The 112,138-nt window shown below is 40.2% G+C and overlaps 2 protein-coding genes across 3 annotated transcripts; one reads left to right on the top strand and one right to left on the bottom strand.

Annotated features, from left to right (window-relative positions):
• Positions 1-15,724: 15,724 nt before the first annotated feature.
• PROX2 (prospero homeobox 2) lies at positions 15,725-24,220 on the top strand. The gene is made up of 4 exons (XM_060003385.1): positions 15,725-17,042; positions 21,163-21,272; positions 22,324-22,518; positions 24,035-24,220. Exons 1-4 carry the CDS (start codon positions 15,725-15,727, stop codon positions 24,218-24,220), a joined length of 1,809 nt encoding a protein of 602 aa, XP_059859368.1.
• A 19,309-nt stretch (positions 24,221-43,529) lies between these two features.
• Positions 43,530-111,160, bottom strand: YLPM1 (YLP motif containing 1). 2 transcript variants are annotated; one of them, XM_060004183.1, is made up of 21 exons: positions 110,189-111,160; positions 100,622-100,858; positions 99,483-99,662; positions 97,211-98,205; positions 77,849-79,960; positions 75,068-75,188; positions 69,279-69,699; positions 69,073-69,165; positions 67,721-67,835; positions 67,121-67,239; positions 66,060-66,214; positions 62,795-62,857; positions 62,391-62,510; positions 61,998-62,174; positions 61,827-61,910; positions 61,455-61,538; positions 59,080-59,160; positions 55,849-55,900; positions 50,633-50,763; positions 45,185-45,367; positions 43,530-44,851 (listed from the first exon to the last, which is right to left on the bottom strand). In XM_060004183.1, the coding sequence occupies exons 1-20, from the start codon at positions 111,059-111,061 to the stop codon at positions 45,221-45,223; spliced, it is 6,360 nt and encodes a 2,119-aa protein (XP_059860166.1). In that variant the 5' UTR covers positions 111,062-111,160; the 3' UTR covers positions 43,530-44,851; positions 45,185-45,220. The 2 variants fall into 2 exon arrangements, with proteins under 2 accessions (XP_059860166.1, XP_059860165.1); XM_060004182.1 differs by having other exon boundaries at positions 67,721-67,916.
• Positions 111,161-112,138: the final 978 nt, after the last annotated feature.

A 112,138-nucleotide genomic window follows, 5' to 3' on the forward strand; every position in this document is an offset into this window, starting at 1 on the left:
GTTCCTCAAATATTGAAAAAAGCAATAATCACTTGCCTCGCTCCCTAACACCGGAACAAAGAAACAGAACCCCAAGGAACCTCTAAAGGGCTCCCATTGCCCTTTAACCGAGTTGAAGATCTTCACCAAGTAGGCTTACTTCTGCATCCACATCTCCTGATCTGCCATAGTGCCAACTCAAACTGTCTCCAGCTGAGCTAATTGTTCCCCATACATCCTGTACATTTTGAAGGCCATTCATTTGTCACTCTACCCCCAGAATATAAAATCCATAAGATTAGGGACCTTGTCTGGTTCACTGATGTATCCCCAGCAATTTTTTAAAATTACAGTTTTGTTGCGATATAATTGACATGTAGCACTGTGTAAGTTTAAGATATACAGCGTAATGATTTATGTGTATCATGAAGTGATTATAACAGAAAGTTTAATGAATATCCGTTGTCTCATATAGGTACAAAATTAGAGAAATTAAAAAGAATTTTTCTTGTGATGAGAACTCATGACTTATGCTCTTAAAAACTTTCATATATAACATACAGCAGTGTTAATCTATCATGTTGTGCGTTACCTCCCTAGTACTTATTTATCTTATAACTGGAAGTTTATACCTTCATCCAATTCCCCCACCTCCCTCACCTCTGGTAACCACAAATAAGATTTCTTTCTCTATGAGTCTGTTTGCTTGTTTTTGAAATATAATGTATCCCCAGCACTTAGAACAGAGACGGTCACGGTTTAGGTGTGCAATAAATATTTGTGGGCTGAATTTGGGCCTCCCAGCTTTGGGCAGATCATGCTTCAAAGTGAAAGCAGGTAGCACTCCCTCTACTCTTTAGTTTATCCTCCCCTCAAAGCCCCAGGCCCCGGAGTATCCACTTTTACAGTTTGCCTTCCTAATAGAAAAGGTGTTCTATAAGCTTCAGTTTGAGTTAAGAATGAATGAGCCGCTTGGTACCTACTCATGTTGGTTTCTTTAGCTGAGTCTTCTTACCTGATCCTTAGGAGCTTTATGATGCCTTCACTCACCCAAACCCTGAAAGCACTTCCACTGCAATTCTGGAGGGATGAGCAGAAGCCCTAACTTTAAATAGAGAAAACACCCTTGTCCTGCAGCTGCCTCTGATCAAGTCCTCAGCATCCTTCACCTGGATTGTTTAAAAAACTTCCTGGGGACTTCCCTGGTGGTGCAGTGGTTAAGAATCCCCCTGCCAATACAGGGGACATAGGTTCTGAGCCCTGGTCCGGGAAGATCCCACATGCCACGGAGCAACTAAGCCCATGCACCACATCTACTGGGCCTGAGCTCTAGAGTCCGCGAGCCACAACTACTAAGCCCACACACCGCAACTACTGAAGCCCGAGCGCCTAGAGCCCATGCTCCGCAACAAGAGAAGCCACCGCAGTGAGAAGCCCGAGCACCGCAACGAAGAGTAGCCCTCACTCACTGCAACTAGAGAAAGCCCACACGCAGCCAAAAATAAATAAATAAATAAATTTATAAAAAATTTAAAAAGCTTCCTGAAAGGACCTGGGCCTCCACTCTCACTTTCTCTAACACATCCTCCACACCTGTGTCAAAGATGTCTTTGAAATGCAAATCTAATCCTGTCACTCCCCTGCTTAAAGTCCTTCGGTTGCTTCTCTGTCAGTAGGGTAAAGTCCAAACTCTTCAACTTGACCAGGCACCTGGAAACCTGGCCTCTGGCTATATTGCAATCCTCTCCCTAACCTTCCCCACCCCCATTCTCCCAGGTGCTGAACTTTAGTGCTATTTCACTCCTTCACATCTTTGCCCGGGCTGCTCCCAACTCCTATTTACCTAGGGACTCCTAATCATCCTCTAAAAGTTTTTTGAATCCCTTCCTAATCCCCTCTAGCAGAGTTAACAGATATCTTTTCTGTTTTTCCAAAGCATTGTGTCTGTATCTCTACCTTGATTGTAATGTCATTTTTACCTGTCTGTCTCCTCTATTGGGCACAACAGCAGAAGGAAAGAGATGACTGTATTTTCCTAAATCCCCTGCACAGGACACAATGGCTGGTACTCTGTAGGTACTCAATAAATACAACTGGAATGATTAAATACTGTCATGCTGACAGCACTGCTGGATGCAGCTAAAGAGTCCAGAAACAGTAATCAGGACTTGTGGCAATCCTTTGCAGGGGTTGCTGTTAATATTTCTTAGATAACTACTTAATTTTTTCAGTTTTAAATAATTAATATTTGAGATTCTGATTGAGAGTTTAGAAGCTCAGGCCTGGATAATGTGGCAAAGCATTTCTCCTGGAGTTTCAGTGATTGCCCAAGTTAATTAGATGTTATAGTCAGACACCACACACGTAGGAGTGCACACACACACACAGTTGCGTGCAAAATTTCTCTCACAGGATAAAGGTTAAAACTGATTTCCTTGAGAGTCACATATGAGCTTCCGTGGAGCCCAGGGTCCAACTCAATAAGCTCACACCTTCTTCTGTATCTAAAGCCTTTCAGGACACAGCATCACCTATTGGGACAGGAGTTGATAAATACAAGTTCATAAACTTGTGTTTATGGCAGGGTTCAAAAGAAGATTTTTATGGCAAAATATATATTCAAAAGGGTGTATAAATATATGTGTATGATTTAAAGAAAAGTAACAAAAAGAATACCCACACTCGCCATGCAGCTTAAGAAATGACAAAGCCCTATGTGACCCTCCTTGCTGGTCGTCCCAGTTAACCACTGCTATACTGAATTATATATTAACCATCCCCGGGCTTTCATTGCAGCTTCAATATGCATGTGTCCTAAACTGTACACATGTTTTTGTTTATTCTTTAAATTGAGGAAAAGATGTATTTAGTTTCAAATTATATAAGAAAAAGAAATGTGTTTCTAGGAAGAATAAATGGCTCAGTTAATTTATAAAAACACCACAGAGAGGGCAGCTCAGCTTAAATAATACACACAGCATTCTTTCTCTTTAACTGAAATTCCCCAGTATTCATAAGTGTGGTCTGAACTATACACTCACATCCTTACTTATATTTTTTCTAATATTATTGACCAGATGATAGATGGAGCTAGAGCCTGGGGTCCATAAAATAGAGACTATACCCTATATTCACTTTGAATTACTCATGATACCTAGATTACATCTATCTCTTCATTCAGTTGTAATTAAAAATAACGGATAGATGAGTACTCAGCGAAAATCTAGACATTTTGGCCTTTTTTTTTTTTTTTTTTTTTTTTTGCGGTACGCAGGCCTCTCACTGTGGTGGCCCCTCCCGCTGCGGAGCACAGGCTCCGCCCGCGCAGGCCCAGCGGCCATGGCTCATGCGCCCAGCCGCTCCGCGGCACGTGTGATCCTCCCGGACCGGGGCACGAACCCGCGTCCCCTGCATCGGCAGGCGGACTCTCAACCACTGCGCCACCAGGGAAGCCCCTTGGCCTATTTTTAAACGTAATATAAATGGAATCACAGTACCTGTGTCATTCTGTGATTTACATCTTTCACTCAACATTACATTTTGAGGCTTTATCCATGTTGAATTGAGCCTTAGTGCATCGATTTTCATTGCTGTATTTCACAGCATTCACTCCACTTCCCAAAATGAAGGAGGAGAAGTTGCTAAAATTCTAGTGATGTTGGGGGGAAATGATTTTGCCAGTGAGTTCTCCCCAGCTCTGCCAAAGAAGGGGGCTTTTGGCCCAGCAAACAGCCTCCCCAAAAGTGTTCAGACCTCTGCTGGAGGGAGAAGCTGCATAGCCTTCCTGCAGAGCCGAGATGCCATATTTTTGGCGCTGGCCTGGTTTCCATATCCTCAGGATGCGTGAGGGGTAAGGAGAAAGATGTTCACTTTGGAGCTGACTCTCTGGAGAATCTGGAAGCCGAGGTCAGGAGCTCCCTGCTGGAGGCCAGTGTAATGGGCGAAGCTGGGTAACTCAGTCTCAAAATATCAAGGGGCTCCGTGGATCCTTAGGCAAGGACAGAAGAGATGGCATTTCAAGAAGGTCCTCTCTGAGCTGGCTTTTCTGGACATCTGAGATGGGGTGGGAGTGGGAGATGGCAGGGGGGCAGCCAACCAGCTCTGGCCTCTATCTGCATATTCATAACCCCCCCACACTGGTTGGCTGCGCTAGGCAGCCCTCACTGTCCCCAGTGCCAGCGGCTGCAGCAGGGCTGGGTCTGTCAGATGGTGCCTTGCACTGAGAAGAGGTGGGAGGCTTCCCTTACCCAGCCACAGGCACCAGGCCTGCCTGGGGAGGAAACAGGGAAACCAAAATCACTTCATGATTGTGGCTGTGTTGCTGCTCCAGTTCCTGGGGTGGCGAGCCCCACCTGGCTGAAGAGCCCAGGACCGGACCTCCCTGAGGGCGTCTTCTCTGTGAGTAACACCATCCCTTCCATTTACCTTTCCAGAGCACTTTTTATGATGATGGAATGTTCATTTTAAAAAATTTCAAGTATGCAGAAAAGTGGAGAGACTAGAGTAACAACACCCATCTATAAACCCATCACCTAGATTTAACCATTGTTCATATGTTGCCGTATTTGCTTCATCTATTTTTGTTGGCAGAAATACTTTCAAGTAGATCACAGACAGTGAGACTTTTCACTCCTAATACCTCACTCTCTAATACCCTGGTATGCTTCTCCGAGCAGTTTCGAAGCTCATCTTTCATTAGGTTCTCAGACAGTCTTAGTGAGGGGGTGATTATCATCCCCATTTTAGAAAAACAGATAAGGCATAAAGTGTGGCTTGAGGGCAAATGGCTGGGAGTAGAGCCCAGACCTACTAACTCTCAGCTTGGAGCACCTGTCTCAGCCACATGAAAGGAACTCTTTATGTCCAGGGGTGTTGTCCTAGATAACAGTGAGACATGGCAGCCGCTGTGTGACCTTGGGCATGTCACTTCTACCTCTCTGGGCTTCAGCTGCCTCATCCATAAAGCACAGGCATGGTTTGACAATCAGAGGTTCCTGAACACTGGTCTGTGATGTTTTCCTGATTTTCAGAAAAGACAATATAAAGAGGTTTTTTTACAAAGCTAAGTTTATTTGGATATTATGCCCTTCCTGTTTTTTTTTTAAACAGGGTGGTTAAGATTCTTTTTTTATGAAATAAAAATGATAGTAGGTTGCAGTCTTTTATACTTATTTTTGTGCCCTTAACCGCAAATAAAGTGTCAGCAACTCTCAAGCTGATTCTTTTTTTTTTTTCATTTTATTAATGATTGAAATCTAAAAGCCTGGAAACCACCCACTGTACCAGGTGATCCCTAAGCCCATTCCAGTGCTAAAGTTCCATGGCTATGGGGCCTTCCAAATCTGCCCTACGGGGAAAGGAAGCTGCAATTTAAGGAGCACCTATTATCAGTGCTGGAGAGTGCAAGCACTGGACATGTGTTAACACCTGTGATCCTCACCGAACCCCTAGTATATGGCATTGTTATCAACCCCATTTTACAGACAAAGAAACTGAGGGAGGGAAGAGGCAAAGTTAACTTGTATGAGATCACCTAAGAGCTGGTGAGTCTGACCCAGATCCAACACCAGTAGATGATTCTATAATTCATGGCACTAGTCACGCAGACCACCAGGGCTTCCGACTTGGTTGTATCTATGTCTGTCGATGGTCAGGGCTGTGCACATTGGGCCGTCAGTCTGACCTCCTCTCACCATTTCCATCATCAGCCAGTGCAGCGGGGAGAGCTACTCAGGGCTGGACCAGAGATGAACGAGTGCCCCCGCTCCCACCCACAGCCATGTGGGGATGGATGATGCAGGGGACCCTCAGAAAATGAAGCAGAGGTGAGGTCGTATATGAAAACGCCTTAGTAAAGCATGGAAATGCTGTATGTCCTTGAGATGTGCCACCTTGAACAAGTCTTAGGTGGCAGCTAAAGTTTGCTGAGCCTGCTAAGTACGAGGATGGGAGGCTGTTCAGAAATACTATGGATCAGGCAAAAATGTATTCGTATATAAATGTGTGGTTAAGTGATCGTTATTACGAATCACCCGTGGTGGGCCCTTAGATCCCAGGACATCTGTACAGAAGAGGCTGTTTCAGGATAAGGCATTTTCCTCCGTATTTCTCCAACCATATTGGAGTGGTGATCTACTAGGCTGGTCCAATCGGAATCCAGCTGAGTCTAGGAAGTGAATGAACAAAATCCTGCAAAGATAAACACTAAAATTTCCCAACAAAAACCTTGCAGGAACATTATCAAGGAAGTAACAATAAACCTCATATAAATCTGGTCTGAGCGTCAGTCATAGGGATGAGAATGACCTAGCATCTCTTGGGCTTCACATGGTGCCTCTTATCTAAGGACTCCTCATAAGCCCACCTTGTTTTATTGATTGGTTCTTAGTGGCCCTGCTGGAGTTTGTCAGAAGTGTTTGCTGTTCCCTAAATGTGGACACACCACAGAAGGGGAAACACAGCCTGTGAGCTGCTAGTCTCACCCCAGCTGGCCCTGTGGGCAGCTCTTCCCCTTTGCCCTCTTGGGCAGAGCTTTTGGGAGATCTCAAGGGAGATCCCATGGAAGGGCACAGACACGCAGGGAGAAAGGCTCTCATGTCAGGAGGTGATCTGTGCAGTTGAGCTGTCCTTTCAGCTCGTACCCATGGTTTCAAATACTTCAGCTGAAAAGAGATGACACACAGCTTCTTTCTTATGTCTATTATTTACTTGAAATTCAACCTCGCCCTCATTTTACACTTTCTAGCTATAAAATCCTACATACCTTTGGAGTTAACTTATAAGCCCTGTGTTCTGTGCTTGTGTTTGTAGCTGAATTTTCTTCTCCAGTGAGGTTCTTCCTGTCTGGTGCCCAGAAATGTATGTCTGGGAAAGAGTCAATAAGAGAAAAATGCCAGTTTTGTTTGTTTGTTTTAATAGACTTTATTTTTTAGAACAGTTTTAGGTTCATGGCAAAATTAAGCAGAAAGTACAGAGATTTCCCATATATATTCTGACCCCAAACATGCGTAGGCTACCCTATAAATGCAAGATTTATTAAATTATCCAAGGCAAGGGATGCCTTTTTTTTTTTTTTTAATTACGAGAGTGAGAACATACCCACTATGGAAAATACAGAAAAGTAAAAAGAAGAAATAGAGAAAAAAATTACCTATGGTTCTATCACCCATGAAGAACTATTGCTAACATTTTAATGTATTTCTTTCTCATCCTTTTCTTCTTTGTATTTTTAATATGTGATTTTTCTCTCCCCTCTACTTACTATAAAATAATGTTTGACAAACTCTTCTCAAACATGATGTTTTTAAATGGCTGCATAGTATAGCATCACATAGATGATATCATACTTTATAATTTGTTTAACCACTCTCTAGTCTTATAAATAATATTAAGATAATCATTCTTGATATAAATCTGTGGGTATCAGATCATTTAAAAAATTTTTTTTAATTTTTATTTTTAAAAATTTATTTTTGGCTACATTGGGTCTTCGTTGCTGTGCGTGGGCTTTTTCTAGTTGCAGCTAGCGGGGTCTACTCTTCGCTGCGGTGCACAGGCTTCTCATTGCGGTGACTTCTCCTGTTGCGAAACATGGGTTCCAGGCGCACGGGCTTCAGTAGCTGTGTCTTCCGGGCTCTAGATCACAGGCTCAGCAATTGTGGCGCATGGGCTCAGTTGCTCCGTGGCATATGGGATCTTCCCGGACCAGGGCTCGAAACCGTGTCCCCTGCATTGGCAGGCGGATTCTTAACCACTGCACCACTAGAGAAGCCCTCATTTTCTTTTTTTAATTTTTAAAAATGTATTTTATTTTTTAATAGCATCTTGATTTTACTTCGTAGATGTAGAGTCATTGACTCAAATGATATAAACATGTTTAAGTTTTGTAATATACACAACATAACTATTTCTCCCAAAATATATGAAAAATAAGCAAGAAATAAAAATGATGAGATAACATTTTCACCCATCATATTGGCAAAGATTTAGAAGACTGACTCTGACAAAAGACTGACATGCTCACTGTTGCTGAGGATGAGACGATATGTGTTCTTTTAAAGATATGTTGGTAAGAGAGCAAACTGGCTATTTAAAAGTGTATATACAAGCAATGCATAAGTACTTTCTTATGAAAATTCAATTAATGCAGAAATATACAGTCAAAATTGAAAATTCTCCTTCAGACCCTCATCTTTACTCCCGATCAGTTGGATGTAAACTGGAGGGCAGCTGTGTGACAAGTATGAAAGTTTAACATATGCCTAGTTTTGGACCCAGAATTTCCACTGCTAGAAATGTAACATAAGAAAATAATAGGATAAGTTGCCAAGGATATAGATAGGAGTGTTCAACCCAATACTACTCATAATAACAATAGCTAACACATCAGCAGTTTACTATGTGCCAGGAGCTGCTCTAAAAATGTGACTTATGTTAACTCATTGGATCCTCACAACACCCCTATGATAACAGTAGGTACTATGGTTATTCCCATTTTTTTGACGGGAAGGCTCAGTACAGAGAGGTCACAAAGCTAGTAAGTGGCTCTAGGGATTCAAATCTAGGCAGTCAGGGGCTTTCCTCGTGGTGCACTGGTTAAGAATACACCTGCCAATGCAGGGGACCTGGGTTCAAACCCTATTTCAGGAAGATCCCACATGCCGCGGAGCAACTGAGCCCGTGCGCCACAACTACTGAGCCTGTGCTCTAGAGCCCGCAAGCCACAACTACTGAGCCCACGTGCCTAGAGCCCGTGCTCCACGACAAGAGAAGCCACTGCGATGAGAAGCCCGCACACCACAACGAAGAGTAGCCCCTGCTCGACAAACTAGAGAAAAGCTCACGGGCAGCAACGAAGACCCAGTGCAGCCAAAAATTAATTAATTAATTAAAAAAAAAATCTAGGCAGTCAGACTCCAAGGTCCATGCTACGGCTATAATGGTGAAAACATAAGAATGAACTAACTGTCCCTAGAAAGGGAATTTATTAAATAAGTTATGGTACACCCATACAGTGGACTAACTGGCTTTCACAGTGCTGCTGTAGATTAATATTCATTGACACGAAAGAGGCAAAAAAATTGGAAGCTATAGAACTATGCATTTATGATTCCATTGTTGGTTTTTTAATGAAAGTAATTATGGAAATTTATCTGTACACAGAGAAAAACATTGGAAAAAATGATGAACACCGAAATGTTAGCTGTGATTTTTTTTCTAGGAGGAAGTGTCTTTCTTCTCCTATTAATACATTTCTATATTTGGCGTAAAATGATTCTGTATTACTTTCATAATCTAAGAAAGGCAGTAAACCTATTTTTAAAGGGTTGTGACAATGGCTACTTCGATCAGTGAATGTGAGAGTGCTGCTAGTTAATTTTCAGACAGAAAGCATTGTTGCTTCAGGCCACACCCAGATCAAGGGTTCTGGGCAGCAGGCTGGCCCCAGCACAGAGGTTTCCTGTTTCTCAGCTGCCCAGATGCAGAGTTTCCATGATTGTCCTACAGAGACGGGCGTAAACGTCTCTGGGCACCCAAGCACAGCAGAGTCTGGCTGGACTTCCAGTTTCTGACCTCAAGGCATTCTTGCTGATTTTTGCTTCATTGAACACACTGAGTCCTGTCTTTTACTCTAGCAGTTGTGCCTTCCGGGGCACAAAGACTACACGGAACACTGGCAACAATACCTTCAATAACCCACAAGGGAGATTTGGCAGTTGGTGGTTCTATGCTCTTCTATCTATCTGTCTGTCTGTCTGTCTCTCGGTCTGTCTGTGCTGATTTTGTTTCATGCACAAAGCTCTGTGCTAGGTGCTAGAGAGATCTGAAATAATGTACCTCTAATGAGGAGACAAAAGTCAGTCTAAAGTGCTGAGAGAATAATTTATTTAACTGAGTCACCACAAATCTGGTGACAATTCATGGTCAGGCACTACTTGGGGACACAAGGCGGGAGCTCAGAGTCTGAAGGGGAGATGCACTGATAGCTTCAGAAAGGAGCTGATATTTCAGTTGCATTTTGAAAGAGGAGTAGAGGTTTCTCAGGTGGAAAAGCAGGAGAAGGGCCTTCCAGGTGGAGGGAACAGTAGGTGCAAAGACCCAGAGGCATGAAGGGGTTTGGTGAGCTCAGGAAACACAGCCCAGGACAGTGCAATGCAGGTAACTGTTCTTTGTTTTCTTTTTTTACAAATTATTATTGTTTGTTTATTTATTTATTTATTTATTTATGGCTGCATTGGGTCTTCGTTGCTGCGTGCGGGCTTTCTCTAGTTGTGGCGAGCAGGGGCTACTCTTCGTTGCGGCACGTGGGCTTCTCATTGTGGTGGCTTCTCTTGTTGAGAAGCACGGGCTGTAGGCGCCTGGGCTTCAGTAGTTGTGGCATGCGGGCTCCATAGTTGTGGCTCGTGGGCTCTAGAGCGCAGGCTCAGTAGTTGTGGCACACGGGCTTAGTTGCTCCGCGGCATGTGGGTTCTTCCTGGACCAGAGATCAAACCCGCGTCCCCTGCATTGGCAGGCAGATTCTTAACCACTCAATGCAGGTAACTGTTGAGGGTAGTGGCTCCAGAGGAGTTAGAATAAGACCATGTTATGAGGAGCTGAAACATCTGAACCTTATGGTTGATAGGAAGTTAGCAAAGGCTTTGATTCCATGGATGGGCATAAGCAGACCTACAGTTCAGAAAATTCATGCCAATGACAATGTTGCTGAGAAAACTGAAACAATCAAAAGGGACTTCCCCCAGCTCCCATCACCGCATCTACCCACATGCCAGCACCTGCCCACATACCTGCCTTTCTACTGCCACCACCGATAAACTGAGGGTTCTCCTCTCTAAAATCAGCCCTCCTCGTGTGCACCACATCACACCCCCTCCTTCCTACCCAAGGACAAGGCTCCAGAAATTCTCCCCCTCTTGCCTATATTAACAAATACTATCTTTCTACAACATCATTGCTATTAGCCTGCAAATATCCTGTTATTCCTCCTGTCTTGAGAAATCCTCTCTCTCTCTTTTTTTTTTTTTTGCGGTACACAGGCCTCTCACTGTTGTGGCCTCTCCCATTGTGGAGCACAGGTTCCGGATGCACAGGCTCAGCGGTCATGGCTCACGGGCCCAGCCGCTCTGCGGCATGTGGGATCTTCCCGGACCGGGGCACGAACCCGTGTCCCCTGCATCGGCAGGCAGACTCTCAACCACTGCGCCACCAGGGAAGCCCTCTCTTTTTTTTAAATTTATTTTTTATTGATGTATAGTTGATTTACAATGTTGTATTAGTTTCGGGTGTACAGTTATACATATATACTCTTTTTCAGGTTCTTTTCCATTATAAGATATTGAATATAGTTCCCTGTGCTATACAGGAGGTCCTTTGTTTATCTGTTATCTGTTTCATATATAGTAGTGTGTATATGTTAATTCCAAACTCCTAATTTATCCCTCCTCCCATCTCCCCTTTGGTAATCATAAATTTGTTTTCTATGTCTGTGGGTCTACTTCTGTTTTGTAAATAAGTTCATTTGTATCACTTTTTTTAGATTCCGCATATAAGTGATATCATATGATATTCGTCTCTGTCTGACTTACTTCACTTAGTATGATCATCTCTAGGTCCATCCATGTTGCTGAAAATGGCATTATTTCATTTTTTTTTATGGCTGAGTAGTAGTCCACTGTCTCTATATACCACATCTTCTTTATCCATTCATCTGTTGATGGACATTCGGGTTGCTTCCACGTCTTGGCTATTGTAAATAGTACTGCTATGAACACTGGGGTGCACGTACCTATTTTTTTATTCTTTTCCACCCGGCATGCGGGATCTTAGTTCCCTGACCAGGGATCGAACCCATGCCCCCTGCAGTGGAAACACGGAGGCCTAACCACTAGACTGCCAGGGAATTCCCAACATGTATCTTTTTGAATTAGAGTTTTCTCCTGACATAGGTGCAGGAGTGGGATTCCTGGATCATACGGTAGCTCTAGCTTTTTAGGAACCTCCATTCTGTTCTCCACATTGGCCGCACTGGTTTGCATTCCCACCGAAAGTGTGGGAGGGTTCCTTTGAGAAACCCTCTCTTGACCCACTTCTCCTTCCAGCTACTGTCCCATTTCTCTCTTCTTTACAAAACACCTTGAAAAAGTTGTCATGGTTAATGTCACCAATTCCCCTTCTTGTCCTCTCCCTAAAATTCAATCCAACCAGGCTTTCCCCCCCTCCACTCCACCGAAACTGCTCTGATCAAGATCCCAAATGACTCTGATTAACATCTGGAATTACTAACTTGAACGGTCAATTCACAATCCTTACGTGACTTGACCTCTCCCCACTCCTAGAAACACTTTCTTCACTTGGCTCCCAGGACCTCACACACTCCTAGACTAGACTAGATTTCTTCCTAGGACTGATTGGTCCTTGTGTTTCCTGTTTGGGTCCCCTCTTGCCCCAGCCTCTTCATGCTGTTAAGTCCTAGGACTCAGACCTCAGCCCCCTCTCTATCTACATTGACTCCTTGATGAGTTCACCCATCTACACACCAGCAACTCTCAATTTTATATTTCTAGCCCAGATCTCCCCACTGAACCTGAGGCTTAGTTATCCGACTGCTTTCTCAGCACCCTCATTTAGATGTCTAATAATTACCTCAAATTTATCATGTCCAAAACTGGGTTCCTGGTATTCCTCCCCAAGCCCGCTCCTTCTGCAGCCCTCCCCAGCTCAGTTCATGCAACTCCATCCTTCCAGGCCAGACACTTCAGAGTCATCATCAGTAATACTTCTTTTTCTCTTGAGCCTCACATCTCATCTGCTAGTAAATCCCATTGGCTCCAACTTCAACATATATCCAAGATCTGACACAAGTTCCCACTTCCATTACTGCCACCCTGGTCCAAGCCATCTCATCTGGGTTATTATCATCTAGATTATCGCAAGAGCCTCCTAAGTAGTCTCCCTGTTTCAACCCTTGCTCCCCACCCCCTAGTTTATTCCCCACCCAGTAGAGAATGAGCCTTTTAAAACTAAGTCAGGTCACATTGCTCATAACCTTCCAATGGGTCTCCGTTTGTCTCAGAGTAAAGCCCAACGTTTTTACAAATGACCAACAAGGCCCTATATAATGGCCTTCCATTACTTAGTATGTTATTACATCTGCCTCCCTTTGCATGGATGTTAGCTTCACATGGGCAGAGGATTTTGTCTGTTGTCAGCACTCAATCCATGTTTGTTGAATGAATAAATGAATGAATGTAGAAGAAGGACCAGAGTAAGGAGAGGCTAGAGGATGGGGACCAGTCATGAGGTACTGGAATTGTCCAGGTGAAAAGTTATGAGACGTGGACTCGGGAAAACATAATGGGAAAAGCATGGCAGAATGTAGTTCAGAGACATTTTTGCCCAAAAATTTACCAGCCATGGTGACCAAATCAATGTTGAGGATAAGGAGGTGGGCAGGGGTCAAAGAGACTCTCCAGCTTCTGGCTTGAACAATAAGATAGGTAGCAGAGAGGTAAGGCAGAGGGGCAGCTCTAGAGTTTGGGTTTGAAAATGTTGAGTTTAGGAAATATTCACTAAGTAGTTAGAATAACTATAACCAAACCCCTCTTCTTTTTGGAAGCTACTTAACTGAAAATATACATGGTTTATACTATTGTTGTATAGTTCCTCTTGGTTAAAATATCAATTCTTCCCGTGTAGTGATCATTATTAGTTAGAAAGCAGCTAAGGCATGCTCAATGACCCAGTTACGCTTATTAGATGATATGATTTTAAAATAATTTTTTCATATGATACAAATAATATATATTCATTGCCAAATGGTCACAGGAAGTTAAATGTTTCTCTCTCCAAGAGGTGGTAAACCATCCAAACTGTTGGTAAAACTTGGTGATAACAAATTCTTTAATTTATATTAATTTGGTGAGTCACATTTTTTTTTAGTAATTTACAAATGTATTCCTTACCCAAAGCCAGAATCTTCTAATTACTCTGAGCTGAGAACCTAGCCTTCTTTCAGTGGCGCTTCCCCCATGACGGTACGGCAGATGCCACCACCTCCCACCCTCTGCCCTGGCACTTGGTATGACGTTGCTCATAGAAAGCTTGTGTTGTGCGGCTGCCAGTCACCTGCCGGCTCCAGGTGGAGGCTGTGATCAAGTCTACTGACTAGAACCCACTGGATGCAGAAGAGCTGAGATTTCCTGGAGCAGAGAATTCCAAGTAAGCTTCAGGATGAAAGTGGGAAGAAGAAAGCAAGCTCTCTCCCGCCATCATTTGGACTACAGCAGCAATCGACAGTGAAAATTTGTAGAGAAAAAAGAAATTCACTTACCTTTTCTAGGAAAGGATGAAACTTTTTAACAGGCAGAGAAGTCGGTCTCTTATGCAGGTTTTTTCATCTTCAGGGAGGGAGCTGAAGTGTGGCTGCAGCAGAAGACTTGGAATCTTGTAACTGAGAGCCACTCAGCCTCACTGAGCCTCAGTTTCCTCATCTATAAAATGGGAGAATTACACTGACTCTCAAGGTTGGTGTGAGATGCAATGACGTCAATGACGTTACATGAATGAATGTTTCGTAAACTCAAAGTGCCTTATACCTGCTACCGGAAGCCTCCTGGTTCAAGTGCAGTGTACTTTGATACTCATGGGAATAAAACAGCTTTACTCAGTCTTTTCTAACATAGCTCTCTCCTTCTCCCCATACCTTCATCCCAATTTCCAGTCCCTTATTGTGCTTTTTCTTCATAGCAGTTAGCACGACCTGAAAATGTACTTATTTATTCTCTTTTCCCGTCACACGTCCAGCTCTGTGAAAGCAAGACTCTGCTGTCTTGTTCACCACCGACTCTCCAAGTGCCCAGAAGGCCTGATGTATAGTAGATGCTTAAAAAGTAGCTGTGAAACGTTGAAAGGTAGATGCATAACCTGACACGTCCAGGAGCAAGATAGCATAGCGGTCAAACAGCGGCTTCTCCAAATTTAGTTTGCTTGTTTTAAAGGCAGGTGCCCTGCCCCAGCACCAAGAGATTCTGATTAATTAGGACTAGCAGGCCTACTGAATTTGCTTGTTTTAACAAGCGCCCAGGGTGATTCTGTTGCAGATAGTCACTCTGAATCAAGACAAATATTGTTCTGACTCCAGCCTGACACTTACTAGCTGTATGACCTTAGGGAGGTAACTTCTTAACTCCTCTGAGCCTGTTTCCTTATCTGTAAAATAGGACTGACAACATTCCCACAGAGCTGTTATGAGAAATAAATTAGGTAATGGATGTAAAGTTCTTGGCCCAATGCCAGTTATGCAGTTAGCTGCCATTATCATTATCATTACAGATTATTTTATTGTTATGCCCTGGCAGGAGAAGAACCTGCTTGGAGAATCGCTCTTCAGAATCTCCTCGAAGTGTGGTCTGGACCAACGGCATCACCTGGGAGCCGGTTAGGGATGCAGAATCTCTGCCCCACTCCAGACCTGCAGACTCAGAATCTGCATTTTAACAAGATTCCAAGGTGATTTGTTTGCACGTACAAGTTTGAAAAGCACCGCTCAAAGTCACACGTACTGTTTTCTCCTGTCTCTAATTTCAGAGTCTGACCAGGAGGTGGGTAAGCCCCGGCATCGTAGAGTCTGAATCCTTCCTCTTAGTGAAGAGAGGCCCCCAGCTCACTGGTGCACCTGCAGCTGAGGACCTGAGGGGAAGGAATTCTCTCACGGAACCCTGACTAACAGCCTCTGTGGAGCCAAGGGATGAACCCAAACTTCAGCTTGCTTTCTCAACCATCCCGGGACTGCTCATACCTGGCAGAACCTCGTACCAAAGATGGAAGAAGCCCGTCCCCCAGAGAACAGGGCAGAGACTCCCCATTTCCCTGGAGCCAGGTCCCCAGCTCCAGCCTCGCTGACCCTGACTGGTTTTGGGATGAGCACATCCAGGCAAAGAGAGCCAGAGTAGAGACCATCGTCCGAGGCATGTGCCTCTCCCCTAACACTCCGGTGCCAGGCAATGCCCCAGCCAGGGACAGCCCGTGCTGCCCAGAGAAGGCCCGGGAGCGGAAGAGGAAGCAGAATCTTCCCGTGCAGCAAGGCCCCCTGAAGCCAGGCCCTGCCGGGGACCGGGGAAGCAGGAAGGGGGGCCCTCGGGTGAGAGAACAGCTTCACCTGCTGAAGCAACAGCTAAAACACCTGCAGGAGCACATCCTGCAGGCTGCCGAGCCCAAGGCCCCAGCTCAGGGCCCGGGAGGCTCAGAGACAGGGAAGGACCCTCTGAGTGTAAAGCAGAGGGATGGCTCTGGGTCTAGGTCCTGGGCTGTGCACAGTGACCACCGCCAGGGTTCCAGCGGGGACCTCTCCAGGGTGGAGAAGCACAGAGTGTCTGAGGTCAAACACCAGTCTGAGGAACCCAGGCTCCTTCCTTCTGGAGCGCGAGCTTTGCTGGAGATTCTGAAGAAAGAATTGACGGGGGCCATATCCCAGGCTGTGGACTCAGTATTACAGAAGGTGCTATTGGATCCGTCAGGCCACCTGACTCACCTGGGCAGAAGCTTCCCGGGACTGGTGCCAGATGGTAGAAGCGAGCCCTCGCCTCCTGAGGGAGGTGCCTGTAAAGATCCCCTTCCTCTGGCTGCCTTGCCCAGGAGGGCCCAGCCACAGACAGGGGCTCCACTGGGAAACTTATCTCTGGCCAAGTCTCTAGATTCTCCCAGGTACCCTGTCTCTCCGAGAATGATCCCCAAACCCTGTCAGGGTCCCCCAGCAAACTGTCCCTTGACTGTGCCTGCCCACATCCAGGAAGATCAGATTCTCAGCCAGCTACTGGGCCATAGGCCCAGTGGCCACTGGAGGGGCAATCTTCCGCAGGACTCATCTCCCCAGAGCCACCCCTCCTCAGAGGCGGCCCTGCAACCTTGGCGAGCTGCCAAACTGCAACCACTGGCTTTGAGCCAGCGACAGTGCCCCTGGCTCTTCAAGTCCACCTGTTTGGAAAGACTGCCCCTCGTTCCCTCAGTGAAAATGGAGCAAGGTGGCCTGCAGGCCGTCACGGACGCACTTCCTTTCTCTTCAGCCCTTTACATATCCTTTACTAGTAATCGAAGTTCTCGTTGTCTCAGCCCAGAGAGACAGGAAGCCTGGACGATGAGGGGAGGGGGGGACAAATAAGTACCCAGCGCAGGGAACGGCTCTTCTTTCCCGGTGGTCTTCTTAACGTTGCTTCTGGGCCTCCCTCCCCTGTGGCTCGTATTTGCTAGGCTCCTGAGAAAGTGGGGACCACAGCCTGGGATTTAAGGATGCTTGGGGGGGGTCCATCACCTTCCTCTGTGACACATCAGATTCTACCACTACTGACTGAGTCCTTTGGGTCTGAAAGGGTTTTGTCTGTTTTTAAACCCAAATTGGCTCCCAAAATACCCTGTGGAAGGAAAAACCCCATCATTTGGTTGTCAGCTGCCCATAGACCTTGGCACAGCGGGTCAAAGGAATGGCCTCACCTGAGGCATGGCTCCTGGAGCCTCTTGGCTCTATAGGCAAAAGGCTTGCTCTGACCAGATAATTCACGGGGAAGAGACGAGGGACCAGAAACTTCTGGAGCAGATGGGAAAGGGGAAGTTTTCTGCAGGGACTAGACCTGAGGGGTGAGCTGAAAGGGGTAAGAAGATTTCAGTTTAAGGACTAGCTTCTAAGCTGCAGCTGAGGAGAGAGCATAGGGCTGCACACATGTGGAGGAAGAGGAGGCCCCCATGGGGAAGCCTGCGGGGCCCAGGCTGGTCTGAGAGGGTCCGAATCTTTTTTTTTTTTAATTTTTATTTATTTATGTATTTTTGGCTGCGTTGGGTCTTTGTTGCTGTGCGCGGGCTTTCTCTAGTTGCGGTGAGTGAGGGCTACTCTTCGTTGTGGTGCGCGAGCTTCTCATTGCGGTGGCTTCTCTTGTTGCGGAGCACGGGCTCTAGGTGCATGGGCTTCAGTAGTTGTGGCACTCAGGCTCAGTAGTTGTGGCTCGCAGGCTCTAGAGCGCAGGCTCAGTAGTTGTGGCTCATAGGCTTAGTTGCTCCGCAGCATGTGGGATCGTCCCGGACCAGGCCTCGAACCCGTGTCCCCTGCATTGGCAGGCGGATTCTCAACCACTGCACCACCAGAGAAATCCCAAGGGTCTGAATCTTATTGCATCATCTTTGCAACCCTCAGGCAGACCCCACTCTTAAACAGTTTTTTCTTCAGAGTAACTCTCCCTCAGGATGTTAACAGTTGTTGAAGTAGGAGAAAAAGTAGCTTGGGTAAATAAACACTGGGTTAGTTCCATTACTGCGGGACTTGTCAGAGCCATGCTTAAGTCCAATGAAAAGCTCTAAGAGGAGAATGTATGCAGCCCCAAACTCATGTGACCAAAGGACCCTTTCCCAACAGGCATCTGTAGGACTCAAGTTCCTGAGAACATATTTTGGATGTTGCTTTTTTAGGGAGCCAAGCTCACGCTGCTGCTTCTCAGGGACAGCCTTACGTCGAATCTCCTTGTGCCTGTGGAGTCACACAAGCAGGTGTGAACAGTCGTGCCCTCTACCTGGCAAGCAGTGGTGAGGACGCAGGATGGGATGGGGCCAGCTCACTACCACGCCAGGCCCACCCTTGTGTCCTAAATGCTATGAGCACCCCCTGCTGGTCACAGGTGTTAGAAACACTCCCGAAGCTCTGGCACCGCTGGCTGCTTTCCTGGCAGGCAGTGAGCAGCTACAAAACCAACGCTGAGAGCACCTCACCAGCCACCAGTAGGCATAGAGATATCAACACAGGCAGAATTTCTCGTCAGGTGATAGCCCTCTGTGAGGAAAGCTATCTGTCGGGCCTTTGATAAGAGGCTACTGGTTAAGACTCTCTGTCAAAGTCAGGTGGTGGAAGAACCTCAAGGGCTCAGTCCCCAAAGATTCTCTGCTGTCCTTCCCCTGTGAGGGGCACCTGGCCCTGAGAAATACACACACAGGGGTGTGCCTGGCCCTGCCTCATGACGTGAGGATTGGGCTCCAAGAGCTTCAGGAGGTTTCGGGGGGCACCCGGGTCAGGTACTTGGCTACCTTTGGAATGATTGGGGGCCCCCAGGCAGCATCCGGGCCCCAATTATTCCCTCATTCCAGCATTAGAGATTTATTCCTCTGGGCCATGAAAGCCACCTAAGAGCAAGTTCTTCACGTGGCACGTGGAATACAAAGTTGAATGGATAAGGTTCTTGCTCTCAAGGACCTGCACATTCACATGATACCCCTGTGAAACAGGTAGAGCGGGTATGATGATGAGACAATGAGGATTTACTGCACACCTTCTCTGCGGCGGGCACTGCGACTCGCAGTTTCCCTGCTCACCCCCTTAGCCACAATTCTGAGACACAAAACGCTCGGAAAATCTCTATTTCTTTCCCCTAAGGTTGATGGGGACTCACTTGGTTGCAAAACCTGACCTGCACTGATAGGAGGCTATTTATAGACTATCTCACTTAGCATCATTAGTCATTGATTTTGCTGTGGGAATATTAAACGGATCAGACTCCTGCCACAGACCCTGCTGTGGGTGTTAACCAACACATCATACATGCACCGTATTACCTTTATAAAATAACAGGGATTCTGAAGTCTGGCCTCCATTTGGCCCAGAGTTTCAGATAACGGATTGTGGGCCTGTGTTATCTTACCCTCCTCAATCATCCACTCTAGATCAGTATCAGGGAGGCAGAGACAGAGAAGCAAAATAACTTGCCCAAAGTCAAAGACAGACACATGCAGAGACAGGATTCAAACCCAGCATCTGACTGCTAAGCACAAGCTTCAACCACTACACTCCACAGTTTAGAAATGAGGCCCAGAGAACATAAGTGGCTTGCCCAAGGTCACACAGGGTCTTGGTGGCAAAATCTGTATCTGAAACTGGGTCTTTGGACTCAATCCAGGATTCTGTCCACAGCATTTATGAAGGATAAGAAGTAGGGCCAATGAGGCAGGGAGCAGGGGCCTCCTGGACAGCAGCCTGGGTGACTGGCCAGCTATAATTATAATCAGTTGCTTGGTTTCCTTCGGGTAAACTGACATATCCTACTGAGAAGTCTTTATTGTCCTAAGGCTACAGCTCAGGCCTGAGCTCCAGGGTAACTCTGTATGCTTGCACTCAGCCCTAGGATTGTTCCTGGGAATGCTAAGTGTTCTTGTGTAAGAATCTTTTATTTCCCTCTCACCCTGGTGCTAGTTTTCACACCACAGCCCCCTACTCTTATTAAAGGGGAAGGAATCTGTTCCCAGAGTGAGGACTGAGTTGGAATAGAATTGCCATATTTGTGTATGGATTAAAGTTGACCATTTAATCACTCCCTCATTCCTTCATCCAACAAACATTTATTGAGCACCTACTATGTTCCTAGCACCGGGCTAGGCACGTGGAATACAAAGATGAAAGGATAAGGTCTCTGCTCTCAAGGAGCTAACAGTCTAAATGGGGAGACAAACATGCAATAAAATTCCAATAGCGTCATTGTTACAGAAAAAGGTTTATACAAAGAGTGTTGGTAGCCCAGGGTAAGGAAGGCCTAATTTGGCAAGAAAAGGTTTCACAGCAGAGGGAACATCTGATTTGAGATGGGAAGGATGAGGGAAAATTCTGCCAGGCAAATGGAGAGCAGTTGCAGCCCAGCAATTCAAGCTTCTTGAGCCAAAGTTAACTGTGATCTGGTACTCAGTCTGGTTAGATGCTCGTTGGCGTCAACACTGCAAAGGCAATGATGAGAGCCAGAATGGGGGACCATCGAGTCGACTCCTCTCATTTTACAGATGAGGAAACTGAGGCAGAGAGAAGTAAATCTCTACCTGAGGTTTTGAAATGGTTTATCTGGGAGAGAGTTGCCATCTCTTCCCATCGTATTGTGAAAGCACACACAGAGTACAACAAACTGTATTTGATATCACATGTGCCATAGAACTTTTACACATCAAAATGCTTTATAAATTCTGCAACTTTACTGTACATATATGGTATTCAGCATCTGGAAAGAAAAAGCTTATCTGATCATACTTGCTAGAGGCAGAAAAATAGAGCAAATACATCATTCAACCAGAAAAAAATAAAATAGAAACCATAAGGAACAGGGCAATTTACTATTTGGATAATTTGACAAAATTATTTGATAAACTGGTATTAGTTTTCCTTGACCCTGGGATAAATCCAGGAGGGCCTCAACCCTGGTCACTTGAAGAAGGCCAAACTAATGTTTTTCTTCACACGCTATCCCAGTTCCAACCTCCTGAAGGCTTATTTTCCTGATGTTCAGGTAAATTCCTTCAACTCAGTTTCAGCCTCTGCAAAACTCCCAAGTGGCAGTGGGTTTTTCCCATGTGAGGCAAGTCCTAGGTCATCATATGTGCACTTTAACTCCCCTTCATGTTGTGGATGGAATTGGTGGCATTTTTGGTCTGGGTTGAGAAACTGCCTGAATCATCAGGGGTAACTTTGAGGGTAGGAAAGTTGGGTGTCTGAATTTAAGCTTTTGAACTGTAGGTATACCCAGAAACATACGGGGAGAGAGGCAGGGTTAGAAAGAACCACTAGGAAATGGCGTCTTTGGCCTAGTGTTCTGTCTTTGCTGGGGACGCTATGAAAAAAAGAAAGAGTGTATCAAGAGTTGGACACTGTCCCTGTCAACTTTACATTCAAACTGCTGTGTTTCAAAATCGACTGAAGGTGCATACAGATCAATGTGACAGTAAGAAAAATCAAGGTCTGGTGGTTGGAACCAGGCCTTGCCTGTTTCCATAAAGTTTCTGAGGGCCTCCTTTACCCTGGGTATTGGGTTAGGGGCTGTTAATACTTTGTATCTATATCATCCCTTTGCTGTTTTTGAGCTCTTGCCCTCATATCCAATTGCTCGGTTGATCCCTGCACCAAGCTCTCATTCTGATTCATTCCGCAACTCCGAGTTGCCAGTAAATGGCTCTCTGATCTATACCTTTACCCCTTTCCTTGGCTCTCTACCTGGCAGAGGGCTCTGGGGCTGCCATGCAGTCTACCTGGGTGCAGCAGAAGCTGGGACCACACTAGTCTTGACCCTGGACCCTCCCAAAGTCACACTTCAAGAGTGAAAAACCTTTATAAATCTAGGGTATAAAATACATTTTCTAATGGGCATTATGGCCTAATTCAGATTTTTCTGTGTATAACTGTATAGGCTTAGAAAACAGCTGCGGCTTCTTTTTTAAAGAAAGCCCTTTTAAGTGTTGCTTGAAGCCATTCTTGTTAACCCTTGTGTTGAACTGGAAGCTGACAGTTCTGACCGAGCACCTCATGGCAAACGTCTGAGTTCATGGACCCTGTTGTTTGTACAGTTCAACCGCTGCATTACCTCCCAGATGATCAAGTGGTTCAGCAACTTCCGTGAGTTTTATTATATCCAGATGGAGAAATTTGCCCGGCAAGCAATTTCAGATGGTGTCACAAATCCCAAAATGCTGGTGGTTCTCCGCAACTCGGAGCTTTTTCGAGCTCTCAATATGCACTATAACAAGGGAAACGACTTTGAGGTAAGATCATGTGCTTGGGTCTCAGGAGGACTGATGAGTGCCTTCCCTTTGTGATTGGAGTTTTAGAAAAGATCCCCTTCCGTGTTTGTCCTTACATCACTGAGAGCAGGGCAGCCTGGGGCCAATCTCTGTACCATCCACAAAGATTACAGCCTGCACATCTTCTCTTAGGCAACTGATGGATGCTGCAAACTGAATGTAAAGCCAGTCTTTATTCATAAACTTGGCCAGAGGTCAGCTGTTACGCCATTTTAGACAATACTCTGTAATGACCGAGTTACACAGCCTGTCGACCTTCTCACCTCAGCGCCAGGAGGCCCAGGACTGAATGCAGGGCTCAGCTGCAGCGCCTAGTCTTGGCCTAGGTTTTCTTTACAACAGTCTCTGTTCTTCCAATCATTTGGTTCTTATCTTCATTCTCCCTTGAACAGTTTTATCTGTGGGTCTCCCATGGCAAGTCACCTCAAATCCTTTCTGGAAATAATAAACAATCCTCAAACTTCTCAGTCCTTTGGGGATCTCTGTGAAGGCACGCTGGTGGCACCGTAGAGGTAAAGCATCAGTAAAGGGTGAGCAGGTGGCCTAAGTGTCGCTGGTGAGAACTCGTAATCTTCCTTGTGTGTGGCTGACAGCTCGGTTAGGCTGGCATCTTGTTCTGCAGGTGCTGGGTGTGTCTGGTCACTGACTACACTTCCCTCTTCTCGCATTTCTCACTTGACTGTGATCACAAAGCAGTGTAATGACACCTCCAAAAGAGAAGCACTGCTGGCATCCACTGGTTAGATGCTCCATCAGAATATGTTCGGAAACCTAAGCCTACCTGTGGGGAAAATGGACCACGCCTCCTTTGTGAGGCTCGTGGGGGTCAAGGCATGTGGTTGGGAGGCAGCGCTGCCACGTCTTTCCACGTGCGGGTGTCATCTGGCACGCAGTGGTGGCAAGCCCCAGGCCAGGCTGGATCTGGAGGCCCTGTAGGATGTCCCATCATTAATGGTGCCAGTCTGGGTGAGGTCCTGGAACATCTTCTTGAGGCCCCCCACACCCCTGCAAGCCTCCTGGTTGGCTTTGGGAGCAGGAATGATTCCAAGTCCTTCGAACCCAGTCCCAAAAGATGGCAGAATGAGGTACGACAGTCGTAAGCTTGGGGGCAGTTCTTTCCACATGAGGCACTAAGGAAAAGAATACGAAAAACCTCTTCTGAACCACAGATTTAACTTCAATCAGAGTCAGTTTCCCACTTACTAAAAACGCCACTCATTAGTGGAATCAGCTACTCCTGCAAAGGAAGTGTCCCTAATACGCTTTCTCCCAGGGCTGTCTCATCAGTACCATCATTTTAAGGTATGTATTTGATGAGGGAGGAAGAGATTCCACAAGTCAGGGGCCAGTAGAGCAGGGATGCTCTGATCAGCCCACAACCCTAGGAACAGGCAGCATCAGGCAGTGAGGTCTGTATGGTGCCAGTGCTTCACAGCCTCACGTCTTTTCTTCCTTGTGGGTCTCTTTGGGAGTGCAGGTCCCAGATTGCTTCTTGGAAATCGCCAGCTTGACATTACAGGAGTTCTTCAGGGCTGTCTCCGCAGGCAAAGACTCAGATCCTTCCTGGAAGAAACCCATTTACAAAATTATTTCGAAACTGGACAGTGACATCCCAGAGATATTCAAATCTTCCAGCTATCCCCAGGAGCTGTTTCGGAATTAAGGTCCCACAAAGTGAGGGGCGACTGGCCTGGGTTTCCTGGGTTTATCTTAAATGGCAGTCAGTACAGCTGTAGTCATATAAAAAGAGCATAAGGAGAAACCCCTCAAATAGGTACCATTACCATTTTTGATCATTTATTTCCTTTTCCAGAATTACCAGAGGTTTAACATTAACTATAAAATATTGTAAAAGGAACACAACAGTTTGGAACCGGAAGTATCTCCACGCCACTGTTTCCAGGTATCATGACCCTGGGAACTTGCAGGTGTCTCTGCATCTGTAACATGAGGTTGTATGGATAAAAAGACATGTCCTAAAGTGCTCTGTGAAATGATTCTCACTACACAAATGTTATTTTTTTTCTCCTTCATCTTTCAGATAAGGCTATCTTATTTGGGGTTTTTATAAATTGCTGTTTCGAGTTACCTATTTATCAAGCTCCACTTATTTGAAAGACACTTTCAAATACATTGCCTTTAAGCTTTTTACCCTGAAACATTTTTAAAACAACCAAACAGAAGTTTTAGAACTGTAAGATAACTCGCCAAAGGCTATGAGGCTAGGGCATTTGGGTTGGTAGGGGCAGTCAGGAGTGTGGAGGAACCCATGGCCTTCTGATGCCAGGCTGCATGTGGACCACCTCATGCTGCCGCCCATGCTCTCACACAGGCCACCACCCCCGGTGAGCATCCAGCACTGATGCGGCACTAGCTTCTGACAACCCCTGCCTGGCACTTAGGAGGGCTTCATCACCCGGATGTCCACCGATCGTTCCAGCAAAGCCGACACAAACTTTCTGCAGGACCTGAGTGTTGCTGTACATTCACATTTATCTGCTGGAAGAGTTTATCAGCTGAATAACCCACACAGTCTCTAGGGGACCAAGGCAATTAATGCCCCAACTTCCCATGTGCAGAAGAAACTGAACTTCAGACCACGAAAGCTAGAAGGGCCTTAGGGGCTCATCTGGCCTAACCTGCTTAAAAGAGGAAGGAGGAATGAAGCCCAGATGCGAGGCTTTGCACAGACCGTGGATGGCTTAAGTGGGACAAATACAGCATCACACAGCAATGGAAATTCTCCTGCTCCATAAGGACATTACAGCCCATGGTCAATCTTTCACAGACGAAGGAATTCATGAAATCAACATTCCTTTCACCTACTGCTCCAACACAAATTGTGACTTGCTCTGAGCATATAGGCAAGACATCTGCAAAGCGGAGTAACTGTATCTAGCTTCCCAGCTAGTCAGGGTCAAGTCTTTGAAAGGATGCCAAAGGTGCGCAGGCCAGGATAGGCGTCACAGAGCTTGAGCTCTGTGCTCTGATTAAGGGGTGTCTGTGACTTCGTTAGTTTACTTCTTTTCCCTCTGTGCAAAACAAGTTTCCACATTTAACTACTCCACTTCCTTGACTTTTCAGGTCAGCTGGATCAGATAAGATGAAATCCCTAAATTATTGCTAGATGTATCAACATAAAAAGGTAGGAAAGACGACTTTCTTTTGAATTTTCTCTTACTCCAAATAGCTGAGAGGAAAAACAAAACAAACATACTCAGCCCAAGCCAGTCTTTTTGGGCTGCTTTAAGGCTATTTGTAAGTGTCCTTCATCACATCCAACTGCACTCAGATGATCTTTGCCCTATTTTCTCCCACAATGTTCTCTTCACAAAAATGAAGGACTCCGCCAAACCTCAGTTTTAAAAGCAAGCAGGCACTGAGTATCCTGAGCAAGGGCAATCAGGCATCTGTGTTTGGGGACAGAAGAACCTGCTGTCCAGAGTGACATTACATAGTTATTTAAGACATTCAAGGGAAACAATTCCAAGTTCACATGATTGTCCAATATGAACAGCCACTTTCTGTCCCAAACCTGAAATTCATTAGTTTTAAACACTGAGCCAAGCCACCTCCAGGGCAGTGAACCTTGTCCCAGGGACCAATTAGATGAAATGTACAACTCAAATTGAAAACATTTGGGTACTGCAGTCTTTCCAGGAAGTGTTCTCTAACCACTGAGCTAAACACACAAGAATGCATAAATATATATGCTCTGCCAACAGAAGAATTCTAGTTTACTATATTTTTCTGTCTCTACCAAGTATGGTGGGAACACATTCGAGCATAAGCTGAGATGGTTATTGTGTTCTTTTAGCAGTCATAATATTGCCAAAGGTCTGCTTATTCTTTCCATCAAGGTGTTATGTGGATATACCCAAATTAGACATGCTCAGTGTCTGGTCAAATACTGCATAATTGTCCAATCCTTCTTTGTTGGACAGCAGGGGCTGGACTGTGGTTTAAGATGATGGCACTATTGAGGACTTAATATCCAATGATCAATTGAAAGCAGGCAGTTAACTGGCATTCCATGCAGAAAAATGTTCATTAGGACCCTTTATTTCAAACATGGTTGTATACAGTATACACAGCTCCAGACCGGATTCGTACGGTGAAGAGGCGAAAGGCATCTCCTAGGTATATAAGGGGCTACCTGAGCCATCTTCTTTCCATCAGAGGAAGGGCATACCTGGCAGCGATAGCACAGCACTCTTTAATAAAGTTCTGCACCCCAGACCCAGGGAGGTACACAGGTCCACTTTTCAAAATTGTCTTTGTTTTCAATGACGTAATATAGAATCCTCAGAAAGAATAATTTAAAATAAGGCTTCCATAACATAATTTTACATGTGCCTGCCTTTAAGAAAATATTTCTTTTAAAATCTTTATAAAATTGGCTGAAATTTTGGTAACCAGTTTCCTGGGTGAAGTATATATTCTAAATGTTCATATTTTTTTATTTATTTATTTTTTGGCGGTACACGGACCTCTCACTGTTGTGGCCTCTCCGGTTGCGGAGCACAGGCTCCGGACGCGCAGGCTCAGCGGCCATGGCTCACGGTGCCAGCCGCTCCGCGACATGTGGGATCCTCCCGGACCGGGGCACGAACCCGCGTCCCCTGCATCGGCAGGCAGACCCTCAACCAACTGCGCCACCAGGGAAGCCCTTTTTTTTTTTTTTTTAAGTGAAGTACAGTTGATGTTGTGGTAGTTTTTGGTGTACAGCAAAGTGTAAATGTTCGTAATACTGGATTCTATCGTTTTTCTTTTATAGTTTTGAACCTTTGCTCTGTAAAGCAGATCAAACATAGTTTGATGATGCATGCATTCAAAACAAAACAGAACGTTTAAAAATCCATTGATTTTTTACACAAACTCTATTAGGTAATTTGTTATTTCACATAAGACATGTGTATTTGTATTTCACACAATGTAAGATCATTTTCTCAGGACTGAGAAAATCAGAAAAGATAATGAGATAAAGTGATGAGGGGGAGAGCTGAAGTTATAGTTCTGTCAGGCTGATGCTTGTGACAATATGGCAAATACAGTACTTCTCCTGAAAGTATATTCTTGGTCAGATTTAAGTATATACAACACACACTGTAAAGACTGAGCTCTGGTTACATATTTGAGAGCATTACTAATGCATGCTGCATCTCTGAGGTAGATCATGGTACCTACAGTTAAAACTGTGTACTAAGTGCTCACCCATGGAAAAAGATAATTCTTGAAAAGGGTATTTTCCAGGGGTAGACAATTTCTATAGACCAGAAGAAGCTCTTTCAGACTATATAAACCTAAAGAGTATAACCAAGTGTCCAGGAGCTGAATGCTCAATCATATTCTTTTAGAAAACCAGATGCTAGGCCCCAGAGGAAGAAGGGAATGTCTGATGAAACGTTGAGGGCGGGTACAGACAACGAAAACAGTATAGGAACACCCACTCCAAACCCCACCAGTTTCACATGTCCATCTACTCACACTGAGGAGTCTGCCTGCTCTTTCACCAAGGGTCTCTCGGGGTTATTTGTTTCTAACAATCTTACCCTTCACACTGACAAACTCTTGTTTTGCCATTTCCCAATTCTCCAGCATCACCCCTCAAACAAACGTCAGGTCCTAGAGTCTTCCCTTAGAAAGCCCTTTTTCTCCCCATATTTACTGATTTCTGTGGCTCAGACTCCTTATCTCCTTGACAACTGCTTCTCCTTAACTAAGTCTGAAAAGTAAGCAAGCACTGAGTACCTCAAGCAAGAATGTCGTCTCTCCCCTTCCCTTTCCCCCACTTTATCCTCAGCTATCTGATCTGCTGCCCACCCCCCACCTTCACTTTCCCCCTCAACCAATACCTTTCCTAAGTAGAGTTCTGTGGTTAGGTGCATGAGTTCTGGAGTGCCTTGTCATTCTGGCTCAAGTACCTACCAGCTCTGATCTCTGCAAGTTACTTATTCCCTTGGCCTCAGCTTTTCCATTTGTAAAACAGAGATAATAAAATAGTACCTACCTCATAGTACTGATGTAAGTTTTAAGTAAAATCATACATGAAATTCTCAGCACACTCCTAGCGTACAGTAGGTGCTCAGTAAATATTATTAGCTACATTATTACTCAGCAGTCATAAACGGTTAGCAAAATCATGAACTTGTACTCCTAACAGTGAAGGAGAATTATTTCTTAAGAACAGCACTGATGTGTGTGACATTACTGATATAAGACATATTCTGAATTTCATTTTTACTATAACCATGTAGTAACATGTACTAGTATCTGTAAAGATAGCAAAAAACTTAGCTTTAAAGTGGTATGTTAACGTTTTCTGAGAGGTAAACAAAACCCAGCCTAAAAAAAAAGCCATGTGCCATAAACTCTATATGCTTCCCTCACTCTTTATAACACTCCTATGTTGATGTGCTGTTTACCTGACACATGACATAGCTATTATTGCTATTTGCTAGTTGGTTGCTAAGACATCAACCTGCTTTTCTGTAGGCCAATACATTGCCTTTTTGACACCCTTTTAATTATAAGCTTTGTGACTGATGTAGTATTTCTAAAATTATTCAACTTGCTGTCTTCAGCAACTGCTTTTTGAGGCTGTAGCAGTATCCATTGGATAGACTGTTTCTGGCTTGAGTATTTTCTGAATTAACTTCTGCCATTTATTCAAAACATCTTTGTAGTTGTTCCACTTGTTAAAGAGGCTGTTTCATTGTTTTCTTGATTGGGTGGGTGGGTGGGTAGGGGGAGCATGTACCGACACAACCCTGATTTTCCTCTCTTAACCTTTAAAATCTATTTACATTTCCACAAAGAAAAGCTTGCTTTCTTATTGAAAATAACCTGACCTCTTCTCTGGTTCTTTTTCATTTAATAGTCATTAAAGTTGATTATTTTCTTCCTCTGTTCTTTCATGAATATGGGTCCGTGATTACCATTTTCAGAATATTTAAGACTCTAAATGTTTTTTTGGCTACTGTTTCTAAATAAACTGACTTTTTCAAATCAAGATTTATGAGACAATAGGATTATCAATTTGATGCTTTGCTGAATTCTCACTCTATGAATCCCTAACAAAAAAATACACAATTACATTTGGTAGAATATATTCTTTATAAATACCCCAAAGCTGCTTTTATTCAAGATTACTATCTTGGTGTTTAGATACTTTATTCCTCATCATATATCCCCTTACTTCATCAGGGCTGAGCTTACTGACTCTGGACCAACCAGAACAAACTCCAGAACTCCTCTCCTATGGAACTCTTGCCAAAAATAGTGTCAGAAATAAGAGTTTCTAGAGAAGAGAATGGGGTGCAGGTATTAGAACAGAACACACATATGAACAGTTTTTGCTAGACTGTAGATTTGTCAGCAAATACTGGGAACAGAAAGCTTAAAATCACTGGACTTACATTCCTAAACACCTTAGTTTTGCTATACTAGATGCAAAGATAATTAAAATCCTCATACCATGTGAATGGTAGTTATGATAATGTATCCTTTCTCTCTTGAGTGAGGCAGAGTTTAATATGTTGACAATGCTGAGAATATGCTATTAAGTGACAGTTTTCACTTCTTTACTATAGAATCATGGCTATTCACTTCAAATGTATCAGGGCATTTCTCTGGCAGATGGACAGTCTTCTCACTGTTTCAGGAACTAGAAAGATGCACTATTTATTGAGCAAATCTCAAATGTTCCAAAACTTGGCAGAAAAAGAACTCCCAAGCATTGAGTCCATTGCTGTTGTACCAGAACTGGTGAATTTGCCCCCAAAATGAAGATCAATAACAGATTTTTCGGCTTTGGGGTATATACTTAACAGTTCACTTCCTTTAAATAAAGTGACCACAATTTACCTTTCCAAAGCATAGTTACTGAGAAACACACTTGTATTGATGATCCCATGAAAAAAAGACCAAAAGCCACTTGAGGTTGCAAAAGCTATGTGGCACCTCCCAGCAATACAAAGTCCTGAACTCAAGTTGGGGATGGGACTACGAGCAAAGTGACTCATTCCATATCTTTTAACAGTTCTTCAAAATCCCATGTGAAGTACTGTATCATGATTATGGTAGTGGTTACGCAAAGCCACACATGATAAAACGGCATAGAATTACACACACATACACACTTGAGTGCTTGTAAAACTGGTGAAATCTGAGCAAGCTCTGTGGAGTGTACCAATGCTAATTTCTTGGTTCTTATGTAAGATGCTAACATAGGGGAGGCTGGGAGAAGGATGCATGAGGACTTCCCTGTACTTTTTTTAAAAACTTCCCATGAATCTATAATTATTTCAAAATAAAAAGTTAAAGAAAAAAACATAACCCACATAGAATCAGAATCTCTAAGAAAGGGTTCTATTGAAGGAGAGATGTACTCTAAGGAAGAAGCATATAAAGGCCCCCACCAGCACAGACTGGAGTGCTTCTATAAGGACACAATTTTCATTCTGTTAGGGTCTGTTTGGTCTTGTTCTGTTCTGAGTACACAGATAATCGAACTATCAGCTAGTTCTGCTCTTTGGGATCAGAAAGAAGTCATGGAAAAACAACCTGTCCTGCGTGCTCACCACACTCCTCATCTATCTACAACCTCCCCACAAATCACATTTCCCCTCCAAAGTTCCAAGTTGAAGTAACATTGTACAGCAATTCATTTCTTTGTACTGTTAGGAATCTTCACAACTGTGAATGTCTTGGCTTGTTTTCAGGCCCAGGGGCACATATGTGTTTTAGATTAAAAGACGTTTTAAATCTTGGCTTTATTTGCTCCCAATAAGCCAGATTCTTCCTGTGTCTAAGCTGTTCCTTGGCTATCAAGGACCTTTGGAAACTAACACTAACTCTTTCAGGCTAGGTGGATTTTATTTTTCACTTTAGGAGTTTCCTATTAACAAACAGCCTTCCTACACCTCCAATTTCTTCCACACTTGCGAAGTTACTGACAGACCAGGGCCTTTGGAAAGTGTGATCAATGAACCTACCTTCAGACGGAGATAAAATAAAATTTAAAACCTCCTTTAGCCTCTACCAGTTCTCAAACTTGGCTACACATTGGAACTACCCAGTGGACTTTAAAAATTACCAGTGTCTGAGTCCCACCTCTAGATTCTGATTTAATTGCTATGAGGTGTAGCCTGAACTTTGGGAGTTTTAACAGATCCCTAGATAATTCTTATATGCAAAGTTTGATAACTACTGCTTTCGCACACAACTCTTCACATGGAACACTTTTCATATTTCATCACTCTTCCAAACATGCATAAAGAAAAGAGTAATCATATGCTTTAGTGCTCATGAAATACTAAGCAATTATTCAACTTGAAACATATCAATTCTTGGATTAGGGCCTCCACTGTCAGTACCCTTCCCTGACCATAAAACTTTGGGAATGCCTTGTAGAGGCCCTACTGACACGCTCAGGTTCATATCTAATGAAAGCGGAAGGCTCATATGAAAAACAGGAGATCCTCTCTTTTCCTCTCTCTCCCCCTCCCTCTCTGTCTCTGTCCTTCTATATATATATTTTTAAAAACACACTTTATTTTTTAGAGCCATTTTGGGTTCACAGCAAAATGGAGCAGAAGGTACAGAGATTTCCCATATATACTCCCTGCCTCCATTTAAGCACAGCCTTCTCCATTATCAACATCCCCACCAGAGTGGTACATTACAAATGATGGATCTACATTGATATATCGGCATCACGCAAAGTCCATAGTCTTCATTAGAGTTCTCTCGGTGTTGTACATCCTATGGGTTTGAACAAGTGTATAATGATATGTATCCACCATTACTGTATCATACAAAATAGTTTCACTGCCCTAAAAGTCCCTCCTTTTCCATTAACCCCTAGCAATCACCCTAATCTTTACTGTCTCCATAGTTTTGCCTTTTCCAGAATGTCATATAGTTGGACTCATGTAGCATTTTAGACTGGCTTCTTTCATTTAGTAATATGCATTTAAGTTTCCTCCATGTCTTTGATGGCTTGATAGTTCAATTCTTTTTAGCGCTGAATAATATTCTATTGTCTGGATGTACCACAGTTTATTTATCCCCTCACCTACTGAAGGATATCTTGGTTGCTTCCAAATTTTGACAATTATAGAATAGAGCTGCTGTAAACATCCATGTGCAGCTTATTGTGTGCCCATAGTTTTCAGCTCCTTTGGGTAAACACCAAGGAGTGTGACTGCTAGACTGTATGATAAGAACACGTCTACTTTTGTAAGAAACTGCCAAACTGTCTTCCAAAGTAGCTGCACCATCTTGTGTTACTACCAGCAATGAATGAGAGTTCCTGTTGCTCCACATCCTCACCAACATTTGACACCGTCCACGTTCTCGATTTTGGCCATTATAACAGGTGTGTTGTTGTACCTCATTGTTTTAATTTGCATTTCCCTAAAGATGTATGATGTGAAGCAACTTTTCATATGCTTATCATCTGTATACCTTCTTTGGTGAGCTGTCAAGGTCTATGGCCCATTTTTAAATTGGGTTGTTTTCTTATTGTTGAGCTTTAAGACTTCTTTTTGATTTTGGATAATAGTCCTTTATCAGATATGTGGTTTGCAAATATTTTCTCCCAGCCTGTGGCCTGTATTTTTATTCTCTTGAATGTGTCTTTAGCAGAGCAGAAATTTGAATTTGAATGAAGTCCAACTTATCAATTCTTGCTTTCCTGGGTTATGCCAAGATCATCTAGATTTTCTCCTATGTTCCCTTCTAGGAGTTTTATGGTTTTGTGTTTTACATTTAGGTCTGTGATCCACTTGGAGTTAATTTTTGTGAAGGGTGTAAGTCTGCATCTAGATTCACTTATTTGCATGTCAACGTCCAGTTGTTCCAGCACCATCTGTTGAAAATACTATCTTTGCTCCATTATATTGCCTTTGATCCTTTGTCAAAGATCAGTTGATTATATTCATGTGCATCTATTTTGGGCTCTCAATTCTATTCCATTTAATTATTTTTGTCTGTTCTTTCACAAATACCACACTGTCTTGATTACTATAGTTGTGTAGTAAGTCTTGAAGTCCAAATTCAAGTAAGTAGTACCGGTCCTTCAATCCTGTTCTTCAATATTGTGTTAGCTATTCCAGGTCTTTTGCCTCTCCATATAAACTTTAGAATCAGTTTGTTAACACCCACAAAAAATTTTGCTGAATTTTGATTGGGATTACATTGAATCTATAGATCAATTTGGGAAGAACTGACATCTTGACGATATTGAGTCTTCCTATCCATGAACATGGAATATCTGTATTTAATTTCTTGCATCAGAGTTTTGTACTTTTTCCTCATATAGATCTTATCTTGTACATGCCTTGTTAGATTTATATGTAAGTACTTGATTTTGGGGGGTGATAATGTAAATGGTATTGTTTTAAATTTCAAATTCCACTTGTTTATTGCTGGTACATAGGAAAGCAACTGACTTTTATCAATTAATCTTGTGTATCATGCAACCTTGCTATAATTGCTCCTTAGTTCCAGGAGTTTGTTGATTCTTTCAGATTTTCTACATAGACAACCACATCTTCTGCGAACAGCTTTATTTCTTCCTTCCCAATCCATATAATTTTGTTTCCTTTGTCTTACTGCATTAACTAGGACATCTGATACAATGTTGAAAAGCACTGGTCTGAGGGGACATCCTTGCCTTGTTCCTGATCTTAGGGGGAAAGCTTCAAGTCTCTCACCATTAAGTATGATGAAGTATGTTAGCTGTAGGGTTTTCATAGATATTCTATATCAAGTTAAGGAAGTTCCCCTATATCCCTAGTTAACTGAGAGTTTTACCATGAATAGGTTGGATTCTGTTAAACACTTCTTCTACATCTATTGATATGATGTGGTTTTTCTTCTTTGGTCTGCTGATATGATGGATCATATTAACAGATTTTTGAATGTTGAACCAGCCTTGCATACCTGGTATATTTCCCACTTGGTCGTGATATATAATTCTTTTTCTACATAACTGGATTTTTTTTTTTTTTTTTTTTTTGCAGTACACGGGCCTCTCACTGTTGTGGCCTCTCCTGTTGCAGAGCACAGGCTCCGTACGCGCAGGCTCAGCGGCCATGGCTTACGGGCCCAGCCGCTCCACGGTATGTGGGATCCTCCCAGACCGGGGCACGAACCCACATCCCCTGCATCGGCAGGCAGACTCTCAACCACTGCGCCACCAGGGAAGCCCTGATTTGCTAATATTTTGTTGATTTCTGCATTTCATGAGAGAAATCTGTAGTCTGTAGTTTTCTTGTAATGTCGCTGGTTTTGATATTAAGATAATGCTGGCGTCATAGTATGTTAGGAAGTATTTCCTCTGTTTCTATCTTCTGGAAGAGATCATAAGGAGTCGGTATAATTTCTTTCTTAAGTGTTTGATAGACTTCCCAGTGAACCCATCTGGGCCTGGTGTTTCCTGCTTTGAAAGGTTAATAATTATTGATTTATTTAATAGAAATAGGCCTATTTAAATTGTCTATTTCTTCTTGTGTGAGTTTTGGCTGATTGTACCTTTCAAGTAATTGGTCTGTTTCATCTAGGTTATCCAATTCGTGGTCAAAGAGTTGTTCATAGTATTCCTTTGTTATCCTTTTAATTTCCATGGAATCTGTAGTGACATCTTCTTTCATTTTCAACATTAGTCATTTGTGTAAGGAATATTCTTTTTTTTTTTTTTTTTTTTTTTTTGCGGTACCCGGTCCTCTAACTGTTGTGGCCTCTCCCGTTGCGGAGCACAGGCTCCGGACGCGCAGGCTCAGCGGCCATGGCTCACGGGCCCAGCCGCTCCGCGGCATGTGGGATCTTCCCGGACCTGGGCACGAACCCGTGTCCCCTGCATCGGCAGGCGGACTCTCAACCACTGCGCCACCAGGGAAGCCCAGGAATATTCTTTTAATAAAAGTTTTAATACCTAAATAAATGAACTAGATTCTCTTAAGAAAACTGACCTTCACTAAAACAACATATATATATATATACTTTTTCCTGAAAAGGACACAGTATCAAAACCTACACTTTCCAGGATTATTCAAACTAGTATTTTAAAAAATGTGTGATGTGAGAAAATATTTTCATGGTTCCTGTGGATTCAGCTGTTATAATTCCAAAGGGAGCAGAGAAAGACTTGGAAAAAAGAACTTCATGATTAAGGGAGACTATCTTCTCAATTGAAAATTTAATTTCCCCACCACTGTAACACATCATCCAAAAACATTAATTTTGAACCATGGCTAGAACTCAGAACCTATTTTGCTTACCCATATCAATTCCAAATTAACTGAAAAGGCAGAATTCAAATGACAGCAGCATAGAAAACTAGAATTCTAAAATACCAGAAAAAAGCATTTCTTTTGAAACCCTGGACATTAAGTTCGGACTCTCTCTAAAACACATGGATAGGTAATTATTAGGAGGACATAAAAAATTGTTTCCCTGTGGCCCAGTAATTTAGTTCTGTATTTTCCCTGGAAGATTTGAAGATATACCCCAAAAGGGGCATTTACAAGGATGTTCAATGCAACATTGTTATGACAGTGAAAAATTATCACAAATAAGGGAATATAATCTATGTTATATACCTATAATAGAATATACACATACACCTATGTATATGTGTACATGTATATGACACAGTGGGTCTGCAAAACAACGTGTAAAGAATATCACTCATGGAAAAAAACAATAAAACTATATCCTTATAGATACATGTATATGTATACAAACGCGCAGAAAACGGTTTGGAAAGCCACACTCCAAAATGATGACAGTAACTACCTCTAAGACTTTAAGGTGTTTGTTGCTCAATGGGGGGTTTTAGTATTATATGTCATATGTTTTTTTAAATAATGAGTTCATATTTTATGGCTGAAATGAATTTGAAAAAGATAATGCCCCAAAACATACTTTAAGAAATCAAACATATCAAAAGTATACCCACCTTGACACTGATAGGTGCCAACAAAGAAGCCGAATGACACGCATCCTCTTCCCCCAGAGGAAATAGTAGAAAGCAATGGAGAGTTAAGAGAACACTCTGGTCAAATTTGCATCCAGGTATGGCTGCTTAGCTGTTCCACTTAACCAAAGGGAATTCTTGCTGTCTTCTTTCTGTGGGGCAGGTGTGTGCCCACTATTTAATTGTGCACACATAAGGTGCTTACCTGCATCTTGATAAATGGAAGCACTGGAAGGATGTTAGCCAAGGAGGGGGGCAATACACATGCTTCCATGTCAAAGCAAGCAATGGACAAAAATCAACCCACTGCAAATTCAGCATCAGTACATTATGCATGTATTACCATCTGGCTCAATGAAAACAGAATTGCTCACTCCAAGATATCAGTTAAAAGGTGCTGGTCAAAATATTTTTATACCATCTATGTGATATAACCTGATGTTTCCTTTCCTATAGAATCTCTTCTTTGCAGTAACTGTCTTTCAAGATTCACCATCCCTTATGGTATATGTCAGAAGTCCCCAAATGATGGCTGAAATATGTGACTTTCAGATGTGATTTGTTTTCTCTCTACTGTATTGTCCCCATGGTATTTCTGAGAAGACTATTTCAAACAAAAATCCAGATTTCTACTTTATCTTCATCTGGTAACACTGGGTCTACCTTGCTTCATGGCAACCACTGGCTGGAGAAGAACTGTCTCACTGAGATAGGGCAAGCACTCTGCAACATCCCAGTCCCCACCATGCCTTACTGCCTCCCCAGTACTGAGGCTGAGAGTCAGTTGCCAATATCATTCTGTTTCCACTGCTGTTTTTCTCACAGGAGAGTTAGGAATAAAATTAATACCTGTACTTACATTTCTACCAAAAGTGGAAAAGCTAAAGATACAGAGTGTCAGATGTTTTAAGAAAAATGGAAAAGAGGATATTTTTCTATGAGAATGAAGAATATTTCTACATGTCCAATTGCAAAAAAGTATGTTTCTGCTGAAATAATATAACTTAACATGCCATTGTGAAACTACTGGCCAATTCTCTCACTTATGATATCTTCCTGTCCATATTAGGCATTTGAATTTCTAATGCCTGATTTATATAACATTTATGGGTATGCCACCAACCAAAAGATACAGAGGCAGTGAAGAAGCAAACAAAAATTGGAGTTCTGTAAATTACATACATTTTTACCTACGTGAATTAACTTCACATTTAAATATACCATGCCATCAATTCTAAATATGCTTGTTGAAAAAAACCACAAAAAAGGAAAGCATAAATAAATAAATAAATATGCTTGCTGAGCGCCAACTATACGTAACAGGTACTGCATATTCAGTATTACAAGGATGAAGATGAACAAAACAGTTCTTACTCTCTAGGAGCTTGCATTTGGGAGTGGGAAGGGATGGGGAAGAAGGAATAGAGAGGTATATAAGTTACTCTCTTGGAAAGGCAAATTAAGATAGTTACAATTTCTAAAGGATAAGATAAAAAGGAGGCAGTAAACCAAGAAATTTTAGGGAGTGTTGCGGGAACAGTAAGTCACACAGCGTACCTGCAGTATCGTGTACATATGGTAAGAAAGGTAGAAGAGAAAGCTGTAGTAGTTGGGATCATGTTATTGACAGACTTCACTGCTAAGTTGATGCGTTTGTCTTTAATAAAGTGGGTATTAGGGAAGTTCCAAGTGAAGTAGGAATAACACTTGTCATTGGAGCCAAAGCAAATAGGCTGGTTACACTGCATAAGAAATAATAAATTACAGAAAACAAAATTACTCCCATAAGCTATCTGAGCTTATAGCTCAGATATAAGCTTCTACATAAGGTAGATAAGCTAGCTACTTCTATAAGCATAGATACATGAGTGGTTTTCTAGAGAAAACCCCACTGCTCTTGTACAATAATCGATTCAATACTCTTGTCAATTTTTTTTTTTTTTTTTTTTTTTGTGATACGCGGACCTCTCACTGTTTTGGCCTCTCCCATTGCGGAGCACAGGCTCAGTGGCCATGGCTCACGGGCCTAGCCGCTCCGCGGCATGTGGGATCTTCCCGGACCGGGGCACAAACCCCTGTCCCCTGCATCGGCAGGCGGACTCTCAACCACTGTGCCACCAGGGAAGCCCTCTTGTCAAATTTTTAAGCTTCTGTGATTAAACAGAAATGTCAACCAATCTAATTAGTAATAAATGAGAGCCCATGTGTATAGCTACTCTTTGCTTCTTGAGAGGTCAAGATAGTTTCAGAGGTGATCAAATGAGTCACATTGTTCCAGGACCACAGAATTTAGTAAACACACACCTGTGTACATGCACACACAACATACTCAATACCGGAGGATATGCCATCCTAGAGCTTATGAGGCCTCATAAAGGGGGTGTTGTAGTTAAGGCAAAAGAAAGTGCCAGGTTACAGACTTGGAAAACCAAGGTTTAGCCTTGTTCTGCCATCAGGTAAGTGAGCAAGTCATTTCTCTTCTTTCAGCCTCAGAAACTTCACCTGTGAAATGAAGGGACTCAACAGGAATGAGCTCTATGGTCTCTTCAACCTCTTGCCTAATATCAAGAATTTCAATTCGCAGCCTTCAAGTGTGAAATGACAGGCAGCCTGTGTGCGCTGACGCATTCACAAAAAGACCAAACAAACCGAACAAAAAAGTTCCTGGTGCTGAAATATTGAAGATCTCACATAAAAATCCAGTTTTCTCACTTCTCTTGAAACCCCAGAAAATCTGGCAACACAAGATCCAAATCCCCAGATGGCCACAGTCTGCTGTGGTTGAGCAGGTGCCACCTCCCCTTTAACAGGACCTACCTTGTTTTCCAGTTTGCCACAGTCTCCACCCTCTGCCTCACACATGTGTCACCTGTCCGACTCTGAGTGACCACTGCCATACACATAGGAGGCATCCCCTCTATTTATTCACTCTACAGATATATGAGCCATGCACTGAGCTAGATGCTGTAAAAGAAAAAAAAAATTAGACATGCCTAGTCAAGAAATAGGAACTCACTATCAGAAACAATAGATCTGAGAGTGGGATTTCAAGTCATGGTGGAAGAAATTATTTTAATTCTTCAAATATCAAAGAAAAGGGATCTATAATCTAGATCAATATTGTCAAAAACAAGAATATGAATATTTGGTAAAAAATTCAAGCTTCTTAAGTAGAAGATTCAAAGTCAAGTTTTTCTCTACATAATAAACCATTAAGTCTACAGGTTCTTCGTAGGATCACAAATGCAGATTCCTGCTAGCAGGCCGAGGGCTGTCCATAACTGCAGAAGCTCAGCCTCAGTCACGAGGATGCTCCTTGACTACAGTCTGATGTGAAAGCAATAGAGCCTGAGATCAGATCAGTCACTGAGGTGCAAAAGCATAAATACCTAGGTACAGAGGAGGACAGTGGACTAAGGTCTTAACTCTTAGTCACGTGTGGACCATGAACCATCAGTCTGGCCACTCTAGCTCTCTAAGACACACCACGGTTCTTTACTCTGTCAGAATTCTATCATGCAGGATTTTCCAGGAAACAAGATTTGCCTTTTTCATTTCATTTGTCATCTCCCTTGACAGTTCACCGCTGTGATGTGTTGTGTTGGCTCTTAAGCACCTGTCACCCTCTGAGGATGTCTATGTAAAGGATGCCATTAGTAGTGTTCCTTCATTGCTAGAAATTAGGCAAGGATAGAAGTGGCAGAATGATGACAATACATGCAAGTCACAATTTATAACAGCAAAAGACAGCCTAAATACCCATCAACAGAGACCTGGTAAGTTAAATTATGGTAAAGACATAAAATAAAACATTCTACAGCTATAAAAGAGGATGGGATGGAATGCTATTGAGGAATAAAAAGGGAACAAACTATTGATACACATACCAAATTGGATAAATGTCAAGGGAATGACATCAAGTGAAAAAAGCCAAAACACCAGTCCCCAAAGGTTACATATTATATGACTTCATTTATATAACATTCTTTAAATGATAAAATTACAGAGATGGAGAACAGATTAGTGGTTGCCTAGGGTTAGAGATGGGGCAGTGGGAGGGGGAGGAAGATGGGGGTGGATACGCAAACCTACACACGTGATAAAACTGTACAGAAACAGACTCACACAGTATATATTCCATGCCATCAAAAGAACAGAAATACAGATCAATTTCTAAAAATTATCAGTAAAGCTTCTTACGATAAGAAGGTACCTTTGGAAAACTAAAGAGGAGGAAAGAGAAGCGGGGGAGAAGAGGGAGAAGGTAGTAGGGGTGGGGGGATGAGAATGGGAATGTTCTATATGACCAGAATGACCTCTAAGACATACTACAAAGCAAAAAACAAAAAACACCATAGTAGTGTGTGTAGCACTCTACCATTTGGGTAAACTGAAACAAAAATGTTAATGCTTATCCACAGAATTTTTCTGAAAGGACACAAAAGAAACAGTCAACACTGGTTGCCTCTACAGATGGGATAGTAGGAGGCTGAGGACTTGGATGGAAGGGAGATGTTACTATACATACTCTTGAACCTTCTGAATTTCATACCATATGAATGTATTACTTATTCATAAAAATTACTATTTTCTTTTTGAATATATGACAAGGCCAATCAATGCTTCAGTGCCTTTGTTCATACATGTGGTCTGGCAATAGCTTTCCATTACTACTCATCCCCTCCTGGGTACTTATTAATGAGCCTTTGTACCTCAGTGATTCTCTTAAGCCTCCATACTAGTTCTGAAGATCAGTTTCACTGGTTACCTGAAAATGCTTCTAAATTATTACTCTTCCAACCTACACTCACTGCACTATTTCATATGGCCTAGCTCAGTTATAGTAGCTGACTATAAAAGGTGACAATTATCTTCAAGCCAAGTGAAAATTTTTAATTTTAAAAGCTTATATGAGAACAAGTCAAAAAATAATGATGATGCCAGCTACCAATTTTTGAGCTTGATACTGTGCCAAGCAGCTTTACAAGCATTATCTCAATTTACTCCTCACAGAAACCTTTAATACCTGAGTTTTGTTATTTTTATTTTATAGATGAGGAAACTGGAGCTCAGATAGGGTAAATAATTTGATTAACGTCACACAGGTTCTAAGAAAGGAATCTGAACCTGTATTAGGGTCTGTCAATACTAGAAATGAGGAATCATTCTTCTATAGCCTAGTAAAATGCATCTCAGTTTTGGTAACTCTGAACTCTAAAATCCATCTGAAACAGCTGTGTGGTCTCTTTGTAGCTGACAACCTGCTGCTTTTACAGTGCTAGCAGTAAGCTGGCTCTAGACGTCTATTATTACCAAAATACCTGCACCTTGTGTAGTTAGGACGATAAAACACTAAACAAAAAGCTGAGGTGCCTCCAAAGTAATAAATTTTTAGACAATCCAATTCAGAATTTAATAGTTGGTCTCCAGATGAGATGGTACTTACTCTGATCTGTACAATCAACAATCAAATTCTTTCACAAGACATGAATCCAACCAGAAAATTTAAGATTTTATCTTTATCCAGAAAAACTTCTGAATTAACTACTGATATCTTAATCAAATTTGAACTTCTGGAAAATTATGTGAATCAAATAAGTGTCAACAAGCAGACTACCGTGTATTGTTAATGGCTTTTGATCTCTGTATCAGTCACAACATATTTTGAATATGCCAGCTTAACCCTAAATAAATTGATTCCCAAATAGAAAAATTTCTGCATCTCATCTACCACATTACTTGCACGGGAGTTTATAAGTAGAGTTGAATTGCTGAAGTGAGAAGTTTTACATTTAGTTTAAAAGATCTGAAACATTAAAGATAACTGGAACTTTCCCCAACATCGGACTATTTTGTATTAAGACACAGATACCACAAAAGATTTTAAACTTAATTATGTTTAAAATAAAAATTAAAAAACACGTACCAAGCAGCTTTCTGAGATAAGGAAAACAATGTTAATAAATAACAGTAAAATGCTACCAAATAAATGCAACCCAAGTTTGGTCCTCTGTATTCCAAGGACATCTCTTAATAAACTTAAAGTATTTGTGTTATCAAGGCAATTTCTAACCACACCAAATTTCTCCAAGATATTCCTGATCTTTTTCTTCTATTCTGCTTCTAGCAATAATGTAAATTTAAGAATTTCTTAACAGCAAAGTCAAATATCAACTATTACTTTCTTTTTGGTGCCTGATCTTTTTTTCATTAATCTCCTTTCATCGAGGTTATGTGTTATACCAAGTAGGCAACATTCTATGTTCATCGCCTAAGGTCATGTTAATCTGTATCTTCTAAAAATCAGCAGAGGCTATTTCTGACCCTGTTCATTTTTCCCTCCCCTCTCTTGGCATAAGATCGCAGACACAAAGCCATGGCTGCAAGGCAAAAGCATGACAGATTTAAAGGGATTCGTGGGTGATCAACACTTCTCATTTCATTGGCATTCTGAATACTGTCAGTCAGAACATAAAAAGGTTAAGAAAACTGAAGTAAAACACTCTCTCTAAGAACATATATACCTCCTGAACTAAAGAACACATTCTGGAAATTTTTTTTTTTGATGAGAACGGACATTTGGTAGATTCAGTAATTAGTAAGTTGGTCTTTGTATAAATGATAATTCTATTGACTATCTTGTGATGTACCTTAATTCAACATAGGAGAGGCGGCTGAGAAAGATCTCTACATAGAAATGTCTTGTCGGCCAATAAGCAATCAAAGTAGCTTGTTAAACACTACAATCACCAGAAGTTACTTAATGTAGCAAATTATACATTCAGGATTGACTTGTTAATAACAAAGCCTCTTACATGTAAACATTCAGAATTGCAGCAAAGATAAAAAAAGTACAAAGTCATCAGAATTTCCCGTTTGTCTTCAGCATTATAATTTCAAGCTCTTGAACCCAAAAATGATACTATTTGAATGGTAATAAATATTATAATAAATAATAAATATTATCTCTATTCACACAGTATTTAATGTAGGTCATAAAACTAAAAGGTTTTTATTTGTAGCCCAAAAGTAAACGTTTCAAAATATTCAAGCCTTTTGTAAACAAATTTACAGCTTACTGAGTTAAATTACATAGTGGGAATGATGTCTGAGAAAGAAGTCTCTTCTCTGTCTTCTCTCATGCTGGAAATAACTTTTTTTTTCTTTGCAGAATGAAAAAGGGAAAAGAGCTCCTTTTCTGTTTTTAAACAGGAACGATATTTGGGTTTTAGCTCTGTATGTTTCTAGGCTCCACCTGGTACCATTCACAAGAGAGGAAATTCTATGCAGAAGGCCATGCTTCCCAATCATGAACAATCTGGTAAGAACCTGAAAACTTGACAGGCTTAAAGGCTGCCTACCAGAGCACCCTGCATCGCCATACTCCTGCCCTGCAATCTTGACTTAAAAAATCAACAATTCAAGGTTAGCAGTGAGGCAACAAGCTCCCAAGCTTCATGGAGTACATCAGTTTTGTCTACCAGGAGTCAAAGCCAGATCAGGGAAAAATCAAAACATAACAGAACGTGAAGGGAGAAAGTAAGAAGAGGAAGGAAAGAAAAGAGGGAGGAGCAGAGAAAGGATCCAAAAAATAAAGAAAACAATAAAACATCATGATACAGAACAGATGTGCTCCAGGGAACTGAGGAATATTTGAAATTGTCTCTACTAGTCTTCAAGACACCAAGATAGAGAAAGAAATCAGCTATAAAACAAAGGTAAGTGTTGTGAACATCACTGAGCCTTGTGTTTACAACATGAATTATGGAATCATTGAGCTACATAATATTGAATGGAAAAGAGGTTTTGGGATGTTCAATTAGCATGTAATTAGAACACACCATATTAAAAAAGCAATAAAAATAAAATTAAGAAAACAAGAGAAAGGGGCTCATGCTGTACAGCCCATGAATCTCATTGGCTTTATCATGAAAGTTTATTTTTTTTAATCCTAGTACAATCAACTACCAGTTACATACAGTAAAAAAACAAAAACAGCCACAAAGCAATGATGATAGAGATAGTCTGCGACACTGTACAGTGGAGGAAACGTTGTCTGTTGGAGTCCTCCGGCAGATCTCCACCTGGCTTCGGCAGTTAAGCTATCAATCCCTCCCTCCCCAAAGTAGTTAAAAAGAAAAATTAATGTCTTGCTTGGGTAGAGCAAGATCCTAATACCTCTTGGGGACACTGGAGAACTTTAAAAAACTAAAGCAGTAGAAACAAAACAAAAACTGAAATGTGGAAGCAAGGTGACACACAACGAAGCTCCATGAGGCGTTGGCTTCAGACCACCTCAAAGCGAACCACCTGGAAAGAAAAGAAAAGGCTGTCACAGCGGGAAGGAACAGACAGAAAATTCAGCAGACCTTAGTCTCTCTCATCACTCCACTCCTTACCAAATCTACAGAATCCAAGCTTTTCTTAAGTCTTATATTTTTATAAGTAAGCCAGGTTGCAGAAAATTGCTTCCTTTTCTAATACCCTGTATTGCAAATGCTGGCAACTAGCACATACTTACTCTTTTAGAACCAGAAAACAATACAAGAAGAGAAGCATTTTTAGCAAAGCATGCTGTCTTCTTTATCTCAAACTCTTCAAAACAACAAACAGTAGGCTATTTATATGACTGTGTACCCTTACCTTAGAGGAGTAATGACTCCATTCAAAAACTAAGTCTCATATATATTTGGTTCGATTGAGGGCTTTTTCAGCCAGGTGACCACTTTCATCTGTGATCTTCTCCCAATCAGTCTGTCCGACCACAAAACCTATGGCCCTTTTCCTATCTGCATCCTTCTTTTCTTCCAGGTCTGCCCATCTCACCTAAAAAGAACACAGCATTAGGCTGGGCTTTAGAAAAAATAAGTACGCAAAGAGCCTCTTAGCTTTCTGAATAGTCTAATGGGTAGGATAACTAATTTAAAGCCAGGAGGTTAAAAACTTAGAAGTTAACTGTGGAGGACTGAAGAAAGCCATATACCTTAAGTTACAGAAAGAAAACTCTCTAGTCAATCACCAAGTCCTAACCACTCCAGCTCCTGAACAGTTCAGCCCTCAGTTCAGTCCTATCCCCTTCCCCCTCCTGTCACTCCTTTTCAGTTCACTGGCCTCATTTTTTACCTAAGGAAAAGCACTAACCTCTCTACCTAGTCTTCCTATCTTCATTCGCACTCCCTCCGATCCACTCTGCCAGAGGAATCGTCCTAAAATACACACAGCTTTAAATCTGTGCCCTACCTACAGAATAAAATCCAAGCACACAGGTCCCTCTGGATCTGGCCCTGTCTATTCTCCTGCAGCATCTCTGGGCAGTACCTACGGCACTTTATACAGCAACACAAAATTACTTCCAGCTCTCAGAGCACACTGGGCCATTTCTCATCTCCGTAAGGCTGCACAAACTAGTCTCTCTTCCTGAAACGTCTTTGTTCTAACCTGGTCCACCCGGCATGAGTCTAGTCATCAACCCTTGCTTTAACCCTCTTGTCCTTTGCCAATCAAATAATTAATCGTTGCTTCCCTGGAGTTACTTCTGGATTTTGACATGTCTAGTTTTGAACTTCCATACTATATTGCAATTATCCACTTACAGATCTCTCTTCCCTAACAGACCATATACACCCTAGATCAAAGACTGAGTTGTTGTTTTTTTCTTTTTTTAAAAACTTATTTATTTTTGGCTGCACTGGGTCTTCGTTGCTACGCGCGGGCTTTCTCTAGTTGCGGCGAGCGGGGGCTACTCTTCGTTGCAGCGCGTGGGCTTCTCATTACAGTGGCTTCTCTTGTTGCGGAGCATGGGCTCTAGGCACCCGGGCTTCAGTCGTCTCAGCGCCTGGGCTCAGTAGTTGTGGCTCACAGGCTTAGTTGCTCCGGCATGTGGGATCTTCCCAGACCAGGGATCGAAACCATGTCCCCTGCATTGGCAGGCGGATTCTTAACCACTGCACCACCAGGGAAGTCCCAAAAGACTAAGTTTTATTTATCTCCACATAATAAATTTTTTTGAAATTTATCCTTAGAAAACAGGGAGCTGGTATGATTACTTCATTTATGAGATGAAGAGACCAAGAGACAGACTCAGTTGATACCATTTATGGCAAGATTATAACTACAAATATATAGATCAGGGATATTTTCTATTGGTATTCTGATATTTTTAAAATATGGATTCTTACATGTTATGGTAGTAATTTAAAAAATATAAGCAGGTATATCCTCTAAAACATGAAATACTTAAAAGAGACTATGAAACTGTGGTTTGCAATACCTAGTACCAAAGTCTGCAGAGATTGTATTTTAAATATGGCTTGTGATTTATTGTGATTGTGATCTGTGACAAGGAAAGGGAACCGGAGCATGCTCAACCATGCTGCACCTGGAAATGTGTAATTGCTCTTAGAGGTACACTGACCCTCCCTATTATCATTTATAGGAATGGTAATCAAATGACTAGGCTTCTTCTCCTCCACCACCACCACTGTTTTTAGCAACCAGTTAGCCAAAGATAAGATACACAGTAACAGCTGTGGGGGAAAACTGATAACACCTGACTCTTTTTAAAGTAGATTTTTTGTGGGTAGAAAACCTATGACTCAATTTCTTTCATGGGCCTCAGTAAAAAGCTATTTTAATAAACAATGTGGGCTTCTGTGTACCAAGATCTCTGGGCCTTCTGCCCATTAATGCTGATGTATTTATTTTGACAGATTCATGCACCCCTCTCCCAGCTCTCCCTGGGATCAAGGGTATACATTTTAGCAAAAGATGACTATGGTTAAGGGGAATGAAGAATGGATGGATGGATGGACAGATGGATTGTGGCCACTGAACAAAGAAACGGTAACCAGTCCACAGTACTTCCTTAGCACAGAGTTAAACACACTAATCAATCTTGCCCTGAGTAAACTAACAGCTAATTTTTAAATCTGTAGTTTAAATTCTAAGTCTTTAAAACTGATGCTATATCAACATTATTTATTTACATGTCAGGCTCCTCCAGTGGAGGTCCACTCCTTAAGTGGCCTCCAATTGCAGACCTGACACACAGACATACAATGCTGTAGAAGGAATGAATAATTACCAAAAACACTAAAAATATATGGAGCAAAATAATGACTTTCAACTAGAAATAGCTTCTTAAATGTCAGTGTCCCTCCTAATCTTCCTAGAGGTACTTTTACTGAGATTTACAATCTCAATTTTTTGCCATTTATCTTAACTGTAAAAAGAAAAAAAAGTTATAATAAAGAAAACTCTTGACCAATACGCAAAAGTTTCAGATACATATATTTTATCCGTTGTCACCAAAAATATTTCTGAAATGTATGAGTTCAGCAAACAAGAGAAATGTTCACTTTTCCACAGTTATCAAAGAAACACAAATTAAAGTCCATTTTATACCCAACTAAGCAAGTGGAAATTTAAAAAAATAAATTATATTTTAAAACCTAGCCATTTTGGTAAAATTCTAATATCAACTCTACAGAACTACCTTTGTGTTACAGTGTAAATTAATCCCAGAAACCTGCCCAATATTTATAAAAAGCTGAATTCTAGAAATCAAGAGACCCCAGGAGGGCTTCACTGGTGGTGCAGTGGTTGAGAGTCCACCTGCCGATGCAGGGGACACGGGTTCGTGCCCCGGTCCAGGAGGATCCCACATGCCGCGGAGCGGCTGGGCCCGTGAGCCATGGCCACTGAGCCTGCGCGTCCGGAGCCTGTGCTCCGCAACGGGAGAGGCCACAACAGTGAGAGGCCCGCATACCGCCAAAAAAAAAAAAAAAAAAAAAAAAAAAAAAAAAAAAGAGAGACCCCAGGAAAGGAATGAGTAATGAGTCCTGCATTCCTGGCTACCTGTAGGATTTCCTTGTGCTCTGATGTTGATTTTGGTAAGTGGTTTGAGTGTTAAAAACTATTTGAAGCTGATTCACTTTGATACAAAGTAGAAACTAACACACCATTGTAAAGCAATTATACTCCAATAAAAATGTTAAAAAAATTACTATCTCCTCAAGAAAAAAAAAGCTATTTGAAATGAGGGTGGGAGGCAAGGAGGAGAGTGAAAAGAGGAGCCACAAGAATTAGGATGTGAACCGCTCATGCTCTTTGTCCACCCAGCTTACAAAGTAAATTACATGGGATCACATACTCCTGACTGAAGAGAGTAACAGTTACCTGACTAAAAATGAACTAGAGAAAAATATTTCTCATTTGGAATTATTCACTGTTACACCAAATTATTATGCCCAAGGAAGAGCTGTTTCTACTTTTCTGTTGCCCCAACCTTAAAACTGGAATAAGAGGTATCAAGACAAGTAGTCCCTGCGTGGAGCTGGGCACATACAGAAGGCCACTAACCAGGTCTCAAGACACAGACAAGGGCAGGTCTAGGGACTGTCTGCAGTATTTGAAAGAGCTTTGAAACCTGGAGTCCTTTGTAATGGTATCCACTGTAATGAAGTTTTACTGGCATTTTTATTCTCTTAATAAATATCCTTTTAATATTGAATTACTAAGAGAATTCATAAAAAAGAAATGATGTGTAATGATGATGAAATTATTATTAACTTCATTCTTACTTAGAGAAATGAAAAATGAGATACCTTTTTTTTTCCACCGATTAGATTGTCAAAAGTTAAAAAGTTCAATAACAGCACTGTTGGTGCAAGTGTGGAAAAACAGGCATTTCCTTACATGTGGGTGTATAAATAGGTGCAATCTTTTTGGAAAACAATCTCACAATATCTGTCAGAATGATAAATCATATTCTATGAGTTTGCAGCTTTAAGACTAAAAATATTCCCTAGAGATATACTGTCAAAAAGATGCCAAGATGTATGCATATGACTTTCACCAGAGTATTATATTAGCAATAAAATGAAAACAGCATAAGCATCCACTGATAAGGGACTGGATAAATAACTGATTATTCAGCCAAACAATGGCACACTAGGCAGGCATTTAAAAAGAACGGTAGGGAATTCCCTGGCAGTCCAGTAGTTAGGACTCTGTGCTTTCACTGCCGAGGACCGGGGTTCAATCCCTGGTCAGGAAACTAAGATCTTGTAAGCTGCGTGGCACAGACAAAAAAAAATAAAAAGAACTGTAGGTTTGTATATACTCAAATAGAAAGATCAAGACAGACTAGCTGGAAAAGGTTTATGCAAATCATATGTAATATGATCCCTCTTACTTTATTTTGTTTTAAAGGATATATACAATTATCACTTTTATTGAATCTGACATCTACGTTGAAGACTTATCCAACATCCTGGCTTCATTACTCTGTTCCCTATCATAGCAAAGCTTCTTCAAAAAGTTATCTACATTTGCTGTTCTGCACTTCCTAATTTCCTATTCTTCTACCATCTGCTCCAAACTGGCTTCTGTCCTTCAACTCTCTAAGAAAGCTTGACTTTTTTTTGATCAAACATCAACGATCTCCATGTTGCCAAATCCAATGGCTATTTCTCTTTTCTCCATTTACTTGTCTTCCCTGTATCATTTAACAATGGAGTATTTTTTACTTCTTAAAACATTTACCTCTATCTGAACTTCTAAATTTTGCAGACCTGAGTCCTATTATCACTTCTAACTTAATTGGTACCTCCCTGAACTTCTGATTTTTCACTCCCAAGCTTCCATCTCCCCTACTTTTCACTAACTCAGTAAATGGCACCACATACATGGAATGCTTATGGCCAGAATCCTGAAGAGTCACCTTTGATTTCATCCATCCTGGACCCTCTACATCTAATCCATTAAGAAGTCCCATAGATTCTCTTTAATACTCTACTTTGCACCTGGCTCTTTTGCCCCATGACAAAATGGCACAAGCAGCCATTCCAAACTCCTTTAAGTGGACAACATGCTAGCCACGTGAGGTTCTGTTCTCCATTTTTTAAGTTACTTGTACATTTTGATCTGATCATTTGTAAGGACTCTTTTTTTTTTAATGTGTAATATGATACAGTATAAACCAAACCACTCTAAAAAAACAGCATTCATATGATTATCTGACTATAACTTTCTAAAACCAGATGCCTAAACGGGCCCTTTATCTGTTGGTAGTTATTGACAGTCTCTTACCCTCTTCTTCCCAGGCTCAGAAGCACGAGTGTCATAATCATCAGGGAGCTGAAGATAATCCTCCATTCTGCTGGCAATAGCCTCCCAGTCACGTTTCCTTTTAGTACCAGTTCTCAAGCCATCCAACTTGTCTGAGGGACAAACACAGAGCCGCAGCATTAAGGAAGAGTGTGAGCTGGCACACGACACAAAAACAAGGGAAAAGAAGGCTGGAACACTGTCAGAGGGCACATCCGCATTTGTGAGAGCAGCATCACTTGTAGATCCAAACTATCTTCTTGGCTGAGATAATATCGAGTTCTGTGCAATTTCCATTGTTTATCTGGTGTTCATACTGGCAGCCTTTACATTACTATGTTGGTTTAAGTAACAAATATGGGCAGAACAAGAGAAGGCACTTGTTTCCTGGCCTCCTTATCCTCCCACCCCACCTAAAATCACAACACTTCAGCTCTCATGTTCTGATGAAAATGCAACATTGGGTTTTTCTAAGAGCAATTTCTTCCATTCTTTCTTTTCTTTAACACAATATTAACACCACCCATTAGATGTGCAGTCATGTGTGTATCGTATTATATGAAAAGCAGGTAGTACAAGAACTTAATGAGCCAAGCTAACGTTCAGAAAGGTTTTAGATTAACAGTTTCTTGGGATTTTGACCACTGTGAGACGATTCGTCATGAGAATGTTTATGAGTAAGTTGATTATACAAATCACCACTTTCTTTGGTTATACTGTGAAGTGCTGTTGACCATCCTGAGGCTAAGGGCTAGTCAGCCAAAGTGGCTGGATCTGAATTTTCTTTCTGAATCCTCAATCTGAGAGGCTTTCCAAAAGCCCCAAACTGTAATCAATTAAATGAACAGGGATTGCTGATTCAGAAATTATTAGATATGAGTTTAGGTGTCTTCAAGAACACACGATGAAAATGTGTGGGGTTTTTTATTGGTTATTAATTCTGATTTTGAATTCTACATGTGAAATATTATGAGTTATACATATACATATATAATATATATATATATTATATATATATATATATGCACTACACTGAAGCACTAAATTTTTGGATCATCTGTAGTTATAAACACACTATTATTAAGTAGGTCAATAAAGGAAAACCTAAACACTTCAGAAACACACAATAACCACATTTCATTTAAGTCCATAAAGGGTGCAGAGTGTATATATAATAGAAACCTTTTAGGCATCAAGGTGGAGAGAACTTGACATGAAAAGAAAAGTACAATGGAAGCAGGAGGGAAGGTGAGTTTATGCTTCAAATGTAAAAGTTATACACACAACTAACTGTGCGTACCATACAGGCCTCAAAAACCAGGAAGATTTTGCATACTTGGTAAACCTTTTATTTCCTACGTTCCTCCCCCATAAAAGCAATATTATTGAAATATCAGCAAGGCAAACTACAACACTTTACAAAACCCAAGAAATTTTTATCACATCACTTCTGAAAATTTTTAACACGGATTGAGTTCAACAGGAACAGTCTTCTAATCTCCTCTGTAAATCACATGCTGTACCAAATGGCTCTAACCTACATGTATATGACAGGCCATATTACACAAGATCTTAAAGAAGTGACACCTTGATTGCACAGGGACATAGAATATGGTATTAGAAAACCAACAAAGTCCCACAAACAGTAAAACTGTTCTTAGTTCAACAGTGTACAGTATTAGCAGAAGAGTAAGCAGCTCCAATACACTTATTGAATAAACCTCAAAGGATTTCCAAACTTAATAAGATCAACTTCCACATTAACATACTTCAAAGGAAAATTTCATATTTCAACTCTAAGAATAGAACATGGCCAGGCAGCAATACAGAAGGGCAGTGAGAAAACTGCAAGAACTTTTCCTCATACACTGGGTGTATGACAGGAGTTACACACCAGGAGTCCCATATTTGCGACATGGAAGTTCAGAAGAGCATGTATTTCTAGTCTGAACACCCTTGTTTGTAATGTTTAATTTGAAATTTTATTGTGCACAACATGTTTAAAGTTTCCTTCTTGGGGCTGAAGAAAGGTTCATACCTCTTCCACATGGCATCCTGGAAACCCAAACACACAGATGTATGGCATAAGGTGAAGGAAGAGGAATCTGGGGTATTTGTTAGTTACAGAAGACGACTCGTGTCCAACACACTCATACTAATGATTTTCAGAGGTTTGAATTTCAAAAGGTGAAGTTTTAAGATGAAGATGAAAGTATAAATATCCAACTTGGCAGGTCACAGAATTTTACCATATCTTCAAAACAGTATATATTATTATTACAGCACAACAGAAAAAAAATTTAGATATATCTATATATTTTCTAAACATAAATGATATTTCTGAAAATTTGATCACAGTGAACACACAAGGGTTACGTGCCTATACAAATAATAATTGCATTCCAACTGTGAAGAGATGAAACCGCCTGACATGTAGAAGGCCAGTACACAATAACTCATAAGCAGAGACAAATGACACTGAGATGAGAAAAGCAAAAGTGCTCGATATGAAGAAGTCTAAATTAGGATGGCAACAGTCTCAAATATTCTTTTGGTTTTTCAGTTTGAGAAACCAAAATCATGTCAGTGGGATTTAAGTAGCTTGAATGCTGAATCCCAGCATTTGATGTGGCATGTAACACCCACCCTCCTTGCATTAGGGTGCCTGTGTCCCAGCTGGAAAGGAGCCATTCAGGTGCTACTGAAGGTGGGCCACAGGCAGTCTTCAACAACTCCATGACACCCATGCCAGATGCAGCTCAGGCCAGTTCTGAATTTTTCTAAAATTACACCACTTCCAATTTAACACTCACACATAGGCTGAACTGTATACTGTACTTAATGAACACAGATCAAGACTCTACAATGAGATTTAACGGCTCTTTGAAAGATTATAGGTAAGTATTTTCTCACTGGCAGACTCATTGGTAAATCAAAACTCCTCAGTTACAGATTCAGCTTGTCTAGCTCAATGTATGACACTGCTAAAGCTCAGTATGTTTCCACCCAGCATAATCATGTTACCAAGAGTAATTTAAGAAATGTTGGTAAAATACTCAGAAAAATAAATTGTACCTGCTAATCAAATCTACTGAATTTGCTATGATAAGGAAGGCAACATAAACAGGCTAATTCTCGAACGAAGAGCCTCATGTTTCAGGCTCTTCTTCTTTTTCTCAATTGGCTCCATGGGCCAATCTCAAAGAAGCAAGCACTTTGAGGAATGCTCACACTCCATCTGCCTTTCTCTAAAGATGATATAGCTCTCAAGATAACACAGTGGTGTAAGAGGCAAGTCATTATACGAAACATCACTGTCACAAACAAAAACCCAACTGCAAACATGTAAGAATTTATTTCCTAGATTCATTACTAGATCTTCAGTGCCTTTAATTGAAATGGTTTATTTAACAGTTCTATTTCTGGATCACTGTCTAACATTCTGCCTTTAAAATGGACTAAATTTATATAAAATGTATTTTCTGAGAAGCAAATAGTAGATAGGCCAGAATTTTTTCCAGAAATTGATACCAAGATTAATGTCATATTATCTTGAATAATCATCATAACTAAATTCCATTTTCCTTTCTCTTTAGAAATTAGAAAGGAAAATAGAAAGTGGACTAGCTCAGGTTAAAAAAAAAGCATTATCCTACATAATATATTACATAAGGCCTCTAAAGATTATATGCTTAGCTAAAATATTTCACAATCCCCATGTCTCTTTAATTACCATTTCTCTTTGCCTCAAAAGATAATCACTACTTAGAGAACCAGAAAATAGGGAAATGATCTTATAGTCTTATAGGTTATTCTATAAGTACAGAACTTCAGATTTAATCTAATCTTAAAATAAACATATCTAAAGCATTATTATTAAAAAAGTAACTTGTGATTGTTATTTTCCTACATATTTAATTGCATTTAAACACTTATGAATACTTTAAAAGTTTAGGGAAGGAGATGGTTTATTATTAAGATTTCCCACAGAGGGAGGACGAATGCAAGAATATGTCAGAAACCACATTATCATTTTCACATGCCATACACTAGAAAAAAATCCTAGACTTTGCAACAAAGCACCTATCGCAACAATATGGTAATACTACAGTTTACGGAATTATCTTTTCACATAGGACCTGGTCGTCATCAATGGCTCACATGATCAGCTGGGCAAAATAAAAAGCATAGACTATGCAATTGTGTGTAAAGTGCATCCCTCTGATGTCAGAAACACAGATAATATGCCCCAAACAGTGAAGTAGCTAAATGACTCAAATTTGTTCTATAAATTTAAGATATATTTCTATGGTTACTTCAGTTTTGGAGTTCCAGTATAATTCCAGGAGGAGAAATGCAGAGACCAACAGTCATACTTCATATATTAGTAAGGTCCATCTTTTCAAAAAATCTTATACCATTATCTTAAATTATTTACTAATACATCTTAATCAACATGTTAAATGGTTCTCTTTAGGTGAGGTAAAAAAAAAATTGTTCTGCAATATTACCGTGAAATATTGGGGTAAAATCCATTGGATATGTATGATTTTCTGCTTGACAAAGAACCCCATATTAAGCAACTCCAATTTTTGATTTAGACAATAATTTTCACCAGTCTACCTTGTAATCTGGCACTAAAGGCAAGCTGGAGGAAAATTTAAACGGAATCTTACAAAGCGGGCTCCTCAAAGACCTGAATTATATATCTACCTCCCCAACTCAGAAACTCTAATTTATTATACAAGGAAAATAACTGCCTTTTAATTAATTTTTAAACTTCAATATTTATTATTATTACTACCACTATTACCCAAAGTATTCATAATCAGGTTCAACTTTGGACTGCAGTTAAATATTTTTTTAAAAAAGTAGAAACCTCACCTACACCAACATTTCTGATTAATATAAATGAATGGATTTTAGAAGTGACAGTGTTTTATTACTAAATTTATCACATATTTCCATTTACTTTAAAAACTTTAAGTGGTACCGAAGGTAGTTCTTTTAAAATACTCTTCTTTCACTCTGTCACAAGACATAAATGAAAGCCAACAAAATAGACTGAGGATGTAAGGTAGGCCAAAAATCTTCATTTAAGCAGAAACTTTGGGAAATTTGTTCTTCTTATAGCAGAAAGATCTATGACCATTACCATCAGGTATCACATATAAAAACAGGAAAAAGGAAATACCCACCTAGCTTTGCCTCAGATGTGTCCATCTCCCATTTGCTTTTCGGAATGTAACCCTAAATCGTACACAGAGAGAAGCTCGAAGGGTTAGAAAGAGACACATACATGCACATCACTTTTGAATTGGAAAAGCATTAAAACTGGGAATGGATTCAGTTTCCACTCACTATTTATAAATATATCCTGAGGGAAAACACAGTCTCATTATCTTTGAAGAAACTGAATTACCAAATTCACCAAACTTCACTGCCCAGATTTCAGAATAGTCACTTTAGAGTGGTATCATGAAGGCGCTTGGCGGCAACTACAGTTCAGGACACACAACTGTAGTCTGAACAACAGCTATATAGCCAATGCGGTAAGAATGTATGGTAGTTACTGTGCTCAATTAATATCATTCAGAGTAGCAGAGAATTTATAATACTAGCTAGGTTATTTTCTAAATACAACTGCTATTATCAAGTGATAGTAGCCATGAGGTCCAAAGAGTGTTCTTCAAGACAGTTACTTTATATTCCAGTGTACTTTTAGATACTCAAAAGAAGGGAGAAAACTTGGTATCACTGAACACAATTATGAAGTTCAACTTCATTTTAAAATGACTCAATCCATTTACCAGTTAGATCTTACAAAGACTAATTTTACTGAATCAATTTCAGAGCATTACTTTTTCATCAGTTGGAAACTAGATTATTATTTCTGATGTCTTTTAAAAAATTACATCTTTCTATTATATGAAAACCCAGAAATCTCCACAGGCAATTTATATCTTATTTAATAAAATAACTGGGTGGTTTATTTCAAACGAAGTCCTACATAAGATTTTCAAATTTCACAATGTACCTATTTAGCTATGTAGTAAGCCTTTCAGTTTATTCACCTAGCAAGTGTATGCTTTTTCCACATAATTCACTGATTCCCCCTTTCCTTCATTTGGACTCTGTTCTCTATTAGGTCTTAACATACAGAACTTTAATATTAGGTTAGGACTTATTATATAGGACAGGTTCATCAAAGGTGTCAGCATCTTCTTTTAAGAATCCATATATCTTTCTACTATTGGGAATGTTCAAGTTCATAGAATAGACTGACACACGGGTAAAGTTGGAAAGTATGTTGAACACTTCATGACAACAGCTTCTGTGTAAGAGTGTACTAGAGTATCATCATTCTTCCAGGAAATCTACACGTTTTATACATTTCTAGTCTTTAAGCCAGACTAATAATTCAATTTCAACTAATTAGGCAGTATTTCAGATTATAAATTATACCATCCTTTCCAAATACATGTTTAGAACAAACCAAGACAAAGGCTGAAATGATGGTGCTAAAAGTTTAGTACTGATGGAATTTGTACAGTTGTATCTCAAAAACTCATCTGAAAACCTTAAACATCACTAGAATAATATATTTATAAATTCTGAGTCAGATCTATGAGGTTCACTGAAGCACTAAAGAAGACAACATATCATACCAATGATCCCCCCAAAGGAGTCTCTTAACCAAGAAAAGTTTGGATTTCACCCAGCTATAGTAATCAGTACAGAGTAGAAAATGTAAAGTTCAGTGAAAATTCCATTAAAATGGTCTGAATGACACAAGACTTGCTCTTAACCCTTTCCAAGGGTCAATTCTCCAAGAATCTTTTACTCTTGGAATAGAACCCAACAGTAGAAGATCTCGATTCTGCATTTTGAAAAAAGGTTAAGAGAAGGTTTATAACATAAAGATAAGCAAAATGAGTACATTAATTTCCCCCTGCTGGAACCATCTTTTTCTTCCTTAAAACTTAAAATCATTTTCTCACTGTTTGAAATATTAGGCTACTTGGAAATAAAAGAGATAGTTCAGCAGGGTAGAGTTCTAAGGCTTCATTGCCATGTTTCTGATGAAAAAATATAGTATTACAGTGTGTTTCACTTTTAAAAATAATAGTACATTCAATTAAAAGTTCCAAGTTTTGACCTACACCTAAGCAAGTCAGATGTTATGAACCATATGCTGAACTGAAATCTCCACAAAAGGAAGACAGAGCTTCAGAAAGCTAACATTAGAGACTTCTCACATGATCGATTGCTAGTACACACGCTGCCAAGTAGCTAAACTGGTCATTAGCCATATTCCAGGACAGCGTGGACCTTTAAGTGAATTTCCTGCCTACGTCTTAGATCATGTATGTCAAAATACAACCTAATTAATAAAAATACTTTGTTTAAAGAAAAAAAAACATAGGAGACTCAAATGCCATTAACTTTAAAGCTTATTTTTTAATCCACATATGAAATCTAGGAATGTAGAGATTGACACCATCTCTATGCAAACACACAGTTTCTATTCAGAGTCCTCTATAACACACATGGGTTGATGGGACCACTCCTTAGAGAGACTGTATTCTCTAGGGGTTAGGAATCAGGGTTCTCGCTTTGCACATTTTCAGAAGAATATGAAAAGCAGCTTTAGCAAGGGCTGAAGTATTAAATAAAACAAATAATATTTTGGATTTAAAAAGCAACACTATTCCAAGGCACTGCTAATCTCTGTACCCCATTAGCAAACACTGAAAATAACGTAAGTCTATAGGTCGCATATTCTTGAATGACAGGGTAAAGGCAGACATCACTACAGAGTTGTGATCAAAAGCATTTACAGTAGGTACACGGGATCTTTGAATTCGCACTACGTAAGCCTTTAATCAGCCTAAGCAAAATGCATTGCCTACACAGTCAAATCATTTTCCCCATCACTTAATAGGATAAAATGCGGAAGAACAAATCCAGCAGTCAGTGGCAACCCTCTGCCTCCTCATTCAATAAGTTCTTCTGCCTCAGTTTATAGAAAATCAATTTTGAGCTCTTATAGCGAAGAAGAGACAATTATGCATACATTGGGTAGGCTGTACCACGTATCTGCTGGAATGTAAGAATACCCTTTCAAATGTAATCGATTTTCTTAAAAAGTGTATTCCCCTAGAGCCACCCACAAATAGATGAGTGAGTACAAGGGTAAGTTTCTTAGCATTTTAAAAATTTTCTTGTAACAACACAGTAGAGGGTTCTTTTCCTTTGGTCAGGGGAAAAACAAAAAGTATCCAAAAGTCTCCTTGAAGATGATTATGGGAACTTTTACCATTAAGGTGCAATATCAACAATAGTCATCTGATCACAGAGCTGAATTTAAACCCTTAAGAATTTTAATAAAGAGACACTTTGTTCAAAGTGGTTGTTCTGTCTCCTACCAGTTCGCTTTCCTCTTCCTCTGCATCTTTCTTTTCATCCTTCTGTTCTTCAATATTTGCATCAAAATCTTCCATCTCCACCTACAATACCACAATAATCACACACAAAAAGACTGAGTTAACATCTAGGAAAATGTTGAGTCCCTCACTGAGATATGAAATGAGCACAGTTGCCCAGAGCAAGACACACAGACTTGCTGTTACATGCTAAGTAATTTCTAACACCCTAAACTTTGAAACAGAACTGACAGACTAGATGATACTCCTGCTTTTCATTTTCCTGGGATATCCATCTTTGTAATTCTCTATGAAGTTGAGTACAATGATCTAAATTGATGGTTATCTGTTTTGAATGACAATGGATTACTAGGATTTCTTTTTAAAACCTTTAGCAAGTATTTTTTCAATCAAGTAAAACAGGTATGATTCAAATTTCAAAATGTAAGAAAGGGTATAGTGAAAAGTCAGATGATAATAGCTTGGCCCAGAATAGTAGCAATACAAATAGAGAGTAGATAAATCAGAGAAGTATTTATAAGGTAAAACTGACAATACTTGTAGACTGACTACATGGTGGAGGGGTAGAATCAAACACTGGTACAAGGGGAAAGTAAAGAGTCAAAGATAATGGAGAGTAGAGAGTCAGGGTTTCAGCAACCAAGTGGACTAATGGATCTAATTACTAAAATAGAGAATGTGAGAAGAGGAACAGGTTTGGATGAATTACATATTGAATAGGTTGAGTCTGAGGTGTACTAAGATAATACATATTTTTTGGTAGAGAATTTGGAAAATAATGGTAGAATTATAAAAATCACCCACAACCCCTCCACACAGATATAATTACTGTTAAGATATTGATGAAATTCATACCAGCCTTTACAATTTAATATTAAGGGCATAGAAGTGGCAATCCAAGGTACCAAAAAGCCTGATTATCGATACAGAATGTGCAGATTGAATATAGAGCCTAGGATAGAGCCCTAAAGAACTCCAGCATTTAAGGACTGGGTAGCAAGAGAAGCCAGCAAAGGAGACTGAAAAGGGATGGCCAGAGATGCAAGAGGAAAACCAGGAGAAGGCAGACTCACAGAAGCCAAGAGAAAAATGGTTTCAAGAAAGTGGACATGGTCAACCATGTCGTATGTGGCTGCAAAATTAAGCAAGAGAAGTGAGAATTGTCCATTGCCATGGAAATCTTTGGTGAGAGAGTCTCTAGAGAATGGCTGGGGCAGAAGCCAGAGGAAATGGGATGAAGAGTGGCATGGGAGGTAAAAACACATAAAAATACAGTGACAACATTGAGTACAGATAACTCTCATTCACAGGAAGAGGTCAAATGAAACAGAAGTATATAACTGATTAAAAGAGAAAAATCTCGCCTTTTCCATAATAAAGATTTATTTATTTCAAACTAGTAATTGATTTAGACAAGAATTCGCAATCTGTGAAAATCTGTCGGGGAACAGGATATTAACAGTATCAAAGTATCTCCCTACAGATTACTTATTAGGAAGAGAAAAATGCAGAAAAATTTGATGGATATCACCTGAACCAAGTGATCAACACTTAAATCACCAATAATGAAATAAGACGACATCATATGACCCCTGATATGATGCAGTGAGAACACAATGTCCCTTATGTAGAATTCCTGCTAATGTTTAACCTAAAGCTAATCATGACAAACCCAAATTGAGGGGCATTCTACAAAACAGCTAAGTGGCCTCTACTCTTCAAAAATTTTTTGTCTTTCATGACAATGACATAGCTGAGAAACCATTTTTTGTATTAAAGGACTGGATCCTGGATTTTAAGAAATTCTTATAAAGCACAGTATGGGAACAACTGGTGAAATATGAATATGGACTGTATATGAAAGAATTCAGGAAATTTATATTACCTAATATAGTATCTTATCAATGTTAAATTTCTTATATTTGATAATTGAGTCTTCTAGTTTTGTAAGAGAATGCCCTTGTTCTTGGGAGATATCTACTGAAATATTTAGGGCTAAAGGGTTTATGAGGTCTGCATTTTAACTCTCAAATGGTTCCACAGTAAGAGGAATAGTAGTAGTACTAGTAGCAGTAGCAGTAGCAGTAGTAACAAGAAGAGGAAGAAGAAATCTAAATAGAGAAAAATGAGACAAAATATTAACAACTGGTGAATCTCAACGAAAGTCATGCAGGTGTTCTTATATTGGGTTGCCCAAAACGTTTGTTAGGGTTTTCCATTATGGAAAAACCCAAACGAACATTCTGGCCAACGCAATACTATACGTGCCATTTTCTGTCATTTAAATTTTTTTCAAAATAAAAAAAGGCGGAAAAAGAGGTCGCTTTTGCACTGCTTTCGAGACAAAGGACGCTCACCTCTTCAATAGCAGCATCTTGCAGCAAAGAACGAATGTCCAGACGCATCATATGACGAGGCGCCGTTTCCCAGTGATCGGCCATCTAATTGAGAGATTCAGGAGGTCACGTTATCTCTGGAAACTACTCAAAGAAAGACCAAGAGAATATCCAAGACAAATTTAACTAACACTGTGAAGTCTAACAGGCTAGTTCCAGGAAGAGCTAGGACACCTCGTACCCTTAGATACAAAGGGTAAGAAACATTTACTAAAGCAGGTAGAAAATATATTTTGAAAGTAAAGGGGATAAATAAGAATTTCCAGACAACAGTGATGAAATAGGCAAAATGAAGTTTAGAATATTACACCCTCTGTGCTTCAAAAAAATCACCTTATTTATTTCTTTAAGCTTTCTTCCATGAATATTCCTCTTGCTACAAGTCTGGTTATCTGCACTCATTTCAGCCAAATACACCTAAGAAAGAATGAATAATGATTAGGCAAACAAATGCAGCACTTACATGATAACATAAAGTACTCTAAAGTTCTTTTAAATCTATACCTCAAATCCCTTGGTTTTTGCTGCACTCCAAAACTGGTCAAAATGTCTAACTCTGTCATTGATGGCATCCAGGATGATGAAAGGGAAAAAGCCATCATCCAGAGTCTTTTTGAAAGTTTTGAACATGCTGGTGCGGTAGGTTTCCTCCATCTCAGCTTCATATTCATATTCCATTACCTAAGATCCCCCCAAAGAGATATGGAGTTAGCAAAAGCAAAGAATCATCTTAAATCTCTTCCCTTGTTAGCATTTGGATACAGACAAGTTTCTAGTCTTTCCTTCATACCTGAGTACTAAAGTTTGTGTTCAAAACAACCACGTTTCTCTCTGAACATGTTTTCCTTTCAATGCTATTTATGAATCAGGATGTAATCTGAGAGGAATATACCATACCTTTTTTTTCACTTTCTTTCCAGAATCTGGATCTTTTTCTTCTTTTTCCACTTCAGCGATGAAGTAATCATCCAGGCTTAGAACTCTGGGTGCAGGTCCTCCAAATTCTACCTCCTTATCCTGAGAATCATATATTCAAGAAAGTTAAAGAGAATTTATGGAATAAGTTAATAAATGTGCACAAAGTTTTTCCTGTGGCTAAATACCACGCAATCTTCTTGTGGTTTCAAATCAAGCAGGGGCAAAGTATCTGCCTAAGCAGATCAAAATTTATGATATAGCATCTACCAGATGGGCCAACTAGAATGGATCAAATGGGAAATAGCTGTATCAATATCATATAACTTGCTAAGAAGGCAAGTGGCTAACAAAAGCAACTGATTCTTTCACCTTCCCATACTCACTCGAATAAGTTTCGCAACATGTGTCTTTCCACTGCCAGGCAATCCTCTCATTATAACAACAATCTGAAACACAACGAAAAAAAAAAATCACCCAGGGAAGATTTTATTTCACAGTGAGATCTTAGAGTTAACAATGACCTATCATTCTCCAGGACAGACCATATGATAGGCCATGAAACAAACCTTAATACATTTGAGAGCATAGGAATAATACAAAGCATGTCTCTGACCACAATGGAGTAAAATTAAAAATTTGGGAAATTCACAAGTATGTAGAAAGTAAACACCATACTCCTAAATAACCAGTGGGTCAAAGAAGAAATCAAAAGAAAAATCAGAAAATACTTTGAGATAAACAAAAATGAAGACACAACATAAGACAGTGGAAGAACAAACTAAACCGAAAGCAAGCAGAAGGAAGGAAATAGTAATATTAGACCAGAAGTTAATAAAATAGAGAACCAAAAAACAAAGAAAAATCAATGGAACCAAAAGCTAGCTCTTTGAAAAGAGCAACAAAATTGACAAACCTTTAGCTAGACTAAGAAAAAAGAGAGAAAATTCAAATTACTAGAATCAGAAAAAAAGGGGGGACATGACTGCCAACGTTACAGAAATTTTAAAAGGGTTATTTATAAAGGAATACTATGAACAACTGTATACCAACAAATTAGATAAATGAAATGGACAAATTCCTAGAAAGACACAGCCTACTGAAACTGACTCAAGAAGAAATAGATAACCTGAATAGACCTATGACAAGTGAAGAGATTTAATTAGTAGTCAAAAAACTGCCAAAAAAGAAAAGCCCAGGCCCAGATGGCTTCTTCACCAAATCCTAACAAACCTTCAAAGAAGAATACCAACTCTTCACAAACTCTTCCAAAAACAGAAGAGGAAGGAACAATTCCCAACTTATTTTATGAGGCCAGCATTTCAAATCAAGCATATAATCTGATACCAAAACCAGACAAAGACATCACAAGAAAATTACAGATATCTCTTAGGATTATGGATACAAAAATTTTCAACAAAATACTACCATATTGAATCTAGCAACATATAAAAAGAAGTACACAACATGACCAAGTAGGGTTTATCCCAGAGATTCAAATTAATATCTGAAAATCAGTTAATGTAATACATTGTATCAATACAATAAAAAACAAAAAAATCTCAATGCAGAAAAAGCATTTAACAAAATCCAACATCCTTTCATGATAAAAACATTCAACAGGGGCTTCCCTGGTGGCGCAGTGGTTGAGAGTCCGCCTGCCGAAGCAGGGGACGCGGGTTCGTGCCCCGGTCCGGGAGGATCCCACATGCTGAGGAGTGGCTGGGCCGTGAGCCATGGCCGCTGAGCCTGCGCGTCCAGAGCCTGTGCTCCGCGACGGGAGAGGCCACAATGGTGAGAGGCCCACGCACCGCAGAAAAAAAAAAAAACATTCAACAAACTAGGAATGGAAGGGAACCTCCTGAACTTGATAAGGGACATCTAATGAAAACCCACAACTAACATAGTACTTAATGGTGAAAGACTGAAAGTTTTCTTTCTAAGATCAGGAATAAAACAAGGATGTCCACTCTCACCACATCTATTCAACACTGTACTGGAGGTCTAGCCAGAGCAATGAGGCAAGAAAAAGAAAAAAGGCATACACATTGTAAAGTAAGAAGTAAAACCATCTCCATCTGCAGATTACATGATCTTATAGATAGGAAAAACCCTAAGGAATCCACGAAAAATCTATTAGAACCAATAAATGAGTTCAGCAATGTTGAAGGATATACAATCAATACGAAAAAATCAACTGTATTTCAATACAACTGAACAATCCAAGAATGGAATTAAGCCATCTATATCTTCCTTTTTTTTTTTTGGCAGCACTGTGTGGCTTCCGGGATCTCAGTTCCCCGACCAGGGATTGAACTCGGGCCACGGCAGTCAAAGCACAGAATCCCAACCACTAGACCACCAGGGAACTTAAGCCATCTATATCAATAATAACATTACACATGAATGGATTTAAACAATCCAATTAAAAAGCAAAAATTATCAGACCGCATAAAAAAACATGATCCAACTATATGCTGTCTATAGGAAACATACTTTATTTGTGTCACTGAAAGACACAAATAGATTGAAATTAAAAGGATGGAAAATGATATATCAACAGCCACAGGAAAGCTGGAGTAACTATACTAATAATAGATGAAACAGACTTTAAAACAGTGACATATATATATATACAGAGTCAAACTTCTGATGGAAATCTCCCGTTTTATTTAAACGGAACCATTTTATTTAAATGGAATCTAATTATTTTGCAATATAAGATAAATTTAAAAATGTATACATATGGAGGAAAATAGGTCTAAACTAATCAAGTCTCCTAATTCTCCCTCTTTTAGTTCCACATACCATAAAACCAAATCCTCTTTTCCCTTCTTCAAATTGCAATTAATTGAGTTCTTATGAATTATTTTCTAAAATTTTCAACATTTTTTTCTGCCAAGCAATTAAGCTCTAATTTCTTAGATTCTATAGGGTAGGCAGTTTATGAGATTTTACGATGATCTGGAGATGCCTTTAATCTGATATTAATACTATGTCACACGTGGAAACAACCTAAATGTCGTCCATCAACAGATGAATGGATAAAGAAGATGTGGTACATATACACAATGGAATACTACTCAGCCATAAAAAGAATGAAATAATGCCATTTGCAGCAACATGGATGGACCTAGAGATTATCATACTAAGTGAAGTAAGTCAGAAAGAGAAAGACAAATACCATGATATCACTTATATGTGGAATCTAAAGTATGGCACAAATGAACTTAACTACGACACAGAAACAGACTCACAGACACAGAGAACAGATTTGTGGTTGCCAAGGGGGAGGGTGGGGGAGGATGGACTGGGAGTTTGGGATTAGCACATGCAAATTATTATATACAGAATGGATAAACAACAAGGTCCTACTGTATAGCACAGGGAACTATATATATTCAATATCCTGTGATTAAACCAAAATGAAAAAGAATGTATATATCCGTGTAGCTGAATCACTTTGCTATATAGTAGAAATTAACACAACATTGCAAATCAACTATACTTTAATAAAATAAAATAAAATTTTCTTAAAAATTAAAAAAAAATACTACGTCACTGAGAAGTACAGAAATTCTGTTCAGGATACTAAAAAGATTTCTTATCAGCTTCATTTGCAAGAAAGCTAGTCATTTACATAGGACTTACTCTCTCAGGTCTGCTCTCTCGGCCAGGTGGTTTCAAAATATCATCCACATTCTTAGATTCAGGTTTCTTCTCAACCCGCGGAGCTGGAGGTGGCTGGTGGCTTAGTGAAGGAGCTGGCAGGGGCATTCGCTCCTCTGGGTAAGTTCTTCGTTCTCCTAGGATTCCAGCAGTTGAACAAATTACTATTTATACAGTAATTATCTAAAATTTTAACTCTCTCCACTCCTCCTAAGGTAATATAACTTATGGTGATTCGGGGGCTACTTTTATCCTTAATTAGAGATAGTTTAAGATAATGTAACTCTATTGAAATCAAGAAAATGAAAAGATTTAGGTATGATTTCAGGCAAAAAGAATGTTCTGAAAAATACTGAATTCATCCTTGTTTGTATTAAACTTAGGAAAAAAGTTAACAGAACACAGAAGAATAACATGTACTCCTGAATAGTCCTGAGTGTGATTTATAGTCCGTCTGTATGTAACTTCTGCTTTACAATATTGAGAACAAGTCATCAGCTTAGGAAAGCTTGTTTGTATAAGTAGGTGTGAATTTCTAGTTTAAGTGTAATTTATAACAGTGAAAAACTAAAAGCAACCTAAATGTCCAAAAATAAGAGTCATATATCTCATCCACTTGATGGACTATCATAGAGCTATTAATATGATAGGTTTATGTATGGAAAAATGTATATAGTACACAATATCAATGGGAACAAGCACAACAAAGAAACTGTATTTATACTTTGATTACAACTTCATTAATATGTGTGTGAAGAGAGAATGACAGGAAATATACAAAATTACAATAGTTGTAGTATGGTAGGTGGTGGGATTATAAGCGATTTTGTTTCTAGCTTCCAAAATTTCTTTAAAAATGTAAAAAAAGCAATTTACATTTTATTTCATCAATTACATGGCTATTTTTGGTGATAACATTGTCACCTCTGAGAAATCTGTGAGTGCATTTTACTCTGAAAGTTTAAATCCATAACTACAATGGAAAGCATCTCATGTTGCTTTCAGTTCTCAGCATCTTTATAGTTAACAAGGCACTAATCTACCTCCAAACATGGACGGTCCTTCATAGGCTGGTCGGTCAGACTTCCGATCATAGGATGGCCTATCAAATCCCCCTCTTCTGGATGAGGAATGGTCTTTTTTGTCTCGATATGACTGAGTCCTAGAAGGTTTAACAGGAAGTGCTTTGGTAAATGAAAAACATATGGAGGTCTCTTATAATGCAACACCATTATCTGCCCAATTTTTTCTATGGGTACTTATTATACATAGTCAATACTTATATTTTCATTTTGCTTTCCCATTTAGATCTGCCGTGCATACACATATCCACAGAACTCACAAATTGCAAAAATAAATTGTTTGCCTGTTAATTAAGCAATGACTACAACTTTGTCAACAATACTCTTTCCTTTCCTTTCTGGCTATCTCCAGCTCCCATTTAATTCTCTGGAATTCAAGCTCACAAAACTCAACCACCTAGTTTCCTGAAAACTGGTACTCTTCCCTCTCCAGATTACACACACATGCATGAGAAAAATACATCATTTACTAAAGTTCCTTTAACTACACTGACATTTGCTGAACTTAAGTATATGGTAATTTGCACATCTGGCAAAGATATTTCTCATAGCATAGCATACCTATCGTCTCGAGGTCGGCGTTCTCTGTCAAATCGATCCCGGTCATAGTCAATAACACCACGATCCCGGTCTCGATCTCTATGTGTCTCCCGATCCCTTTTGAAATCTCGATGATCTGCCATGACATTACTTTGACGATCAAAATAAGGCTCACGATCTCTGTCTCTATCATAACGATCTCGTTGGCCTACATGCTCTATAAAAACAATATAAAATAAGAACTATATCCCTTTTTTCTGAAATAAAAGCAGAAATGTACAAATCTAAATTTAGAACTAGCATAAACTGTTGCCCTAAATTCAACTTATAAATAAATCTTTTAGCTATATTAAAGGGAGGCCCACATTCTAAGAGGCCTTCTGTGAGCTGGCCCCTGCCTAACCCTAGTTCCCTCTCTGATCTCACCTCCTACTACCTTCCCCATCTCTTTGTGATGCAACCACACTTTCCCGTTCCTGAGACCTACCACCTGCTGTTCCCTCTGACTGGGACCGTCAGTTTGCAGCTGCTTCATGGTTGACTCCTTGTCATTCAGCTCTCAGCTTCACTGTCATAGGGGCCTCCTCTGACCACTCTGTCTAAATTAACCACCTTCACTATCCATCACATCAAATGTTTCATTGTCTTTATAATACATTCAAAGGTCTGAAACGATCTTGTTCATTTATTCTTTTTGTTTTCCCATTAGAATGTAATTTCACAAGCACAGAAACTTTTTTCTCTTGTTGAATTCCCAGTGTCTAGAACAGGGATTAGCAAACTTTTTCTGTAAAGGGACAGACGGTAAATGTTTTATAGGACATACAGTCTTTGTCGCAACTACCCCAGCTCTGGTTTGTTAGCATAAAAGCAGGTGTAAACAATAGCTAATGGGAGTGTGTCTATGTTCCATTAAAACTTTATTTCTGGGAATTCCCTGGTGGCACAGTGGTTAAGAATCTCCCCACCAATGCAGGGGACACGGGTTCGAGCCCTGGTCTGGGATGATCCCACATGCCGCACAGCAACTAAGCCTGTGCACCACAACTACTGAGCCTGTGCTCTAGAGCTCATGAGCTACAACTACTGAGCCTGCGTGCCACAGCTACTGAAGCCCGTGTGACTAGAGCCTGTGCTCCGCAACAAGAGAAGCCAATGCAGTAAGAAGCCCGCGCACCACAACGAAGAGTAGCCCCTGCTCGCCACAACTAGGGAAAGCCCACACACAGCAATGAAGACCCAATGCAGCCAAAAATAAATAAATAAATTTAAAAAAAAAAAAAGGGAGGCCCAGATAACCTTACCAAAAGGGAAATCATATGATAATTGGGTCCTAAAAGGTTTAAAAATACTGATCTCTCTGGGACTCCTACCTGTTTCAAAAGTTGATCTTTCAGGTAGTGGATCTGGACGCAGAGTTATTCTTTCTCCATAGGGTATCTGCTCAACTTTATTAGTGGATATGTCTGGTAAACAAAATCAGGGATAAAAACACTGTAAGAGTGAAGCTTAAGGAAGCCAAAGCTGAAGCTAACAATTCCTTTAGAATCCCAAATACAAATTTGCCACTTTCACTCACCTCGGCCATGGCCATAATCGACAGTCTGCTGCACTGGTGGTGGTTTGGACATTGGTGGCATACCCATAGGCACCGGGCCAGGAGGAGGGATGGAAGGGTGAACAGGTGGGGGTGGTAACACTGGAGCAGATGGAATCGTTGCAGCTTCAGGTTTAAATTCCGAATTCAGTCCTTGTTCATCATTTGTATCCCAGAGGCCATAGAAAGAATCTTCATCCCAGCGTTCTTGTTCCATAGCTGAAGTCTGTGGCTTTATCACTGGAGGAGGAGGTGGCGGCGGAGGAGGAGGGGGTGGCGGTGGCGGTATTGGGATAGGCGGCCTGGTCACAGGAACAGATGATCTTGCTGGTGGAGCAGAGGGTCTTACAATTGAACCTGGTGGTTTACCCATAGGAGGGGGTGGTCTATAGGATCCTGGAGGCTGGAGAACAGAGTAAATGGCTTAACGAATGAGCATACCATCATGTTTTCACATATCAGTAGAAATTAAAATCTGGTTCTCAATCCACAAAAGAAAAATTTGATATATTGAACTTACTCAAAATTCAAAACTTTTTGTACTTTAAAATACACCATTAGGGAGAAAATATGTGCATATCACCTATCTGATAATGGACTTGTATTCAGAATATAAAAATCTCTTATAAGACAAATAGTCAAAAAAATATGGGCAAAAGATTTGCATATATTTTTCCGAAGAAGATATATGAATGGCCAATAAGCCCATGAAAATATACTCGACATCATTAGTCATGAGGGAAATGAAAATTAAAACCACAATGAGGTACCATTTCATATCCAGTAGAATAGCTATAATTGATAAAATAGACAATAACAAATGATGGCAAGGATGTAGAGAAACACAAAGACTCTTAGACTGCTAGTAAGAATGTAAAATTTCCACTTTGGGAAATGGTCTAACAATTTGTCAAAAAGTTAAACCTCAATTTACCAAATAATTCAGCAGTTCCATTCCTAGGTCTCTAACCAAGAAAAACATGCCCCCCCAAAGACCTGCACACAAATATTCGCAACAGCATTATTCGATAACCCAAGTGTCCATCAACTGGTGAATGGACAAACAAAATATGGTATAGCCATACAATAGATTGTTACTTGGCAATAAAAAGAAATGAAGTACTGATTCATGCTATAACATGGATGAACCTTGAAAATATTATGCTAAGTGAAAGAAGCCAGACACAAAAGACCACATATTGTATGATTCCACTTAAATTTAATGCCCAAAAAGGCAAATCTATAGGGACAGAAAGTAGATTAGCTGTTGCCTGGGACTTGGGTAGGAATGAGGATTAACTGCAAATTGGCACAAGGGATCTTCCTGGGGTGATGAAAATGTTCTACAACTGGATTATGGTGATGGTTGGACAACTCAGTAAATTTACTAAAAATCACTGAATTACAAACTGAAAATGGGCAAATTAGATTATGTAAATTATACCTCAATTAGGTTGGTTTAAAAAACGAAAAAAAAAAAATGCCCTCAACACTATCACCTCCTCTTCCCTGCAATGAACCTGCAATGAACCACCCTCTTTTTCTTCTCCTTCCAGAAAAATTAGGGTGCTAGCCAATTTGAAACAAGTATCCCAGGCCCACCTCAAACCTACTGAATTTCTGTGAGTGAGGTTCTGGCATTAGTTTAAAATAAACAAAACTTCTGTAATTCTGATGTTCACCACCTGGTTAAGAATCTCTGCTATAAACTATCTCCCCACTATGGTAACCTATCTCTTCCACAAAAATAGTGAATTTCCAGTGAGAGAAACAAACTCTAGCTAGCTCCCTCACTTCTACCTAATTGTCTGACTGACAATAGTAGTTTGTGGCAAGGCTGGTACCAACACACAACATCAGAACCGGGAAACAACAAAACATAGAAACCAAATGGGACATTTAGTAATCTCTCTGACAGCCACCAAATGTCAACAGGAATGTATATTAAGGAAACAGTAGAATCTCTTGGCAGATAGGTTCTATTTACTTAATACTGAAACCCAATCGTTAAATTTTATTTTAATCTTTGCAATCAGAGATAATTTTAATCTCTGATTCGAACACTCTTTATCCATTTCTCTTAGTTCTATGTTTCTGGTTTGTTCTATTGACAGACAAATTGACAGCTGCTTTAGACCTTGGAAAGCCAACAATACACATTACTTATATATTTATTTATACACAGGCTGCGTGTTAAACTTTTTGAGTAACAAAATTACATTGTGGCTAATACGTAAGAAATATTATTTAACAAGAGGCCACTATAGGCTGGAGTTAAAGACAAATGACTATTAGGTAAATGATGTAAGGTAAACTGTAGGTTACGGCACTTTAAACTTTATTAAGGGAATGCCCATACATGACAAAGCTGCTGCATCTGGAGCACAGCTAATCAGACATGCTTTAAATGTCATAAGAATTCTGGACTGTGTCTACAAATAAAAAGTGTTTTCTTCATATTACATAGTGAAAGCAATATATACATTTGTGAAAAACAGAACACCTCCTACAGTATTTACATGAGAAAGGATTAATATCTGTACCATACTAAGGATAACATAAATTAGTAAGAAAAACCTTAAGAGTCAAATAGATAAAATAGAATTTTTATAAGAAATGTAATTAACAATTATCAGAAAATATTCATGTTCACTAATTATCAAAACTACCAAACATTTTATTATTTTTTTTAATGTTTATTTGGCCGCACCGGGTCTTAGTTGCGGCACGCAGGATCTTCGTTGCTGTGTGCGGGATCTTTAGTTGCAGCATGAGGGATCTAGTTCCCTAACCAAGGATCAAACCTGGGCCCCCTGCATTGGGAGTGCAGAGTCTTAACCACTGGACCACCAGGGAAGCCCCACTACCAAACATTTTAAAACATTTTATTAAAATATTATATCTTCCAAAAATATTAAGTAGCTGATGCTTGCAAGGCTATAGTATAGTTGTTATATAACTATTTTAGAGAGCTGTTGGCTATATTATAGGAATCATTAAAAATGTCCTCGTTCTTTAACTAAAGTATACCACTATAGGACTTTAAAAGTACTTTTAAGAAGTTATCGAAAACAAGAATTTGAAGCATAATGGGTAGTGGTTTGTAGAAAATAAAGAATGCAGATGTAAGCTTTTATCTATAGAATGGGTAAACAACAAGGTCCTACTATATAGCACAAAGAACTGCATTCAATATCCTGGGATAAACCACAATGGAAAAGAATATTAAAAATGTGTATATATGTATAACTGAATCACTTTGCTGTACAGCAGAAATTAACACAACATTGTAAACCAACTATACTTCAATAAAAAATATTAAAACTAAAAAAAAATAAGAATTTGATACAAAGACATTTATTAACATTGTATTAATAAAAGATTAGAAACAAAGGTTTAACTTTGTTAAATGGAATAGTTTAATAAATTGTGCATCAAAAATATAAAGCTTGTAGCAATATGTTAAAATGTTTATGATTGATTTATCAAGTGAATAAAGCAGAAATGTGGATCTATAATCTACAGCTTCTACTATTTGCTAAGAGAGTCAAAGATAAAAGATGTAGTTCCTATCCTTATGAAGGACAGGCAAGATAAGAGAGAAGGCAAGACAAGACAGAAGGCAAGACAGACAAGAAGACAGACAATCCAAATACAGTATGATAAGGGTTCTGACAGAGGCCCATAAGATGTTACAGGCGTATATGCAAGGGCAATTGTCTTACACAAGTGGAAGAGAAGATACAGAGATGAGTTCTAAAAAATAAACAATTAACTAGTTGGAGGAGAGGATAGGAAGAGAAAAAAAAAGAAACTCTAGGTTTAGAGAACAACATGCATATGCAAAGGCATGAAGTAAGAGCCAGTCACACTCATAGAATTGTCAGAAGCTCCATGTGGAGGGAAAGTAAAGAGAGGGAGTAGCAAGTAATGGTAAGCAGAGCTTGGGCCAGCTCAGGAAGAACATAAAAGGCCAGGCAAAAGAATCTAGATTTTATCCTGAAATGAACACAAGAATACTGAAGCGTTCTAAAGCCAAGGTACAACATGGTGAGATTTATGTCTTAAAATGTCCATTTTGGAGACTTCCCTGGTGGTGCAGTGGTTAAAAATCCACCTGCCAATGCAGGGGACGTGGGTTCAACCCCTGGTCTGGGAAGATCCCACATGCCACGGAGCAACTAAGTCCATGAGCCACAACTACTGAGCCTGTGCCCTAGGGCCCATGTGCCCTAGGTCCCGACGCCACAGCTACTGAGCCCACATGCCACAACTACTGAAGCCCACGTACCGCAACTACTGAGCCCACGTGCTGCAACTACTGAAGCCTGCATGACTACAGCCTGTGTTCCGCAACAGGAGAAGTCACCGCAGTGAGAAGCCCGTGCACCGCAACGAAGAGTAGCCCCCACTCGCCACAACTAGAAAAAGCCCGTGCACAGCAACGAAGACCCAATGCAGGCAAAAAAAAAAAAAGACAAAGACATAAAATGTCTATTTTGGCCAGCAGTCACATCAGTGCTGCCTAAAGTAGAGTGTAGGGTAGTCCTAACTACGAAGTGGCATGAGAGAACTTTTGGGGGCAGTGGAAATTTTTTTTATCTTTTGGTATACATTTGTCGAAACTCAAACTGTGGGCTTAAAACATATGTAAATTATAACTCAAAATCTGATTCAAAAAATATTTTAAAAATAATCACTCTGGAAGCAGAATGAAGAATGGATCAGAGGCGAATGAGATGGAGAGAGATGAATTAGGATGTTTCTGAAATAATCTAGGCAAGAACTGACAAAGGCTAGAACTGAGGTTGTAGGGAAGTGGAGGATAGAATACTTGAACAATATTAAAAAGATAGTAAAATTAATCAACAGAATGACTGAACACAGAAGGTTAGAACAGAGAAAAGAGTTAGGGCTGGCTTCAGGTTTCAAGTTCGGGTGACTAGGTGATAATGAGGAGAAAGAACAAGTTTTCATGGAGGATGGTAATGAGCTCCATTTTAAATATGTTGAGTTTGGCAGGAGACACACCCAGAGAGAAACCCTGTAGGCAGATGGATGCATACACAGGCCAAGAGATATGATTTGGGGAGTCAACATCATGGTGGTTGCCGACATCAACAATTACATCCGAGTGTTGTGTGTTAGATTAGGATGGAAGGGAACATTGAGAAATGAAGAGTTAATCTGATGAAATGGTTCAGCAGTGTTTTTTTCTCTCTCTCACTTATATTTGCATGATAACGTTTTTAAAGCCCATCACTGGCTTAAAGGTAAAATGAAAACAGCAACAACAAGGGGAGAGCTTAATCACACAAGTCTTTAACGTAGCTTCACTGCCTGAACTGGGGCATGATGTTCAACCCCTTCCCTAGCTAAAGGCTAGTAGCCTGAAGAGGCAGGGAGACTACGAAGCTCACATGAGCAGGGCTCACAGGGAGTCCCTACACTGTCCAAATGGAAAACAGGACTATTTGAACAAAAAGGATTACCAGGAAAATTCTACAATTTTGTGAACACAAAGCCATATATATAGTTCAGGTGTACTTGGTGTACTTATCAAACCCTGGGGGAAAAAGCATTTCTGTCACACTTTCGACCATACTCATAATATTTTCAAAGGTCCATTACCATTAGCTTTTTACTTTTCCAAAATTTACATTTTTTATAGAGGAAATTTATACTTATTATAATACAAAAAAAAAATCAAATGACATACAAACATACAAAGTAAGAACCATTTCATTTTCTGGGCACATATTTTCCCATACCGGATACATTCCAGGTCTTGAAGATGTATTCTGCAATCTCGAATCCTGGGGTGGTAGATGGTCAGGCATCTGTGGCTCAGACCCATAGTCTTTCATCTTTTGAAGCTGTTCTTTCTGTTCTCTGTAAACAAATAAAATTGCCATTGTACATAAGGCATATGTTCTCCATTCCTAAATAACTATAATTAATATTGAAGAACAAAAAAGGAAACTAAAACCTTTTTTCAAACCCTCTGCAGTGCCCATAAAACATCTCCAGGGTAATACTCTCTTGCCTTTATGAACTAACTGATCAGTCATCTACGACCTATAAAATAATGATAAATTATTGAAGATCTTCAAGGACCGATTCTAGAACCTGCCTCTTTAGTTTATTTTAATATCTCACCTACTTGTCATGTTTTTCTTTCATCCAACAAAAATCTCTCTTGCTATTTTTTTTTGTTCAATAGTCTTTAGATAAGAGGTTGCAAAATGGTGGCACATGGGCCAAATATCAATGTATCTGGATATATATGAATATATAAAAAGGTTTTTTAAAATTTAGCTTCCATATTAGTTTTAAAATCTGAGCTAGCTGCCATTACTTACAAAGCAAAATAATATATTTTTCCATATAAATTCAAATTTTAAAGAGATCTGCAGACACTGGGCCTACATTCCCACATGCCAACAATCGGCTCAGTGGAGTAGTGGCTGCCCGCTTTAGATGAAGCAGTTTGCCACAGTCCTCACCAAACCCAGTAGAGTTACACTGGCCCGCTTTCACTCATTTTAGTTACCTGTCTGGTTCTTGTGGGCATTTTAGTTTACAGCCCCTGCTGCATACAGTGAGAACAGTTGTCAGTCTAAACCTTTAAAAACAACACTTCATACTCCTAAAGAGTAATTATGTTAACTCTTCCAGTTTTTCTTTAAATCGCTGGTCAAATTCCCTTCACTTTTCCTTACAATGCCCACAGTAAACACATACAACATCTACCACAACCTCTTCAGACCTTTTCCAATTTTCTCCCTACCATTTTGTAAAGTATAATGACCCAAATGGACACAAAGTAAGGGTCAAGTATAAAAAAAGATTATTTTCTGCCTCATGTAAATCATACTATGACTTTCCCAATACAACGTGACTGACTTGTATTCAACTATGACCACTCTTACCCATCACTTCATATATTTTGTTTTATTATGTGGCCTAGAAAGAGCTTTAAAAAAAGGATGATGAGGCACCTTGTATCCAGCATTTCTATACAAAGCAATAACGGGTGAAAAGGAGATTTCAAAAAGGAAAGGAAAGAAACCTTGGCAGCTTAGTAACACCAATCAGCTTGGTGTTCTCCATAAACAACATAGATTTTAGAGACTGGGTTCAAATTCTAGGTTTACCAATTCCGGTAGCCAAGTGGTACTCTCTGAGCCTTAGTGTCTTTGGTGAAGTGGGAATACTACTGCTTATCTTTGCAGGCCTTTGAGATAGGGATTTGAGATAGGAGGATTGAGATAATACATGCTAAATTATCAGCACAGTGCCAGCACACAGTAGGTGTTAAATTAAAGGTGTCCATAATTTAAAAGTGAACAGAGAATAGCTAAATGTTCTATAGCATACTTTCCACATTTACTACTTTCTTCAGGAGTAATCTGGAAAAGTCAAATCTCTTAAGAGTGTATCTTCTATAGACCACAGAAATCTGTTTTGTTTCCTGAGGCACCTGATCTTTCATCTTTACTTACAGGTATTTTTCCTCATTATACTTTTTTAGTCATAAAGCTTCAGTTATAATTTCAATCAGCATAATCCACAAATGTAGACCAGAATTGAAAAATGAAAAAAAAACAATACATTGGAATATATCAAAAACCATTAAAAAACAAACAAACAAACAACTAACCATTAATTTATTTTCACAAAACACTGCTAATTCCTAAGAAATTACTCAAAAAGTAATTTCGCATTGCAATCTGTCAGTGACTCCTAAATTCTCATCTCAGGATATAGTTGGTATAAGGATTACATGAATTAATACATACAAAGCACTTAGTACAGTTCCTGGTACATAGTAAGTGTGCAATAAATGTTAGCTTTTATTATTACTGCCACTAATGGGAAGCATTATGTAGATACCTATAGATAGTTGGGTGATTGTAAATCAAGAAATCCAAATTCTATTCTCCATCTCACAAAGAAAATATTTGATTATGTAGAAACAAGTAACATCCTCAAGTAGAGATACCTGCTTCTAGTTATAATGAAAGATAAAACATCCCAAAAAGAAAGAATCAATAGTTAGATAAATCTGAGGCTGCTTCCAGGTAAACCATTCTTAGCTTCAACAGAGAAAAATATAAATCCTTCCAGCACTTTCCAAAGTTATACCAAAGATTAGTGAATATGAAGTCTATCAGATCTAATACCAAAGAGCAAACTGCCTCAGGGGAAAAAGGGGATTTTACGTATGAGCTCTGTGAAATCCAGAGCACTGGAAAGTTGAAGTTTGAACTTGAAACAATCACAGGCATGGCACGTCGGCAACATAGCTACAAAAGCCAAGAATGGCTATCAAATTTTCATATTTCAGGACATAAGTTTATAATTAATACAGTTCCTAAATATCCATCCTACCCTAAAACAGCACTCAGTGACTAGAAATTAAAATTAAAATCATGTGGTAATAAGAACTTGAAAAAAAATGATTCCATTCAAATATAACACATCATTTTAAAAAGAGCAGTCTGAATGCGGTTTTGACTAAAAGAAATGATCTTAAGTAGTTAACTTACCGAAGCATTTTCAGTTCTTGTGCAGCTTTCAAAATGATTTCATGCTGCCTCTGACTGAGAACCATTACCCCTCCAAGGCCTTGGTCAGAGTCTAAGTTTGCATCCGACCCCATCATTTCAGAAGAATGATGTGAGGAGGGCATATGTTCCGCCATGGGGGAATGTCTATCCACATCAGATGGGTACCATCTGTCTGACAATCGTTCTCTTTCCCAGTCCATTCTGTCAGGAATATAATCTCGCTTTTCCCGCCACGTATCTCCTCTTTCTGGGTACTCTCGGATCCTCAACTCACCCCTATCACGGAAATCTCGATCATACCCATGGTCTCGATTTCTTTCTTCTCTCCATCTATCATCCCGATATCTATCCACAGGTGGAAGAGGTGGGAGGGGTGGTAAAGGTGGAAGAGATGGAATATCTCGTTCACGGAACTGTGATTCTTGTTCATCCAGTGGTCTCCCATAATCTCTGTCCCACTCATTATCCAAATTTCTATCATACATATCCATAGGTCTTCCAATCCGATCCACATCCCTGTCCAAGTCCCTGTCCATTTCCCTGTTGTAGTCCTCATCCATATCCTGATCTCTCTCCCAATCATCCCACCAAGGGCCTCGTCTATCTCCATCGTGAGATCGAGATGGTGCCGGAAACCTGTCCTCTCTGTTATAGGAATCTAGTGTATCATCTTGATAGTCATGTTCACATTCTCTCCAGTATCTCTCTCTATCCCAATCATCAAGTCTTTCTCGTTCCACTGGAGCATTTCTACCATCTAATGGGAACTCTTCATGCCCTCTCTCTTCTCCATGGTTCCACGTTGCCCTAGGAGGCTCATCTCGGTGATACGAATACATTTTTTCCCCACCATCTCCTGGTTCTGGTCTAAATGGACCTCTGTCACGACCAAACTCTGGTCTTCCCAGACCCCTTTCCCGACTGCCAGGCCCTCGAGGTGGTCCCGTCTCCCTGCTCCCGGCTCTTCGGGGTGGTACTCTCTCTCTACTCCCAGGTCTTCGAGGGGGTCCTCTCTCCTGACTGCCAGCCCTCCGAGGTGGTCCCCTTTCTCGGCTGCCAGCTCTACCCCTCTCCTGGCTGCCTTGCAGACCACCTGGCATTTTCTCCCGACTGCTTCCTGGCCTCACCAACCCTCTGTCCCGGCTGCCTTCTCCTCTACTCATCTTCTCTCGACTGTCTTCTCTTCTACCCATCATTTTATCACGAAAGTCTTCTTGCTTGACCAGCCCTGGGCCACGGCTGATTGCCTGGCCTCGACCTCTATTTACTAGTCCTTTATCCCGTGTGTCTTCCATTCTGCTTTGCCCAGGACCTCTGTAAGATGAGCTGCTGCCTCGATTGCCTTCTAACCTATTATCTCTGTTATCTGGCCGAGGCAGCCCTTTATCTTGGTTGTTTTCTGAATGGGGAAGACCAATACCCAAAGGTTTAAAATCATTATCGGCAGTTAGTGATGATGATGTTGCTACTGCTGTTCCTCCCTCCATCCCCCCTGTTTTTGAGGGAAAAGTAGATTGAGAAGGTACAGGTTTATTTGCAAGGGGTACAGGCTGAGTAACAGCTTGGGCTTTGTCCATTTGAGTCTCCATACTTTGAGAATTCTGGTCCCAATTAGAAGGCTCTATGGGCCCTTCCGAGACTTCGCTTTTAGGTGGCTCTTGTTGAGAGTCGCTTAGATTCTCATTTGACTGAGCCGCCTTGGCATCCTTTACATCTGCAGCAATGGAAAATGCAGCTGATTGCATTTTAAAATTCTTCTGCTGGTTACTACTGGTGTCTGCTAATGGTTCTTTGTTTCCTGGTTCTGCTTGTGACTTAGGTTGCTGCTGATGTTGCTGTCCAAAAGCTGGTTTGGGGCCTTTCCACTGTGGTCCACTCTGTCGAGGACTGAGGGATGTATTGGGGGTAATATAGAACTGAGATGCTGGCCCCCGGGGAATCATTCCCCATTTGCTTTTAGCGCCCTCTGTTGGGTGACCTTCATATCTGGGTCTTGGCCCATCGGGGCGATTTCCTTCAAAACGAGGCCCTTTGGGTCTCGGTCCTTCACACCTTGACCCTAAATCCTCAAATCTTCGAGGACCATCAAATCTACAAGTAAAACAAAAGATATTACTCAAGACAGTAAAGCAGAAAAAAAAAATTCTCCATGTAAAAATATTTAAGGCAATCTTGCCTTAGTATCTGTTTACAAAAATGACTCTTAGTCATTAAACAAACCCTGAGATATCTATATCTTAGAACCAGTATGTTAAGGTGGCAGAGCTCAGAAGGTCTCAGGACAAATCTCCTGCAGCAAGTCACTGATATACTGAATTGTTCAAAAGCAATTATAAATATTGTGCCTTAGTAGACAGAAAAGGCCACTCATTTCAAACAGAAAAAAAAGTCCCGTAGAATTCTGAAAGTACTTTTAGAGTTAAATTATAACTAAAAACTAAATATGAAACAATTAACAAGATAATATAGGATGATTACAGATATTGTTGGAGCTAACATTATCATCTTGACTAATTGACAAAAAGTTGAAAAAACAGCAGCCAGCTATGTCTTAAGAGCATGCCCTGACATTTAAAAATCCGGACAGAGATATTTTTGCTAGGGACCCACTTGCATATTTGGTAAATATTTAGTGTATATCCTCTGTCAGGCACTATGCTACATCCAAGGGATACATGAATAAAATGTCTTCTTTACCCTCAAAGGGTTTACAATGGAAAAGAAAGAATCTAAGTGTAAATAACTGCCAAAAGGTACAATGACTAAAGTCTATCTGCATATAGTAAGGGCAACAGAGGAGAGAATGGTTAGTTCTACCAGGGTGAAGGTGGTGCTCTCCAATAAAGGCTTTATATCATAGAAGATGCTTAAGTTAACTCTTGAAAAACAAATTCTCAGAGATCAGGTTAACAGAGAGTATTGGAGATGATGGCAGTGGGTGGCAAGGACATCTTAGGCTAAGGAAGCATTATGAGGAAAGGCAGAGAAACACATACCAGCATAGCATGTTTGGCAAACAGTTTAGCATGGCAGAAAGAAAGAGGAAACAAAATCTAGGACACCTAGGAAAGGAGAAGGAGTGGAAAAGCAGCACACTAAGAGATAAGGTAAAGAGGCAGGCAAGGGTCAATCTCCAGAAGACCTCGTATACCTCGGTGGCATGGACTACTGGTACACCTCCAATATTCATTCCCCCTTTTTCTACAGTAATTGAGCCTCTCCATTATTAGCTAGACATAAGGATAGCCAGACTAAAAACTCCTTTTCCCAAACTCTCTTGCAGCTGGAACGTTTAGCCATGTTCTGGCCAATGAGCTGAGAGTGAAAATGATTTACACATCCTTCCAGGTTGTAAACTTAAAGGGAAGAACACATCCTTCTCTTCACCATTTTCTTTTTCATGCTGGCTCTGACATGGTGGTGAGGCATCCTGAACCACGTAGATAAGGCCAACATACTAAGAGATGGTAAAGTAACAAATCAGAAGGAACCTGGATTCTTAACACTGTAGAGGCACCATATAAGTCCCGAGAGAGAATAAACTTCTAACTTGTTAAAGCCATGTGACTTTGGATCTCTGTTACAACAGGTGAATTAATTCAGCTGGGTAAGGAGTTGGAAATTACCTTAAGCACGTAGAGCCACTAAATATGACGTGATTTTTAAAAGATTTCTCTAGCAGAAAAGTAGTAAATGGATAAGTGGGAAAAGCTAATTGTAGATTGTCTCTACAATTTGAGTAAGTGAAGGTGAAGTCTGTTCTAAGGCAGTGATTGATATGAGGATGTAAAGGAGGAGATAAAGAGAGATGTGAAGGAAAGTAAAGCTGATAAATTTTCTAACAGGTGGGATTAAAATAATGGAAAAGGAAGAATTTAGGATGGTTCCAAGGTTTTTGGCTTCGGTGATAGTGATGCCTTTCATGCCTCTAATGAGAAATAGAAGGGTTTTTCTTTCATTTGTTAGGGAAATAAATGAGAGTAATAAATTCGGTTTCAGCAAAATATTAACTTCCCATCCCTGTGACATCAGTCTTTGGTGATCTAGAAGTCTTAGTTTCAAAGGGAGAATGCTTCTATCAGGGGACACAACAATGATTCTATTAAACTCCAGTTCAGACTGCCATCTGGCCACTTTGGGTTCTGAATCAACAAGCAAAAAAGGGAGTTACTGTACTGGCTGGGGGGGATTAATCCTGTCATTCAAGGGGAAATTGGGTTATTTCTACACAGTGAGGGTGAGGAATATGTCTGGAATGGAGGAGATCCTCTAGGACATCCCTTAGTACTTCCATGTCCTGTGATTAAAGTCAACAGAAAACTAAAATAACTCAATTCAGGCAGGGTTGAGAATAGCTCAGACCTTTCAAAAATGAAGGTTTGGGTCACTCCACCAGACAAGGAACCAAGACCAGCTGCGGTGCTCACTGAGACTAAAGGGAATATGGATTAAGTAGAGGAAGAAGGCAAGTTATAAATACCAACTGTAATTACATGACCAGTTGCTGAAATACGGGCTGTGATAGTTATGAATATTTCTTCCTTAACGTTTGATATTAAATGTTTAAGTATATATTTATTAGTCAAATGTTTTTGATTGATTTTTCTTCCTTATCATCTAACGTAAGATGTATTAGTACTAGATAGCTTTATATCTCAGAATTTAAGTTACAGAATATCAAAGAGGGGATGTAAACCAGCTAGAGAATGACGATTTCCCCAAAGACAGAAAAGGGGCTTTATAATCTTTTCTGGGGAAAGGGTTAGAAAATTTCAGGTTGACCAGGGATAAATGTTTCATGTTAGACACAAAAATCTCCTGTGACCCACCCTAATAAGAAACATAGAAGAAAGAAAGAAACACGGCTGGAAAATGTACTTCAGTCCAGCCAAGTTGACACTATATAGTCATCGCAAGAAATTAAAAAATACATAAACTCATGCCATGGAGCGACTAGGCCCGTGCGCCACAACTACTGAGCCTGCGCTCTAGAGCCCAAGAGCCACAACTACTGAAGCCTGCGTGCCTAGAGCCGGTGCTCCGCAACAAGAGAAGCCACCACAATAAGAAGCCTGCGCACTGCAACGAAGAGTAGCCCCCGCTCGCGACAACTAGAGAAAGCCCACGCGCAGCAACGAAGACCCAATGCAGAAATAAATAAATAAATAACATTTAAAAAATAAATAAATTAAAATACATAAACTCACTATAAACAGAGAGAAGGGGCTACCAGTAGATGAGGATTTTGTTTTTAAATTCTGGAAGACAAAGAACAAACATGAGTGGTAACATATGGAACAGGAAGAAGCCGCAGTTTAGAGTGCTGGTAGCAGAGAAGGTTACAATCAAAATGGGGCTGGCCTGCCCACAGAAACCCAGAGAGGGTCAGGATTCTCAGAATCCAGGGATGCTGGGGAAAGACAAGTAAGACTTGGGGCTAAAATTATGTAAATTAAAATCTATATTCAGAACCACTGATCAGCCTTTCTCTGGTCTTGAATGTCTCTAAATGCCTGAATTTAAGGGTCCCGTAGCGTTAGCAGTTTTTTGCCCTATCACTTAAAGCAAAGTCTGACAATTGGTTAGCCCCCCACATATACACAGAGCTCCCAATCAGCTTCAGTGTCTCCCACTCTTAAACATAAATGGACAACCAGAGATCACAATATATTTGAGAAATGTCTCCAAAATGAAAAGAAGAGTGGGAGCCCCATTGGCAATGATTTTTTGATTCTGACATCAAAAGCAAAGCAACAGGGACTTCCCTGGTGGTGTAGTGGTTAAGAATCTGCCTGCCAATGTAGGGAACACAGGTTTGAGCCCTGGTCTGGGAAGATCCCACATGCCGCGGAGCAACTAAGCCCACGCGTCACAACTACTCAGCCTGCAAGCCATAACTACTGAGCCCGTGTGCCACAACTACTGAAGCCCAAGCACCTAGAGCCCGTGCTATGCAACAAGCCACCACAATGAGAAGCCCGCGCAACTCAACGAACAGTAGCCCCCGGTCGCCACAACTAGAGAAAAGCCTGAGTGCAGCAGTGAAGACCCAATGCAGTCAAAAATAAATAAAGTAAATAAAAGCTTTTAAAAAAGCTTACTTAAAAAAAAAAAGCAAAACAACAAAAGCAAAAACAAAGTGGGACTACATCAAACTAAAAAGCTTCTGCACAGCAAAGCAAACCATCAATAAAATGAAAAGGCAGCCTACTGAATGGGAGAAAATATTTGCAAATCATGTATCTGATAAGGGGCTAATTCCAAAATATATAAAGAACTCATACAACTCAACAGCAAAAAAAGAAACAATATGATTTTAAAATGAGCAAAAGATCATAGATACTTTTCCAACAGACAAATGACATTTTTCCAAAGAAGATACAGAGATGTCTCTCCAAAGAAGACATCATGAAAAGATGCCCTACATCACTAATCATCAGGGAAATGCAAATCAAAACCACAATGAGATAGTACTTTACATTTGTTAGAAAGGCTATTATCAAAAAGACTAGAAATAACAAGTGTTGGCAAGGATACAGAGAAAAGGGAACCCTTGTGTACCACTGGTGGGAATGTAAACTGGTGAAGCCCACTATGGAAAACAGTATGAAGGCTCTTCAAAATATTAAACATAGAACTATCATATGACCCAACAATTCCACTTCTATTTATTGGAAGAAAATGAAAAAACTAACTCAAAAAGATATATGCACCTCCCCCCCACCCCGTGTTCACTGCAGCATTATTTACAATAGCCAAGGTATGGAAACAACCTATGTTGTTGATGGATGAATGGATAACGAAGATGTGGTATATACATTCAATGGAATATTATTCAGCCACAAAAAAGAATGAAATCTTTTCGTTTGCAACAATATAAATGGACCTGCAGAGCATTATGCTAAGTGAAATAAGTCAGAGGAAGACATACTATATGATCTCTCTTATATTTGGAATCTTAAAAAAATTTTAATTAATTAAAAAACCAAGCTCATAGATATGGAGAACAGACTGATGGTTGCCAGAGGCAGGGTGTGGAGGTGGGAAAAATGGGTAAACTTTTTGTTTTCTTTTGTTTTTTAGTTTACATAAATTATAATAAAAATATATTCAACCTCAAATTATATATCCAAATTACTAATCAAGTGTGAGGTTAGATTAAAATATTTTCAGGCATGCAAGGGCTCAGGAAACTCCAACCCACAATTTCTTAGTTGAGCATGCACTCCAGGAAAAGGAGGCACTAAACCACAAACTGGAAGCCATGAGATTCAGTAAACAGTGAATCCAATCTAGAAGGAGAGTCAAGGGAAATGCTGGAGTAACAGCCATATGACAGATCTTGAAAGCAGCAAACCAGCCAACCAGCCCAGGCAAAAGCAAGAGAATGCATGAATCTGGGGGAGAGATCTCAAGAGAAAAAGAGATGTTGCTTTTGAGTCTGGAGTTGGAGGATTATTTTAAAGATGTTGCAAGAAGAGGGACTTACCTGGTGGTCCAGGGGTTAAGCTCACGTGCCACAACTACGGAGCCCACGCATCACAACTAGAGAGCCCGCATGCCACAGCTAGAGAGAAGTCTGTGTGCCACAACTAGAGAAGCCTGTGTGCCACAGCTAAGAGCCCATGCACTGCAACAAAAAGAGCCCACGTGCCACAACTAAGACCCAATGCAGCCGAATAAATAAATATTTTTTTAAAAAAGATGTTGCAAGAAGAAAGGCAACTAGAAATTCTAAAAAAGTTATTATGCTAAAGGAAATGTAATCACAATACACTGTTTACCTCTATGAACATTATTTACTGAATGAAATAAATATATTGGGCAGATGGAGTTAGAGAACAGTATAAGAACTAAACCTTTATCTATCAGAATAGGAAGTAAACATGTAGTATCTAATGTGTAAGTATACATGTGTAAGTCAAGAAAGTAGCAACACATTATTTAGTGATATGAAGGTAACTACCAAAAGAAACAGCTAAAGAATTAAAAGATGTCATTAGGAAATATGTCTAGGGTGGTTTGGGGCAGTGGGTGGTTGTTTCTCTTGATTTTTAAAAAACCAAGTGTGTGTATCACTTTGATAAAAATGTAAAATGTATTTCTTTAAAAGACACACAGAGAGTGTTAGCCCTAACCAGGAAAAGGGCTTCTTCTGAGAGTACGAGAAAGATTAGGATGGCAACTTAAGTAATGGTAAGGCCGGGAAGTGAGTTTCATTGGGCCTGAAAGCCTTGATTATCTCTGTGAAGCAGGAAGCTAAATGAAAGATACAAAGAGAAATAATGATGTTTGCTAAGACAGAGAAAGCAACATTAGCACAGATGGTCTATGCAGAATAGTGAAGGCTTGACACAGCTATTGTTGGACAAAGAGGAAAGGAGCTGACCAGGTGCTTGTCAAAACCATGTCACAGGGAACTCCCGGTTAGGACTCCGAGCTTCCACTTCGATCCCTGTTCAGGGAACTAAGATCCCACAAGCTGCGTGATGCAGCCCCCCAAAAAAAAGGTACGTTGCAATGCTAAAGATAAAGACCACATATTTATGAAGGTAAAGAAGTATGCCATTTCAGGTTTTGTGATGATTTGGTTCCTTTTCTTGAAGTTACATTTATTAATTCAAAGTGTCTGAAATAACACCTTAGGTCATTAAAGATATGTAAAGTCATCTGTTTTGTACTGAATTCAGCAATTATTAGTTCATATAAGTGATAAGAGAAGACTATATATAATACACAAGTCTGTATAAGAACACTTTTCAACATGTTAGCTAGTGTTATAATCAAATTCTGAATATGAATGAACTGCTTTTTAACTAAACTGTGAACGCCTTGAGAATTTTACCCGTAACTAAGACATTCTGGCGTAAGCAACATTTATTGAACACCTACTAATTGTCGTGTACTGTGTTAGTGCTGGAAATAAACTGATACCTAACCTCAAGGAGTTCACAGTCCATAAGAAGAATGAAACAAGTAAATCAACAGTTAGAACAGAATTTGATAAATATGGGGCATGTTGGTCTTGCTCACTTAAGTATCCCCAATGTCTGACTCACTGAAAGATCTCGACACATAATTACAGAAGTGCCATCCCCAGGGCAGGAAAAGTAGGGATTGATAAGCAAAAAATGACAGAAAGGGGATTCCAAACAAGGAAAAGAGCATAGGCAAAGGCCAGAGGAAAGGATAAAGGAAGCAGAAGGCACTAAAAGATGTAAAGATATAGAAGAAGTGAACATGGTGGAAAAGTTGTAAAACGTAATGAACTCACTTCTGTAAGCCTCATGCCTGCATATGTAATATGCAGTGTTTATGAAAAGGTAGGGTGCTTTGCTTTTAGATTTAATTGTTGACCAGGAGCCAAGGGTCATCATTTTATTTTTATTTGGGGAGTCAGAATATGTTAAACCAATTGAAATATACTTTCAACACTACATATAAATGGAAATTAGTTATCAATACTGCACTTCAAATTTTTCAAAGTTCAAGGATGTTAAAAATGTCAGACTATCAAAACCTTTTTGATTTATAAAAGTAAAGAGCTTTTAGGCCTTTGGAATAAATATATTAAGAGATACTCATATTAAACATATGTACGAAAATAAGCCATCTTTACATCAACACAATGAACTACTATGACCTTTTTAACGTATAAAAACGTACTGGAAATAAAGTACAAACGTAGTATACATCCACTAAATACAATCACACAAAAACACATGCATTGTACATTGGTTAGATGAAAAGAAAAAAAGACAAACATCTGGTGTTTAAATATTTTGAAAATTTTTGCTTGTACAGTTAGGTATTTCATAAACTTCTAAAAAATAAAACCCCTAAAACTAGGTATGAAACCATTAGAACTAGGTATAAAAATTTCAAAACTTGATACAAAAAATATACTCCAAATTGGGTACAAAAACTTAAGAGGGATGCAGAAATACAAATACCCTTAAACAAGATAATGTCTGATTATCACAATATATAAACACATTCACATCAGTAGACCACGGTAATTACAAGATTTTAAATTCTGGAATCAAATTCCTGCCCTTTTAGTTTTCATGTGAAATAATGCCATTTTCTAATATGTATAACCAAGATCCTAAAATCAAAATTCCAAACAGAAATAATCACTATAAACAGGAAAAGCCATGGCAAATGGAAGCATTAAGAAAAATTATGGTGTTCATAGTCCCTTGTTAAACCTAGTAAGACAGCTACAGAATGGAAGAGGTCACAATTCCAATCCTAAAACTAATCAAAAATAGGTATAACTGATCAGAAGCCTTGATATTATTAAAATGTCAGTTCTTCCTCAAGATGGTCAATAGAGTCTATGCAATGTTCAGCAAAATTCCAGCGTATTTTTGAAAACTGACAAGCTGCCTCTAAGCATTATATGGGAAACAGAAAGGACCAAGAATGGTCAAGACAATCTAGATCAGGGGTCAGCAAACTACGGCCCAGGGCCAAACCCAGTTAAGACTGATTTTTAAAATATTTTTATAGGTTAAAAAAAGAAAGAAAGAAAAAGGAAGAAAGAAAAATATTTGACAGAGACCAAACATGGCCCACAAAGCCTAAAAATATTTACAATTCAGCCTTCACAGAAAATCCCTGATCTAGAAACACAGAATTGGAGAACTTACACTAAGAGATATCAAGATTTATTATGAAGCTACAGTAATTAAAACTATTTGACAGGCTTCCCTGGTGGCGCAGTGGTTGAGAATCTGCCTGCTAATGCAGGGGACACGGGTTCGAGTCCTGGTCTGGGAGGATCCCACATGCCGCGGAGCAACTAGGCCCATGAGCCACAACTACTGAGCCTGTGCATCTGGAGCCTGTGCTCCGCAACAAGAGAGGCCCGCGCACCAAGATGAAGAGTGGCCCCTACTTGCCACAACTAGAGAAAGCCCTCGCACAGAAACGAAGACCCAACACGGCAAAAATAAATAAAATTAATTAATTAAAAAAAAAAAGAAAAAAAAACTATTTGACACTGGTGCAAGGATAGACAAACCAAAGTCATAGAATCCACAGACAAATCCACATATATAGTCACTTGAGTTATGATGGAGACACTGTAAAGTAGTAAGAAAAGGATGACTTTTTCAATAAATGGTAATGGGGTCAACATGATAGCCATATGGAAAACAATGAACTTTACCCTACCTCATACTATACATTAACAAAAAAATCAATTCTATACGGATTGTTGATTTTAAAATAGAAAGGTAAAACAATAAAAGAAAACAAATACAATAATGTATTTATGGGCTTGGAGTAAGCAAAGATTTCTTAAACAGGACATGAAAAGGCACTAACCATAAAGAAAAGATCAATAAATTAGACTACTAAATTAGAAAAATCAAGAATTTCTATTAATCAAAAGATACCATTGGGCTTCCCTGGTGGCGCAGTGGTTTAGAGTCCGCCTGCAAATGCAGGGGACACGGGTTCATGCCCCGGTCCAGGAGGATCCCACATGCCGCGGAGCGGCTGGGTCCATGAGCCATGGCTGCTGAGCCTGCGCGTCCGGAGCCTGTGCTCCGCAACGGGAGGCCACAACCGTGAGAGGCCCGCGTACTGCCAAAAAAAAAAAAAAAAAAAAAAAAAGATACCATTAACCCTTGGGGTTCATTTGGGTCCACTGGATTCAATTATAGTTTTTGAGTTTTTTAAAAACAGTTCTATTTGTAAGGATTGATATTTCATGACTTTTTTTTTTCCTACAGGCTTTCCTAAGAACAAAGAGAAAATTTACTTTTTGAAAAAGAGAATGAAGTTTACATTATCTTGCAATTACCATATAGGTCCACTGAATTCTTTCATAAACCTAAGATACATTATGGAATCTTCTTTCTATATACTGAAACATTTTGTGATCTTCTTATCCTAGAATTCATTATTACTCATCATTCCTTATCAATTATTCCCAACTATGCTAAAGATCAAAATACAAAGACAACAAAAGAATGATGGAATTGTAAAATAAGCTGTCACCCCTCCTTGCATTGCCCAAAATACTGCAGCTTGCTTTTAGGGTTCATTGAGCACAAGTGAGAATTCAGAAATTTTCATTTCCTGACAAAGAAAAGTGACACAGAAAGTTGTGTCAAAATTATTAGATGGGCCTTCCCTGGTGGCGCAGTGGTTAAGAATCCACCCACCAAGGCAGGGAACACAGGTTCAAGCCCTGGTCCGGGAAGATCCCACATGCCGCGGAGCAACTAAACCCGTGCGCCACAACTACTGAGCCCACACTCTAGAGCCCACGAGCCACAACTACTGAAGCCCGCGTGCCTAAAGCCCATGCTCCATAACAAGAGAAGCCACCACAATAAGCCCGCGCACTGCAATGAAGAGTAGCCCCCACTCTCCACGACTAGAGAAAGCCTGCACACAGCAACGAAGACCCAACACAGCCAAAAATAAAATAAATGAAATAAATTTATTAAAAAAAAATTATTACGGCTTCCCTGGTGGCGCAGTGGTTGAGACTCTGCCTGCCAATGCGGGGGACACGGGTTCGTGCCCCGGTCCCGGAAGATCCCACGTGCCGCGGAGCGGCTGGGCCCGTGAGCCATGGGCACTGAGCCTGTGCATCCGGAGCCTGTGCTCCGCAACGGGAGGGGCCCCAACAGTGAGAGGCCCGCATACCGCAAAAGAAAAAAAAATTATTAAATGAATCAAAAGATAAATGCAGAGACAGCTACGCTCTAGGTCCTAATAATGATGTGAAATTAATCATACAAGCAAAATCTCTATGAGTCCTCGGATGACAATATCCTAGATGAATACTCTCAAACTCAAGACAGGATGAGTGAACAATATATTTCTAAGGACAGAAAGGAAATGTGGTATCGTCATCCAGTTAGTTATTAAACAGGGAAGACTTCATCACATATTTTTGGCAAGAACCTGGACCATTCTGCTTTGCTAAAAGAATATGTGACAGAATTATTTCATCTTCTATAATGTTTGCGTGTCAAAATTTACTTGATGCAAAGAGTTTTATTCTTTTAAAATTTTTTTTTTTTTTTTTTTTTTTTTTTTGCGGTATGCAGGCCTCTCACTGTTGTGGCCTCTCTCGCCGCGGAGCACAGGCTCCGGACGCGCAGGCTCAGCGGCCATGGATCACGGGCCCAGCCACTCTGCGGCATGTGGTATCTTCCCAGACCGGGGCACGAACCTGCGTCTCCTGGATCGGCAGGCGGACTCTCAACCACTGCGCCACCACGGAAGCCCTCTTTTAAAATTTTTAGGGGCTTCCCTGGTGGCGCAGTGGTTAAGAATCCTCCTGCCAATGCAGGGGACATGGGTTTGAGCCCTGGTCCAGGAAGATCCCACATGCCGCGGAGCAACTAAGCCCGTGTGTCACAACTACTGAGCCTGCGCTCTACAGCCCGCAAGCCACAACTACTGAGCACGCGTGCCACAACTACTGAAGCCCACACACCTAGAGCCCATGCTCCTCAACAAGAGAAGCCACTGCAATGAGAAGCCCGCGCAACTCAACGAAGAGTAGCCCCCACTCGCCACAACTAGAGAAAGCCTGCGCTTAGCAACGAAGACCCAACGCAGACAAAATTAAATTAATTAATTAAAAAAATTTAATTAGGGCTTCCCTGGTGGCGCAGTGGTTGAGAGTCCGCCTGCCGATGCAGGGGACACTGGTTCGTGCCCCGGTCCTGGAGGATCCCACATGCCGCGGAGCGGCTGGGCCCGTGAGCCATGGCCGCTGGGCCTGCGTGTCCGGAGCCTGTGCTCCATGGCAGGAGAGGCCACAACAGTGAGAGGCCCGCGTACCGCAAAAAAAAAAAAAAAAAATTTAATTAAAATTTCTAGTAAGTTGTTTTTATTATGCCTTTATTCTTAATTCTGTAAATTACTTGTAAAATTACTTTTAAATTAAAAAAATAAAAAGGTTCCAGGACTTCCCTGGTGGTCCAGTGGGTAAGACTCCACGTTCCCAATGCAAGGGGCCTGGGTTCAATCCTGAGTTGGGAAACTAGATCCCGCATGCATGCCGCAATTAAGAGTTCGCATGCCGTAACTAAGAGTCCACAACTGCAACTAAGAAGCCTGCATGCCGCAACTAACAGTCAGCATGCTGCAACTAAAGATTGTGCATGCTGCAAGTAAAACCCGGCGCAGCCAAAATGTAAATAAATAAATATATAGATTTGTCTTTTTTTGTTTTTTTGCGGTACATGGGCCTCTCACTGCTGTGGCCTCTCCCGTTGCGGAGCACAGGCTCCGGATGCACAGGCTCAGCGGCCATGGCTCACGGGCCCAGCCGCTCCGCGGCATGTGGGATCCTCCCGGACCGGGTCACGAACCCGTGTCCCCTACATCGGCAGGTGGACTCTCAACCGCTGCCCCACCAGGGAAGCCCCTAAATAAATATTTTTTAGAAAGGTTCCAATGCACCACCTAGATGGTAAGGTGAAGACTACTTTTTTAGTATACTGAAGGATAAGAATGCAAAAAGTGCTGCAGAGTGAGAAACAGTCAAGACAATCTAGACATATGAACTGATATCTAGTATATATAAAGGACTCCTACAAACCAATAAGAAAAAAACATAACCCAACAGTAAAACAGGGAAAAGACTTGAATCAGCATTTCATAAAAGAGGAAATCCAACTGAACGAAAATCAAATGGAATGGAAGTCAATCTCATTCGTCATCAGGGAAATATAAATTAAAGCCATATTACAATACCACTAGACATACACCAAGATTGCTAAAATTTTAAAGTTTAATAACACCAAGTACTAATGAGGATACAAAAAAAATGGAATACAGAAACACTGGTGGTGAGAGTGTAAACTGACACAACCACTTTGGAAAACTGTTTGACAATATCTATCAAAGCAGAACATATTCGTACTCTTATGACCAAGCAATTCCCATCCTTGGCATATATCTAAACAAAATTAAATACAAACACACACACACACACACACACACACCCCTAAAGGGACATATATAGCACCAAAGACACAAAGCGGTGTTGTTCATAATAACCACCAAAAACTTAAATGACCATCAATATTAGAATGGATAAACAGATTGTGGTATATTCATACAATAAAATACTGTAAAGAAATGAGAATGAAAAAACTACAGCTACACACAACATGGCTGAATCTCACAATAATATAATGTTAGGTGAAAGAAGCCAGACTCAAGAGTACATACAGCATGAGTCCATTTATATAAAGTTCAAAAATAGGCAAAACTAATCTCTTGTGTAAAAAGTTGGAATAGTGGCTATCTTTGGGATGAGGAAAAATGGGAAGGGGCATGAGTGGCACTTCTCAGACACTGTTAATTTCTGTTTCTTAATCTGAGTCGCGATAACACAGGTGTATCTGTGAAAATTTACTAAGCTGTACACTTATGATTGTGCACATCTCTGTATGTTCCTCTTCAATAAGTAAGTTTTATTACTGAAAATAAAAGATTCTTGGAAACCAACATCTACTAACATGACAGTTTACTGGAGCTGTGGTAGTCTTCTACAAGACTTGATGAATCCAATGACACATACACATATAAACAGTTTCAAAAAGCTGCCCCAGATGCTCAACAATGTGGTGTGCTACTCACATATGATGCATTTATGTCACTTGATTTTTTGAAAACCTTCAGTTTTTAGAAAGCAGCCTAAATCTGGATTTTTCAAAAAACTCAAAGTAATTTCCAGTACTTTATTTAACAGTGCGTAATTGGTAAATCAGTTAACTGTATTCTCAGTTCTTGTTTTTCTACCCAGCTTTGTTTAAGAAACCACACACACACACACACACACACACACACACACACACACACACACACACACACACACACAGAGTGGCTTACCGTATGTTATATATATAGCAAACGCTGAATTCAACTAATAAAGGAAATTCACAAGTTTTCTTAATAGTGTGGATTATTCTTACCTCAGTCTCTTTTACTCACTGACCGGCTTCCCACTGATCTCTTTTTCTCCCACGTAACAAAGGTTAAAAAAAAAAAAAAAAAACCATGCCTGGGCAACAGTCACAAACTATACTTTACATGGGCTAAGTGAACAAAAGAAGTAGAAGGGTAATAGAAATGGCAATGACACAGCTAGATCAGGGAAAGGTTTTTAAAACAAGGTAGGAAAAAAAAAAAACAAGGTAGAAATGTGAGCAGGATACAATTCAAGGACAAAATATGCCATCCTTATCAAAGCTGCAGGTGGAAAAAGCCAGGAAAGGATATCTCATATCTAAAAACAGTGTAATCTCCATTCGTGAAGATTCAGCAGACTAGAATGCAGGCCCAAACCTAACTAGACGAAATGTAAAGTCTTAGGAAAAAAAAGAACACAAGACAAAAAACTGTACAAGTTCAGGGTGACAGAGAACTGGCTTAATAACAGTAAGGTGAAAAAGACCTGGCTGGCCAAATTGATGTTAAGCTCAACATGAGTCAACACTGTGACAGTACTGACCCCCCCACCCAAAAAAACGCAATTTGTTCAGCTATATAAGTACATTTTTATAACAAAGTTAGTAATAGGCCTATGGTCTTTCTCCATCTGAAGTAAGTGTTCATTCTGAAGGAGACTGATAAACCAAAGGCCCTTCAAAGGACAGTGAACAGGGACTTCCCTGGTGGTCCAGCAGTTAAAACTCCATGCTCCCAGTGCAGGGGACCCAGGTTCGATCCCTGGTCAGAGAGCTAGATTCCACATGCCACAACTAAAAAGATCCTGCACGCCACAACGAAGATCCTGAGTGCTGCAACTAAGACCCAGCGCAGCCAAATAATCAATCAATAAATTTTTTTTTTAAAAAAGGACAGTGAACAATACAGCAGGACAAAGCTAGCACCGATGTTAATATGAAGAGAACTTCAGTTTATGTGATGGCACAGCAGAATGGTTAAGGTGGGTCGAGGGAGACAAGAGGATGGTCTTTAGACAACGGCAGGATACACTGTAGAAGAGGGACAGGGTAAATCACTATGTGTTGCACCACACAGGCAGATCTAGAATCAACAGGCAGAAGTCAAGGCAACACATTTATGTTCAACGTAAGAAATACAATTTCTGTAAAACTGTCAGCACCTCGTGGGGCAGTGTTCCTTATCACAGTGCCAACGCTCGAGCAGAGCCCATCAGCTGCTTGTCACAGGAAGCACAGTGGACTTAAGAGTGGGTCAGAAGGCCCTGGATTCTAACCCCACCTCAACCATTTATTTGCCGTGTCATCCGGGGCAATTTATTTATAACTTCTCCAAATCTCAGCTCCCTTTATCCATTTACTTCATGAGATCAATGAGAGGAATAAATGAGCTAATATGTGCAAGACCTAGGATGACAAAATGCAACACAAAGGTGAGTTGCTATATAGAGGGCAAGTTGCACTAGGTAACTGCTAAGATCCTCCTAGCACTGAAATTATTAACTGTACCCTGAGGCAAAAGAAAAAAAGTTAAAGTAGGTCCTAAATTTACAAAGTCAAGATTTGGTAGGCAAAAGAGAGAAAACATTATTGTGACAGAAAAAAGGAAGCAGGAAATCTATGTTTTATGAGGTTATAAGAACGTACTTCTCATATAGCAAATCAGTTACCGTATCTAAAAGGTAATGCTCAATCCAGGAGATAAGTAGGAATTCAAATCAAGATGAAACACATGCCAAATAAATCAGGACTACAAATGCACTTGTAATCACTGACAGGATGAACATCACTGAATCACGGCATTAAACACAGTGCTTAACTAGTGCTCTTGCTCTGGGGACCCTCTGGACTCAGCTCCCACTATGTGGACTTAGGCTCTACCCTCCCACCTACATGATCCTGAGCAAGTTATCCAATCCTCTCAGCCCCAGTTTGTAAAGGGTAAATGTAGGATATGAAACTGCCAAGTTCACAGGTTGTCGAGAAGACTCCATGGGATAATGTATGTAAAGCTTCTGACAAGGCTTCTGGTACTCAGCGGAATTCACGTTAATTGCCTTTAATTAGCTTTCATTTTTGGATGGAGTTCTGTTTTCTGAATATAAACTTGGAGAACAAATAAAAAATATATTTTGTTTTCAAATATTGAAATTAGGTTAAAATTTAAAATGATGATGTAGATCCATCAACACTGAGATGGAAAACTAACCAATGCTGACAAGTGGAAAAACCAAGTTACAAAATAATACACTTAGTATGCTTCCATTTTTTTTTTTTTTTGCGGTACGCAGGCCTCTCACTGTTGTGGCCTCTCCCGTTGCGGAGCACAGGCTCCGGACGCGAAGACTCAGCGGCCTTGGCTCACGGGCCCAGCCGCTCCACGGCATGTGAGATCCTCCCGGACCGGGGCACAAACCCGTGTCCCCTGCATCGGCAGGCGGACTATCAACCACTGCACCACCAGGGAAGCCCTGCTTCAATTTTTTATGACATATGTTTTAAAAATTATTACCTCCAGATAGTAGAATTAGGTGACTTTTACATTTTTTCAATACTTTCCTGTCCTGTCTAAATTTTGTATAAGGAGTATTTCCAGTACGATTTCCAATTGGAAAAAAATCTGATTGAAAATGTTTTTCTATAAGAAAATTATCATTTAGGCCAACTTGGGGAAAAAATATTTTTACGAACTTGGAAAAATAAATTTAACACCTTTTAAAAGGTAAAAGAAAAAATTTAGAAACTACTAGTAAATGTTTTGTGTGCTTTTCTAAAAAATGTGGTTCAAACAAAAAAAAAAACATCTCCTAAACTGAGGAAAATATAAAGGATAAAAGTTCCATGGGGGCAGGGATTGTGTCTGTTATGTTACATTCACTGCTGGAGGCACAAATATTAATAAATATTTGCTGAACAAATGGATAAATTAAAAGTCCTATTTACCCTTACACTAAATTCCATTACCTTATTTCACTAGATGCTTATTCATTTTTATCTCCAACAGCTGGCATATCATGTCACAGAAAGTTACCAATCCAGTTATTTGTTACAGAAACAAAAAGCAAAAAAGATCAATAAATTTAATAAAAATTGCTTCTGAAGCTAAGGAATTGATAAGCATTACTCTAAACCACTACATCCTGGACTAAAATCGCTACATACAGGATAAAAGCAATGACATCAAAGAAAGGGGGGCATGTTGCCATTTCTAGATTTCATTATGTCATGTCTAATAAGTGAACAACACTAACATTATTAACTGTAAACCAGGAATGTATATAAAAGTACAAAGAGAACACAAAAGCCTACTCAGCCTGTATCAGCAAAGCAGCAAAACCACCACACCCCCACTCCCCACCCGCTCCCAAAAAAAAGGCAGACCTACCTTGGGCCTCTTGGACCTTCCAAGTAACTGCTTCTAGGAGGATCTGGAAGCAATCCACCTGACCTCCCTGGCATGTCCTTGACTGCAGTGATTGGCTGAGATGGAGCAGCTGAAGACTCCCCAAGTCCTTGCTCAGATGAGAATGAACTGTACGGCAGAGCAGACTTGCTCAGTGGAGCTTTAGAATTCACTTGTTCAGATGGGCCAATGGCTGATTGCAATGGAGGATGGTAAGTTGAGGGTGGGGCTGAACCAAAAGACACAGGAGTGGGAAGCAGTGCTGGTCTAGGTTTCTCGGGAACTTGTGAGTTCTGAGAACTGGAGGCTGGTGGAACTGGGGCTGTTGTTAACTGAGGAGGTATCCCTTGTGGAACTCCAGGGGGAGGTATTCCTGGAGGAGGTGTGGCTGAAGATAATGGTGGGAGGGGCATAACAGGTGGAGGCGCTGTTGAAGAGAGAGACGGTGGGGGAAGAACTGGTGGCGGCCCTGCAGAAGAGAGGGAAGGCGGGGGTAGAACTGGTGGTGGCCCTGCAGAAGAGAGAGATGGAGGCATCACAGGTGGGGGCACAGAGGTTGGTAGAGAAGGTGGCATCACAGGTGGGGGCATGCCAGGTGGTGGCACTGAAGTAGGCAGGGCAGGGGGCATCACTGGTGGTGGCAATGATGGAGGCAATACCGGAGGAGGCATTGTTGGTAGAGGTGGAGGCATCTGAGAATATGGGACAAAAGGTGGTGGCATGGACATGTTCCCCATATACTGGTTCTTCATGTTCTGAAATGAAGTGACTTTCTCCTGGAGATAGGTCTGAGTGGCTTTCATATGTCCCTGCCATGTTTTCCATTGCTTCTCATACTCCTGAAGCTGATCTTTGTGAGGATAGGAATGAAGCTGTTCCTCCCACAGCTGGAACTCTCGCTCCCATTCTTGGTAGAGATGTTGAAACTGCTGCTGCTGCATCTCATAATGCCGCATCTGCATATCTACAGACATGGTCTACAAATAAAGGGATAAAAATTATTTCAAGACATTCATATAAGAAAATCATAAGTTAAAATATTAATGAACCAAGGGCATTTGCAGCCTTAGGAAATTAGAACACAAGACTTTGGGAGGCTAAGGATAAGCTTGTTAAATCCTTTCCATGATGATCATTCGCCTTTCTCCCTTTGACTTATTTATATGTTATCACTGAGTTGGAAAAAATCTACCAAACACTAAAGCGAATAGCTGTCTCAGCAATAAGTATTTTTCAAGTTTTTATTACTACTATGGGTCATTTTAAATATTACTATTGAAAATGATCTGTTATAGACATATAAACATAAATTTATACCTCACAGATACAAGACAAACAAGTATCTAAGTCACTTCATCTTTTGTGGTGCATTTGCTTAGGTTTTTTGTGGTGGTTGCTTTGATCTTGCTGGTGGATTTCTGCTTGTTACTGCAGTGCTTTTCAGGCAAAAACACAGGTTACCTTGAAGTGACATAAGAAGCCCTGGTTCTTCTTCTTTTTTTTTTTGACCACTCTGCGCGGCTTACAGGACCTTAGTTCCCCAACCAGGGATTGAACACCGCGCCCTCAGCAGTGAAAGCACAGAGTCCTAACCACTGGACCACCAGGGAATTCCTTTTTTTTTTTTTTTTAAATTGAAGTATAGTTGATTTACAATATTGTGTTAGTTTCACGTGTACAGCAAAAAAAAAAACACAAAAAAACCATATATATATATATATGTGTGTGTGTGTATATATATATGTATACACACACACACACACACACACACACACACACACATTCTTTTTCAGATTCTTTTCCATTATAGGTTATTATAAGAGAGTGAATATAGCTCCCTGTGCTATACAGTTAAGTCCTTGTTGTTTATCTATTTTATATATAGTAGTGTGTATCTGTTAACCCCAAACTCCTAATTTATCCCTCCCCCTGCTTTCCCCTTTGATAACCATAAGTTTGTTTCTATGTCTGTGAGTCTGTAAGAAGCCCTGGTTCTTAAATCTCTTAGCAACAGTACGCTAACATCTGCCTGGGTTAACATGATCAGAAGATTCCACTATACCCGCCCTTCCCCAAGAGCATTTTCACAATACCACATTTCCAAGCCCCCAGTAATGTGACAAATAACTACTTGGGCACTCCAGACGAAACATCTGATATCTTTCCTTCTTCATACTTAAATCTCTTTCATGAGAAACAAATCCCTTTAACATCCTGGGGCAATTTCCCATGTGGCAACTGAGGAAGCACTCACCTGTATATGTGGTGGATGCTGTATAATCTGCTGGTACTGTTGTAGGATCTGCTGTAACTGAGTGTGCTTCTGCATTATTCCCTGATACTGGAAGCCAACTCGATGCTGCTGGTGCTGCTGCCAGTGTGCTGCTGCAGCCTGCAACTGTTTTAACCTGGCGTCTTCTTCTGGGTCCTCAGACTAAAGATAAAAGAGAGGGTACAGTTTTTTTCTTTTTCTAAGTCATAAACAGCAACCAAATTAATAAGAAACCTGAATATTTTATAAAGTATTATGTTGTAATAGTATTGTGTTATAAAGTCCAGAATCCCTGCAACTATGAGAAAAGCTATTCTATCCTTAGATAAAATACCTAGTTCTATCTATACTGTGATCATGGATACTAATACAAAGGAATTTATAAATCCCACAGTCTTTACGAGAATAATCACCTCACTGTTCCTAAATAGGATAACCATTTCCCCAGCAGAAAGTCAATCCACAGTTACTATCCTTTTCACTATATGAGAAATTTCTTTTTTCACCTTAGTCACTTTTCACCAGCTGCCTACAGTGTAATCATCATGTTTCATTAATGTTTCCATATAAGGCTCTTGGGAGAACAATGACCTTTGGACCAACGTGAGAACTTTCCATGTGCCAGTCAGTATGCTAAGCAACAAGGATTATCACATTTAATGCTTTAATAGCTCAATAAGAAAGCTACTATTTGAATATGCCCATTTTGTAGATGAGGAAATTGAAGCATAGAATGGTTAACTAACTTGCTCAGAGTCACCACCAGCAAGTAGCAATGCCTGGACTACAGCCCGGGCAGTTTGACAATAAAAGCTCAATCTCTTAATTATTGCCCTGTGCTGCCAATATGAAAACACCCACACTTGCATCCCTTTAGTGCTTAGAGACACTCAATTCAGAAGAGTGTCTAATTCTTCACTCTCACTTAAACGATGAAAAAATGCCTTTTCTAAACCCGATATGGCACACATCTGACTATTCCACAAATGAAATTTTACATGCACTTAAAAAAAAAAAATGAAAATATATATCCATTTATATATAACAAAGGTACATATATATATGAAGCAGAAAAAAATGGAACAACTTAATAAATACCAAGTAATTAACTTCATGGTTACCTGGGGTTCCTCAGGTGGGAGAGGAGGTGGTACGTCCTCGTTAGGGGGTGGTAATGGGGGCTCCTCTGATGGAGGGGGTTCTGGTACTTGGCTGGTGGCAGGTACAGTAACTTCTTCCTTTACTGGCTCAGCTGCATCCTTTGCTACAACAGGACCTTTTTTGTGTCCCGGCAAATGCACTTTTGTCCTCTGCTGCAAACTAAGCAGGTGCTGTCGATACCAGTACTGCTGCTGTTCCTACAACAGAAACCATTTTTAAGTCAGAAAGAGAAAAACAAATATCGTATATTAACGCATATATGTGGAACCTAGAAAAATGGTACAGATGAACCGGTTTGCAGGGCAGAAACAGAGACACAGATGTAGAGAACAAACGTATGGACACCAAGGGGGGAAAGTGGCGGGGATGGTGGTGGTGGTGTGATGAATTGGGAGATTGGGATTGACATGTATACACTGATGTGTATAAAATGGATGACTAATAAGAACCTGCAGTATAAAAAAATAAATTAAATTAAATTTAAAAATTAAAAAAAAAAGAATTTTAATTGACAATCCTGTATATCTGCAACTTGGTTTTGACAGGGAGCTACACTTGTGTCTGTGTTCATGTATTTATATATAATAAAAGGCAAACCTGAACTGAGAAAGGCAAATAAATAAACATGATCTTTCAATTCCTCCCCCAAATTTATATATTTAAATTAAACCATACATGTTAATTCAACATACTTCTCTATTCTCATTAAAAAAACATGCTTTTGGAGGTGAGAGTAGTCTTTCTGATAAAAGATCAGAGTAAATCTTTTCAGTATTCATAGCTATTGTTTTTAACTTGCCTTTAGTTGGTTCAGTTTTATCCACGGGGGTCTCGTGATTAATGAATATAATAAACAGTCCTACCTCTTCTCTCTGTCTTCTCTTCCCTCTTTTAAACACCTGCTGTATCATTAATCTTGCCATACCCAGGTATATATACATAAATGAAAATACACTGTGTTTTAGAATGCTTTCTATTTATTTTAAAAGTTTCACTTTGTCTTCCAAGTTATACTGTAATTTGATTTTCTGGAAGCTTATTTTGTGCTTCCGCTTTCTAAAAATTACCACAGTAATAAGTTTAATGTGGAAAAAAATTAGAAGATACAGCCTATCCTGATTATTCATGGATTCTGTATTTGTGAATTTGCCAACTTGCTAAAATTTATTTCTAACTCCAAAATCAACACTCAGGGAACTTTCACAGTGATTTGTGGACACGCGTAGATGGGCAAAAAATTAGTTATCTGACTTGCACGTTCCTGTCTGAGGCAGAACACGGCCATGCTCTGCCTTTTTGTTTAGCTCTTATATTGTAAATAAGTGTTCTTTTCAAGGTCTATTTAGGGCCACATTTTTCACATTTCTGTACTTTTTGGTTGAAGATTTTGCTGTTTAAAATGGCCCCAAGCATTGTGCTGAAGTGCTGTCTAGTATTCCTAAGTGCGAGAACGCTATGATGTGCCTTAAGAAGAAAATACTTGTGTTGGATAAGCTTCTTTCAGGCATGTGTTATAGTGCTGTTGGCTGTGAGTTCAATGTTAATGAATCAACAATATACATTAAATAATTTGTTTTTAAACAGAAACACATATAAAACAAGGTTATGTATTGATTGGTTGAAGAAAATGTGACCGAAGGCTCACAGGAACCTAACCCTGCACTTCCCCCAGGAGCAATCGTTCAGTATTCACTAATTCAGTGTTCTTGACAACTTTATAAAATATAAATACCTCAAATAAAGAGACTCGACTACAAATAAGCAATAATTAAAATCAATTTAAAAAAAATCTCACCACTCAGAAGTAACTACAGGATCTTCATTATGCCAGTGTTCACTATATAATTCCCCATGGTTACAAGGTGGCATAAGGAAAAAAAAGTTGTCATAACACTAAAATATTCACTAATGAACTGCCCTATATACTTCTATAATTAACAACAGCATATAAACAAAAACAAAAACAATAGCATACACTTCTACTACAATTATAAAGATGCAGGATCTAGCAGAAGTACAACCAGTTAACAACCAAAAATAATTTTTATAATAGGAACTGCAAAAGAGAATGACATGAATATCAAATGTTGAAAAACAGCCCTTGGAAAAATGTATAAATCCCTAAAATATTTTTTCAACATATTCAAAAATGAAATTAATGATGATAATATAGTGTTGTCACACAATTTTGTCACAAAAATTATAGTACAGAAACCTAATCTACACTTTATTCTTTATAAACGCTAAGACTCAGCTGTTCTTTATGATTTTTGAGCTTTATTTTTCAAGATTGTGTCCCAAATTAAATTTTTTACTTTTTACAATAAACTTTTGGTCCTTGTGTTAAATGGATTCATTTTACTTGCATTCACTGAGATTCATTGCCTCTGGATAACCAGGATTTCCTATATTGTTACTATTTTACTGTACATCCTCTCCAATTTTCCACATGCAAATATACATGATACTCTTTTCTCATGAAACATACTGTCTTGTTATCTGTTTTCTCATTTGCAGAAAGTAACTGTCTTGGGAGAGAGGTGTTTCATGCTTTTCTCATATCCTGTCTGGTGCTTAAGCATAGTGCCGGAACACACAGTAGAGTGTCAATAAATAGTTGCTGATCAGCTAAAGACTTCCCTTCTAGGCTACTAATTTCTATGACCTGAAACTTGCTACATCCCTTTGGAAGAGTAAATTCCATCTCACAAACTCCATCCTGAAGTTTGGGTCATGACTGGGTTTTTCTCGTTTTTATTATCATACACATAATCATCAGTTCCTGAAATATAATTACTTTTACTATTCAACATGAAAAAAAAAGAAAAAAAACCAACACACTGTTCATGATAGTCAACAATTATGTGGTATTAGAACATTTTCAACTTTCTTCCATTATTGTATGAAAATACTGAAAACAGCAACAGGCTTGTTTTTTAGCTTTAAAAAATTAATAAACTCTTTCAAGTAGAAGTTAAAAGTTTCCTTTTTTTTAAGTTACTTTGAAAGCATCACCAAAACATACAAAGATGCAAACTATCTTTCATAAACTAGAAGCCAGTGGCTATAGATAGGAAGATTATTCAGGTCTAGATTCCTTATCAATTTATACCCACCTTATTCTTGTGCTTTCTATCTTTGTCTTAGACCTAGTCTAAGGTTAAGAACCTTGTTAGGAGCTCAGGTACTTGTTGATTTACTAACAGTATGCACTGTAGATCAATTTCTATTTAATATGAACCCAATAAGCAGAAACCAGATCTAATTCAATCCTAGGACGAGGCTTTGGCACATTTTTAAAGCTCTGCAAATGAATAATGATGAAATCATTCAGAAATGTCCTCAGTGACCCCAGAGAAGGTTGCTTTATCTCTATTTTAAAAAGGAATAAAACCTGCCTGGACTTGCTAATGAAGCTGAAATAGTAGCCAGTTCTTCTGAATGTCCCGTTATATCAGACAACTCCATCTCATATGGGATGTTAGTTCATAGGTAGAGGAAAATCACAGTAAATGTCACATTCAAAAAGAGATTGAATAGGGCTTCCCTGGTGGCACAGTGGTTGAGAGTCCACCTGCCAATGCAGGGGACACGGGTTCGTGCCCCGGTCCGGGAGGATCCCACATGCCGCGGAGCGGCTGGGCCCGTGAGCTATGGCCGCTGAGCCTTCAAGTCCGGAGCCTGTGCTCCGCAACGGGAGAGGCCACAACGGTGAGAGGCCCGTGTACCACAAAAAAAAAAAAAAGAGAGAGAGACTGAATAGAGTTAAAAAGTAAGGATGTATCTGTCATAAATACCAAAAAAGATGCTAATTAATTCAGCAAGTATTTACTGACCACTTGCTATCAGTACAGTAAGGAACTAGGTACTAAAAGATTCTCCAAGTAGGGAAATATAAAGAAGAAGGGACAGGGAGAGAGAGAGAGAGGATGAATGAATGAATGGATGAATGAATGAATGAATGAACACATGCGTCTATGTGTGTGATGTTTTAAAGATTAATTTTGAAAGGTTGCCTTTCCTGTCCAGGTTGATTAGGATAAATGCCTGTAACATTAAATGTTCAATGTCATATCCTAAAGCAAGTGGGATGGGGAGGGGGGACGGTAAAATAATGAAATGGATTTCCATTTTTAAAATTTATTTAAAATATATTTATTTTCAACATTTTTGAAGTTCACACTCTATTCCAGGAATTAAGGTCCCATCTTAAAAAAAAAAACTCCTTTACTGTGCCTCTTCCTCCAGCTCCTGCCCACATTCTCTCTCTCTCTCTCTCTCTCTCTCCTTCAGTCAAACTTCTTTAAAAGAGTTGTCTATACTCACCATCCCCATTTCCTCACCTTCCATCACTCCTCAAATCAATGCAATATGGCTTCAGTCACTATGAAACTGCTCCTGCCAAGGTCAACAATAATCTACATGTCAGTAAATGCAAAAGATAACTCACAGTCTTCATCTTGCTTGACCTCTCAGCAGTAACACAGCTGACTACACCCTCCTCCTAGAAACAGTCTTCCCTTCACTTCTGTGGCACTGTACTGTCCTGATTTTCCATCTACCTATTTGGCCTTTCTTCCCATTGGTTCCCTTAGGTACTGTGGTTCTGCAGGGCTAGGCTCAATGTCCTTTAAACTTTATTCTTACTCTACACACACTCCTCAGGAGACCTCATCTATTTCTGTGCCTTCAAATACCATTTTTATGCTGATGACTCACAAGTCTATGTCTCCCAGATCTCACTTCTAGACTCCAGACCTGTATCTAACTTCTAACTGGACATCTCCATTTAGAATCTTATGTCTCAAGGATCTTAAACTCAGTAAGTCTAAAACTTAACTCATCATTTTCCCTTCCTCCCAGACCTGTTCTTCCCCCTCCTGTAGGTTATTAGTATATGGAACCACCATCCACCCAGTTTCCTATCCCAGAAACCCAGGAATCGTCCTTGATGCCTCCCTCTCCACTACTACTCAATCTCCAACTGGATTCTAGCACCAAAATATTTCTCCAGTCTTTCCACTTCTCTCCATCTCCTCCATCACCATCCAAGTCCAAGCCACTACTAACTCTTGCCTGGATCACTCTATTCACTATTCTCTCTAAATCACTCTTGCTCCTTTCGATTCCACTCTCCCCAAAGCAGTGTGAACTTTCAAACAAGCCAATCTGTCACATTTGCCTATATAAAATCCTTCAATGGCTTCCTACTGCCCTTAGGATAAAGTCTTCATAGGTCCTCCCTGGCCTGGTTTGTACCTTCAGTAAGCCCTACTGAACTTAATTCTTTGAACTCGTATCTGGTTATTTCCTACCCATTCTTCAGGTTTCATTTAAATATTACTTGCAAAGGGAGGTCTCTTCAATTAGTTTAGAGCTCCCAGCTATATTCAATCATTTGAAAAATATTTATTCTTCACCTACTATGTGCTAGACCCTGAGCAAGGCCCTGTGAATACAATGGTGGGCTTAAAAAAGCTCACCTTTTCCTAATCCTTACGGAATGGTCTAGTGATATTTTCTATTTTATAATTCCACAGCACCTTACACGTCTTCAATTACTTTTTAAATGTCTTTTCCCCGCATTGGAACAAGTGAATGAGGGCAGGTACCTTGTCTATTTTGTTCACCATTTCATCTCCAGTACTAAGCACAGTTCTTGGCACACAGTTGTTACTCAATATATATTTAAGTATTAGATAGTGGCTATAAACTCTAATCAAAGTCAACAGCTTTACCTAAATAAGTTTTAAGAATAAAAGAATAAATCACAGTTCATTAAAAAAAGACCAGTATGCATTTTAACTAGCCAGTCCTTTAAAACATACAGAAGAGTTAATTCTTCAAAAAAGACACATTCCATTATATCACCAGTTTACTCTGAAAACTAGAAATTAAATGGAAGAATATCAAGCACTTATCCTGTCTTTTCTATGCTAACTGTATGTCCAATCAAACAGCCCTAGTTCATGAGTGAAAGTTTTTCTTTACAGAATTCCTTATGGTAAATATAGAAGAAACAGCAGAAAAAAAAATTCACCATATTGCAACCTCTAACAAAGAAATAATTTACTCAAGCAAAGACCATCAACGGATGAACCACTAGATGAAATATTAGATTGAAGATTGATGGGAAGCTTTACAGCAGAGAAACCAGTCACCCCCCCCTTGATCAATCTTGGCACCACTAACTATGGGACAGCCAGGCATTGAGTGACTCCTGATGGGATGCAAATGAAGTACACAGCACTTCCTAGGTTACGAAGTACACTTGCCAAAAGAAAGGGGAACTTAAATCTAAGACGGTTGCACAGTTAATGCCTAGTTTACAAAAAAAAACATGGGAGAGAGAGGAACAAGTCAAATGACACCAACGAGACAGCAGACAAATCCAGGACGTGGGACATTCTACAGGATAACTAACACAGATTTTTCAACAAGCTCAATGGCAAGGGTAGAGAAACAGAATAGGAGAGACTGACCTAAATCAGGGATTCTCAAGTGAGAGTGATTTTGCCCCACAGGGGATATTTGGCAATATCTGGAAACATTTTTGGTAGTCACAACTGGGGGCTGCTACTGGTATCTAGCAGGTAGAGGCCAGAGTTGCTGCTAAACATCCTTCAATGCACAAGACAGCCGCACAACAGAATTATTCTGCCCCAAAATATTTATATTGAATCCCAATTTGAACAAACCATCAAAACTTTATTAAGTCCATGGGGGAATTTTAACATGGATAATATCAAGGAATTATTTTTATTAGTATGATGAGACAATAGGGGAAATCTGAACAGATCTGGTATTAGATGATAGAAACTTGTTAATTTTGTTAGGTGTTATAACGTGTTTACCTTAGAAAAAGTCCTTTAAAAAAAAATGTCTAAGAATGTAGGAAGGAAATGATGTGAGATCTGATTCATTTAAAAATATTTCAGCAAGAACAACAGTAAAGGGGCTTCCCTGGTGGCGCAATGGTTGAGAGTCCGCCTGCCGATGCAGGGGACACGGGTTCGTGCCCCGGTCTGGGAAGATCCCACATGCCGTGGAGCAGCTGGGCCCGTGAGCCATGGCCGCTGAGCCTGCGCGTCCGGAGCCTGTGCTGCGCAACGGTAGAGGCCACAACAGTGAGAGGCCCGCGTACCACAAAAAACAAAACAAACAAACAAACAAAAAGAACAACAGTAAAGGCCTAGGTGAAGCATACATGGCAACATCTTGATAGCTGTTGAATTTGAGTGATGGGTATATGGGGAGAATCATACCATTTTCTCTACTTTTGTGCATGTTTAAAATCTTTCACCATAAAAAATTTTTTAATGAAATATTCCAAAAATAAAATATGAATCAACAAAGAAGGGTTAATTGTCAGAGATTGGCACTGGCATGAAGAAAATGTTTACCACCTAATAAACCAAAGTATCCTAAGTCTAGAACACGACAACTCTTGTATCTTATTCAACAAAACTTTGTGGAGAGCTGACAAATTGGCAAGACACTGGCCCAGGTGCTACAGGGGATAAAAAGGTAAGTGAGGCAGTCCCTGTCTGCAAGGGACTTAAGATTTGAAGAACAGAACCAAACCACACAGGTAAGCTGAAGCACGGCTTCATAGAGACCCTGATATTTGAGATGTGCCTCGAAAGCAATACAACTGTAAGGGGGGAGAGAGGGTTGAGGAAGTTGGGATGAATTCTAGAGAGAGGTAAAAAAAAACCTAAAAAGGCTTAGCAAGGGCCTTCTTGATCTGGCCCATTCCCACCTCTCAAATCTCATCTTCCACCACTTTCTTTACAGCTCTCATCAAAGAATTTGAGGCACTGAATAGTCAAAGCACTAAAAGAAGTTCACTATAGACAAGGGTACAAAGGCAGAAAAACAAAAACAGTGTTCGTGCTAAATATTCATATTAAGGACCGGTCTGATTCCCGCCCCCCATCCCCACTACCAAAAAACAATTCATTTGTCTAAGAGGCCAGAAAAAGTCCAGTAGAGATGAGGATATAAATGTCATATTTTGGCTTGGACTAACTCTGAGAGTGCTGGACAACAAAAGCACTGGAAATCTCAGAGTGGGGTGGTAAAGGGGGCAAAAATTCCATCTCTATTATAATGGAGGAATCTGGAGAAAAAACCTGATGGGATAGTACTAATTTGGTGTAAGCTAACAGAATCTCTCATTCTACTGTTTTACCCCAGCAGCTCAAGTGTTTTCTCCTGATGATGTGCCAAGCACCACATCTTGCTTACTTAAAACAACCTGTTTTCAGCTTGGTGCTTTGTGACCACCTAGAGGAGTGGGATAGGGAGGGTGGGAGGGAGGGAGACGCAAGAGGGAAGAGATATGGGAACATATGTATATGTATAACTGATTCACTTTGTTATAAAGCAGAAACTAGCACACCATTGTAAAGCAATTATACTCCAATAAAGATGCAAAAAAAACAAAAAAAAACAACCTGTTTCTCTTCTTAATTTCTAATGCCAAACCACTGTAAAATTAGAATAATATCTTTTGGAAATCTTTATATGTAAATCTGAGCTTGTAGATTAAAAGATTCTCTTTTTTCATGAGGGAATCTAGGTAGATTACTAATTGCTAAAAGTGTCTATTTTAAGAAACCAAAACAAATTATTTCTTCCACTTTAATTTTATCTTCTTTCTGAAGACAGGAATTCATTTATTACTGCTACCCTATCAATCTTTGACAGGGAAGCATCACTTGAAAGAGAAGTTTAGAAGATTGGCTCTCTCATGAATGAAGAGATGTCACCACCATTTTTTTAAAACTTGGCCGAATTCCAAGGCTGTTACTGTGGAGTAAATGCTAACAACAATGCAATGCAGCAAATTAGTCATGTCTCAAAACTATCTTTAAGTGATGTGAGAACAGGATGTATGGGTCAGTTCCTTAAATGACCAACAGATTCCCAAAAAGGTCAAATATGTAGACTTCCCTAGGTATTGCATATACATCTATAAACATAATTAGGATGTTCCTGATTAGAACAAGATTTCCACCCTTCATTTGCTGAGACTTCTTAATTCAGGAAGCTGACAGCTATCAGTGGCCCTTAATTTTCTTTTAAAGAAACTAACTGGTCATAAGATTCATATGCATTTCAGGTGTCAGCCCTTTGAGAAGCTTCTTCTTTATGCTGCCTCTAAAATAGAATTTTAGTTTAAGTTACAATTAAACAACAACAACAAAAAAGCCCTTTGCAACAGCAATAAAACCTAGAAGCATGATCAAAGGAAACCAAGGAATATATCTGAGAAGTAACTCTTGAGCCACCCCATCACTCTGGTGTCTAGAAATATCTTCAAACACTGTTCTTTTAATAATCCACATTTAGCTAATTGAAAAGCTGGGATGTCAGACCTTTGACTTTTATGGAATACTCTGGAGTGTAAATTAGCCAGTTATCGTGTGTTGGAATTAGGCTAAGCACTGGGTAAAGCCCCCAGGCCTGCTCACTTAGGGCCCTCTTGGTGAGAGCCGCAGCTTCGGCAGATGTTTTCTTACCTGTGGAGTCATCGTAGAGGGATCTGGCTCAGGGGCAGCTTGCTGCTGTTCAGCACTCTTGTTCTTGGACCCGCTCTCCAAAGGCTCTTGCTGGACAGTTGTCTTATTCCCAGAAGGGGCGGACGGCGGTGGCGGAGCTAGCAGCTGGGATTTAGAATGGCCTTGGGAGGGGCGGGAAGGAGATGCCTGAGAAGAGGGCAAGTAGGACTGGGAATGGCTCAAATAGGACTGCGAGGAGGAGGAAGAGGAAGAATAAGATGGGGTGGGCGCCAGGTAGGACTGGGAAGGTGGGGACTGAGAAGGGGACGGCTGAGCGGGAGGCAGGTAGGGCTGAGACGAGGCCGGGGGGTAGTACGAGGGTGGTGGCTGAGGTGGAGGCATGTAAGATTGAGACGGGGGCATGTAAGACCCTGGCGGTACTGGGGGAGATTCAGGGGGAGAATCCAGCTCCATGGGAACCAAACCAGGAGGCCCGTCTCGTTGGTGGTGGAGCATCTGGTGTTTGTACTGCTGCTGCTTCTGATAGCTGAGAGCCGGCCCAGGTGGCGGGGGCATCGGCGGCGGCGGTGGCTGCCAGTCCCCGTAGCCGCCCCCCGGCATCACCGGCGGGGGCGGCAGGGGGGGCGGAGGAAGGTGATGGGGCTGGAGCACGCACTGCATTTGCTTCTGGTGCATCTGCTGCAGCTGCTGGAGCTGCGCCAGGTGCTGCTCGCGGAAGCTCATGAAGCCAGAAGAGGAGGGGGCCGCGGGAGTCGTCGAGCTCGAGTACCCGGGCCCCGGCGAGGCCTCAGGAAGCGCCACCGGCGGTGGCGGCGGGACCGGCGGCGGCGGATAGTGGCTGCTCCCGCCATACCGGCCCCAATTCGGGTACATATCGGAGAAGAAGGCGCAGCGCTCGTCCCGGCGTCGTTACGCGTCGCAACCGACCTCCAGGAGCTGCGGCGGCGACGGCGACAGCCGGAACTCGCGGTGCCTACAGGCCCCGGAGCGTGTAAACGGAGCGCGCCAGTGCGCCGGCGCTACCGAGCTGCGCCCGCGACCGGGAAGGTGGGGACGGTACCGGGGCGATTACGCCTGCGCAGTAGCCACCGAGAGGAGAACAAAGGCAAGATAGAGCGGCCCTTTGCTTGGCGACTCTCGGTTGCCACCTTCCTTCCGGTTCGGATAATGTTGGGGCGAGCTGAATGTTCCTATATAGCCAAGGAACCATAGAGTCTCACAGCTGAGAGCGGTGGTAGAGATCCTATCGCTCTACGGGTTCGCTTTTGAATGGAAAAAAAAAAAAAGGTTCCATTCACAATAGCAACAACAACAAAAAACCATGAAGCAGGTAGGAATAACACTAATAAGAAATATGCAGAATCTATATAAAGGAAACTACAGAACTATACAGACTCATATCCGAGTGGAATAAAATTAGACTTGAAATAATGGAGAGGTTTACCATGGTTCTGAATGAAAAGAGGAAAAATTATGAAGCTGTCAGTTCTTCTCAAATTAAGTGTGAATAGACTTAATTCAATTCTAACAGAAAGTCCAATTAGGAACAAATCTGTGAAGATGTATTCTGAAGACAGAATGTAAGAGTACATCAATTCCTGCAGGTATTGTCAAAGGGAAGAAAGGGAATTCTTTAGAATAATTCAATGCAGAAGACTTTATGTTGGAGAATATCAGTCAAAGGAAAGATAGCAAAAGCCAGATAACAAGATTGTCTAGAGAGGACCAGATTGGATTTAGAAAATAATCCAATCTCATGTAATACTAAACATGAACCCATTTGGCTTGAGAGAATCACTGAAAAACAAAGCTGATACACACTGAATTCTGAAAACAAAACAAAACAAAAACCTACCTAACTCTGAGACTATTAAGTGTGTCAATGTGTCAGTTGTGCACCACTTACAGGTTTGACCTTGCTTCCATCTTAATAACCCAGATCTTCACCTC

This window comes from Delphinus delphis, chromosome 2 (assembly GCF_949987515.2).
Source record: "Delphinus delphis chromosome 2, mDelDel1.2, whole genome shotgun sequence".
NCBI classification, from domain to species: domain Eukaryota; kingdom Metazoa; phylum Chordata; class Mammalia; order Artiodactyla; family Delphinidae; genus Delphinus; species Delphinus delphis.

Excerpts from the sequence above, each read along its gene's own strand:
- PROX2 (XM_060003385.1), top strand. The coding sequence starts at position 15,725 with ATGAACCCAAACTTCAGCTTGCTTTCTCAACCATCCCGGGACTGCTCA. Across the intron at positions 21,273-22,323 it reads CTTATTTTCCTGATGTTCAG|TTCAACCGCTGCATTACCTC; the intron begins GTAAATTCCTTC and ends TTGTTTGTACAG. Across the intron at positions 22,519-24,034 it reads ACAAGGGAAACGACTTTGAG|GTCCCAGATTGCTTCTTGGA; the intron begins GTAAGATCATGT and ends TTGGGAGTGCAG.
- YLPM1 (XM_060004182.1), bottom strand. The coding sequence starts at position 111,061 with ATGTACCCGAATTGGGGCCGGTATGGCGGGAGCAGCCACTATCCGCCG. Across the intron at positions 75,189-77,848 it reads CAAGAACTGAAAATGCTTCG|AGAACAGAAAGAACAGCTTC; the intron begins GTAAGTTAACTA and ends ATTTGTTTACAG. Across the intron at positions 45,368-50,632 it reads CTGAGCCTGGGAAGAAGAGG|GTGAGATGGGCAGACCTGGA; the intron begins GTAAGAGACTGT and ends TGTTCTTTTTAG.